At 49.2% G+C, this 141,839-nt stretch overlaps 3 protein-coding genes across 3 annotated transcripts; 2 read left to right on the forward strand and 1 right to left on the reverse strand.

Annotated features, from left to right (window-relative positions):
• Positions 1 to 10,688: 10,688 nt before the first annotated feature.
• Positions 10,689 to 37,590, forward strand: LOC309410745 (uncharacterized protein; the record flags this gene model as incomplete). Its single annotated transcript, XM_082007191.1, is given in 27 exon segments — positions 10,689 to 10,787; positions 10,982 to 11,038; positions 11,765 to 11,847; positions 12,243 to 12,408; positions 13,140 to 13,246; positions 14,555 to 14,782; positions 15,375 to 15,471; positions 15,960 to 16,058; positions 16,364 to 16,525; positions 16,853 to 17,031; positions 17,470 to 17,652; positions 18,598 to 18,742; positions 19,025 to 19,171; positions 19,381 to 19,611; positions 21,505 to 21,698; positions 23,981 to 24,108; positions 24,314 to 24,483; positions 25,329 to 25,484; positions 25,940 to 26,241; positions 27,501 to 27,660; positions 28,436 to 28,753; positions 29,185 to 29,310; positions 29,567 to 29,687; positions 31,431 to 31,585; positions 33,363 to 35,897; positions 36,671 to 36,826; positions 37,249 to 37,590. Coding segments are annotated over 27 exon segments (6,726 nt in total). The 3' UTR covers positions 37,471 to 37,590.
• A 21,857-nt stretch (positions 37,591 to 59,447) lies between these two features.
• LOC309410746 (uncharacterized protein) lies at positions 59,448 to 113,672 on the forward strand (the record flags this gene model as incomplete). The annotated part of the gene is given in 27 exon segments (XM_082007192.1): positions 59,448 to 59,546; positions 59,741 to 59,809; positions 60,541 to 60,646; positions 61,035 to 61,180; positions 89,234 to 89,340; positions 90,628 to 90,855; positions 91,448 to 91,544; positions 92,033 to 92,131; positions 92,438 to 92,599; positions 92,927 to 93,105; positions 93,544 to 93,726; positions 94,672 to 94,816; positions 95,099 to 95,245; positions 95,452 to 95,682; positions 97,576 to 97,769; positions 100,064 to 100,191; positions 100,397 to 100,566; positions 101,424 to 101,567; positions 101,999 to 102,324; positions 103,584 to 103,743; positions 104,519 to 104,836; positions 105,268 to 105,393; positions 105,650 to 105,770; positions 107,514 to 107,668; positions 109,446 to 111,980; positions 112,754 to 112,909; positions 113,332 to 113,672. Coding segments are annotated over 27 exon segments (6,753 nt in total). The 3' UTR covers positions 113,554 to 113,672.
• On the reverse strand, positions 71,893 to 77,803 carry LOC309410910 (microtubule-associated protein 1 light chain 3 alpha-like; the record flags this gene model as incomplete). The annotated part of the gene is made up of 3 exons (XM_082007404.1): positions 71,893 to 72,055; positions 72,574 to 72,680; positions 77,705 to 77,803. The coding sequence occupies 3 exons, from the start codon at positions 77,801 to 77,803 to the stop codon at positions 71,893 to 71,895; spliced, it is 369 nt and encodes a 122-aa protein (XP_081863530.1).
• Positions 113,673 to 141,839: the final 28,167 nt, after the last annotated feature.

A 141,839-nucleotide genomic window follows, 5' to 3' on the forward strand; every position in this document is an offset into this window, starting at 1 on the left:
GCACAAGTCCCCGAGTTGAGCCGCTTGAAACATGGCACGTTGGAAGGCGAGAATGCTGGCGTTCGACATGCAGAGCCGGCTCTGCGCTTTTCTTTCCGCTTCACGGCTAAAGTGAACCCAGGGAACGAAGGGCAGGAGAGTGGGAGAGCGTTCCCGGGCTTCGGGTCGAAGTGAGCGCTCGCGGTCATGAGCTGAGGATGCCTCGCTGTGAGAGTGCAACAGTGGGAGACTGAGGAGAGCTGCTGCCATTAGCTAGTAACGCCCCTCCCCTCCCTTCCTGTCCGTAGTCACGACACCGTTACGCCGGGAAGGAGCCCCGAGCTCCTGAGATGATAGCCAGCAAAGGGAGGGGAAAGCGATGGGTGCTGACGGGAGCGAAGGGAACAGGAGAATTTGACTAAACATGTCCTTTCTCCTTCAGGGCTCCCTTGCAGGCAGGTGGGAAGCCGCCGAAGAGCACAGCCTGGAGAAAGCACTGCTTCAGTGGGAAGAGGAGCAGCAAAGGTACCAGGAAGGAGTGGTACTTGGTACCCTGGATGCTCGTGGAAGTGAGGGGAAACCCGTCAGTGCTACCTGGTCACCCCAGGGGAAGCGGCTGGGCAAGCGGCTTTGAAAGGAGAAAGGTCCACAGTCTGTTTTCCGTGGGGCAGTCCTAGGAGTGTGTGCCGAACAGCTCTGTTTTGGGCGGGGGGCTATTCCGGGCGACCTCCAAAGGACCCTTTCCAGCCTAAGCAAATGAGTTTGCCCTCACAGAGAGCTCTCAGTTAATGCTAGAAAGCACTTCTACTGCCTCTCGGTTTGACAACAAAGTCTGTGTGGAGGGAGCTGGGAAATGACGGGGATGCTGCTTGTGGATAGCAGTTGTTCAGAGGCCTCATTGCTGTTTCACCCTTTCCAAGGTTTTCCTGGCCAAAGTGAACACTGTCCTGCGGGAGCACCTCGATAAAGCGAATGAGGTTAATTCAGCCCTCAGAGAAGATGTTGGAGAACTGACGGCGCATTGGATGAGGGCCCGGCAGGAGCTGGAATTGAGGGAGAGTGAATGGCGCGCTGAACGTGAGGTAAGGAGCGGCTACGGGAGCGTCACGGGCGATGCCAGGGTGGAATGCGAGTGCATTTTATTTGTGGCCTAGAGGACTTGCTGTGGGAAGGTTGTGGCTCTGTTGAGGCTGTGTTGGTGTTGACGAGCAGAAGCCAGGGGTGTGAGATGGAGGAGTGTCAGCAAATTGTGGTGATGGAATGTGCCCACCTGCTGTGAGCGTACTGCTCGGTCTTGGAGGCAAATGCTTGCTGTTGCTGGGCACTGCAGGGCAGTCACAGAGGACCGCTCGTCTTTTTAATAGTCCTGGAGTGTCCGTCTAGAGCAGTGGAGACCAGAGAGGACTGTGTGCTTTGAGGTTCAGAGGAGCCAGCAGAAGAACAAGGCAGGCCTCCCTTACCTCCCGTAACAGCCTGTTGGCAGGAAATCTGACGCGGGTCTCGGAGGGGCTTGTTTTTGTCTTCCTCCACCACGACCGCTGGACACCTCGGCAAGGCGAGAGGAGGAATCGTGATCAGTTTGCTTTGCTGCCGTCCACTCCTGCAGGAGGAGCGTGGACGTTCCCTTCTTGGCAGTCAGGTGGCAGGTCTGCTGAGGATGCTTCTGTGGTGGCTCCTGAGCCCTTGATGCCCCTGTTGCAGTGGTTGCTAAAGGAGACCTGGGGATGGTGGCTGTAGTCTCTCCTGTGTAGAGAGACTTGTGCAGTGGCAGCGAAGGCTGACTTGGCATTTCTTTTTGTCTTTGCACGTTCAGCTTTATGACAGCTACTTAAGGGGTGAAGATGACCGTCTCCTCGGCCTGTGGCGCCAGGCGGTAACCTTCCGCCGTCATTTCCTGGCAACGAAGACTGCCACTGACCGGTGAGTAGAAGCTAAGGCTAGAACTCTTGCAGAAGAGCTGTAGCTTCCCTTCACACCTGCTTTTTGAGCCTCAATGTTAACGTTAGTTGCGGCTACAGCTCGGATTTCTCCTAAAGCATTAAGCGTGCTTTAGGCTATCTTCAGAACCGTTTTTGTTCGATGCTGGTTTTCAGCTAAAGCTGAGGGGCTCGGGCTAGAAGCAATGCAGGGGCCTTAAACAGGTGACTTGACTATGGTGATGTTTGGTGATTCACAGAGACACGGGCGAGTGTGGACACATTGGAAGAGACTCACCAGCGCTATGCATGCCGCAGGTAGAGCAGTCCCTTTTACAGAATGATGAAAATCTGCCTTAAATCTCACTGAGTTGCTTTTCCCGCTGCTCCCGTTGGAGAGGTCGTTCATGGATGTATTTTTTTCCTTCTCATTCCCAGCTTACATTTATTCTGGTCAGTTTGCATCCGCTTCTTCAGTGCAAGTCCCCGACTTGAGGCTGCTTTGCCCGTGACAGGGAAGAGGTCGGAAAAGGAAAAGGGGGTAAACCCGAGCCAAGCCCGAGCACCTTTGGTGCGGCAGTCCCTTGCGTCTCCTGCCGGTGGGCGAGGATGCCGGCTTGGCTTCACCGAAGCACGGAACAGTCGAGGTGGGAAGGGGCCTGTGGAGATGGCCTCTCAAAGCCCGGTCAGCAAGAGCGGGTGGTCCTCGGGCCTGTCCAAACGGGCCTCCAGGCGGGCCCGCCCCACCGCCCGGTGGACAGCAGCCGGGCGGCGTCTCGGCAACCCAGTGAGGTGACAATGTGGCGACGTGGCAACGCGATGATGGAACGATGCGCGATTGCGCTCTATAGCCGCTGGCTGGGGGACCGGCTGGGGCGGCCGCAGCTGGGTGCCTCTGGAGCGAGAGGTGCCAGCGCAGGGTCGCAGCTCCAGGAGAGCTCTTGGAAGAGGCCATGGAGCGCCGTGTCGCTGCTGGCGTCCGAAAGGCAGACGCAATGCCGAGCGCACCAGGGAAGGGGAGAGAGGTGAGCAGCGGGCCGCTGGAGGGGGCTGGGCCGGGGAGCCTGCGCCATGGGGGGGCTGCTCCGGGCCCTGGGGACATGCCCTGTCTTGCAAGGGCCGTGCAGGAGGCCTGTTGAGCTAGCGCCTGATTGTCTCTGTCTTCCTAGTGCGGGCACAGAAGACGGGACCCGGGAGAAGGAGCTGCTGGGCTGATGGACCCTAGGCTGCTGGACCTCCCCCTCGGGTTCAAGGTCCCCGTACCGCCCGGCTGCAAGCCTGTCTTCTGCAGGGCAAAGCTGGGGGAAAAGGTAAAGGCAGTAGAAAGGGGTAGAAAAGCTCTGCTCTTTGGCGGGGTCCCCGTCACGCAGAGAAGCCCTCGTGGCCACCTGCCGTACAGCGGCAGCTGCAGCCCTTGCGTCGGACAGGGCTGGGGAGCCGAGGGAAGCGCCTGGCTCCGTGGTGCCGAGAGGAAGGAGGACTTGCCCGTAGTTCCAGGCTGGCCAGAGGTGGATGGAGAAGAGTGTTGGAGTCACCTTTCCCTTTCCACAAGGGCGGCTTGTGGCACCTCCCATTTTGCAATCGGACTGAATTGCCCGAGGAAAAGACCCGGCTGTAGGCACCGCTTCAGCTTAGCTCCTTCCAGCTGCAGCGCCGGGCACAGCCCTCTCACGCCCGCAGTACGCAGCTCCTTGTATTGCTACAGCAACAGTAGACAGCCCCCAGACGGAGGATGGGGGCACAGGGCCGCTTCTCCGTTGGAGAGTCTCGGAAGTAGAGAGACCTTTCCTCTGGGTGGGAAGTAAGCCCGGGATTAGCCTGTACCTCGGAGGTTTGGAAATGCCGCCCTGTGCGAGGGAGGAGCTCGGGGGTGCGTTCATCTCTGCTGCGCTCTGCTGCCCCGTTCCTAGTCCGGAACATCCCTCTTACAGCTTCACCGGCCCTCGTGCTACTTTGACCTGGGAGATCCCTACTGTCGCCTAACGCGCACAGAGTACAACAGCCTGCATGACCCGCACCTGCGGGTGTACCACAAGCGCAAAGTCAACATCCGGAGGCTGAAGAGAGGGGGTTACGTCACCGCCGACGGCAAAGTAGGTTTGGACGTCGTCGGACTGGTAAAAAGGCTTCCCTCCGAGCGGGGTTCCCCGAGCGCAGAGGGCGGGTGTGCAGGGGAGCAGCTGCCCTCCGAACCGCTGGGTTCGGGCCGAGGGAAGGCAGTCTGCGTAGCTGGCTTGACAGCACTCGGGGCATTTCTGCCCTCGTCTCTCCGCAGGTGGTTTGCACTCTGAAGGAGTTCAATGAGTACAGGGAGTACCTGGCCAGGCTCAAGTTGGAGGCAGAGAGAAGGTCGAGGCGAGAAGAGGTAGGCAAAGCTCAGTGTTGGCGGGCAGCGGCCGGCGGCGCGCTGCCGAGGGCTGGGGCTTTACTTGCCGCATCTCGGGGAGGCGGTCGGCGCAGAAGAAGCGAGGGCTGTGCTGCTGGGCCGGGCGTTGTGGCGGGGCCAGGACCAGCCGGCTCGGAGCCGAGCTAGCGCAGGGTGCTGGGGCGGGCACGGGCAGGACGGTCACGTGAAGCACGGGGAGGCCGGAGGGAAGCCCTTCTCGTCTGCCCACGACGCGTGGCTGAAGCAGAGCGCTGGCCCGGACCCGCGTGAAGCCTCAGCGCGCAGGGGCGTGAGCGCTTGTCCAGGCAACAGCGAGCCACAACCTGCTGTCTCCTTTCAGGAAAGGCTTCGGGAAGAGCTGCCCAAATTAAAGGACGTCCCCAAGCCGCTGGTAGCGAGCAACACATCTTGCCTGGCAGAGTGGCTGCTGCGCCCTCGGAAGCCATCTTGCTCACCTCCGCCCAAGAGCAGAAAGGACTCCCTGAAATCGGGGCGATGCAGAAGAGTGAAAGCAGCCTGCGACGAGGGCCAAACCTGCTCCCAAGCTGAGCTGGGACAGGAAGGTGCCAAGCTGCCCCGGGGGGTCAGTAGCGATGCAGCCAGCGGGTTCCGAGCTGCCTCTGCACAACAACCTGCAGCAGGAGCCCAGAAGCTTGGAGAGGTGGCTGAGACTGTGGTGGAGGAGGTGTTTGAGAGGGTGAAGGCTCCTTGGGATCAGTGTGCCTGGGTTTTAAGGAGGGCTGCCCTGGCGATCAGAGGAACAATGAGCGGCGGCGCCGGAAGAGCAGAGCCGTCGGAGACTTCTCCTCCAGGTTGCTGTCAGGAGGTTGCCCTGCTGGCCAAAGAGCTTGCAGCGAGCGTGTTGGAGAGCTTGGGCAACCGTTTGGCGTCCAGCACACCCAAAGCGTCCGAGCCAGGGCCGGCAGCCAGGCGGAAGGAGCAGCCTGTTGCCAAAGGAGCCAGCCGAGTGGGCAAATGGGAGGAAGAGAAATCGGGGCAGGCGGAAATGGCAGCTTCCGACGGAGCATTTTCAGAGGCTTCCCTTGCCAGGCTCACCAGAGAAGTTGTTGACGGTGTTTGCTGCACCATGGAATCCTTTGTGGCTTCCCCGTTTAAACAACACTCTTGCTGCAGCGATTCCAAAATCCTGGAGCTTCCCAGGGGAAATGTCTCCAATAGGCAGCCGCAGCCACCCCAGACACCTTTCTCAAGGCAGGGTGGGGAAGAAGGACGAGGATTGCCCAGAGCGTCTGAACAGCGGAGCCTGGCAGCAAGCAAGGGAGCAAAGCTGCCTGTGTCGCAACCACTGGCAAACACAACCGCTGCCGATGACTTGCGACTGAGCCGCACGGCTGCCAGGGAGGGCATCCAAACTGCACGGACCCCCAAAGTTCATTTTGGAAGCCGTGTAGCAGAACCGCCAAGACCACGAGATGGAAAGGAGAGCTGTCCCGCTGAGAACGCCCTCCCCGCCACGGGCGCACGCGTTTCCAGACAGCCCGTCCCCCCAGCAGGTCCGAAGCCGCCTGCCCAGACAGGAGCACGGCGCAGATCGGTGCGCGTCACGCACTTGTCCGAGGCGAGCCCCAGCAGCCCGTATGAGAAGCGAGGGCGTTAGTTGGGAGGCTTGTGGACGACGTCCTGAGGAGGCGTGTGGCAAGAGAGGTGCAGAGCCCCTGGGCAGCTCCACCAGGCACCAAGGACAGACCTTACACCCTTGTGCTCGCAATAAAGTGTTCACTCGCAAGTGCTTGCTTGTGCCTACCTTCGTTCAAGCCAGGCCATACTGGGCCTGGGCGTTTTCCCTGCTATAACCTGTCTCATCCTCTTCCCCCCGACAGCCTCTCTCACGCTAAGGCCCAATTTGACAGGGAATCTTAACCAGGGAGGCGAGAAGTAGCCAGCATTTTTGCCTCGTTTAGCAAGCTTTGCTGCCGGGCTGGTGGAGGGACGGGTCCCGTTCTCGGAAGCCTGCTTTTCACATTGTGTGAAGGGTAATGTTGGTCTTTGCCTCGAGAGCCTTTTTCCAGGGCCCTTTCTCCTCCGACCGAGCTCCCCAAGCGGCTCTGCACGAATACTTCTCGCCGCTCCGGGGACGGCTCTGCCTCACGGCGTTTGGGTCTCGTCTGTCCGGAGCCCGGGGATGGGTATATTGCGGAGGCCCAGAATCATGCACGTGAGCAGGTTCAGGCAGGCGGTGCCAGGGCTCACCCCAAGGGAGCGGGGGGAGCAGCCCCCTCTCTACCGGGAACTCGCTACGCTGCGGTGCCGCAGGCTGGGCCCTTGACCCTGCAAGGTGCAGCATCTGCTGGGGAAGGGAGGCCTTCGGCCCCCCGCGGAGACAAGTCAAACCCTTGGCAGGAAGCAGAGCCTGGCCTGCCCCGCTTGCCCCCAAAGCCCGTTGTCCGTGACGCGCTCAGCACTGGCGGCTGGAGCTGGACCCTGGGTGGCAGCCCATGTGCCCGGTGCCGGCTACTGGCGCGGGGGCGAGTGCCTGCATCTTCCCCAGAGTGTGCGGGGGGAGGTGGGGTGGCTGGTGGGAGATTTGTCGTCTGCCAGCAAACGTCAGGCTGGACCAGCTGGCACAGAGGAGGCCCTGGGTGCGGGCTGGTGCCATCTGGGACAGTATTTGCATCCGCAAATGGCACCTGGAACGGTGTCTGCAGCCACACTGGCATCTGCATCTCTATTTGTGTCTGCAATTGTACATGCATCTGCAAGAGCACCTGTGGTTGTATGTGCATCTGCAGTGGTGTCATCTGCATCTGCAAGGGCGTCTGCAAAGCTGTCTTCAGTGGTGTCTCCCCCCAGCAAATGTTCTTCTTCTACTGCCTCTGCATCTGCAACGCCATCTCCAATGGTCTGTGCATCTGCAGCAGTATCTCCATCTGGAATGGCCTCTGCACCTGCGATGGTATCTGCACCTGTATGGGCATCTGCAATGGTCTGGGCATCTGCAGCGGCGTCTCCCTCTGCCATGCTGTCGGCATCTGCCATGCTGTCGGCATCTGCAGAGGTATCTCCATCCGCATTTCCATCCTGAATTTCATCTGCGTCTGCAACGGCCTCTGCAAAGATACCTTCCTCTGCAACGGTATCTGCATCAGCAACGCTGTCTCTATCTGCAAGGGCCTCTGCATGTCCCGTTTTGTCTCCATCTGCAGCGGCACATGCAGGGTATCTCAGCACAGGAAAGACACGGGCCTGTTGGAGCGGGGCCAGAGGAGGCCACAAACGTGCTCAGAGGGGTGGCACAGCTCTGCTGTGAGGACAGGCTGAGCAAGCTGGGGTGCTTCGGGCTGGAGCAGAGAAGGCTCCGGGGAGACCTTCTTGCAGCCTGCCAGGGCTTAAAGGGGGCTTCTGAGAAAGCTGGGGACAGACCTTTTAGCAGGGCCTGCAGCGGTAGGACAAGGGGTAACGGTTTTAAACGGAAAGAGGGGAAGATCTCGCCTCGATCGAAGGAAGACATTTTTGACAGTGAGGCTGGTGAAGCACTGGCCCAGCTTGCCCGGAGAGGTGGTAGGTGTTCCCATCTCTGGAAACATCCCAGGTCAGGTTGGACGGGGCTCTGAGCAACCTGATCTAGTTGAAGGTGTCCCTGCTCATGGCAGGGGGGTTGGACTAGATGGCCTCCAAAGGTCCCTTCCAGCCCAAACCATTCTATGAGTCTAGGAGTCTATGATCTGGAGGGGCACCTGCATCTCCAGTGGCACCTCCACCTGCAATCGCATCAGGAACTGCATGTGTTTCGGCAGGGGTGTCTGCGTCTGCCCGGGCATCTACACTGGCACCTTCATCTGCAACGGCCTCTCTAATGGTTCCAGTATCCGCGTCTGCAGTGGTATCTCTGTGGGTACCTGCGTGCCTCGTTGTGCCTGTGTCTGCATCAGTACGGGCACCTGTATGTGCATCTTCAGTCGCATTCGGACCACACCTGTTTACCGGCGCCTCCATCAGTAACGGTATCGCAAGCGGGGGCTGGAGTTGTAGGTGTAACGGAAAGTGTGCTTGTATCTGCAACTGCACGTGTAATCGTGTCTTTATCTGTAATGGTATCTGCAGTCGTATGCGTACTGGTTTGTGCGACTTTTCTTGCATGAATAATTTTGCGGGGTGTGGTGTCTGTGACGCTAATTGTGTCTGTGTTTATATATATTTTACGCCTGTGTCTGCAACTGAACGGGTGTATGGGCCTTTAGTTATAACGGTGCCGGTGTGTGCTGGGTTTGGCTGGCATAGAGTTAATTCTCTTCATGGGAGCTGTATGGTGCTCTACTTTGGATTTGTAATGACAACAGTATCGATCACACAGCTCTGCTTTAGTTACTTAGTTATGAGTAATGTAGTTAGCTATTTGCAAGAGCTCTTTGTGGTTCAAGAAGCCCTAACCATGGCATAAGAGCTCTTACAGGCGGGTGGAACTCAGTGCTGCACTCCATCAGAGGGGTGTAGTGCTTTTTCTTATATGTACTGGTAGTTGTGAGCTACAGAGGCGGGAGAGATACTGGTTCTAACCGCTGTGGGTGCTTTTCCTGCAGCTGGAATACACTTCGCACCCCGGGCCGCGGGCAAATGCTTGAATGCCCTTTCTCCACATTTCCAATATTGCCCAGGTAGTTGTGTCGATAGGGCAGTGTAACCTGCACATAAATCTTAATCATCTAAGATCTATTTCCTGTCACAGGCTTGGTCAGTGCTGCATCTGGTGTTTTAGGTAAGCCGGTGAGGCTTGGACCCAGATGAGGTGACTCAAACCAATCAGGATCCCATAGGACACCAACATTCTCTAACTGCCTTTACTTTGATTACGGCTGCCTACAGAGCACCAAGTTAATTAATCTGCCAGGAACCCACCACTTGCTCCTTCTGGCAGCCGCAATCATGGCTTCTTTGGCCAAGAAGGTCATACATATATCTGTGGGAATATATATTCGCACATCTTCATGGGAAACATCATCAGAATCCTTCACAGACAATTGAGACGACTGATGATCAAGCACAGCACCGATGTGAAGACTAAACCAGTCCTTGTCCCTCTCTGAAATGTTACAGTGCCAGAAACTTGTGGACGGTGTTAGAGAAACTGTAAAGCAAACCTCACACCAATGCTGGTGCAATTCTTGCCTACAACTTGGTCCGTACCCTTAGGAACATTGTGGGGCACAGTGTGCTCTCAACTGGAAGAGCTGGACTCCTTAATCAGCAGCTACGACCAAGCTGTTGCGTACCAGAACCACGGGACTATCGCTGTCAAAGACGACACTGGCCGGGTTGTCAGCATCGCAACAGAAATTGAACTGCTGGACATCACTGGTGTGATCTTCTGTCCGACTCTGCTGACTTTGGGCGATGGTGGAGACCAGACTGCCAAGCTGGAAGGTACAAAACATCAGCCGGTCCCAAACGCCTTGGGAGCGGATCCAACAGCAGCCGGACTGCTGAGGCTGTGGCGCTTCCCAGAGAGATGCGGGGGACGCCCGCAGCGTGGCGGAGCAGGGAGGAGGAGCACCCTGGCCAGGGAACTAGCCCTTTTTCTTGATTAGCTCGCAAGCGCAGAAATTAAGCGTTACTTAAGTAAGTGTAAGCTCTGCAGCCTCAGGGCTTGAGTGGCGGATAAGGGAATCCACGTAACAGCCTGGTCTGGGCAAAGGGAACTGAGCCCCGCTTGCCGTGTGTGTTTGTTGTCTTTCTTCACGAGCTGCTGACAGCGAGCTTCAGTCACAGAGCAGGCTGTCCTGGCAGTGGGTTTGCAGTTCTGTCTGCCACAGCGTGTTTTCTCTTTTCTGCTTGCAGCCCGTCCCGTTCGTGCTGCAACCGGGGAGACGAAGCGCCAGCGACGCCACCCGCGGAGCTCTGGGTTTCGCACCAGACGGGGCCTCCTGCTCCAGCGCAGCCAAGGGCTGAAGCTTGAGCTTTCAGCCGAAAGCTGCCGCTGCTCCGCGGGCTGCCCTGGCCGAGGGAGCTTCCCCGTGCCGCCGCGGTGCCAGCCCCCCCGCCCCAGGGTGCCCACACGCCCCATCGCCGCCCCGGTGCCAGGGGCTGCCCGCAGCGCTCTGCGCGGCCGTTAACGGTCTCCGCGCAGAACGCGCCGGAGCAAACCGCTGCCTGGGCGGCCTCTCCCCCGCGGCAGCCCCGCAGCCCGGCGCGGCATCGTCAGCGAGGAGCGAGAAGGGAAGCGCTGCCACAGAGCGGCCCCGAGCGAGCCCGGCGCTCCCGGCCCCCGGCCCGGCTCCCGGTCGCGCCCGGCGGGCAGGGTGAGCCGCTCCGCCCGGCCCGGCAGGCGCCGGCCCGCGGCCCGGAGCCGCCTGAGCTCGGTCCGCCGGGGCCGGCCGCGGAGCGGCCCCCGCCGCGGGGCCCGTCAGGCGGCGGAGCCCCGCGGGCGGCGGGCCCGGCGGGCGAGCGGGGCCATGGCGGCGCGGAGCCAGGCCTCCCTGCGGCGCCGGCTGCAGAGCTCGCAGGAGGCGCGGCAGCGCCAAGCGGTGCTGGTGCGGCTGCTACAGGCGAAGGTGAGGAACGCGGGCGCCTGCCCGGCCCGTGTCGGGAGCTGCCCCGGGCCGCCACGGCTCCCTGTTGCCCGTGTGGGCAGCGCCGGGCAGGGCCCGGTGCTGGGGCTGTCGGGACCGGGAGAAAAGCCGGGGCGGGAGGAGCCGAGCCCCTCACAGGCTGCAGCCGCTCATGGCCACTGCGTGTGCCCATCCAGGTCCTGCAGTACCGGGCTCGGTGTCGAGAGCTGGAGCGGCGAGCGGGAGCAGCAGGGGTGAGTGTGCAGGTTGCGGACGAGAGGTCGCCTGCGTAGCATTCGTTGACGCAGACAGCACAAAGCTCCCCGAAGCCGGGGCAGAGGAAAACGAGGTTCTGCCACCTGAGGCTGGAAGGAAGCGCTGAACGGTTGCCCGTCGGTGGTTTGTCCGGTTGCCGCTCATAGAGCAGCCGGTAGGCGCAGAAATGCCCCTCCAGAAAAGCCTGTCAGGAAGGCTTTTAGCTGCGTGCAAGAGGGCTTTGCTGCTGGAGCAGCGTTTGTCCTAGGGCTCGGGAGAGGGCTGTGCTGCCTGGTACGCTACATGGCTGTCTCTGAAAAAGAGCCGCTAGGAACATGGCATGTTGGAAGGCGGGAATGCTGGCGTTCCACATGCAGAGCCGGCTCTGCGCTTTTCTTTCTGCTTCACGGCTAAAGTGAACCCAGGGAATGAAGGGCAGGAGAGTGGGAGAGCGTTCCTGGGGTTCGGGTCAAAGTGAGCGCTCGCGGTCATGAGCTGAGGATACCTCGCTGTGAGAGTGCAACAGTGGGAGACTGAGGAGAGCTGCTGCCGTTAGCTAGTAACGCCCTTCCCCTCCCTTCCTGTCCGTAGTCACAACACCGTTACGCCGGGAAGGAGCCCCGAGCTCCTGAGATGATAGCCAACAAAGGGAGGGGAAAGCGATGGGTGCTGACGGGAGCGAAGGGAACAGGAGAATTTGACTAAACATGTCCTTTCTCCTTCAGGGCTCCCTTGCAGGCAGGTGGGAAGCCGCCAAAGAGCACCCCCTGAAGAAAGCACTGCTTCAGTGGGAAGAGGAGCAGCAAAGGTACCAGGAAGGAGTGGTACTTGGTACCCTGGATGCTCGTGGAAGTGAGGGGAAACCTGTCAGTGCTACCTGGTCACCCCAGGGGAAGCGGCTGGGCAAGCTGCTTTGAAAGGAGAAAGGTCCACAGTCTGTTTTCCGTGGGGCAGTCCTAGGGGTGTGTGCTGAACAGCTCTGTTTTGGGTGGGGGGCTATTCCGGGCGACCTCCAAAGGACCCTTTCCAGCCTAAGCAAATGAGTTTGCCCTCACAGAGAGCTCTCAGTTAATGCTAGAAAGCACTTCTACTGCCTCTCGGTTTGACAACAAAGTCTGTGTGGAGGGAGCTGGGAAATGACGGGGATGCTGCTTGTGGATAGCAGTTGTTCAGAGGCCTCATTGCTGTTTCTCCCTTTCAAAGGTGTAAGAAGCTGGCCAAAGTGAACACTGTCCTGCGGGAGCACCTCGATAAAGCGAATGAGGTTAATTCAGCCCTCGGAGAAAATGTTGGAAAACTGACGGCGGATTGGATGAGGGCCCGGCAGGAGCTGGAATTGAGGGAGAGTGAATGGCGTGCTGAACGTGAGGTAAGGAGCGGCTACGGGAGCGTCACGGGCGATGCCAGGGTGGAATGCGAGTGCATTTTATTTGTGGCCTAGAGGCCTTGCTGTGGGAAGGTTGTGGCTTTGTTGAGGCTGTGTTGGTGTTGACGAGCAGAAGCCAGGGGTGTGAGATGGAGGAGTGTCAGCAAATTGTGGTGATGGAAGATGCCCACCTGCTGTGAGCATACTGCTCGGTCTTGGAGGCAAATGCTTGCTGTTGCTGGGCACTGCAGGGCAGTCACAGAGGACCGCTCGTCTTTTTAATAGTCCTGGAGTGTCCGTCTAGAGCAGTGGAGACCAGAGAGGACTGTGTGCTTTGAGGTTCAGAGGAGCCAGCAGAAGAACAAGGCAGGCCTCCCTTACCTCCCGTAACAGCCTGTTGGCAGGAAATCTGACGCGGGTCTCGGAGGGGCTTGTTTTTGTCTTCCTCCACCACGACCGCTGGACACCTCGGCAAGGCGAGAGGAGGAATCGTGATCAGTTTGCTTTGCTGCCGTCCACTCCTGCAGGAGGAGCGTGGACGTTCCCTTCTTGGCAGTCAGGTGGCAGGTCTGCTGAGGATGCTTCTGTGGTGGCTCCTGAGCCCTTGATGCCCCTGTTGCAGTGGTTGCTAAAGGAGACCTGGGGATGGTGGCTGTAGTCTCTCCTGTGTAGAGAGACTTGTGCAGTGGCAGCGAAGGCTGACTTGGCATTTCTTTTTGTCTTTGCACGTTCAGCTTTATGACAGCTACTTAAGGGGTGAACATAACCGTCTCCTCGGCCTGTGGTGCCAGGTGGTAACCTTCCGCCGCCATTTCCTGGCAATGAAGACTGCCACTGACCGGTGAGTAGAAGCTAAGGCTAGAGCTCTTGCAGAAGAGCTGTAGCTTCCCTTCACACCTGCTTTTTGAGCCTCGATGTTAACTTTAGTTGTGGCTGAAGCTCAGATTTCTCCTTTGGCAGTCTGAAGCAATGCCATTAAGCATGCTTTAGGCTATTTTCAGAACCGTTTTGTTCAATGCTGGTTTTCAGGTAACGCTGAGGGGCTTGGGCTATAGGCAATGCAGGGGCCCTAAACAGGTGACTTGACTATGGTGATGTTTGGGCATATTCACAGAGACACAGGTGTGTGTGGACACATTGGAAGAGACTCACCAGCGCTATGCATGCCGCACGTAGAGCAGTCCCTTCTGATGAAAGAATGATGAAAATCTGCCTTAAATCTCACTGAGTTTCTTTTCCCGCTGCTCCCAATGGAGAGATCATTCATGGATATATTTTTTTTTTTCTTCTGAATTCCAGCTTACATTTATTCTGGTCGCTTTGTATGTGCTTAGTCCTGTACCAGCATTGCTGAGAGAAAGAATATCTTCTCTACCCTGTTTCTGCATTTATCCAATTAATTTTGCTTAGTCCAATACCTCTTTTTGTGATTGTTTTCTTGTATTTGGGCTCTCTGAAGTTCCTTTCTTACAGTTGCCTTCTACACAAACAAATGTAGCATAGCCGTAATAGTACCTTCTTCTGGTGTCAGCATGCAGTTTATTTCCAACTCTGGGTTATTGTCAGCCATTTACCTTCTTTGGCGATAAGCCATCCTTAGTGTGTGGAGTGTGCCTGACTTACTATTCAATTCTTGTGATATTTGTGCTTTTTTTGTTACAACATTTTAAGCTTATTCTTACAGCACCTTGCTGGAATGTTTATTCTGTAGATATTGTTGTGAGCCTCTTAGCAGTCCAAGGGTTGATAATAATAGCCCGCTTAAGGCTGATCCCCTAGGTAGGTATAGAAGCTGGGGACCTTGGTAAAATGCCTTACATCTGTTGATGATAACTAGAGGATATTAATAAGAGAGAGCAGGAGCAACAGTTAATAAGAGTAATGAGAGGCTCATGAAGACTTCTGGCTGTGCCCTCCATTTCTTCCTCTCTCTGAGGAGAAAACAGGCTCATTTCTCAACCGTCCCTAGACTTGTTGCTCACCTGTCAACATGTGTCCTGGTCCCAAAGTGTCAGATGAATGATTCGTCCGCAACGAAGATGTCATCTTTCCTGCCAGCTTTTACTGTTGCGCAATTACGTGCTTCAGAGGTGAGTCGGCTGCTAAAGATGGTGGCGTGAACATGAGCTCTTTCTTTATTCTTCTTCAGAGATTTGTCTGAGCTGAAGGCAGAGCAAATGAGGGTTTCTGGATCTATACTTGTAAACTGCTCCCATCTAAAATCCGTCGTACAGCTCCGGCAGCCCATCACGCTGGGTAGAGCTGTCCTCAAGGATCGGGCAGAGCAGCAAGCGGGACAGGAGATAAACCAGGAGACTCAGGAAGTGATGAGCTTACAAGTCAAGGGGGACCTGGAGAAGAAGGAGCTTCAAGACAGGTGAAGGTGTTTTAAATGTGGCTGTTGCCAGCGTGATCTTTTGTGGCTGCTGCTTGGATTGCTAGCTGGGCTGTGCTCACGTTTAAAACACAGCCATTCTGCACAGCCTTGTTTCTGTCCCTCGTCAAAGTACTGCCTTCCGCAGAAAGGACAGAAAAAACGGTCTGAGTGACAGCAGCTCTTCTGAGTAAGCCCGGACTGGAAAAGAGATTGCGTCTTTCAGTGCTTTTGCCGTTAAGTGGTTCTTGGTGAGCGGTTGAGACCAGTATAAAGAGAGCTCTGTCTCTCGTACAGCCCTTTTGCTAGCCAGGGCTGTGCTAAAGGGAGTTGGGAGGCATTTGCCCAGGGCCATCATAAGCAGTGTAGCACCTGTGTACTGACAAGTCCTTGCAAGGCTGAGTGCAGAAGGCCTCTTTGGGGCAAGAAGTGCTGTTTTGCAACATTGAGCATATGAACCTGTAGAGATGAATGCTGCCCTTGCTGTATTTTCTGGGTTGAACTTTCTCTGCTATGCTTCTGGGAGCTGCTGAGCTCTTTAACAGGCGATGGTGTGCAATGCTTCTGGAATGGCACGTGGACCTTCTGTTCTCAGGGTGATGGAACTCTCGGCCTTGCTTGTACAGTCTCAGAAACAGAATGAGGAGAAGGAGACGACCATGAGGACACTTCACGACACCGTGGAGATTCTAGTATGTTTTCCCTTTATCTGGGAGGTGGCGCAGCGTTTGCTCTCCAGGCTCAGCACAAAGAGGTGTAGCTTCCTCAAGAGAAAGAGTGGCAAAGGTGCTAACTGTCTGGGAACGTCAGGCACATGGCCCAATATTCCTCGTGCGTTGGGCCCATGTGGAGTCAGTCCAGGTGCAGGCAGTGGCAGGGGGGCTGGAGACAGTTCAGGTGTCTTCCTCAGGGGGGTTGCAGCGGTGCTATTGTGCCTGTGGCTTTCAGTCTCTAGGGATGAGAGTTCCTTGGAATGGACAGCTTGACAGCAGTCTGTAGAAACTAGCTGTTGGTCTTTCTCCTCTTAGTTTTTGCAAAGAAGAAATTGAATAGATGTGGGAGGGAATATACTGGAGTCACTAGGGCTGAGGCTTATCGGCATGGCAGTGCTACTGAGGATGGGAATGCTACAGAGGGGAGCAGCTCTCCCCTGCCCACCCTTGCCTTATTCTGTTCCCAGGAAGGAAGTCGATTAGAGAAAGAATATGAAGCTTCATTGACTAGAAGTGTCAAAGAAGAGAATCTTTCCCTCCAGAAGCTGATAAAAGATATAATGGAGGTGAGTACAGAGTTCAGAGACTCATAGAACCATGGAATAGTCTGGGTTGGAAGGGGCCTTTAAAGATCACCTAGTCCAACCCCCCGGCAGTGAGCAGGGGCATCTTTAACTGGATCAGGTTGCTCAGGAGTTGGGACCACAATCGCGGAGCACTTGTGGCCACAGGGACAAAACTGCTTTGTTGACTGAAGAAATGAGAGAATTGAGTTTTGAATGACTCTAGGGTGAAGTGGGGGGAAAAGGAGAAATAGATAAAGGAAGCCCAATAGAATGAGAAAGAGTAACGGCTTGATGCGGGCTTTCAGGTGGTGTTAGATGACAGTGACAGTACGGTCAGCATTACCTGCCCTGAGAGTTCCCAGCATGCAGAGCCTAGCAACATCCTCTCTTGTCTGAGCCCCCTTGATGCAGAGCGTGCCTTTGTATTGGTTCAGGAAGCACTGGCAAGGAGGCGAGGAGCAACACAGGTGAGAATTTCTGCTTGTCTTCCCTGCTGGCTCAGCTGCTAATGCCATGCTTAGCTTGACAGCTTTCCATTTACTTTGCCAGTTGAGCCAGTTCCTTTCTAGCCTGCCCACTCTTGCTATTGAGTATTGCTACCTTGAGTATTACCTTGGCAGTCTCGCCAGCTCTGTGTTCTACTTCTTTTCTCTCCTTGATCTCCACCCCCTCGTGACAGCTTTTGCCTTCAGGCGAGCTGTCTCTCTGCTTGCTGCTTCCACTCCAGCTACCTGGAGCCATCTTCCCTGCTCCTTATGGCTTTTTTGTGCTCTTTCCCTGCCCATTCCTTGCAGGCCGTAAGAGAAGAGCTTTCTGCCAGGCAGGACTCTCTCAATTTCCTGCAGCAGCAGCACAGACAGCAGGAAGAGAAGTGCAGGAAGCTGCAGCAAAGGCTTGAGCAACTGGAGGAGGAATGCAAGGCGTCCAGCAGCCACCGGCAGCACCTCCAGGCTCTGGTAGAAGCCCTCCAAAGGTGAGTGTTTCCTCCTCCTCCTGCGCTCTAGAGGCAATCTGCTTCCAGTGCTGGGAGTCCGGAGGATTTATGGGCAAAGAACTCGCCTGCCCTGCCACGCTTGGCACTTTGTCATCCTCCTGTCACTGCTTTTCATGCTCTACTGTGCATCGTAAGGCTGTCTTGGAGATTCCGAGCGTTGTTGGACTACAAGAGGCCTCCCTCTCGACATGCTGCTTCTCTGAATTGTGTTCTTTGGGTGCCCTTCCTAGCCACTGCTGCTCACTGAATGAAGGCAAAAGCCTGCCTTCCTTTCTCCTTCCCTCCTCGGTTACCTGGCAAGGGGAAGAGCAAGGTCTTCCTTACCGTGCTCCCCACAACTCCATCCTGGCGTGATGAAAATGGGACCTGTGACTCTTCAGGCCTCTGTGTTCTTCTAAGTGAGCCTTGTCTCTGCAGTGACTGTGCAAACCTTGAGCAAACCAGGGAAGAGCTACAGCAACAGCTTGAAGTAACGGAGCAAGAAGCCTCGCGTCTGCGTCAAAGTAACTCTGAACTGCAGTTGAAGGGAGATTCAGCCCAGAGGGAAAAGGTGGAGCAGCAACAGGCGATGGAGAGAGCACGTTGTGACCAGGAGCTCCTGTGAGCGTTAAAGCTTTCTCTGGGCAGGGGTGGGCATTGCTGGACTTGAGGAGGCCCACCGTAAAAGAATGAATTTTGCATGCTCCTCGTTTGTAGCACAGAAGGGTGATGGGACTGCGTGGGCAGGTCTGGCTACCTACTGACACACAGCATAGCTGCCTCCTTGTACTTTCTTTATGACCCTTTAAAAAAAGTCATTCCAAACCTGGCCAGAGTAGTTGCTGACAGGCATAAGCTGAAACAAGAGAGGCTCAGACTGGATTCAAGGAGAACAAAAAATTTGAACCATGAAGGCGATCATGCAGCAGAACAGGTAGCTCAGGGAGGCCATCCAGATGCCATCCCTTGAAATTTGGGAGACCCGAGTGGAGAGAGCCTCGAGCAACCTGGGCTGATCCCATAGCTGACCCCAGGTGCTTTGAGTTGAAGATTGGGCTAGAGGCCTCCTGGGGTCCCTGCCAGCCTGAACCATCCTGTGATCCTATGATTATTGGACTGGAAATTCATACACATCTCCTCCCCAAACAGATTGCAGGCTCTTCCTTCATCTCACTGCTGAAGGCAAGAGCAATTGTGGGAATATGAATCTGGACTTAGAAAGTCTGTCTTGCCCAAAGACGAACTTTGGAAAGTCTCGTATCCAATGTGTGGAAAAGGAGAGAGAGAACTAACAGGCAGGAAGCGGTTGAGAGTACCTGAACCTTTTGGAAACGTTCTGTGATTTCTGGAAGCTTGTTTTACTTTCTCAGTGACAAGTGTTTCACCTACATCAATGACAAAGAGTGAGGCAGCTCTAGTCAGGGAATTCCAGTATTTGTTAGGTGCAAATAGGAAGCTGTTGGAAGTCATTCAAACTGCCATATCTGGGACACAGGATGTGCTCTTGGTTTTGGAAATGAGCATATTTTTACATTAACCACTTGTTTGCCTTTCCCCTTCTCCTAGACTGAAGGACTTAGCTGCACTTGAAGGCAAACATTCATTATTACAGAGTGAGCTGGCAGTCGCGAGAGAGGCACTGGAGGAATCGCACCTTCAGAGGGATCTGCTGAAGCAAGAGAAACACGAGCTTACGGTGGCACTGGAGAAGGTATGGTCACCATCTTGCTAGGCAGCGCTTGTGGGAGAGGGAGTTGTGATAACAAGACCACCGCAGATGCTGCTTCTGGCAGTAGAGAACAGGGACAACGTTGTTCTCCATCTTGGAAAATGGTGATCAGAGCACCCAGGCTCTTTGGGGTAGTTAGTCCCCACGTGCTTATTGGGAGCGCTGAACTGGGAGTATGTCAGAAACGCACGGCGGTGTGGACTTGCTGCTTGAAGTCGGGGATTTTCCTGCTTTTATTGTCATGTTGTTCTTTTGTCTCTTCAGGCTGAGCAGTTGGTAGCAGAGTTGACCGGGGCTCACAGTGAGCTGAGTGCTGAAAATGCTGATCTGCATGTTGCAACAGCAACCATGAGCAGCATCAATGAAGCTCTCGCACTGGATAAAGTGCAGCTGAACAAACTTGTGCTGCAGGTGAGCAGCGCTGCCAAAGAGCTTGTGAGGTGTTTGTCTCCAGCTGCTGCTGCTGCTTCTGAGACTTCTTGCCTTCCGACCGTACGGCTGACTGAATATGGACATGTTGTTCCTCTTCCTGTGCATGCCAAAGCTTCTTCATAGTAAACTCTGTATTTTATTTATACATAAAACTGTATTTTGTTTCCTCTCTGCTTCTGTGATTGTAGCTGGAGCAAGAGAATGAAGTTCTGTCAGGTAGAGTGGCCGACATGGCGAGAGCAAAGATGTCTGACCAGGAGAAGCTGAGCCTGTGTAAAAGAGCAAATGACGAGCTCTGCGCAGAGAAAGCCCACCTGGAGCAGCTGCTGCAGGAAGCAGAGGAGCAACAGGAGAGGCTGCAGGCAGAGCTGAGGTGGCTGGCAGAGGAGAAGGAAGAAACCCAAGAGAAACTCAGTCAGGTGAGACCAAAAACCTGGTGCTTCTGGGTGGGCATTGGGCTGCTTGGCTCAGTGAAGCTGCATCCGTTGGATTCTGCAGTGGTTTTGTCCAGGAGACACATGGCAGTGCTGGAGGTCATGCTTTTACTGTCATGTTTACTTCTTCTTGGAAACGTCTTGATGGCTTGCAGAGCTTTTGATAAGCTGCAAAGAGACGATTGCATTGTCCATGAATCTGAGTGGGGCTACTACTCTCACATGTGGCCAAAGCAGCAAACTGTGTAGCTCTGAGTCCTTTTTCTGAGGTGAAAAGCAGGGCTGCATGTTCCTATTTATGTTTTTCATTGAGAAGTCTGCAACTTTCAAAACTCCATTTGTCTGAGCCTAGAGAGCGGGACAAAGCTGCAAGTCAGTGCCTGCTGTCATGTATTGCTAAGAGTGGCAGTGACATCCTGAAATTGTTGAAATGGTATTGTAAGACATACATGCAACTTTGTGGCTGGAAAGCTGCCTAGGGGAAAAGGACCTGGGGGTGCTGGTCGACAGCCAGCTGCGTATCGTCTGGCAGCGTGCCCAGGTGGCCAAGAAGGCCAACAGCATCCTGGCTTGTGTCAGAAACAGGTCCTGCCCAGCAGGACTAGGGCAGGCAGTGATCGTGCCCCTGTGCTTGGCAGTGGTGAGGCCCCACCTCAACTACTGTGTTCAGTTTTATGCCCCTTGCTCCAAGAAAGACACTGAGGTGCTGGAGCGTGTCCAGAGAAGGGCAACGAAGCTGGTGAGGGGTCTGGAGCACAAGTCTGATGAGGAGCAGCTGAGGGAACTGGGGATGTTTAGCCTGGAGAAGAGAAGGCTGAGGGGAGACCTTATCACTCTCTACAAGTACCTGAACGGGGGTTGTAGCGAGGTGGGTGTCAGTCTTGGCCATTATTAGGTGTGCGGTGGGACTCGATGATCTTAAAGGTCTTTCCCAACCGAAATGATTCTGTGATTCTATGGATTGTTAGAGTCTCTTTAGGCGTTGAGGAAGAAGAGGAGAAAGAGGTGATCACACAAGACTCTTCAGTCAGGACTAACTGATTTTGGTAGCCTGGAAGAAGAGCTTGGGAGAATCATGTCCCTGGAGGAGACTAGGGAGTTTGTCATCACGGAAATGTCAGTGTCACAATGTATGATCTTGGGTATTATGGGATAGCTTTGAGAGAATTGTTTGTTTCTGACGGTCTGTTCTCTGTTAGATAGCCTTAGTTTTGGAGTATGTGGTATGTTTGGCAAATACCCAGCAGCGGTGTTAGACTGAAGAAAAAAGCCCAAAAATTGTGGTTAATCTTCAAGCTGGAATACCAGCAAGGTATATTAGACAACTTGTTTGTGTAAGACAAGTAAACAGTGTTCTTGACATGAGCTACTGTGCCAACAGAGTCTACCATCTCTTTGGCCACATCAGCCAGACTTTAGACACCAAAGTAGGTGACACTTTGAGTATTTTCTTTTTCTAGAAGGTGAAACCATGTGTATTTTCACTTTCTCCCATGAGCAAAGATGCTTTTGCTCAAACCTTCCTGAAAATTTCCAGCACTACAATAGATCCTGGTAGAATGTCAGTTTGCAAGGTGGCAGTTCTGGAAAATGCAGAATTTGTGCATGAAAACACGTAGTGTGGGATACGTACGTTTGTCGTGAAGGAGCTGTGTGGTCCCCGGCACGCCAGCAGGGCCTTACGCATCTCTTCCAAGTTAACGGTGCCAGTGCCTTTTGGCAGCCCAGGGTATGAGCGCGGTATACAGCAGATGCTGTTAAGCTTTCAGCCCACGGTACAGGAGCTCTTTCTGCGGTAGCTGGTTCACCAGTGGCACTGGCTGGCTCTGCACAGAACTCCAGAGAAAGGGCTCTAACTGTATTTTGTCCCGCTTTCAGGTTTACCATCAGCAAGAGTTGGCAAGCAGTGGTCTGGAGCAGTTGCGCCAGGAGTCCTGTCGCCAAGGGCACGCGCTGGCCGAGGCATCCAAAGAGAAGGAATTGCTGGTGCATGAGAAGGCCGCCCTAGAGGTGCGACTGGCAGCCATGGAGCGGGACAACCAAGGCCTTTCAGAGCAGTTGGCGGAAACCAGGTAAAGGCAGGGAGGAGAGCCTAGGCAGGACGTTATTTAATGTCTGTAATTATAAAGGTAATCATTACACGAGGTTTTATTGCATCTTGCGTGCTTTTCAGATGTTTTCACCTTCCATGCACAGAAAATGGAAGACTCTCGAGCCAAAAGAAAAAAGAGTCTACCATGATTTGAGTGTTATTTTCTGACAGCTAAAGCTCCCCTGAGCCTTGGGCTCATGTTTCTGCCCCCTTGCACTTCACACAGGTGTGAAGTCCAAAGCAAGCCAACTTGGCTCTGCGTTGAGTAGCAATTAAACCATGCAGACATTTACTGAAACCTGAAGTTTCTCTCTAGTTTTGGTTTCTTGTTCTGTGCCTTTGAACATAGATCTTCCCTTAATAAGTAGCTTGGCATGGGATCTTCAGAATTCAAGGCTGTTGCGTACGGACATTGTGAGGAGGACACTGCCATTTAGGGTGAAGCTAGAGGCTGAAAATCTTGAGGGCCTTCTGTTTCTAAGCTAACTCCTGTCAAGTATGGTGCAGGACCTAGAGCTGGTTACAGCAGCAGCAGAGAAACCTCTTTTGAATTCTCACCAGTCTTTGGGGATTGTTGCCCATCACTGATGCCTGGGTCCTGGGCTCCTTACCACCTGCTGTTCAGAGACAGACGTTGTGGAAAAGTTATACAGGGAAGGAACAAGCTTCTGTGCTTCTGCTGTATCGGGTTTCTGAGATCACATGTGACAAGTTCTGCTTTTCCCTTCCACAAAGAAAAAGAGAAAAAGACTTGAGATGTTTGTCCTCCTCTTAGGTGTTTTTTAGAAGACTCCTGAACTTGCAGATCTGTACATTTGGTATTTGAGATTGATTGTCGTACTTCTTGACTTCTACACTTTACCACTCCAGAGTATGTTGTTAGCAAAGCTGATAAACGCCATTTTGACTCAGTGTGTTTCTTGAGAGCTGCTGCTTCTTTGGAGCTCCAGCTTCTCTTATTTGATCCAACTGAATTATGTTTGGTCAATTATTGGGCTGTTATTAAATTATTAAATGTTCAGCTCCTTTTTTTTTTTTTTTTCCGCCAAAGAGATAAATGCTATTTTTAAAAAGAGATCAGTTAGTTATGAAGAACCTTTGGCAATAGATAATGAAAAATCAGCAACTGTTCTTGCCAGATGCTGTTCTCAAGAGCCTTTTGTTGTCACATCTTTCTGTTTTAGAGCCTGAGTTCTATTTATCCATGAAATGGGGCACATTTACTCTGGACTGCCCGAGATCGGCGTAATCAGAAATCTGTGCTTGTTCTCCTTCTTGGAGATCGATCCTCCGTTGTCCATCAAAGCAGTGAAATCCTCCCATTGAGGGTTTTACTGTTGTACCACTCGGGTGCCCCGTTGCCCTGAAGGACGTTACCCTGATGGCATCCCTGTACTAGTGAGGCGGTGCTGTGTATTGGAGGACGCTGGCACGCAGGGCGCTGTGTGAGGTCAGGGAGGTAACTGCAGCTCCTGGTTCCAGAATCCTGTGTATCTATGCACCAGCTGGTTGAAGCCTCTGGAGTAACAGTTTGCCTCTGCAGTACTACAGCTTCCTGTCTAAGGAGTGACAAGTCATTTGGGCTACTGCCTACTTAGTTAGCAACGTGGAAATAAAGGTAGCAAGTTTTTCTCTTGACCTTCCCAGCGTTTAAACGGAAGGATACCTGTCTCTCCTTTCAGATCGTTCTTGTTCAGATAAAATCTAGTTCTGATTTCTTACAAATGCTGCTACCAGCATGAGATTTTACTATATCACCTGATGTATTTCTTTGGCCCCTTTTAAATATAGGGAGTCTGGAAAACTACCTACCTATACCTATGCTATGAACAGCACTAAAAAGTCACGAGTCAGACAGGGTAATACTCTTCTGTTTTCTGTGCTGCTGCAGAGCAACCTGGAAGTGCTGATGAGATTAAGGGCTGCGAGCAGAGGCTGGGCTTTTGCTTGCCGGCACAGACGTTGTGGGCACAGCTACCCGCGTGTCCTAGATCAGACAACAGCAATTTAAGATTTGTCTACTGAGATCAAACTTGGCTGGGCTTTTTGCGTTACGCTAGGTCGTAAGGAAAGCCCGGGCATTCCCTCGGAGGGGCCTGCATTGCTCTTGCAACGGTAGAAATGTGATGTCTGTATAGAAGTTTCCATGCAAGCCATTTACCATCCTCAGGTGTAGGGACCTTGAACGACTTCCTACTGGAATAAGTCTGTGTGGATGTCAGGAGCAAGAAGCTCCTTTCTCTCCGTATTCACAACTTGCAGGTCTGTGAAGGAGACCCTGGTATCCAGCCTGTTTGAGGCTCAGCAGCACTTATTTCAGCTGGAGATCAGCAGGAGTCAGCTTGAAATCCAACTTCACGCAGTCAAGCAAGCCAAGGAGGTGATACAAGGTGAGAGCCTCATGTGCCTTGTTTCTGGTGGTGCCCTGCCCTAGGGAAGGTGGTATAAAAATGGCTCTGTGTCCGCAGTGCTTCTGAGGAGTGAAGGAGCTGGAGGCAGATCCCTCCTAGACCGAAATTCAAATGGCGTAAGGTCAGTAAAGTCAGAAGCGCTGCTTGTGTAGACTCTGAATCTTGCTGTTTGCCGTGTTTGCAGGGGAAGTGCAGTGCCTTCGATATGAGCTGGAAGCAGAGCGATCTCTCATGAAGCAGGAACGGGAAAACATGGCGCAGCAGCTCTTGCGGACAGAACAGCAGTGTGACAGTACCCTCCAGCTTCGGGAGGCTGATCATGAAGCGGAAATAAACAAGCTCCTGCAAGACCTGGTAGGAAACAATATGCTTCTGAATTCTTGACGCAAGCCTTGTGGGCTGGCTTCAGGAGAAGAACAGCCTGAGCATGTGAAAGGGCAGCAATCATCTGTCACAGGCCACACGTTGCTAGGCCAGGCAGCAGAGCCAATGGCTCGCACTTGAAGGCCCGTGAAGACCCACGGGGCTATGGTGGGAGAGTATATGCAGCCACAGGTTCTGTGTGGGCGTAAGACGAGTTCAACAGAAGATTGGGTGGTCTCCACCCAAAGCGTGGCAGCTTACGGAACAGGCCCCTGGTTCCTGGTACTTCAGTTCGTGGCCTGTGTTGTGACTAGGGCATCAGGGTACTGGTCTCTTTCTCACCCTGCAGTCCACCTGCACCTTGTCATTGATGAAAAGGCAGGTGAGCTTTGAAAATAGAGACTCTGAGAATAGAGAGAAATCATGAGAAGAGAGGTGCTAGGAAACAGGCAGCCATCAAAGAGGGGAAGGAGACATCCCCTTTTCTTTGTGGTTGGACTCAATGGTCTTAAAGGTGTTTTCCAACCTAAATGATTCTATGGTTCTTCTCTGTGCTGAGCCTCCCTTTAAGTTCCTTGATGGGACATGATTTATGGATGGCAGAGAGCCACTGCTGTGCACTGTTGAGGTGGGGGTTTGTGGGAGGGATGAAGCTTTGCTTTTTTTTTGCGGAGCTTGTCTGGGAGTTCATCTTGAAGCCTTTTCCTCCACTCCTCAGGCAAGCAGAAGCAGAGCGGGGCAGAAAAGCAGAAAGAAGTGGCTGAGTGAATGTGATTCTGAGACAGGAAGAGGAGAGAGGTGACCCTGATGGCACGTCCCAGTAACTTGCTCTCCATTTGTGTTTACAGAACATCACAGAAAAGCTGCAAGCAGAGCTGGACAAAACTCGGAGAGAGATCAAGGCAGTGGAGAAGAGGCACAATGAGGAAATCCAAACCACCAAAGAGGAAATTAATACTGTTCTGCAGGAGAGGGATGCTCTACGAAACCAGGTGACTGGAACAGCAATAGATGACTCCAGTCATCAAACAGGTGGTCTCTCCCCTTCTTGCCTTTCCATTGCAGAGCAGCAGGCTGATGGGGTAGTCCCTCCGACTGCCACCTTACTGTGGTCTCCATCTCAGCTGGTCTGAAGGAGACTTACTGGTCAGCTGAATTGCAGCTGCTGCCCTGGACAGATGGGTTAGTCCCTCTGCCTGTTTGCCAGCGATCATCAGAATGGATTTCTGCTGGCCAGTTACTGCTAGCCATGTTTCGTGAGGTGGTTTTTCAGATGAACGTGGTGACCCACGTGGATTTTTCAACAAGTCGGCTGTATCCACTGTGAATCTAGTACTGTCGTGACAGGGTGAAATTTAAAGTTGTTCTGTCCCTTTCCTCACAGTGTGTGATATGTCTGGCAGTGACAAGCTGTAGTCTTTGACTGCTTTGTTCTGTTTTGCTTGAGGTGGAAGAGTTGACGTCTCAGTTAGCAGCCTCCAAAGAGTCCCAGCAAGTGATTGGCCGCAAAGCTCAGCAAGATCTGAGTGAGGCACAGGAACTGTCAAGGCAGAAGGTGCTGGAGGTTGTGCACCTCCAGAAGATCCTGGAGGAGAAGAGGAGTCAATGGGAGGAGGCAGAACATCAGAATGAGGAGCTGCAAGCGTGTCTGCAGTCCTTGCAGGAGGAAAGGAGTCGATGGGAAGAAGCGGAGCACTGCAACAGAGAATTTCAGGCTTTGCTGAAGGTCCTTGAGAGTGAAAAAGCCAGGTAAACAAAAGCCAGTGAGAGTCTCCCTTCTGTTTGATGGCTTGATGCCATTTCCAGATCTTTGCATATACAAGCGGCTCTGGCAGCATTTCCTAAAAAGCAGACTTCTGAACTACCCATGCAGAGATGTTTCATTCTCTTGATGCTGTGTTTCATTTTCTTCTAATCCTTCAGTTACTGTTTTTCTGAAGACGGTGGCTTTTGGAGTAGTCCTTTCCTTCAAAGGCGGTGTTCTTTTGTTAGGTCGGCACATTAATACTGATAAACGAGACTTTCAGGGGGTTCAAACCTGAAATGCACCGAAGGAGGCAGGTGGAGCTGCAGTACAGTGAGCTGGATTGATCCATCAGCTCCTCCTCGGGTCCAGTAAACTTGAAGCATTTGGGATCTGTATCGGTCTTCCAGCCCGATACCTCTGGTTGGGAGAAGCCATCTTAAAACCATGGTTTTGAACTAAGCCAGATTCCCCTCTGAGACACCCAAGAAAGAAGAATGTTTCTGATTGCCATCTGTTTCCTCGCTCCTCAGAAAATCCCCACAGGTGTCTGGAGAGGCTCGAGCAGGGTCCCTGCCAGCCTCAGCAGCTGCAGATAGGACTGACTGTCCAAGGAGTGCACGAAAGAAGAGAAAGGGTAGGCAGGCTACTTCCCCTGGTAAAGTCCTGCCAGTCTTCAGCACATGTCTTCCCTGAAGAAGAGAAATAAAAGGCAGTGCAGTCTTGCTTCCCCTGCGAGGGATCCTGCGTCTTCTAGACGGATCTGAGCATTTCCTCCAAGCCTCCATTACCACGGCTGGTGTCAGCCGTCATTTCTCTAGCTGAAAGTGATATGGGTGCTGGCAAAACTCCCCAAAGATCACCTTGCTGTCAGTTGCTGCTCTTCCTATCAGGACATACAAGCTAGGGGGAGAAAATGTCTCTGCATTATTGACAAAACGTCTCCCTTGGCATCTCATTAGTCAGAAGAAAAACTTTCCTCTTCCCTGATGTCTTCATTTCAGGACTTGGTTGTGTTTCTATTCACATTCCCATCTCCAGAAAGATCGGGTATGTAGGCAGTAATTCCCCTTTCTTCTGTGGAAGCAAGCGTAGTGGGCACATGCTTGGGTGTGGCTGCCAACCTGCCTTAGGACTGAAGCAGCAGCCCGGATGTTTAGACAAACCTCAGCAGACAAAGCACTTTTCCCCTTGGTGGTGGAAGTCCTAAGAGTTTATTAAACGTTATGCCACGTAGTAATGAGTTGCATGCTTTGTCTGGCAGGCTGACCTTGTCTCTGGAAGAGAAGGAACTGAGCCTCAGAACCCTGGAAGAAAACAACCTTGCCCAGCAAAACGAGGTGTCTCAGCTTCTTTCTGCTGTTCACCAGGCCCAGAAGCTGCATTCAGACCACAGAAGGGAAATACAAGAGCTCAACAACCAGGTGAGCTAGGCACTAGCATCTTCTTCTCCGGGGACATAGAATCCCACCTTCAGGTTGTAGGCCCCAGCTTGTTTCCCCTCCCAACAACATACACACCTGCTGTACTCTGCCCAGGGACTTTGCACATGGAGGTCAAGGCTGGATCTGCGATGTTCTGCCTGTGCTTTCCCCTATTCTCTCATGGTTCACGGCATTAAATCTCTGAGGAGAAACGGAAGGCTCCTTTGGAGCTTCTCAGTACCTCTGTTACAAACGTCGTCCCCAGATGGCGTTTCTGCCTTCGACGGGCACTGAGCAGTCTGGTGAAACAGAAGTGGTTATGGCAGTCTGTGGAAGTCACTTCCATCTCAGCCGGTTCCTCGGGCATTTTGGAGATGCCCCATGAAGGATGCTGATTGTCTCCCTTTCACTTCTACTCCTGAGCATCCCTGGCAGCCCCTCTCTCCATGTGGGGATGCTTGATCTGCCACCTCACCTGCCAGCCACCCGCTCTCACACTCACCCCGCCCACAGAGCTTCGTTTCTGAGGTTGGAAAGCACGAAAGCCTGACAGTTTGATCGTTCCTTTGGGGATGGGGAAACCGCCTTCGGGCCCCTCAGCCTCCGGATACCTGTTTCTAGCTTATTTTGCTCAGTTTGAATCCTTGGCTTTGTGCCTTCTGTTTCCAGTGGTTGATTTGCTTGAGGTGATTTCTCCTTCATTGCTTCCTCTAGTTCCCGCTCCGCTGCCTCAGGAGCAGCGGTGTCCCTGAGGCTCTGTGCGTCTGTGTTCTAGATACAGTCACTGCAGGCGGTAGTGCTGGAGAAGGAGGCTGACCTGGCAGCTCAAGAGAAGCAGCTGCTGCAGGATCTGGAGGAGTCCCGAGCCGGCGAACGTTGCCTGAGGGAGACTCTGCGCACGCTGGAGGCTGAGACGTCTGAACTGCGCTTGAGGCTTCGTAGCACAGAGAACAGAGCAGAGGCATTGGCCGCGGAGCGTCAGCAGGCTGACAGCGCCCGCTGTGAAGCGCGATCCCAGCTGGAGCAACTGCACTTGGTTCTCCACCACACGATCTGTGACAGCAGAGACTTGGTCGCTTGGAGCTCAGGCAAGTGTGGCAGACTGGCTGAGCAAGTCCATAGAGCACGTACAGGAGAGCAGATGGAGGGAGGGGTGGTTCGCTGTAATCCCGATGTGGTAGCCTCATCCTTTCCGCTTCGGCTGCCTCAAGCCTCGGGAAGTCTTGAAAGCCTGTCATCGCTGCAGAGAGGCAAGTCCATGTTTGTACATGGAGAAATGACCAGCATGAAAACGAAAGAGGGCCCAAGTCATGCCAAGTCAGAGGGCACGTGCCTTCTTCCTTGGGGCAGCGCTGGCTTTAGTGGTCGTCCAAATAACGCTAGCCTGTGACACACGTCTTGCTGTAATGTGAGCTCTCGGACGACGTCAAAGGCACCGCCACCTTCTCCTGTGTAGAAAGGTGGCCTTGTTGGTTGGAGGCCCTTCAGTTAAAGCTTGAAACAGAATGGCTTCTTTCTTCAGAACAGGGACATGTGTGGGGCCAAACTGTTTCTCAGGCCAGGGACCCCCCTGCAGAGCTGACAGTGGACAGAGTGGCAGCAGCCCTACAAGACCTGCGTCAGCACCTGAAGCAGACTCAGCAAGATCTGGTAACGTATGTCTGGTGCAGCCAGAGATCCCGTCCCTCGGCGGGACAGAACCAACGAGCAGAGTGCCCAAGCCAGAATGGGGGTAAATTCTTGTAGGGCAGGTTGGCTTGCTGCCGTGGGGAGTAAGGAGAATGATGATAACAGCTACCATTACTGTCCAACACCCCCTCCTGCCTTGGCTACTTCTGCCTTAGCGTTTGCACCTCTTTGTCTCCTGCCAGCAGTGAGGTGATGCTTCTCTTCTCTCCTCTTCCAGAATGATGCGAGGAAGAAGATAGAGGACTTGGAGCTGGAGCTGAGCAAGAGGCAAGCTGAGAGGGACCATTTCAGCGCCCACAATCAAGAGCTGCAGAAACAGTTGGCTCAAAGCCAGGAAGGTACAGCTTCTCCTTTCCAACCCACTGACCCCGTCCTGTCTCACCAGCGGGGTTCTCTGATACCAGGCGGAGGGAAAGTGCAGTGCCCAGAGATGGGAAAAGGAGTAAAACAACAAGCAAGAGACTTCTCGGTAGAACTACTAGTGGAAGCTTTTGAGAGAGAAGGATCCAGTGGCTGGCAGTGCATCTCACTGTGCTACCGGTGACACATGTGCAGAGGTGGTGCCTTCGGGTCACGGGTCACTGCTAGGTAGGGGTAGCTTGATGCCTCACAGCATCCGTCTCCATATGCTCTGTAACAGCACCAACCTGCAAAAAGGCTTGTCTTTAGTGACTTCCTTTTCCTCTTACGTGGCAGATTCACCGAGCGTTAGTTCAGTGTTAAGTTCCTGCGTTATTGCATCCTTTCTTCCGCTGCTTTTCCTCGTTCCCCGGTGCCTTGTGCTTCTGCATCCTTCTTACCTGTTTTCTTGCTGATACTGATTTGGTGTCTGAGCTTAGAGCCATAGCAAACACAGGTTCTGACTTCCCTAGCCACTTCTTACTTACGCCTTTGCTAACGTGTTCACGTTGGGTTTATCTACAAACTGTTTTTCACATGTAGCTAGTCACCTCTTCCTCTAATCTGCAGGCCATCCCAGAGCCTCCAGGGCTATTGGCCTCTCTACATCATAGCTGGACAGGCATCCCTGCTCCTTCCTCTGTCATTGTTTTCCCACTCTCCCCATCAGAAAAGCTTTTTCATCTCATCGCCTTGTTTTCCGTGTCTCAGACTGCAGGAACAGGGAAGGGTGGGCATTGCTCATTGCCTCTGCCACAGGCTGTCGCCTGCTCATGTCCTGCCTTTACGTGCTCAGCATTTCTTCATGTTCCCGCTCTGAGATGGCACTGCTGGTCATTTTTCAGACTCTTTACAGGAGAGATCGTCTCAGGCCTTAGATCATCCCTTTTTCTGGAACAGCCGTAGTTTTACCACATGTGTTACATATGATAAGAGCTTCTGTACTTTAAATTCTGCCATTGGATGGATCCTGCTTGGCCCACGCCTCAGTTCTTTTCCTCTTTAGTTCCTGTCTATCAGTTTGGTCTATTGGCTTAGTTTTAGCTCCTGTCTATCTGTAGTCCTCCTTGCTTCAGGTCTCGGTCCTGGTGTGATGCTCAGTTGTTCTGGCCTTGCTGTTGTCCTAGTATCACTGGGATACTTCCTTTCTTCTTTTTTCTGCCCATGCACAACGTACTGCCCAGCGTCCTTTTGGACAAGTAGCAAAGTGCATCTTCAAGCACAACACTGACATCTGTTCTTTTCTCTAACGTCTCTTAAGTCTTCCTGGTCAATTAGCTGTGTTATAGTCAGTCTTTGCTTTTGCTGCTGCTTCCTTTTCCTTTCGCGCACTAGATCTGGCTCTCACCTGCTGTCTGTGTCCTTGCTTTGTGGACGTTGGTTCAACCTGCTTCTGACACTGTGGGTGATGTGCTGCCATGCCCTTAGCCCCGGCCTTTCAACAAGCAGAAGAGCAAACACATTTTCATATTCTTCTGAACCTTGCCACATTCCATTCTTCTTTTTTTTCTCTGCCTGGAAGTTTCCTGTACTCATGTCTACTTTGAAAGCCCGTGTGGGCTTAGTCCTGGAAAACACAGACAGGCAGAGAAAAAATGATGTTTTCTCGATGGGGTGCAAATCAGGGTTTGGTTTTGCTTCGCTTTTCACCTTCTCCTTCTCCTTCCCCTTTGCTGCTGCAGAGACACAGATGGCAGAACGCAAGAAGAACTCTCTACAAGCTGCCTTGCAGGAAGAGGCCACTGCTCTAAAGGAGGAGGCTGTGACTCTGCATCAAGAGGTGGCATCTTTGGCAAGGAAACTGGAGAGCACCGAGAAGCAAAGGAAGGATGTCCTGGTGAGGCTGGCAGATGCCGTGAAGCGCCATTCCTTACACTTTTTTTTTGCCTTCTGTTACTAATTCTGAGGAGCAACTTTTTCTGTTGGAGAGCTGATTTTGGGTGGTGGTGTACAGGTTCAGTCCAGATGTGAGAAGATGCAGAGTAGTTTCCCTCATTTTCCCCTTCCTTCCACTCCTCCTTCCTTGTTTCCCAGGCTTTTGCTTTCCTGCCAGGCCGTGTAGCTGCATTAGCAGGGTCATCGCCTTGGGTAAGAGAAGACAGTCCAGAAAGGAGAGATTGCTAGGATGACCAATGTCACAGACTATGTGGAGAGACCACAGACCACTACAAGAGCAGAAGAATACTGCTTAGACCAGTGGTGTTTTTTCTGGTTTAACATTTCCAGTTGCGTTCTTGTGAATAAGTAGGAAAAGATGCCATAGTCATAGAAAACTCAGTTATGATTTGGGGTGTTTATTTTCCTCAGTTCTGAAGATTTCTACGCTTGAAGCTTAAGTCAAGGTAATTTCCAAACTTGTTGCTTACCTTGCTTACTTACTTACCTTGCATGGTTTGGCAATTATTGGTGTCCAAATCCATATGTAGATTTCTCAATGTCTGGATCAGGAAAACAGGGGGAGAAGACAAAGCTGGATAATAACAGAAAGTTGTTCAACATTGCCCGTCTGAGCACAGACAGCGGGGAGAAAACAGAGGCATTTGGGAAATGAAAGTGCTGATCCAGCTAAATATGCATGTCTGCAAGGGGAAAACTAGTCCTGATTTCAGCCACAGAAACGCAGAGTGATAGACTGTGATCTGACCATTACTCTTTCAAGAGAGGACAGTGGGGTTCTAGAGGATGGTACCATGAAAATTCTGCACAGTAGAAGTCCAAAACCAAAAAAAAAGGTGAATGAGGTATTCTCTCTTCCCATCCTAATAGAGAGAACTTCATCATGCCACTGCCTAAATGATGCTTAGTCTGGACTTCAAATCCTGGCTGCAGTTCTGGCAGCTCCTGCCCAGAAGAACACACTAGAGCCAGAAGAGCTTCCGAGAGGGGCAAAAAGAAAGATGGGGCTGGCTGAAGAAGCTGGGCAAGACGCAACCTAAAGAGTGGTGCAGGAAAGGGCTCCACCGTCCTGAGAGGCAGGGAGAGAGGGGGCAGCGGTCGTTCACTCTCTTCTCCGGGAGATGAACAAGAGCCACCTGATGAAGGTAGTGAGAGCCTCTGCTGCAGGCAGAGGACAGGAGGTGGTGTACTTACAGCAGAGCAGACCTGTTGAACGCCTTGGCAAAGGGTGCTGCAAATACAGCAGGTCTGCATGGCCTCAGGAGGAGGCTGCGAAAGTTCTCACAAGCTGGAACAGTGCTGGGCTTGGGGAGGTATCATGTCAGTCTACCCCACCCTGAGGCTTTCTTCCCAGTGTATGCGCTTATAGGCAGGAGAGTAGCTCAGACATTTGAGCCAGTGCAGCTGTTCTTACATGACCAATATTTTCCCACTTCTCCATTTCACAATGACTCCAAAAATCAGCTGTGGACAGAGTTTGGTAAACACAGTGCACTTCCCAAATCTTCGTTGAGAGACAGCAGAACATTTACATCGAGCAGGGAAACCAACTGAATAGCTGCTAATTTCTAGTAAAAGCTCAAACTTCAGTGCTTGACTGCCACTGGAGCTGGAGTTCAACTCTTGTAGGAAAAACAAACGTCTAGATATATTTTAGACCTATATATATTTTTCTGTATATATATATGAAAATAGATATTTTCCTCCCTGTTTTGCAGCATGAACGGGAGAGGCTTCAAGCAGTTGGAGAAAAACTGGTATGGAAGATAAAACTTCCTCAGGAATCAGTCACAGGCTCTGAAACCCAAGCAAATACAGCAAGAGATGATATGAATCACTCCCGGGAACATGAACTCCAAACTACATTGTCTATCTTAAAAATTGAAAATGAGGACCTGAGAATGCGGTGGGAGAAAATCCAGATGCTACAGAAAGACGCAGCAGAGGTGAAAGCTTTGCAGGATACTCTCACTCACATGACTGCCCTCCTGTCAGAGAGGGAGGGAGAATTGAAGTTATACCAGGAACAGATGAGAATGCTGGAAAAGCAGAAAGAAATGCATAAAACTGCTCTTGATCAGGTTATTAAGGACATAGCAGAGGAAAAAGAGAAGACAGAATCCCAGCAAGAACACATACAGGAGCTGGAGAAGCAGCATGAAAAACAAAGGACTGCTGTCAGCAAGATGAGCCAAGAGCTGGAGGAGAGAGACCGGAAGATCAGATCCCAGCAAGAAAAGATACAGGAGCTGGAGAAGCAGCTGGAATTGCAGAGGGCTGCTGTCAGCAAGATGAGCAAAGAGCTGGAGGGGAGAGACCAGGAGATCAGATCCCAGGAGGGGAAAATAATGATTCTAGAGCAACGCGGTACATCACAAGTGAGAAATCTGCTTGCGGATCTTGATCATATGAAAGGAAACTTGAAGGAGAAAAACTTAGAGCTTATGTCTCTGACTCAGCAGATGCAGGAACTGGAAAAGGAGAGAGAACAGGTAAAATCTCTGCACGCAAGCCTTGAACACCTGAAGGCACTTCTGAAGGACAGAGAGAGTGAGTGTGATTCTCAAAGGGATCAGTTAAGTCTCTTGCAGCGGTACAAGGAACAGCAAGAGGGACACCTGCAAGAGCTTCGTGGTAAAGTAGAGAAGATGACAGTTTCTTTATCTGAAAAAGAGCGAGAGCTTGAGTCACAACAAAAGCAAATCCAGGAAGCTGAAGAAGTCATGGGAATGCAGTTAAGGACTGTCCGTGACCAACTGGAGCAGACCTCAGCAACCTTAAAAGAAAAGGACAGACTCCTAGACATGCACAAGCAGCAAACAAGGAGCTATGAGGAAAAAACAGAAGAACAGATTAATATCTTACACAGAGACTTAGAATACACTAAGGCAATACTGAAAGACAAGGATTTAATGATTGAGTCTCAGAGGGAAGTGATTGAGGCCTTCCAAAAACAAGAACAAGACTCTGAACAGCAGAAGGAAATTCTGCAGCATCTTCAAGTGGCACTACAAGAGCAAGGACAAGAAATCTTATGCCTTAGAAAGCAATGTGAGGCACGCAAGGAAAAGGAGGAAAAGCATGCAGCTGAGCAAAACACATCTCAAACACATCTTCAAGCACCAAAACTGACTCTGAAAGACAGCGAAAAAAAGATAGAGGTTCTGGAGGAGACTATCTCCAGGCTTCAACAGCAAAAGGAGGAGGCAGTGCTGCAGACTAAAGCCATCCTGCACAAACTAGAACGTGCTGAATCGTTTCTAGAAGCTAGAGATCAAGAGATAGTGTCTTTGCAAGAGCATGTCCGGGCCCTTCAGGAGCAGAAGGAGTTGGAAGGCAAGCAGGCCAAGAGTCTAGAGCAGGATCTAGACAAAATGAGCCAAATAGTGAAGAAGAACCATTTGGAGTTCCTCAGGCAGACAGAGCAAATGAACATGTTGCAGCTTCATGAAGAAAGCGTGAAAGAAGCACTAGCATCCTGCCAGAAGCAAGTGAATCTGCTTGAGGAAGTGGTGAGGAAGAGAGATGAAGACAATGCAACTCTTCTGCAAAAACTGGAGCTCCAAGAAGAAGACCTGGAGGCCTTGCAGAATCTCCAGCTTAGGCGAACCAAGAAGAACGAAGAGCTTAGACAGCACGGAGAGCAAGAGAAGCTCCTGGAAGAAGGCTTGCCTGAGAGGGAAGGAGAGACCAAGGCTCAAGGTGAGCTACAAGAGTTAGAAGAGGAAATAAGAGGTCTTCGGGAAGATCTCCAGCACGTTCAGCAGACTCTGACAAAGAAGGATGAAGAGATCAAGCGCCAGAGAGACAGAGTCAGGTATTTAGAGAAGACTCTGACAGGGAGAGAACGAGAGCTTAGGAGGCAGAGTGAACTCCTGAAAAAACTGGCATCAGCTTTGCGATGGAACGGTGAAGGGGAGACCCTACAGAAACAAATCCAGAAACTCCAGAAATGGGAGGAAGAGGAAGGCGAGAAGAGGAAAGTTCTCCAGGAGAGAGACCATCTCCTGAAAAGGCAGAAGGAGCTAAGCCGACAACTGGAAGATGAGAGGAGAGCAAAGGGGGAAGAATTGGAGCGTGTGGTTGCTATTTTGAAGCAGACTGAAAGCGGAGAAATCGAATGGAAAGAGAAGGCACAAGCACTGACTCTTGCCCTCACCAAGAGTGAAATGGCCAATGGGACTCTGAGGCAAGAAGTAGCCATCCTGCAGAGTATGGTTTCGGAGAGGGACAAGGACCGGTTTCATCTTCAGGTAGGCACTGTGATTGATCATCAGTCACCTAAAATGTCTAGAAGGGATTCTAAAGATGTTTCCCATAAAAACATGGGAATATATGTTTCCCATAAAGATATGACCTGCTTGGCCAAAGAAACCAGGATTGCAGCCAGCAGGCTTGCCTGTCTGTGTAGCTGCGGCCAGAGACCGTTCACATGCTCGAATGTGTTCTGTTGAGTCCAGAAGTACTCAAAGAACTACAGAGCTTGCTGTGAAAACTCAGTCAAGTCCAAAGGTTGGGGGTGGGTAATTCCCATCTCCTGTCTAGGCAAGTTTAGCCGGCGTGTCATGGTTAGGATTGGGCATGGAAAGGAAAGGGCACAGCGGACCAAACTAATGCGCTAAACTTGGTAGAATTTTATAGCGATGTCTGAACAGCAGCTACACTGCCGGTGCTTAGAGGATGCTTTCAGAGGTGCAGATTTCTGAGGTGCAGCTTTTCCACTGTATTAAATAGAATGGAATTTGTAGCGTTGCCTGATCAGGGTAAAAGCTTCACTGCACACTCAGGATGTCCGTGTGCCACAGTCCAAAAAGCACGAAGGCAAATTTGTGCGCATTTCTCCAAGTTGATGTGGAGGAGGGCCCCTAGGAAGAACGTGTGTTGTTTTGGCCTGTGGACCAGGAGGAGAAGAAGGGACTTGGCACTGTCCATTCCCGAGTCCGCTCACTCTCCCTGGCGTGTTGATCCTGGCCCTCCTAACCTTTATGTGGCACCAGCTCCCATAATCTCCTCTCTGGACACCCAGCAGGCTGTTGCAGAAGGGGAGCAGCTACCGTGGCTCTCAGAGAAGGGACTCCTGTTGCAGCGGCTGGAATGTCTGCAGCGAGCAGTTGCGAGGCTGGCACATGAGAAGACGGAGCTGCAGCAGTTCAATGCTGAGCTCAGGAGGACTCTTGAGCAGGTAAAACAGGCTTTCGCCGCCTCTGCAAAGCCTCGCGGTCCTCTGGAGCACAACACATTTGCACAGGCAGCGCTTTGGAGTCCTCTGCTTGTTTCCTTCCCTCTCCCACTTCCCCCTGTGGACACACACTTTTGTACTTTCCCTCTCTTCTGGCACCCCATTGCCCTCACAAATGCACATTCACTCCGGTACCACCCTTCTCGCCCACACACCCGTTTGACTCTCGTGTGTGTCAGGAACTGTTTCCTCTTGCTCTTTCTCTTTGCACAGTCTACATCGAGCACCTTCTGCCCGTAACGTTCTCTGGTGCAATGAACAGTCTCTGAGCAGACATCTTCTTGCCATGGCGTGATGTCCAGAGGTCCTTTTGCTCCTTGTTCGGTGGCAGGTTTCTGTGACCCTTTCTCCTCTGCAACGTGCAGGTGGAACGTGAACGGAGGAGACTGAAGAGAGTTTATGGTGGTCGGTTGCTGCCAGATGCCCGTGGATTTTCTCTCTCGGAGTCTGACCAGCACAAGATGCCTGCTTCTAGGGAGGTGAGGACAGAATCTGACTTGGTGGGAGGAGGCTGTGGCCACAAGGAGGAACAATGGCAACTCCCAGTGGCAGCAGCCCCCCAGTACAGACCTAATAACGGAAGTTGAATATATTCAACCGTGCCCCGACCAAACTGGAGACTAAAAAGAAACGCTTGCATTTTCTTCACAGGAGGAGTCTCCTGCTCGCTGCAGTCGATTATCTGAGCTACAGAACCAGGTGAGGAGTAGGAGAGCTCTCGCCAAAAACCACTGTGGCTGTCCTGATGGGCACAGCTTTGCATTGTGCTTCAGGCCGAGTTTTGTCTGGCTGTCAGGAAGGGACCACCCCAGGCACTGTCAGTTAGACACATCTGTTGGCCCTGGCCAAACAACATCATTCACCTAGGTCTAGTCTCTGACTCGCCTCAAGGTCAGGCAGGGTCGGAGGAAAGTCAGAAAACTGGAACTTGCCTGAAAATAGAGAATATTCCATGGATGTTCCCCTTGAGTCTTACTCATCTTGTTGACTGCTTCCATTTTCCCTTGACTCCGTTAACAGTGGAGCTTGCATCGTGTCAGATCTGCAGGGACCTGAGGGAGTGCCAGCACTTGTAGCCTTCAGGCGATTGTTGGTCTCATACTGCTGTGCCGTGCTAATCGTGTCTTGTGGTTTAGCCCCAGCCAGCAATTAAGCAGCACGCAGTTGATCGCTCACCCCCCGCCCAGGTGGGATGGGAGAGAGACTCGGGGAAAAAAACCTCATGGGTTGAGACAAACACAGTTTAACAGGACAGCAAAAGAAAAGGAAACAACAAGGATAACAATAATAACATTAGTGATAAAGGAATATACAAGAACTGGTGATGCGCGGTGCAGCAATTGCTCACTACCCGGTGATCCATAGCCCATCCCTGAGCAGCAATTCCCACCCCCCCACCCCGACAACTCCAGTTTATACGCTGGGCATGACGTTATCTGGTGGGGAATATCCCTTTGGCCAGGTTGGGTCAGCTGTCCTGGCTGTGCCCCCTCCCAGCTCCTTGTGCACCTCCCTGCTGGCAGAGCCCGGGGAGCTGAAAAGTTCTTGACTGAGTAGAAACACTACAACTACTTAGCAACAACCAAAAACGTCAGTGCGTTATCAACATTATTCTCATACCAAATCCAAAGCACAGCACTATACCAGCTGTCAGGAAGAAAAATGAAAGAAAAATCCCAGCCAAAACCAGGACATCGTGATCTCAGTATTGGACCGAGTCAGAGACCTAAGCTCTTTTTATCGGTGTAAGAATGTACATTCCAGCTACTGAACCCTACTGCATCCTCTGACAGTGGTGCTGGCAGCAGCAGCAGCAGTCGCCAGACTGTGCTTCCATGTACTTTTATGGGTCTGGTGCACCCCGGTCTCCCTGAGGCGGTGAATCTTCACAGGCGCTCAGGGCAAAATGCATATTTATGTCAGTCAAGTATGCATCTCCTTACTCATGAACCAGCCAAAAGGGAAAGCACAGGAGAAGTCGTATCTTTTCTAGATACAACAGGGGTTAAACTTTATCAGTTCTCAAGTCTTCCAGGTAGGTATGCTAGAAATGTGAATAGGGCTGGCTGGCTGGCTAAAAATTGAATTAATGCAGCAGAGCCTGACCTTGCTCTTCAGTTATCTAAAGACAGATAAACACCCTCCCTCCGTTTCCAAATCATGTTTCCTTCTGAGCCTGGTCTTAAGAGAAAGCAAAAGGAATGCAAAACTGTATTTAATGAGTGTGCAGAACAACTTTCATCGAGGTTGGGTACGTGTGTATAAATACAGAACCAACATCAAAAGAACATGAAACCAAAGGTTACATACGAGCATTGAAAAACATCCACACCAATAGTAAGTGAAGTGAAATAATCCCCCTGGGATTTAACATTCATGCAAGCAGAAACAAAACAAACTAAAAAGGACAAAATAACTTTTTTCTTACAAGCGGGCAAGCTTTTTATTTAAGAAAACAATTTTAGTTTTTCAGCATTTCCAGTGTTTCTTGTTCCTTCAGACACGTGAATATTGCATAAAGACAGGGAGGAGAACTTGTGTTAAAACAAGCGAAATGCCCAACACTTACTTTGCAGAGAAAAAAGATGATCATCATCAGGAGACGGTCAGAGGTCCTCAGGGCATAAAGATTACCATGGTATAAGGATATTAAGAAATAATTCTGGGGTCACATAAGGTTTGGGTAACGCACTTTTTTCTGAGAAAGTCGGAGATGTTAGGGGCTTGATTTTTTATGAAAAACGCTCAGGACATTTAGAATGCCAAACAGAAGTGAAATGTGGTTTGAATCTGTTTCAGCAGCTGTTACCCAATGATGAGATGACAGTGCACTTACATCTCTTAAGAGCATGAGATTCATAGGCTACCTGTTTCAAAACACTGATTCGTGTTAGTCTATAGACATGTCTGCGTTAAAACAGACATATATACCATACTGTGTCAATAAATAACTCGGAATATCCCAATGTGGTTGTAACTAATAAAACCTGACATACAGTAACTCTGAAGAAAGACCTTCATGAGGTTTACCCACTCACACAGTATTTAAAAGTGAAAAAAACTGGAGAGCAATTGCTGGTAATCTGATTTTGGTGGCTCCTCATTAGCTTTCTCCTCATTGGCAAAGTAATTGAATTTAGCTAATGTTAGCAAACTTGTATGTAACTTCAGTCTTTTTTTTCCTAGTCTAAACAGGACCTCTGTCGTAATGGAAGGATTTCTGCCAAGCCAAAGACAGAGAATCAAGGCTCATAGATCTGAGAAATGGGATCAACTCCGCTGGGCGAGGGCACTCCCTGCCTTTTACCTATATTCCTCTCAGATTCTGCTGGCGCCGTCAAACCTCTCCTTATGATGAGTATTAGAATCTATAAAGCATTATTTCAGGCAAATGATTTCTGGGGACAAAATGCGAGTAAGTGAGAACAAAAACACTGGCAAGGAGAGAGAACTGAAGGGTACACTGAAGGGTAGGGCTGCAATTCAGAAGGACCTTGACGGGCTGGAGAAATGGGCTGGACTAAGAGGAGCCAGGAATCCTTCCTCTCAACCACCTGTCTTAAGCCTACAAAAGCCCCCTCCTCGCCCAGTGGAGGGATAGACTGTCAGAGTTACAGCACCCAGCACTCTCTAACATGTTATCTTTCCTTCCTGGTTTTTGCTGGGAACAAAAACACTATTAACGACTTGCCCTTGGTTGTGCAAATGAGAGGTTTTGTTGCAATTATCTTAATGGTCATTTTAATCCTAATTCTTTACATTCTTTTTCCTGGCACTGCTGACTTCCTGTTTGGTCAGCAGACTGCTTTTATGTTTTTGTAATAAAGGCATTCTTTAACTCTTGTTTCCAGAGCTGATGTGAATATACAAACCACTTACTTACTAAAAGGACAATCAATTAGAGGATTGACCCTGAAGAAGTGGTCAGTGAAACCTTACTAGAAGTCCTCTTCCCAGGTAGAGGGCAGACGCACAGTCCTTTCCATTAGCCAACAGTGCTCCTTCTCCCATCAAGCAATTCAGTGATCTGTTTTACACATCAGACTCTAAAAAGTTCTTGAGAAATCTCAAGAACAGTTGAGACAAAGGTCACACTCTGTCTTTGTCTTGAGCACAGCTGCTTCCTGTTTGGCTATTCTGAGGTTTGAACAACCTGTCCTTTCAGGGCAGAATCAGCAGCTTCAACTCCTGATAATGAGATATTTTCTGTCTTGCTGAAAGTTTAAATTCTACATGAGTCTCCACAGAATGAATTCAGTAAAGAAGAAAAGGGAGAGTGGAAGGAAAGTTTACTCATTGCAAACAAAATCCAAACCTATAGTTTGCAATTGTTAAAAGCCAAAAAAAGAGTGGTGGTGAAAAAAGATGCTGGGAACTGAGTTTTAAAGATAGGTGGGTGGTGGAGAATGCTTTTTTTTTTTTAGTAAGGGTTGATTTCAAAGTCACTGACAGAAATAGACTGTCAGACCTGCTGCTGACATTTACAGCTGATGTCAGACATTGACTGTAAATTTAGGCAAAAGGTATATTGGGGGGTGAGGAACCAGAACAAAAGGAGAAGGAGAGAAGGGAAAGGGAACACCGTCCCCAGAGAGCAGCCAAGAAGAGCAGCAACTAGATTTTCAAGTGTGTCCTCTCACAGGCATCCCCTCTGCTATGGCAGGGGGTTCCCAACACTTCTCCTATATAATAACTGCACGCTTCTCCTCAGGATCTTCTCAAATGTCCTATTAGCCACTACTCTTACAGTCATAATCAGGGTATGCCTTTCTCAGGGGGAGGTGTGGCTTGCTGATTAGCTAGAAGAGGAGCCCTGGGGAGAACGCAGGTCACCAAGGCATTAGGACATGCTCCCTGCTCTAACTCCTGGACTTTACTTCCACAAAAGGCTGATAAACACAGGTGTCCAGGTTTGCAGGCACCCTACCCTTCTCTTTCCACTGAACACTTCATCTACAGTCTGCAGAAGCAACCAAACATCCAGGACATAAGGAACCTCCTCCCTGCAAGCTAGAGGAGGACCCAGGTGTTTAGGACTTCTTCAAACCCCCACTTTCCTCTTACCGATGGGAGGACAAAGGCATGCAGGGTCAAAGCACCCTCCTCCTACTCTAACTTCAAGGTTCCCACCCAGCTGGCAGGAGGATCCAGAGCCCAGGGCACAGGCTCCCACAGAGGAATCCTGTGATGGACCCTGTGAAGGACCCCAGCTTCCATGCTCCATGAGGAGCCACAGCCTTGATGCCTGTCCTGCTTATAGAGTCCTGGTGCCACTGGGGCAGAAGTCCCCACTGGATGGCAGCACTCTTCCTCTTCCTGGCTGGAGCCACCCCTCATTCCTATGGTCCCCAGAAGCTCACAGACACACTTCCCACTGATGTCATGGCTGGCCTCAGCTCCTTCTTGCACCCTATGCTCACCACAGAAGATAACTGCAGATAAGAGACAGAAGCCATGTATTCAGTCTTCCCAGTCTTGAAGGCACATGAGCCTCCACCTTCTACAACTGGTCAAGGGTCAGGGCACCTGACAGTGACGTGCGGAAAACAGACTCCACAATCTATAAGATTGTAAAGTAGGTATGTTTATTCAGCGCTGGGCAGCACGGGGGGTAGTCCCACCAAAAACCGTGCGTGCCCAACGCGGCACTTACTTCAAATATATACAGCAAAGTGTTGCATATACATAAAGTTTAGCAATATACCTATACATATGCATGATCTATCCCCGCTTCGTATTAAAATGAGTTCTCCTCCCATCTGCGCTTGCGTGTTGCCTCCTGGTGGTGGTCGTCGGGGGTCGTGGGGATGAAGGCCGGTGGTTCCTCTTCATCACCGCTAGTAACCTTTTGACTTTGCGCAGGCTCCGTTGTTTTTTGGTTTCTGTCCAAACTGCAGAGTCAGTTTTAGCTAGTTTCTTGAGGTAAGTTCTTAATTCTTATCAGGGACCGTCCTTGTGAGGAGCCACAAATCTTCTTGCTCCTTTCAGTTTATCAGGACCTGTCTTTGGGAGGAACTACAGTTCTCCTGCTTTAACAATAGCTAACAAGATTTCAAGCTTCATCTACTAATTAACTGCTAAGACTCCCTTAACCCCTTCTCTCAGTCCCCCCTTTTTAGAAAAGTTAGTAAATTCTTTTACTAGATTTATTTCTGATACTATTTCTAATACAATGTTTCTTTATCTAACATTTTCAAAGTACTTGTTAGATTCCAATTTGCGTCGTAATTGGTTTTTCTTCCATTCACTGTAAGAGTCTCCTGTGTTCTGAAAACACCAGAGACCACATCGAACTGTAATACAGAGAGTTATAACCAAAGAGATAATCGCAATTATCAGAACAAATAATTGTCTTAACCAAGTCAAGTTTGGGAGCCAAGAAGTCAACTTATTCCAAAGATCAGAGAAACCCAGTGAAGTGTCATCTAGTGTTACTAGGTGTAATATTTTTGACTGTTTCCAAATTTGGTTGATGTCTGCGGCAATTCTTTTACTCTGATCAATATAAGAACAACAACTACTATTAATCACTGCACATGTTCCTCCCTGATTAGCAAATAAAATACCTAAAGCCATCCTATTCTGTGCCGCAAACAGTCGCAAACTCTATTTCTTTTTGCTGAGACAACAGGGCATCTCCTGTTGCATTTAAAGACAACTCCATTGTTGCTGATATGTTTAGGATAGCTTTTTCAAGTTCGCTTACTCCTAACCAAGGGAGGAACCATCGAGCGAAACTGTGAAAACTAGTAGGTCTATCTATCAATGGGTTATTCCGTTTTACTCGTACCCAGGGGCTCCTCAGGACTCCTGAAGGTACCTCAGTTTGATTAACGATCCTATATTGTGTTGTGAGATACCCAAGAGTACAGGTCCCTTGCCAAGCTCTGGGTAATATCTTTTGTGCACGTCCATCTCCACATAACCACCAAGTCCCTTGAGGGGTTGGACATATAGGTACTGGGCTTGCCGCGTTACTCCTTCTTTGGGCAGTTATATTAAGATAGATTCCATTCAAAGTCACCTGTAGGTCGTCATTAACCAGGTTACTTAAGGTTCCGATTGATTCCTGTTCTGTAAATCAATGATAGTACCGTTTATGGTGCTCAAATTAAAGCTTCCAAATTGAGGGGCGCTAATACATGCTTCGGAGCTCTTGTTCTTACATCCCTCAAAAAATATTCCTCCCTCCAGGACCTGAAGTTCAAATTTAGGTCCTCTTTCTCTAATTGTCACCTTAGTTTGACACTCTAGTTTGGATGTGTTTCCTGACTTCCACATGTCCACCTCAGTGACTTCATTAATTATAGACCAATTAGAAGACATGACTCCAAAAGTGGGTATCTCCATCTGACCTCTGGGAAGAGCTATGCACACCCAACAGCTAGACAAGTTCATGTTATCTACTATTGATTTAGTCATTTGTACATACATATTTTGGTCCCATGTACACACAGCTTTTGCCCATAGTCCCATTATACAAACGATCAGGGTTCGTCTTTTCGTTGGAGGCGTAATTTCAAAGGTCCAGCTAATGTTGACTTCCATGGTAGCCGAGGAGCTTTCTTGACTCTGGTATGATGAATCCAAGCGTTTTGTTCTTTAATTTTAATTGCTGTGAAAGAGGTAAGGAGGACTTGGAAAGGTCCTTTCCACTGTGGCTCCAGAGTCTTTTCTGCAAGAGATTTTACATATACGTAGTCTCCTGGTTGTATATTATGTACAGGTCCATCCAAACCTCTCCCCCTAGTCCCAATTACGTGTTTTCTAATATTATTGAGTTGTTTTCCTAGGGCAACCATGTAAGAGGTCATGATTTCGTTTCCAGCTTGTATGGATATTCCTCTCTGTATTCCATATGGTTGTCCATACAAGATTTCAAATGGGCTCAGTCCCTCCTTCGCCCTTGGCCTAGTTCGTATACGCAAGAGGGCTAAAGGAAGAGACTGAGGCCAGGCTAGATTTGCTTCCTGTCCTAGTTTCACAATCTGTTGCTTGATGAGGTGGTTCATTTTTTCTACTTGGCCACTTGACTGGGGGCGGTATGGGGTATGAAGTTGCCAATCTATGCCTAAATGGTGGCTAACTTGTTGTACTATTTTTGAAACAAAATGTGGTCCCCTATCAGAGGACATTATCATTGGGACCCCAAAACGTGGTATTATCTCTTGTATTAATGCTTTAACTACTTCTCGAGCCTTAGCGGTTCTAGTTGGAAATGCTTCTGGCCAACCTGAAAAGGTATCAGTTAATACCAATAAATATCGATACCCCCCTTTTCTTGGAAGTTCTGTAAAATCAATCTGCCATTGTAGCCCAGGCCCATTGCCTTTCCCAATTTGGCCCATTTCTAGCCTGGGAATATTCTTGGGATTAATCTGGAGGCAAAGATCACATTGCTGAGTAACCTGTCTCACCGTAGTATATAAATTTCTGGCCACAATTTCTCTAATTAAATGTTTATATAGAGCCTCTATTCCGCAATGCCTCTTCCTGTGTTCCTCTCTTACCAAATGCCATATTAGGCAAGAGGGAATAACTAGTTTTCCTTGTGGGGTATAAGCCCACCCCTCTTCATTGTATAATCCTTCCAGATCTGTAATAAGTTTTTGATCTTCCTTGGTATATTTTGGCTTACCTTCTAAAGAGATTCACCTGTCGGGGACTAAAGCTCCTTCTGTTTTTACCTCTGCTTTGGCTACCTGTTTTGCCTCTCTATCTGCCAGTTCATTTCCTCTTTCCAATTCTGAGCTTACTTTCTGGTGTGCCTTAATATGCATAATCGCCACTTTCTCAGGAAGTTGGATTGCTTCCAACAGTCTCAAAATTTCTTCTGCATGCTTAATATTTTTCCCTTGAGAGCTCAATAACCCTCTTTCTTTCCAAATTGCTCCATGCGCATGTACAACTCCAAAAGCATATCTTGAATCTGTATAGATATTCACAACTTTGCCTCGGGCCAACTCCAAGGCACGGGTCAGAGCAATTATTTCTGCCTTTTGTGCAGAAGTATTTATGGGTAAAGGTCTTGACTCTATTATTTCTTGACTAGTGGTAATGGCATATCCCGCGTGTCTTTTACCACTTAGGACATAGCTGCTTCCATCTGTGAACCAGTTTTCTCTGCTTTCCGTAGGGCTGTCTTTCAGATCTGGGCGGCTTGCATACGTTGCTTCAATAGTCTCCAAGCAGTCATGATGCACTGGTTCCCCCGTGTTTCCACTGAGGAAAGAGGCTGGGTTGACAATGTTAGTAACTACGATCTCCACATCATCCTGTTCTACCAGTATAGCTTGATATCTCAGGAATCTTTGTGGGGAAAGCCAATGCCCACCCTTCGCTTCCAACACTGCGGATACGCTGTGAGACACTAAGACGGTCATTTTCTGGCCCAGAGTAAATTTTCGGGCTTCTTGTATATTCAATATTACAGCTGCAACTGCTCGCAGGCATCCAGGCCAACCTTTCGCAGTTGCTTCTAACTGTTTGGAAAAGAATGCAACCGCTCGTCGATAGGGGCCCAGATCTTGTGCTAATACTCCCAGAGCGATTCCTTGTTTCTCGTAGGAAAAAAGGAAAAACGGTTTACTCACGTCTGGGAGCCCTAGGGCCGGAGCCGACATCAGAGCTTTCTTTAGTAGCTCAAAGGCTCGTGCGGTCTCCTTGTTCCATTCAAGGTGTTTCTGTTCAGTGGTTGTTAATGCATACAATGGTTTAACAAGAAGTCCATAGTTTTATATCCACAGTCTTCACCACCCAGTCATTCCCAGGAAAGTTCGTAATTCTTTTACTGTCTGAGGTCTCGGGGTTTGGCATATTGCTTCTTTGCGGGCTTGTCCCAAAGTTCTCTGTCCCGCACTAATTTCGTAGCCCAAATAGATCACTTTCTGCTGTATTACTTGGGCCTTCTTCTTAGATACCCGATACCCTTGAAGCCCCAAAAAATTTAGTAGACTCACCGTCCAGGTCATACAATCGTCCTCTGTTTTGGTGGCGATCAGGATATCATCTACATATTGTAACAGTTTCCCTTTTTCAGACGGGATTTCCCAAGATTCCAGGTCTTTTGCGAGCTGGTTGCCAAAGATGGTAGGACTGTTTTTAAATCCTTGTGGCAACACCGTCCAAGTGAGCTGAGTTTTGCGACCAGTTTTGGGGTTTTCCCATTCGAATGCAAATAATTTTTGGCTGGCTTTATGGAGAGGGAGGCAAAAGAAGGCATCCTTTAGATCTAAAACAGTAAACCAAGTTAGCTCGGGTGTCAATACAGTCAACAGGGTATATGGATTCGCCACTACGGGGTAAAGGTCCTCAGTTATTTTATTTACAGCCCGTAGATCCTGGACCACGCGGTATGACCCGTCAGGCTTACGGACAGGTAATATAGGTGTGTTAAAATCAGACTCACATTCTTTTAATAATCCTAATTGTAAAAATTTTTCAATGACTGGTCGGATCCCTTCCCTATCTTCCTTCCTCAAGGGGTACTGTTTAACCCTTACGGGTTGCCGACCTCCTTTGAGTTTAACTTCAACGGGTGGGGCATTCTTTGCCCTTCCAGGTACATCAGTGGCCCATACCCCAGGATATACTTGATTTAGGATCTTTTCACTAATCTCTCCTTCTCCAGGAAGACTGGCTAGAAATAGGCTCAGTACTTGAATATAATCGTGGTCTTTTATCTCCAGAATAATCTCTCCCTTTCTAAATGTAATTTTTGCACCCAATTGTTCTAACAAATCTCTTCCCAAAAGGGCCTTTGGGGAGTTAGGCATATATAGGAATTTATGGATCCCCCATTGTTTTCCAAATTTATACTTCAAAGGTTTGCAAAAATATGCCTTTTCGCTTTGACCAGTCGCCCCTTTTACCATGATGTAATCATTCCCCAGGGGCATCAAGGCTTGATTCAAAACCGAGTAGGTTGCCCCTGTATCAACTAAGAACTCCACTTCCTGTTGTTCTTTCCCTAGCCTCATTATAACCAGCGGATCCGCTAGGGTAGATTCCCCGGGTCCCCGTCAATCTTCTTTTACATGGGCTACCATCTTCCCAATCTGGTAGCCCCGTCTCTTTTCCTTGTTTGGACATTCTCTTTTCCAATGACCAAATTTCCTGCATAGTGCACATTGGTCTTTGCCTAACTGAGGTGGTTCTCGTTTGTACCTTTTTCCTTCCTCTTCTCTGAGAGCCGCTATTACTTTCCGCTGTCCTTGTCTATATCCTTCTTCTCTATTGCTGAACACTCTCCATGCCTCATCTAACAATATTTCCAGATTCCTTCCTTCTGTAGTGCGTAGCTTCTGAAGCTTACGCCTGATGTCCCCTGTAGATTGACCCAGGAACAGAGAAACTAATTGTTGTATCCCTATTTCTGACCCAGGATCTAGCGGTGTGTTACGGCGCATTACATCTCTCAACCGATCCAGGAATTCAGACGAGGACTCGGAGGGGCCCTGTTTGACTGCATACAAAGCTGACCAATTTATTGTTTTGGGGATAGCTCTTTCTATTCCTCTCGAAATCCATTCCTGATACCCCTGCAATCTTTCCATATGTGAGGATTTGTTAGGATCCCATTTCGGATCTTGGAGAGGAAAATAATCTTTGACGTCCCCTCCTATACTCTTATAATGATCTTCGGCTAAATTCCCTGCCGTCTTTAAAATCAGCTGGTTTTCTGTCTCAGTCATATATTCTAATAATAACTGTATATCTTTCCAGTCAGGGTTGTGCTGTTTCACAATAAATTGAAAATGCCTCATTACTCTCACTGGATCAGCTCTGTAATCCTTCGCAGCCCCTTCCCATCCTTGTAAGTCAGCAATAGAAAAAGGCACTCTGATTAGCATTGTCCCACCTTCGGGTCCTACCGCCTCTCGGAGAGGTGCCTGTAAGGCCACTGGAGCAGACTTCCCCCTAGTGCGGGAAGATACGGGGCTATCTGGGGGGGTGGAAGTTTCGTCTGAGTCCACATCCCGTTCCTGAGATCGAGGGGGAGGCTTAAATAGGTCAGTTAAATCTGGTTCCGGTGCCTGGTGGGTTTTGTTTACTTTAATGCATCTTTGTCCAATGCTGCACGCCGAGCAACATCGCTTTAATTTACCTCTAAGTTCTTTATTATTTTCCCGCTCAAGTGCGAGTACCAGGGGGTCCTGTGGTGGCACCATTCCACAGTCCCTTTGCCACTCCGGATGGTTTCGGAGGGTGAAAAACATGTCTGCATATGAAACTTCATCCCATTTCCCTTCTCTCCTTAAAAACAACATCAATTGTAAAAGGGTATTATAGTCTATAGATCCATTAAGTGGCCACTTAGCATCATTCTCTAACTTATACAACGGCCACCACTGATTACAATATTTAATAAGGGTTTTTTTACTTTCTGTTCCCCCAATCCCAACAATGTTTTTCCAATGAGCAAGCACACAGCCTAGGGGGCTTTTCTTTAAAACTCCCTTTTGAGTGTTACCCATTTTTGCAAAGCTCTTCTATTACTTTAGTTTCTGATATACTTTTCAATAAGTTTCCACACAAGCTGTTCCTTAGACTTCTTTATGGTTTCTTTCCAGTTCTTTTCCCACACTTCCCAAATTTCCGGGATTAGATTTTCCTTTCCACACACAAAACAGGGAATTACTCCTATTTGTCCACCAACACTGGGATTTACAAAAAATGTCTGAAGGTTGTTCCCAATCTGAGGCCACTTTCCACCCTGCAGGAGTCACATACGCTCCTCAGAAAAAATTGTTCATTTCCCCTTTTTATCCAATGTCTTCCTTCATTTAGATATCCCCAAGGTTCGAGCCCGAACCACTGAAGGAGTAATTCCCTTTGCCCCGCTTCTTCATTAACATATAAAGGTATTCACAATCTTTCTATATATTACACACATAAAGACAAAGCCTTTTAACATAAAATTCCCGGGTACTTAATTTATACATTCATCACTCCAGGTAACACCCATCCAGCAGCTGCAAATATATAAAATAATAACCCTACCGCAACTGCGAGGAGGTCCGCTTACCCTTCTCCTGCTTCTTATATACTAGTCATTAGCAGGTCCATCCTGGCTCCCGACACTGGGATGCAGCGGTGACCTCGGATTTGCTCGATCTACCCTCAAGATCGCTAGCGGCCTCCCCTTCGGTCAGCAAATCCCCCTATTCCCATACAGGGTACCCTCCTCCTACGGGGACTGTGCTGCACGCCAGACGTCTCCGCGCGATTTACCAGCTGCCCCGGCCACGCGTACGACTTACAGGCTCCCCTCATAAAACATACCGTTTTCTTCCGCAGCTTCAGGAGGTTGTTGTCTGCTCCCGCGGTGAGCGGCTGGCAGCGGACTCCCCTCCGAGGAAAGTGCTCGAGGCGCGCCCAGGGGCGTCCGCTCTGTAACCAAGGTGGTAGAGAATTAAAATAAAATAGGGTTAGAAAATAGGTTTGTGAATTTGTAGAAAGTTGTAACTGTAAGAACATTATGCACCAGCAATGCTGCTCGAGAACCCACCTAACCCTTCTCATCTTGATTTAATTATCAAGGAGTTAAGTGTAACGTTGTGATCATGGTATTATGTTTTGTTCTAATAACAAGTAGTCAGAAAGAAGGAACACCTTGGTCAGTTCTACGGTCCGGTGGGTAGGTAATTATTCATTCTATAGTCTTGTCTTAAAACAAAGGACTGCGGGGTGAATGATTGCATACTGGACCGATAGCCTGTGAAGATCTATTTAGTGTTGCCAAGCTTAAGTGAACTTTGTAGGAAAGGTAACTCCGGCAGGGGGAGATCGCGACCACCGACTCAGAGACCACCCACTCAAGAAACCCTCCGACTCAAAAGATTAAGGAAGTAAAATCCCAAGAAATTATAGTGAGCATGCGTGGTCATTTACATGGTAGGCGAGGAATACTTAACCAATCATTGTATGGACACTTGATGAATATGTATTAATCTTGCCTATAAATGTTTGATTTTTGAACTGATCGAGCGAACACGATTTAGGAGGAGCTATCCCCCGTGTTCCCGGCGCCGTGAATAAAGAATGCCTGCCTTTTAACACTACATTGGTGTTACGAGGTTTATTCCCGATTTCGGTGACAGTTTTGGCGACCCAGATGGGACCCTGCTTGTGAATCTCGACGGATCCGTGGGATCACAGGACCTCCAGCCGGCACCGAGGGATTCTCGGGGAGAACCTCTGATCCCCGGACCGAAGAATTCTGAGCAAGTCCCCTGGAAAGGTAATAAGGCATTCTTTAAAGGATTGAAGTAATGTGGGTTCGAGTCCCACTAGCTCGCTCGTAAGGCGCGGCGAAAGCTACGCAGAGTAGGGCTGAAAGGTACCTCTGGAAAGGGTGAGGGTACGAGACCCTCACAAGGAATGCCTGCCTATAAGACGCGGCGAAAGCCTCGCAAGGTTGGGCTAGGGGCCCAGGTAAGGAGGTTGGGGGATTTCTAGCAGGGGGCTAGAAGATCCAGAGGGACCCTCGAGGAGAGTAGGGGTCCCTCCGACTAGTGCCTGTGATAGTGCACAATCACACCCACTAGTCTTGGGAAGATGGGAACATTTCCGAGTAAAAGATCTATCCCACAAAAAACACCTTTGGGATGTATTTTGAGGCATTGGAAAGATCTGGGAGGTGATCCTCTGACTCGGAAGCAATTAATTGAATATTGCAATCATTGGTGGCCAATGTATGTCCAAGGTTGGACAGTGGGGAGAAATGGTCAGAAAATGGGACATTGCAATATAACACCATCTTGCAATTAATGTTGTTTTGTAAAAAGGAGGGTAAATGGGAAGAAATGGCTTATATTGATTTGTTCTTTACACTACAAAATCATCCAGAATGGCAGAGACAGTATGGAATATATCTGTATGATCCCATGGTAAAGATTATGAAAAAGGGAAAATGTGATGAGAACTCGAAACAGTGGTGGTGAAATTAATTTTCAATTACTGATTTAAGATCATGGAAAGAGACTGCAGGTACCTATCAGGAGGATCCCGAAAGCGTGGCTAAGGTAAAATGCTTGAAATTGCTTAGGCTGTATATAACAATAGAGTAAAAGAAAAATAGGTGAGGCAAACCCGAAGGGGTGGAAAGCTACTAGCAGTTTTGGCAGGGAATAACAGGATAGGCAGAGGGAGAGGACAAGGAATGAATATCAGAGAGAGAAGGAAAATAAGCCCCGATTGGCAGAAGATCAATGTGCTGTTTGCAAGAAGTGTGGGCACTGGAAAAGAGAATGTCCTAAGGCAGGAGAATTAGATCCGGCTCTGCAGGCAATTAAATTAATGACTCTGGATGAAGAACTATGAAGGGGACTGGGGGAATCAACCCTAGCTGAACCTCTGGTTACATTGAAGCTAGGGAATGAAGAAATAGAGTTTCTGGAGCTACTTACTCAGTATTGTATACATGTAAAGGGAAATTTAGTCACAAATCAGTAGATGTTGTTGGTGCGACAGGGCGGAAGGAAAATTGGCCATTTTTAGAGCCATTAAAGTTTAAATTGGGAAAACAATGGGTAACTCACCAGTTTCTGTATATGCCTGAATGTCCACTGTCTTTGTTGGGACGAGATCTATTGAGTAAATTAGATGCACAAAGAACTTTCAAAGATGGAGAAATCAAGTTGTTAATGCCAGAATCAAAAGCCATAGAGGCAAGAGTGTTTATGTTACAGGATTCCTACAGGGAAGAACAGATTCCAGAAGAAGTGGAAAATGCAGTTATTCCTTTGGTCTGGGCAAGTGGAATTCTGGGACCATCTAAATTGGCAGAGCTGGTAAAGGTGATTTTAAAACCTGGAGCCAAACCGGTAAGACAAAAACAATATCCTATTAAGTGGGAAGCTCGAAAAGGATTAGAGGGGTTGATTACAAAATTTTTAGAATATGGACTATTGGTAGAGTGTGAATCAGAATATAACACTCCCATATACCAGTAAGGAAATCCGGAGGTAAGGAATACCGATTGATTCAGGATTTAAGAGGTATAAATCAGATAGTCCAAGATATACACCCAGTAGTGGCTAATCCATATATTTTACTGACTTCCTTAAAAGAGGAACATAAATGGTTTACTGTACTAGATTTAAAGGGTGCCTTCTTCTGCATACCTCTAGATATAGGCAGCCAAAACATATTTGCTTTTTATTGGGAAAGTCTGGCCACAGGACGAAAGACCCAATTGACATGGACTGTACTTCCACAAGGATTCAAAAATAGCCCTACGATATTTGGGAATCAATTGGCAAAGGAATTAGAGATATGGAAGAGACAGGACCAAAAGGGAAGTGTTCTGCTATCAGTTTACTAAATTTCCTAGGCCAAGGAGGATATAGAGTCTCCAGAAATAAGGCCCAAATAGGAAAAGAAACAGTAATTTATTTGGGATTTGAAATATCCCAAGGACAGAGACAATTGGGAAATGAAAGAAAAGAAGTTATCCGTCAAATTCCTGAACCAAGTAGCCTGAAAGAATTGAGAACTTTTCTGGGAATGATTGGGTGATGCTGACTTTGAATTTTGGATTATGGATTGTATGTAAAGCCACCGTATGAGGCTTTAAAGGAATCCAAGGATCAGTATCTGACTTGGACACCACAATGTTAGAAATCATTCAAAGAACTGAAAAAGGCATTAATGATGGCACCTGCTCTGGGACTACCTGATGTGACCAAACCTTTTGAGTTGTTTGCACATGAAAGGCAACATCTGGCTCTTGGAGTGCTGACGCAACAGCTGGGACCCTGGAGACGACCAGTGAGGTACTTCTCTAAACAACTTGACAACGTGAGTAAAGGATGGCCAGGATGTTTACGTGCTGTGGCAGCAACAGTATTGCTGATCCAAGAAGCTCGAAAATTGACCATGGGTCAAAAGACGGTGGTGTACGTACCGCATATGGTAATAACTGTTCTAGAGCAAAAGGGGGGGGTCACTGGCTATCCCCCAGCAGAATGCTGAAGTATCAGGTTGTCCTATTGGAACAAGATGATGTGGAATTGAAAACCACACCGATTGTTAATCCAGCAATCCAATATTTTTGTCAACAGAGAATCCAACAGGAAATTTGGAACATGATTGTTTGTTAACTATTGAACAAGTTTATTCCAGCAGACCAGATCTGAGAGATGAACCCCTAGAAAACCCTGATCTGGAGCTATATACAGATGGAAGCAGTTTCGTACGAGAAGGAAAACGAATGGCTGGATATGCTGTCATCACCACCTCTGAGGTACTGGAATCAAGGACACTATCTGTAAGTACCTCAGCACAGAAAGCAGAATTGGTGGCATTGAGGCGGGCTCTGCAAATAGCTGAAGGAAGAAGGGTGAATATTTGGACTGATTCTAAATATGCATTTGGTGTGATCCATGCTCATGGAGCCCTCTGGCAAGAAAGGGGACTGCTGTCAGCCCAAGGAACATCAATAAAGTATAAAGAAGAAATTCTCCAACTCCTGGAAGATGTGCAGAGGCCGAAAGAAGTGGCGGTAATGCATTGTAAAGCTCATCAATTTGGTCAGACGGCTGTAAATATAGGTAATCGATTGGCAGACAAAGCTGCAAAAGAGGCCGCAGAACGAGGTATCCTTGCACTAGTACCAGTAAAACAAAAAAACAGGTGATAGTAACCCTGCAAATTATGACATAACTCACAGAGGAAAAACATGAACAAACACACTGGGGAGTAGATGCTATGGTTTCAAGTTTAAAAACATCTGTAGTATGTGTAGGAATGACAGGAATAGTTAAATCAATAATAGCTAAATGTCCAATCTGCCTTAAAAATAACGCCATGAACCAAAAGAGGCCACCTCTAGGAATGATAAAACAAGGAAATTCTTCAGGAGATTATTGGCAAATTGATTTCTCTGAGTTACCCAGTCAGAATGGGTACAGGTATTTATTAGTACTAATGGATACATTTTCTGGATGGCCGGAGGCCTTCCCTTACCGCACCAACAAAGCTAGAGAGGGAGTTAAAGTGTTGTTGAAGGAAATAATACCAAGATTTGGAATGCCATTGGGAATGTCTTCTGATAGGGGACCACACTTTGTGGCAGATGTAGTTCAATAGTTCAGTAAAGTTTTGGGTATAAAATGGGACTTATATACCCCTTGGATGCCACAATCGAGTGGAAAAATTGAGAGATTGAATCAAATGTTGAAAAGACAAATAAGTAAAATTTGTCAGGAAACATCTTTGAAGTGGCCACAGGCTTTACCACTAGCTCTCTTGAAAATCAGGATCCAACCAAGATCAAGAGACGGTATAAGTCCATATGAAGTCCTGTATGGTAAACTGTACCAGACTCCTTTAATCCCAGGGGATATGAAGGTAGCTGGGGAAACTGATTTGCAAGTGTATCTAATTTCTTTAGGAAAAGTCCTTGGAGCACTTTGGAGATATATTGTGCTGACTAGGTCACTTGCCTGTACATCAGTATCAGCCAGGTGATCTTTAAACTTGGAACTCTGAACCACTGCAGGAAAAGTGGAGGGGACCATTCTAGGTACTGTTAACAACTTATACTGCAATCAAGGTTGGAGGAGTGGAACCGGGGATACACGACACCCGAGTGAAGAAAGCCCCGTCATGGAAGGTCATCAATAGGGATTCAGAGACTGCAAAGTTGATTTTAAAACATGTTTAAGAAATTATCATTGGAAAATATGGAAAAATGGGTTTTGATTTGGAAACTGATGATGTTGGGAGCGTTATTTGAGATGATAATAGATCAATTGGAAGGGAGAGTGAAGCAGAGCAGCTAATATACATTCCAAGGAGAACTCCAGAAGAAAATTTAATGGTAGGATTGATAAAAGAATTTGCAAATTTACAAAATGTAACCCAAATAACCGCATGTCTTCCAATTCCAAGAGCAGTAGGTGAATCAATTCCATGGGGAATCTTAACAACAAATTTGAGTGCAGTAAGCACAAGGGATAAACAATTATGCAAAGAAATAAGTAGAGGCCTCCCTGTACATGATCCCGAGGAAGCTGGACGTGTAGTCCATAATTGTGAAAATCAGACTAAGCTAGAGGCAGAGGCTGCATGGGATTCAGTGTGGTCTATGACTATTCTATCTCAATTTCAACATATGGCTAATACTTCATGGTGTTTTGCCTGGGACGGAACAATCTTTACAGTTTTCCCATCAGTTAATGACAGGGGAACCACATCCAGGGAAAAGGAAGACATAGTACCCTGGTGGAATTGTAAAAAGATATGTAATTGCAGTGCAGTTGATAGAGCAGTCCAAGAAGTTCCTCCCTTAGCAGCTGCATTGAAATATGAGTGTTAGTGCAGAGGACTCAAGAACGATTTAAATTTGACTAGTGTATATAAAATTAGAAAGGGATCAATATTTAGTTGTAGAAGATCTACAGTTCAGAACCCAGGACATTTAGTTTGGGCAATGAGTGATGGAACTTGGACCACCCATTTACCAATGGACGGGAAAGTAAAACAAATTACTTTAGGAATGCCAAGATTATGTCCAATCTGAAAGAAATCTTCCTTTAGGGGAGATTCTGAAAATTTTAACTTTATGGACAAAAAGATCACAAATTGATGATGATGATTGGAATGAACCCTCGACAGGAGTGAAACTTGGATGAGCCTTAGAATCCTTATTGACTCCCTTGGCAACTTACAGGAATAGGGATTGGTTATATAAGTTGACAGGTCAAGTGAAAAGATTAGCCAAAATAATGAGGAAAGGATTTAAACAACTAAATTTACAGTTACAAGCCACTTTGAAGATGACCCTACAAAATAGGATAGCTCTAGATATGCTCTTACTAAAAGAACATGGAGTTTGTGGATACCTGAGGGATAGGATAGATCATTGTTGCATAGATATCCCAAATGTTACCCAGGATGTTGAATATGATTTGGACTTATTGAGAAAAATAGAAAAGGATACTCAGGAAATGCAACAAGACATGCAAGAAAATTGGTTTGATAAAATTTTCAGTGGATAGGGATAAAACTTGAGTTCTTGGGTGAAGTCCTTTAATTGATACTGTGTTATTATTATTAATAATATCTTTGAGAATATTATTCATTTATCATTGTTTGAAAAAGAAATTTACAAAAAGAGCTACCATTGATAGCAGAATTACACTTGCATTGACTACAAAACACCAAAATTTAAATGGACTAACTAATAATGCTCCTACCATCATACAATAAAGTGATTGAATGTTAATAAGGAAATTAATTTGTAATGGAAGTATTGAAAAGAAATTATTTCAAAACTTCCAAAGGGGGGAAATGTAACCAAGGTGGTAGAGAATTAAAATAAAATAGGGTTAGAAAATAGGTTTGTGAATTTGTAGAAAGTTGTAACTGTAAGAACATTATGCACCAGCAATGCTGCTCGAGAACCCACCTAACCCTTCTCATCTTGATTTAATTATCAAGGAGTTAAGTGTAACGTTGTGATCATGGTATTATGTTTTGTTCTAATAACAAGTAGTCAGAAAGAAGGAACACCTTGGTCAGTTCTACGGTCCGGTGGGTAGGTAATTATTCATTCTATAGTCTTGTCTTAAAACAAAGGACTGCGGGGTGAATGATTGCATACTGGACCGATAGCCTGTGAATATCTATTTAGTGTTGCCAAGCTTAAGTGAACTTTGTAGGAAAGGTAATTCCGGCAGGGGGAGATCGCGACCACCGACTCAGAGACCACCCACTCAAGAAACCCTCCGACTCAAAAGATTAAGGAAGTAAAATCCCAAGAAATTATAGTGAGCATGCGTGGTCATTTACATGGTAGGCGAGGAATACTTAACCAATCATTGTATGGACACTTGATGAATATGTATTAATCTTGCCTATAAATGTTTGATTTTTGAACTGATCGAGCGAACACGATTTAGGAGGAGCTATCCCCCGTGTTCCCGGCGCCGTGAATAAAGAATGCCTGCCTTTTAACACTACATTGGTGTTACGAGGTTTATTCCCGATTTCGGTGACAGCTCCACAGCCGGTCCCGCGGTTAAGCAGAGAGTCTCCTGCCTGGCTCGCCAAAACTGACGTGCGGAAAACAGACTCCACAATCTGTAAGATTGTAAAGTAGGTACGTTTATTCAGCGCTGGGCAGCACGGGGGGGTAGTCCCACCAAAAACCGTGCGCGCCCAACGCGGCACTTACTTCAAATATATACAGCAAAGTGTTGCATATACATAAAGTTTAGCAATATACCTATACATATGCATGATCTATCCCCGCTTCGTATTAAAATGAGTTCTCCTCCCATCTGCGCTTGCGTGTTGCCTCCTGGTGGTGGTCGTCGGGGGTCGTGGGGATGAAGGCCGGTGGTTCCTCTTCATCACCGCTAGTAACCTTTTGACTTTGCGCAGGCTCCGTTGTTTTTTGGCTTCTATCCAAACTGCAGAGCTAGTTTCTTGAGGTAAGTTCTTAATTCTTATCAGGGACCGTCCTTGTGAGGAGCCACAAATCTTCTTGCTCCTTTCAGTTTATCAGGACCTGTCTTTGGGAGGAACTACAGTTCTCCTGCTTTAACTACTTCACACAATAGCTAACAAGATTTCAAGCTTCATCTACTAATTAACTGCTAAGATTCCCTTAACCCCTCCTCTCATTGGGAGCGGATCCAACAGCAGCCGGACTGCTGAGGCTGTGGCGCTTCCCAGAGAGATGCGGGGGACGCCCGCAGCGTGCCAGAGCAGGGAGGAGGAGCACCCTGGCCAGGGAACTAGCCCTTTTTCTTGATTAGCTCGCAAGCGCAGGAATTAAGCGTTACTTAAGTAAGTGTAAGCTCTGCAGCCTCAGGGCTTGAGTGGCGGATAAGGGAATCCACGTAACAGCCTGGTCTGGGCAAAGGGCACTGAGCCCCGCTTGCCGTGTGTGTTTGTTGTCTTTCTTCACGAGCTGCTGACAGCGAGCTTCAGTCACAGAGCAGGCTGTCCTGGCAGTGGGTTTGCAGTTCTGTCTGCCACAGCGTGTTTTCTCTTTTCTGCTTGCAGCCCGTCCCGTTCGTGCTGCAACCGGGGAGACGAAGCGCCAGCGACGCCACCCGCGGAGCTCTGGGTTTCGCACCAGACGGGGCCTCCTGCTCCAGCGCAGCCAAGGGCTGAAGCTTGAGCTTTCAGCCGAAAGCTGCCGCTGCTCCGCGGGCTGCCCTGGCCGAGGGAGCTTCCCCGTGCCGCCGCGGTGCCAGCCCCCCCGCCCCAGGGTGCCCACACGCCCCATCGCCGCCCCGGTGCCAGGGGCTGCCCGCAGCGCTCTCCGCGGCCGGTAACGGTCTCCGCGCAGAACGCGCCGGAGCAAACCGCTGCCTGGGCGGCCTCTCCCCCGCGGCAGCCCCGCAGCCCGGCGCGGCACCGTCAGCGAGGAGCGAGAAGGGAAGCGCTGCCACAGAGCGGCCCCGAGCGAGCCCGGCGCTCCCGGCCCGCGGCCCGGGGCCGCCTGAGCTCGGTCCGCCGGGGCCGGCCGCGGAGCGGCCCCCGCCGCGGGGCCCGTCAGGCGGCGGAGCCCCGCGGGCGGCGGGCCCGGCGGGCGAGCGGGGCCATGGCGGCGCGGAGCCAGGCCTCCCTGCGGCGCCGGCTGCAGAGCTCGCAGGAGGCGCGGCAGCGCCAAGCGGTGCCGGTGCGGCTGCTACAGGCGAAGGTGAGGAACGCGGGCGCCTGCCCGGCCCGTGTCGGGAGCTGCCCCGGGCCGCCACGGCTCCCTGTTGCCCGTGTGGGCAGCGCCGGGCAGGGCCCGGTGCTGGGGCTGTCGGGACCGGGAGAAAAGCCGGGGCGGGAGGAGCCGAGCCCCTCAGAGGCTGCAGCCGCTCATGGCCACTGCGTGTGCCCATCCAGGTCCTGCAGTACCGGGCTCGGTGTCGAGAGCTGGAGCGGCGAGCGGGAGCAGCAGGGGTGAGTGTGCAGGTTGCGGACGAGAGGTCGCCTGCGTAGCATTCGTTGACGCAGACAGCACAAAGCTCCCCGAAGCCGGGGCAGAGGAAAACGAGGTTCTGCCACCTGAGGCTGGAAGGAAGCGCTGTACGGTTGCCCGTCGGTGGTTTGTCTGGTTGCCGCGCGTAGAGCAGCCGGTAGGCCCAGAAATGCCCATCCAGAAAAGCCTGTCAGGAAGGCTAAAAGCCGCAGAAGGCTAAAAGCTGCGTGCAAGAGGGCTTTGCTGCTGGAGCAGCGTTTGTCCTAGGTCTCGGGAGAGGGCTGTGCTGCCTGGTACGCTACATGGCTGTCTCTGAAAAAGAGCCGCTTGAAACATGGCACGTTGGAAGGCGAGAATGCTGGCGTTCGACATGCAGAGCCGGCTCTGCGCTTTTCTTTCCGCTTCACGGCTAAAGTGAACCCAGGGAACGAAGGGCAGGAGAGTGGGAGAGCGTTCCCGGGCTTCGGGTCGAAGTGAGCGCTCGCGGTCATGAGCTGAGGATGCCTCGCTGTGAGAGTGCAACAGTGGGAGACTGAGGAGAGCTGCTGCCATTAGCTAGTAACGCCCCTCCCCTCCCTTCCTGTCCGTAGTCACGACACTGTTACGCCGGGAAGGAGCCCCGAGCTCCTGAGATGATAGCCAGCAAAGGGAGGGGAAAGCGATGGGTGCTGACGGGAGCGAAGGGAACAGGAGAATTTGACTAAACATGTCCTTTCTCCTTCAGGGCTCCCTTGCAGGCAGGTGGGAAGCCGCCGAAGAGCACAGCCTGGAGAAAGCACTGCTTCAGTGGGAAGAGGAGCAGCAAAGGTACCAGGAAGGAGTGGTACTTGGTACCCTGGATGCTCGTGGAAGTGAGGGGAAACCTGTCAGTGATACCTGGTCACCCCAGGGGAAGCGGCTGGGCAAGCGGCTTTGAAAGGAGAAAGGTCCACAGTCTGTTTTCCGTGGGGCAGTCCTAGGAGTGTGTGCCGAACAGCTCTGTTTTGGGCGGGGGGCTATTCCGGGCGACCTCCAAAGGACCCTTTCCAGCCTAAGCAAATGAGTTTGCCCTCACAGAGAGCTCTCAGTTAATGCTAGAAAGCACTTCTACTGCCTCTCGGTTTGACAACACAGTCTGTGTGGAGGGAGCTGGGAAATGACGGGGATGCTGCTTGTGGATAGCAGTTGTTCAGAGGCCTCATTGCTGTTTCTCCCTTTCCAAGGTTTTCCTGGTCAAAGTGAACACTGTCCTGCGGGAGCACCTCGATAAAGCGAATGAGGTTAATTCAGCCCTCGGAGAAGATGTTGGAGAACTGACGGCGGATTGGATGAGGGCCCGGCAGGAGCTGGAATTGAGGGAGAGTGAATGGCGCGCTGAACGTGAGGTAAGGAGCGGCTACGGGAGCGTCACGGGCGATGCCAGGGTGGAATGCGAGTGCGTTTTATTTGTGGCCTAGAGGACTTGCTGTGGGAAGGTTGTGGCTTTGTTGAGGCTGTGTTGGTGTTGACGAGCAGAAGCCAGGGGTGTGAGATGGAGGAGTGTCAGCAAATTGTGGTGATGGAAGATGCCCACCTGCTGTGAGCGTACTGCTCGGTCTTGGAGGCAAATGCTTGCTGTTGCTGGGCACTGCAGGGCAGTCACAGAGGACCGCTCGTCTTTTTAATAGTCCTGAGGTGTCTGTCTAGAGCAGTGGAGACCAGAGAGGACTGTGTGCTTTGAGGTTCAGAGGAGCCAGCAGAAGAACAAGGCAGGCCTCCCTTACCTCCCGTAACAGCCTGTTGGCAGGAAATCTGACGCGGGTCTCAGAGGGGCTTGTTTTTGTCTTCCTCCACCACGACCGCTGGACACCTCGGCAAGGCGAGAGGAGGAATCGTGATCAGTTTGCTTTGCTGCCGTCCACTCCTGCAGGAGGAGCGTGGACGTTCCCTTCTTGGCAGTCAGGTGGCAGGTCTGCTGAGGATGCTTCTGTGGTGGCTCCTGAGCCCTTGATGCCCCTGTTGCAGTGGTTGCTAAAGGAGACCTGGGGATGGTGGCTGTAGTCTCTCCTGTGTAGAGAGACTTGTGCAGTGGCAGCGAAGGCTGACTTGGCATTTCTTTTTGTCTTTGCACGTTCAGCTTTATGACAGCTACTTAAGGGGTGAAGATGACCGTCTCCTCGGCCTGTGGCGCCAGGCGGTAACCTTCCGCCGTCATTTCCTGGCAACGAAGACTGCCACTGACTGGTGAGTAGAAGCTAAGGCTAGAGCTCTTGCAGAAGAGCTGTAGCTTCCCTTCACACCTGCTTTTGGAGCCGCGATGTTAACGTTAGTTGCGGCTACAGCTCGGATTTCTCCTAAAGCATTAAGCGTGCTTTAGGCTATTTTCAGAACCGTTTTTGTTCGATGCTGGTTTTCAGCTAAAGCTGAGGGGCTCGGGCTAGAAGCAATGCAGGGGCCCTAAACAGGTGACTTGACTATGGTGATGTTTGGTGATTCACAGAGACACGGGCGAGTGTGGACACATTGGAAGAGACTCACCAGCGCTATGCATGCCGCACGTAGAGCAGTCCCTTTTACAGAATGATGAAAATCTGCCTTAAATCTCACTGAGTTGCTTTTCCCGCTGCTCCCGTTGGAGAGGTCGTTCATGGATGTATTTTTTTTCCTTCTCATTCCCAGCTTACATTTATTCTGGTCAGTTTGCATCCGCTTCTTCAGCGCAAGTCCCCGACTTGAGGCTGCTTTGCCCGTGACAGGGAAGAGGTCGGAAAAGGAAAAGGGGGTAAACCCGAGCCAAGCCCGAGCACCTTTGGTGCGGCAGTCCCTTGCGTCTCCTGCCGGTGGGCGAGGATGCCGGCTTGGCTTCACCGAAGCACGGAACAGTCGAGGTGGGAAGGGGCCTGTGGAGATGGCCTCTCAAAGCCCGGTCAGCAAGAGCGGGTGGCCCTCGGGCCTGTCCAAACAGGCCTCCAGGCGGGCCCGCCCCACCGCCCGGTGGACAGCAGCCGGGCGGCGTCTCGGCAACCCAGTGAGGTGACAATGTGGCGACGTGGCAACGCGATGATGGAACGATGCGCGATTGCGCTCTATAGCCGCTGGCTGGGGGACCGGCTGGGGCGGCCGCAGCTGGGTGCCTCTGGAGCGAGAGGTGCCAGCGCAGGGTCGCAGCTCCAGGAGAGCTCTTGGAAGAGGCCATGGAGCGCCGTGTCGCTGCTGGCGTCCGAAAGGCAGACGCAATGCCGAGCGCACCAGGGAAGGGGAGAGAGGTGAGCAGCGGGCCGCTGGAGGGGGCTGGGCCGGGGAGCCTGCGCCATGGGGGGGCTGCTCCGGGCCCTGGGGACGTGCCCTGTCTTGCAAGGGCCGTGCAGGAGGCCTGTTGAGCTAGCGCCTGATTGTCTCTGTCTTCCTAGTGCGGGCACAGAAGACGGGACCCGGGAGAAGGAGCTGCTGGGCTGATGGACCCTAGGCTGCTGGACCTCCCCCTCGGGTTCAAGGTCCCGATGCCGCCCGGCTGCAAGCCTGTCTTCTGCAGGGCAAAGCTGGGGGAAAAGGTAAAGGCAGTAGAAAGGGGTAGAAAAGCTCTGCTCTTTGGCGGGGTCCCCGTCACGCAGAGAAGCCCTCGTGGCCACCTGCCGTACAGCGGCAGCTGCAGCCCTTGCGTCGGACAGGGCTGGGGAGCCGAGGGAAGCGCCTGGCTCCGTGGTGCCGAGAGGAAGGAGGACTTGCCCGTAGTTCCAGGCTGGCCAGAGGTGGATGGAGAAGAGTGTTGGAGTCAGCTCTTCCCACTACCTTTCCCTTTCCACAAGGGCGGCTTGTGGCACCTCCCATTTTGCAATCGGACTGAATTGCCCGAGGAAAAGACCCGGCTGTAGGCACCGCTTCAGCTTAGCTCCTTCCAGCTGCAGCGCCGGGCACAGCCCTCTCACGCCCGCAGTATGCAGCTCCTTGTATTGCTACAGCAACAGTAGACAGCCCCCAGACGGAGGATGGGGGCACAGGGCCGCTTCTCCGTTGGAGAGTCTCGGAAGTAGAGAGACCTTTCCTCTGGGTGGGAAGTAAGCCCGGGATTAGCCTGTACCTCGGAGGTTTGGAAATGCCGCCCTGCGCGAGGGAGGAGCTCGGGGGTGCGTTCGTCTCTGCTGCGCTCTGCTGCCCCGTTCCTAGTCCGGAACATCCCTCTTACAGCTTCACCGGCCCTCGTGCTACTTTGACCTGGGAGATCCCTACTGTCGCCTAACGCGCACAGAGTACAACAGCCTGCATGACCCGCACCTGCGGGTGTACCACAAGCGCAAAGTCAACATCCGGAGGCTGAAGAGAGGGGGTTACGTCACCGCCGACGGCAAAGTAGGTTTGGACGTCGTCGGACTGGTAAAAAGGCTTCCCTCCGAGCGGGGTTCCCCGAGCGCAGAGGGCGGGTGTGCAGGGGAGCAGCTGCCCTCCGAACCGCTGGGTTCGGGCCGTTTCGGGGAAGGCAGTCTGCGTAGCTGGCTTGACAGCACTCGGGGCATTTCTGCCCTCGTCTCTCCGCAGGTGGTTTGCACTCTGAAGGAGTTCAATGAGTACAGGGAGTACCTGGCCAGGCTCAAGCTGGAGGCAGAGAGAAGGTCGAGGCGAGAAGAGGTAGGCAAAGCTCAGTGTTGGCGGGCAGCGGCCGGCGGCGCGCTGCCGAGGGCTGGGGCTTTACTTGCCGCATCTCGGGGAGGCGGTCGGCGCAGAAGAGGCGAGGGCTGTGCTGCTGGGCCGGGCGTTGTGGCGGGGCCAGGACCAGCCGGCTCGGAGCCGAGCTAGCGCAGGGTGCTGGGGCGGGCACGGGCAGGACGGTCACGTGAAGCACGGGGAGGCCGGAGGGAAGCCCTTCTCGTCTGCCCGCGACGCGTGGCTGAAGCAGAGCGCTGGCCCGGGCCCGCGTGAAGCCTCAGCGCGCAGGGGCGTGAGCGCTTGTCCAGGCAACAGCGAGCCACAACCTGCTGTCTCCTTTCAGGAAAGGCTTCGGGAAGAGCTGCCCAAATTAAAGGACGTCCCCAAGCCGCTGGTAGCGAGCAACACATCTTGCCTGGCAGAGTGGCTGCTGCGCCCTCGGAAGCCATCTTGCTCACCTCCGCCCAAGAGCAGAAAGGACTCCCTGAAATCGGGGCGATGCAGAAGAGTGAAAGCAGCCTGCGACGAGGGCCAAACCTGCTCCCAAGCTGAGCTGGGACAGGAAGGTGCCAAGCTGCCCCGGGGGGTCAGTAGCGATGCAGCCAGCGGGTTCCGAGCTGCCTCTGCACAACAACCTGCAGCAGGAGCCCAGAAGCTTGGAGAGGTGGCTGAGACTGTGGTGGAGGAGGTGTTTGAGAGGGTGAAGGCTCCTTGGGATCAGTGTGCCTGGGTTTTAAGGAGGGCTGCCCTGGCGATCAGAGGAACAATGAGCGGCAGCGCCGGAAGAGCAGAGCCGTCGACTTCTCCTCCAGGTTGCTGTCAGGAGGTTGCCCTGCTGGCCAAAGAGCTTGCAGCGAGCGTGTTGGAGAGCTTGGGCAACCGTTTGGCGTCCAGCACACCCAAAGCGTCCGAGCCAGGGCCGGCAGCCAGGCGGAAGGAGCAGCCTGTTGCCGAAGGAGCCAGCCGAGTGGGCAAATGGGAGGAAGAGAAATCGGGGCAGGCGGAAATGGCAGCTTCCGACGGAGCATTTTCAGAGGCTTCCCTTGCCAGGCTCACCAGAGAAGTTGTTGACGGTGTTTGCTGCACCATGGAATCCTTTGTGGCTTCCCCGTTTAAACAACACTCTTGCTGCAGCGATTCCAAAATCCTGGAGCTTCCCAGGGGAAATGTCTCCAATAGGCAGCCGCAGCCACCCCAGACACCTTTCTCAAGGCAGGGTGGGGAAGAAGGACGAGGATTGCCCAGAGCGTCTGAACAGCGGAGCCTGGCAGCAAGCAAGGGAGCAAAGCTGCCTGTGTCGCAACCACTGGCAAACACAACCGCTGCCGATGACTTGCGACTGAGCCGCACGGCTGCCAGGGAGGGCATCCAAACTGCACGGACCCCCAAAGTTCATTTTGGAAGCCGTGTAGCAGAACCGCCAAGACCACGAGATGGAAAGGAGAGCTGTCCCGCTGAGAACGCCCTCCCCGCCACGGGCGCACGCGTTTCCAGACAGCCCGTCCCCCCAGCAGGTCCGAAGCCGCCTGCCCAGACAGGAGCACGGCGCAGATCGGTGCGCGTCACGCACTTGTCCGAGGCGAGCCCCAGCAGCCCGTATGAGAAGCGAGGGCGTTAGTTGGGAGGCTTGTGGACGACGTCCTGAGGAGGCGTGTGGCAAGAGAGGTGCAGAGCCCCTGGGCAGCTCCACCAGGCACCAAGGACAGACCTTACACCCTTGTGCTCGCAATAAAGTGTTCACTCGCAAGTGCTTGCTTGTGCCTACCTTCGTTCAAGCCAGGCCGTACTGGGCCTGGGCGTTTTCCCTGCTATAACCTGTCTCATCCTCTTCCCCCCGACAGCCTCTCTCACGCTAAGGCCCAATTTGACAGGGAATCTTAACCAGGGAGGCGAGAAGTAGCCAGCATTTTTGCCTCGTTTAGCAAGCTTTGCTGCCGGGCTGGTGGAGGGACGGGTCCCGTTCTCGGAAGCCTGCTTTTCACATTGTGTGAAGGGTAATGTTGGTCTTTGCCTCGAGAGCCTTTTTCCAGGGCCCTTTCTCCTCCGACCGAGCTCCCCAAGCGGCTCTGCACGAATACTTCTCGCCGCTCCGGGGACGGCTCTGCCACACGGCGTTTGGGTCTCGTCTGTCCGGAGCCCGGGGACGGGTATATTGCGGAGGCCCAGAATCGTGCACGTGAGCAGGTTCAGGCAGGCGGTGCCAGGGCTCACCCCAAGGGAGCGGGGGGAGCAGCCCCCTCTCTACCGGGAACTCGCTACGCTGCGGTGCCGCAGGCTGGGCCCTTGACCCTGCGAGGTGCAGCATCCCCTGGGGAAGGGAGGCCTTCGGCCCCCCGCGGAGACAAGTCAAACCCTTGGCAGGAAGCAGAGCCTGGCCTGCCCCGCTTGCCCCCAAAGCCCGTTGTCCGTGACGCGCTCAGCACTGGCGGCTGGAGCTGGACCCTGGGTGGCAGCCCATGTGCCCGGTGCCGGCTACTGGCGCGGGGGCGAGTGCCTGCATCTTCCCCAGAGTGTGCGGGGGGAGGTGGGGTGGCTGCTGGGAGATTTGTTGTCTGCCAGCAAACGTCAGGCTGGACCATACTGGGCCATACATACAGGCATACATTGCCCTTGACTGGTTCTCATCCTCAAGCTTCCCACTATCAGACAGCCGCAGGCATCCCAGATGCCTTTCTCAGCATTACAGGAGCAATGTACTCTGGGAGTGACGATGGTGGCAACAGACCAGGCTGGATGGCCGGAGGGCAGCGTCTGGTTCCCTTTACTCAGCACTTGCCCCCCACTTTTGCAGTCGTGCATGCAATTGTAGCTCCCTCATGACAAGAAATACGGTGCTAAACTGATGCGAGTCCTGTGGACCCCCAAGGTGGTGAGGGGGCTGGCATGCACAGCTTGTAATACAGCTTGGCTTGGCTTGCTTAGGCTGGAGACAAGAAGGCTTTGGTGGCCCTGATAGCAGCCTAGCATGGAGCCTCCGAGGTGGTTATCAGGAAGATGGGACCACACTAACACCAGTTGCAGTCCGTGTTGTTAGCAATCACCAGGTGATCTCTTACAGTGTCATGGGCCTGGCTGCTGCTGTGTCAAATGTAACGTTCAGAAGCTTGCAGCACTCAGGTTTATCTTAAGGCAGTGCCACAATCTCGGTGTAGTGCAAAGATTCACCCAAGTCTGTTGCACAGCAGCACAGCATCAATAAGGTTAACAGACTGGCACTGGGACACATTTATACGTGGTAAGGTAGATGGCATAAAAGTGGACTGAAAGTGCCCCCTAAAACTTTAATGCTCATCTTCAGATCTTCACCCCGTTCTGTATCATGAGGAAAATGATCGGCATTGCATTTGTATCTTTGCTTGCTGGGTGCCCTGCCCTACGTATCCTTGTCCCAGGCTCATCTGGGTCATATTGCCCCCAGAGAAACATCTGCTTCCTCCTGCCCTGGGGGTTCCATCATTTGGCATCAGCCAGCACCTGCGTACAGCTGTGCCGCAAAATCTGCTTGGCTCAGTGGCTCAGCTCTGGGTCAGGTTAGCTGGTTGGGTCAGTTCTGGTCAGTCCGTTAAGCCAGTCTGGCAAGTTCAACTTCTCTAGTCAAGCAACGCCTAGCGGCACCAGGCTACGAAAAGCCCAGGCAGGCCCTCGTGCACCAGCAGTTGCTTGCATCAAAACACCCAGCACTTCCCGAGCTTCTCTAGCTGAAGGGTAGCAGAAAGGGAGGACAAGGCAAAGGTCCACTTTCATCTCCCACATGGGAAGGGAGGGGCAAGAGAGCAGCATTTCCATCCGGAGACCTTTGAGAACCCGTAGGTATTACAAGCCAGGCCAGCGCGGACTCCAGCTGAATCTATAGGATAAACAGAACTGTGTACGAATGAGCAGGGCTGGCATGTGCCCCTGGGGCTCTGGGGATGAGCTCCAACTGTTACTCACCATCATTTGCAAGTCACAGGGAACTAAGGGCAGAGTGGAGGAAAGGAGAACAGCAAAGAACCACCTGAAAATCAGTGAGAGGAGAGATTCTGGAAGTGGTTGAACCTTAAAGCCAATATCACATAGGAGGCAAAAGGGAGAGAAAATAAAGTGATTTAGCAGCAACTCTGGGCTATTCTGAAGGGAAGCTGCTCTAGCAGTAACCTGATGTCATTTCCTCTGCTTTTAATATACTCAAGTGCAGCCCTGCGGAGAAAGACTTGGGGGTACTGGTGGATGAAAAGCTGGACATGAGCCGGCAACGGGTGCTCGCAGGCCAGGCGGCCAACTCTGTCCTGGGCTGCACCCAAAGCCGTGTGTCCAGCAGGGCGAGGGAGGGGATTCTGCCCCTCTACTCCACAGGGGTGAGACCCCCCTGCAGTGCTGCATCCAGCTCTGGAGCCCTCGGCACAGGAGAGACATGGACCTGTTGGAGCGGGGCCGGAGGAGGCCACAAACATGCTCCGAGGGCTGGAACAGCTCTGCTGGGAGGACAGGCTGGGAGAGCTGAGGAGGTTCAGCCTGGAGCAGAGAAGGCTCCGGGGAGACCTTATTGCAGCTGCCAGGTCTTAAAGGGGGCTTAGAAGAAAGATGGGGACAGACTTTTTACCAGGGCCTGTAGCGATAGCATTTTGACTAGATCTAAGGAAGACATTTTCGACAATGAGGCTGGTGAAGCACTGGCCCAGGTTGCCCAGAGAGGTGGTAGATGCCCCATCCCTGGAAACACCCCAGGTCAGGTTGGACAGGGCTCTGAGCAACCTCATGAATAGAACAGAACAGAATTGAATCGAATAATCTGGGTTGGAAAAGACCTTTAAGACCATCGAGTCCCACTATTAACCTAACACTGCCAAGTCCAACACTAAACCATGTCTCTGAGTAAGTGCCACATCTACACATCTTCTAAGTACCTCGAGGGATGGTCACTCAACCACTTCCCTGGGCGGCCTGTTCCAAAGCTTGATAACCCTCTCAGTGAAGAAATATTTCCGAATATGCCATCTAACCCTCCCCTGGCACAACTTGAGGCCTTTTCCTTTATCCTATCACTTGTTACTTGGGAAAAGAGACTGACACCCACGTCGCTACAACCTCCTTTATGGTAGTTGTAGAGATAAGGTCTCCCCTCAGCCTCCTCTTCTCCAGGCTAAACATCCCCAGTTCCCTCAGCTGTTCCTCAGAAGACTTGCGCCCTAACATGTTGAAGATATCCCCACTCATGGCAGGGGGGTTGGACTACATGACCCTTAAAGGTCCCTTCCAACCCAAAGTATTCTGATTCTATGCAATACGTTGACACAGGCAGTGCCGTTTTGCCTCTCCCATAGCTCTGCCTTTTGAAAGCATCCTTTTGCTGACTGAAGCACATGTAGCAGAGACCCATCGTGGTGAGGTGAATCAGCCCATCTCCAGGTGACTGCATTCATGGTGGAGAGAGTGAGACACCTCAGCTCCACTACTATACCCCACCAAGGGCTCCAGCCCACTGTGTTTAAGCACATCTGCCACTCCTTTCCCAACTCCCAAAGGGAGACGCCTCAGCTGGGCTGACGCTGCTGTGGGGCCGCATCACCTGCAGGAGCCCATCCCACAGGGAGGTGGATGCGAGAGGACCTTTGCTCAGCGACTAGAGTTTAAATACCATGAGGCTGGTGCTTAACACAGGGCAAGCCCCATTGCTGCTCCCACTGCCAGGACCAGTGGGGCAACTGTTCTCACCCACACTCTGCTGGCTGCTGTTGCTTCCAGCTGGCTTCCTACCATCTTTCTTCAGCGCTTGCCCACCTGCGTGCACTCCGCTGGGTCTTGTCCCTTACACTAGCTCCTTCCCTGGACAGGAGATTTCCTGCAGGCGTGGGACATAAACAAGACAGTCAGCTGTAACTCAGGGAAACAGTATCTAAACCCCTCTCTGCTGGGCAAAGGAATTAGAGCGAGCCGAGGGGCAGGGAAACACACTGAAATGCTAAACGGCCACCAGCCCCTGCCTTTGGTTGGAAAAGAGTTTTGACCGAGTGCTCAGGGAGATTATCTGCACTGCTCAAAGCTTCCTTTAAAAGCAGAGACTTTGCAAATGCCCCCCACCTCTATTTTCTTTTTTTTTTTCCCCCCAGATGAGGAAACTTGGTCACAGGGTAAGAGACTTACCTAACACTATGTAACAGGTAGGGCAGGGCTTCCCATGCTTCCCACCTGGCTAACCAGTGCTCTGTCCTCTAAACCGAGCTTCCACCTTTTGCCTCAGCCCCTCAACCCCAGCCAGCCGGTTTTGCCGTAGCTTGGACTAACCAGCTCCAAAGCCTGGGCAGGCAAACAATGCGCCAGCGAACACGGGGAACACACATCGCTCTTACTTGACACCAGGGACATTAACACAGACAAATGAGATGGGAACAGAACATTCCTACAAGACACAACTTGAATTCATGTTTATTTTATATATATATATATATATTTTTATATATATTTACCTTTGTCTAGATTAAACTGGGTGAGATTTTATCATATACATTTTTTCGGTATAATACATGAGAAACAGGAACGGGAACATAGCAAATATAAATCAGTACATTCCTTGAGCAAATTCTTTGCCACACTGAGACTGAAAAATGGCATGCAATGGGGAGACAGAGAGAAGGGAAATCAATTTTATTTAAAAAAAAAAAGGAATAAAGACAATCTAGGTACAACTGTCAACAGAGGAGCAGCACTATATACGGCCAACGCGTATAAATTAAAAGTAAATTCCACTCTGACATCTACTATGCTTTAAAGTGCAACGAAGCCCAATTTATTTACCTACAGAATACAGGAAAGATCACCCCCTCTCCCCATTCCAATCTATCCCTTAAAACAAACAAACAAACCAAAACCCAAAACAAACCCAAAGAAAAAACCCAATAAAATAAATCTAAAGGATATACATTATCCACAGTCCTACAGAGACGTCTACATCTACTCAGTAGCACCAAGAATCTGATATGGGTGTAATTAAAATCAATTAAAACTCGGGAGCAATGGTAACATCTGTTTGCTGCTTCTGCAGACCTCCTGCCCTTTACTAGTGTCTTGGAGGAGAGGCGGCTCTCCCTGTGCTGAAAGCAAAGGCGACAGTGTCCTGTCCTCTCTCCGTCACCGGCCGAACCGTTCTGGCAGCAGGCTACAAGGACGCGCACACACACATACACAGCACGGTGAGAGCAGCCGAAGGTTACACGCAGGGGATGGGAAGCCGAGGCCCCATGGGTGCGCGTGGGTGTCTGTACGTATGTGCGCACATGGGTGTGCGTGCGTGGAGGGAGCGGGACCCATCGACACAGAGGTGAAGGGCTGTGCAAGTCCAACACACGCCACGAGCCTCTGGTGACAGGGTGATGGGAAGGGGAGGGAGGGAGGGAGGGAAAGGGAGTCAGCACAGTCCCCTCTGGTTGTGTTGTCTTCCAAGGCCGGGGGCCTGTGCGCCACAGTTCATCTGTCTCGACACGCCACCTCCCGGCAGGCCTCAGTAGCCAAAGGTTTCCTGGGAAGCATAGACCATGTAGAGGAAGCCATCCTCGTCCTTCTCCTGCTCGTAGATCTCTGAGATGGGGGTGGACACACTCACCATGCTGTGCTGGTTCACCAGCAGGAAGAAAGCCTGGGTGGGATTCAGCTGCAAGTGACGCCTGTGGGGGCAAGGGCAGGAGGGCCTGAGTCAACCCACCTGGGGCAGGCACCGCGACGGCACGTCCACCTCCCCCCAGCAATGCTGTTCACATGGGGCCAGGCCCTCCCACAGGCTCAGGACATGGTGCCTGTGAGCCCAGCGGAGCTGCTCGGGGCTCCAAGGCCTCCGGAGTCGGGACTCTGCAAAGCCCCTTTCTCCAAGCGCTGCCGGCACGGGCAAAGCAGAGGGGCCTCTTCCATCTGAGCTGGAGGATAAAAGAAGGGGATTGGAGTCCCCCTCATCAGCTCATGGGGCATCCCTATGAGGGAGACGTCACGGTTCCTCACCAGTTGCTAGGAACCTGCCTCCCCTCAGCCCCCCAAGCACTGTACCACAACACAAGGATGCTGTGGTTGTCATGTCCCCATCACCACCCTCATCAGCTGCCTCTGCCTCACCCTCACCCCACCACCCTGTGTGCAGGGCCTGTGGGTGAGGACAGGCTCACAGCACGCCAGCCGGGGCCACCCCACTCACCGGATTATTTTGACCAATTCACTCATGTTGACATGGTCTGGGACGAGGAACTTGGTCTTGTCCAGCACTGGCAGCTGTTTCTCCCCTTTATAGCGTTCGATGATGACCTGGGAGAAAGTCATCAGGGTCAGCCACAGTTTACAGTGCCCCAAGCACTGGCCTCAAGGTCAAACTAGAACAAGTGGAAAAGTTGAGCTAAGGCCCCACTTTGCTTCACCCTCCCAGGAAAACAACAACAACAACAAGGGACATGAGCAATGACCATCAGGTTGGCTACAGACAGCTCTTGAGCAACGAGTCATCTGTCTGCCTGAGCCACATGGTGGAGAGCATCCAAGGTAAGTGAACTACAGCACCACTTGCTCTGGCTGGCTGACAAACAGCAGGCGTCAGTGGATTGATATAGCTACCTCTCCTGACATGCAGGAGATCCGGAAGAGGAGTGAAGTGTATTTTAACATCATTTTCAGACTGACCAAAACCACAGGTTTTGCTGGCTTGAGCTAAGGATTGAACTCATGGTGCACAGCAAGAGACATTTTTCTTCCCTTTTGTGCCACTGCTCGGGGCTGCTGCTGTTCAGCGTCACCCTGCTTGCTCGGGAAGAGCTGCGGATATTCCCCAACAAGGAGCTGTTAGAAATCACCCTGAAACCACCCAAAGCATTCCTTCAGAAAAGGGTAGTTTGGATTTCACCAGTCCCACTCCTCATGTTAACGCTAGACACACTGACGCCAAAAAGGATCAGAAACCCATGGACGTTTCTCCTGTGTGCTACCACAACTGTGCGGTGAGCTTCCAGACTTCGGCACAGTGCCACCACGGGGACAGCCCAACCAAGAGGCCTTACCACACTTACGTTCTGAAATGGCTAAACAATGTTTAGTTCGGTTTTCCTGCTATTACAATTAATGATTTTCTTCTGTTAAGGAGTGTCCGCTGACGGCTACAACTGCTATTCTACACCAGCTTGGAAACGCACTATTTGTATTCTAAGAAAGAAGGCAGTTAAAAGAAGTAATTACATTACTTATAAAGCTCAATACGTGCCCATTACAGTGATACACTGACTCTCACATCTCTCCAGTACGTAGTTGTTTTCTCCACAGAAAGACGCTTGTATACTAATCAGTTCATCATCCTCTCCGAGTTGAGACTGAACATTATTTTTCACTATAAGGCAAGGAGTTCCCACAAATAATTCTCCCAGGTCTTTTCCAAAAACACACGGAAGACTGCAAATGCCTTTGGATAGTGAAGGGATGGAGCAGCACGCAGAGAGCAGGATCCCCAGAGGATGGCTCTGTGGAGCCAAAAGCATGAAGGGAACCTCTGGGAACGTTGATTTGCCTTTCCCTTAATCATTTGTTGACACACCAGCCTCCATCAGCAGCAGCAACGTAACTGCTGCTGCCTCTACCCTAAAGCAAATCAGACACTGGTTGGGATGCTGCGGTATCACCAGTGAGCTGGGAATGTCTGATGAGTTCCCCAGACTTGCTTGTCTCAAGGCCCGCCCGGACGGGCCAAGCTTTCTTGCAGGCAGTTCCCGGATGAGGGAGGAGTGCGAGGCACCTTGGCGAGAGCTCTCTACCTAAATGTCCTCTGAAGAGCCCATCCTGGACAAAGCTCACACAAGGGGAACCCAGGAGCCCGAGGGCTGGACAAGCAGCATACGAAGGCCTCCGTGAATCCACAAATGTATTCTCACATTGTCCATTGTCTCCTCTTGATACTAAGCAAGAGTGCCAGAGAAAAAGACCAGAGAAAGCCAGGTATTACTCCTTCAGCGCCTTTGGCAAGACGGAGACCTGATGAAAGACTAATTTTCTGCAACAGACTAAATCGTACATCAGATGCCCCTCACCAACCTGCTAATGTCCCTTCCTCCCACCAGGAGGAGAGCAGAGGAAGGAGAAAGACAAGCAGAGCCATCCTACTGTATTTAATTTGAGTCTTACTTGGACAGACAAGAATTTTTGGGAGATGAACAGTCTCAAGGGGCTGGACACTCACAACAACCACACACAGGGCATGCTGCTCTGGCCACTGGGAAACAGGCAAGAGCGGGACCTCAAGTTTCTAACGGCAGTTTGCAGAACGGGGCAGCTACGCAGCAACTGTTTGTGCATATACAAAAGAGGCAGAGAGGGCCCTGCGCACCTGGGCTGTGCCTCATTTCTCACATCTAGCAGGAACAGAGGCGGACATCTCTAATTACCAGCCAGTTCCATCCCACAAAGAAAAGCCTCTTAATTAGCCCGAGAATGGGCTGAGAAGGATGTCCTGGCTGTTAAAGCAGCAACTGCCTTGTGCCCTGAGGAGACAGAGGGCCTGTCATGTAGAAGAGCTCCAACAGTTTCTGTCTCCGGACACGAGCTGCTCTTTGGGTAACCCAGCTATGGGAATAGGTGGCCAATGGACAAAATGTTCTTGTCTAGCTTTGGAGGGAAACGCATGATCACATGCTAATATTACATCCCTGTAGCCACAGGGCTTGTATACAAAGCCACCTCCCCTGCCGCATCCTCTTCTAAGCTGCTGCCTCAGGCCAGGGGCTTCCTCAGTGTGGGACGCCTGCTCTTGCAGTGGGAACCCACCATAGACCTCACCGCAGAAATAACATGAGCTGGGCACAGGTGGAAAGGCTTAGGGCAGAGCCTGGGGTCCCAGTCCCATTGCAGAGGGGGCTTGGGCAGCATTTCAAAACTCAGACCTTGTTCTGGGGCCAGTCTGAAGACGTGGAAAGGGATTTTGGTAGAGGATGAGGCCAACCTGGGAGCATGGAGCGGTGGCAGCTCCCGAGTTTTAACTGCTTTTAATTACACCCACAACAGATTCTTGGTGCTACTGAGTAGATGTAGGTGTCTCTGTAGGACTGTGGATAATGTATATCCTTTAGATTTATTTTATTGGGTTTTTTGTTGATCCATCTTGAGTCATGTCAGCCCTGGGCACTGGGCCTGCAGCTCCCTGGCACAGCCCTTGCAGGAGCCTAGAAAAGGCTGCCCCTTCCTCCAAGTCTGCACTTTGGGTTTCTGTGCACCACTGTGCCGGGGCAGGGGATTTATTTGGGCTCCCTCACCTGCCGTTGCCTCTCCATGCTCCTCTGTGGGTGTGCAGATGAGCTTTTTATCACGCAACCTAAGAGACCTCTCTGCACGGCCCAAACACGCCGTAGTATTCAGGACAGACCCCTTCACACTGGGATGATGCCACCATTTGCTTTCAGTGGAGGTAACTTCACTGAAACTAGTAATTTGGGCCAGTCAAGCAGCGCTGAGGTCCCCAGGGTGATGGAGGCATGCAGACCTGCCTATTAAAAACAGCCGCCATCCCTACTGAGTAACTGGGGCAGACATCAGAAATGCCCAAGAAGCCCTGTCCTTGTTCCAGAGACCTCCTGTGCACTCTGTTGCCTTGCAATTGTGAGATTTCTCAGTCCCCACAGCAGCATGCTCCCAATAACCCACTGCCGACCACCTACTGCTGCCTCTGGACCACCACTCCAAGCAAACGGCTTAACGGCCCTGGGCAATCCCTGCAAACACAGGTTCAGCTTTACACTTGCACTAAGCACAGGAGTATTTCTTTCAAAAAAAGAAACAAAACAACCAAAAAACACACTCAGAAGGTTTGCAGGGACTCTGGTTAGATGCACTTTTCCTCTACTAATAGCAGGTATCTAGCAAATTGTCAGAACAGGAAAATAGCCAACTCTCCTCAAGGAGCTTTGCCCCTTTTCCCCGCCGCCCCCACAAAATGCAGCCCTAGATAAAACCACATGTCAAATTTGTCAAAAGGCTAAGAACAGCGTTTTCAAAAACGCCCATTAATTCAGGATTTTTTTTTCCCCTCCCCTCTCTTCCCGCCCCACACCTTCACTTTGATACCACAAGAAAAAGGATTAATTCGCTATTATGAGCAAATGCCAATAAAACCCGAATGAACGCTTGCTTTCATAAACTTTCCACCATAACTTTTCAACTGTTTTCACTTTCTTTCTTCTGGCCAACACCCCAGCCCTCCGATTCAATACTTGGACAAGGATTACTATGAGATCGACATATATCCTCTAAGATTTTTCCAGCCATGAGGACATTCCCTCTGACCCACAGGACACAAACACTGACAAACCATCTGTGCGCGCTGCTCTCACACTGGCAGCCTGATCACTCAGAGCAGCGGGGAGGGGAGATGCACGACTTTCCCTCAGCATAACACAGCAGCGGGAGAGAGGCTCACGTCAGGAGGAGCTCAAGAGGGGGAACAATCCCCATTTCTCTGTGACAACAAGAAGATACCAGAATCCCTTGGCAAGACAGGAAGGCCTTGCTACCAAACCAGGAGAAAAAAGGTGTAAGGCAGCATCTGGGCCGGGCACGTTAAAGTTCACCAAGTAAATGGACATACAGAGCTATTCAACACGGACATCACCAATGGCTCAAGACAAACCTGAGCTACAAAACTACTTGGAGACTGGACATTTGCTACCACTGCCTTGGCACCTAGCACTGGCCTCTGACAAACAGCGTGCTGGAACACGCGGACCTTCGGTCTGACCAAAACAAGCTGTCCTTGAGCAGCAAGGGCAGAGCACGCTAACCAAAACAGTTCTGACGGGGGCTGGGCTACCCTCGCGTATCCCCTTCCCCCCCGGCCAGGCTCGGACGCGGCAGCGGGCGAAGGAAAAGGGCCACGACACAACGCACACGCACCAACCAAAGCTCCTCCCGGGACGCTGATGCTCAGCAGCACACAGGAGGGGCACGACTGCCTTCGCCTGCCGGTTCCCAACCTGCCCAGGCACAGCAGAACGGCTGCCAGCGGCCGCACACCTGAGCCCAGCCCGGCCCGGCAGCAGCAACCAAGACCGGCCGCCTCGGAGCGCGGCAGGACGAGGGCCCACAGCCGATGCACGAAGGCTTCTGGCGGGCGGCGACGGGGCTGGAGCCGGGCGCCGAGGAGCCGCTGCCCGCCCAGCTTTCCAGCGCACAACCCGGCCCCGGCCCTCCCGCCCCACGGTACCCCGGCCCCAGCTGCGGCACCACCGGCCCCGCCGCCTCACAGAACCGCCCGGCCCGGCCCCGCTCGACGCCCCGCCCGGCGCCCCTCCCGCTCCCAGACCGACCCGGCCGGTGCTGGTGTCGGCGGCGGCGCGGAGCAGGGCGCAGAGCAGCGGCAGCAGGGAGCCCGCCGCGGCCAGGCCCCGGCGCCGCCTCGGCGCCATGGCAGCGCGGCGGGGCTCCCGCCAGCGCTCCGGCCCAGCGGCGCCTGCGCGCGGAGGCCGGAAGTGGAAGGCAGCCGCCGCCGCCGCCCCGCCTCTTCCTCCGGCGGGCCGGGCCGGGCCGGGTCGGGCCGGGCCGGGCCGTGTTCGGGGGTGCCGCTCGCTGCTGCGGCTGCCTCACGGCGTCGTTGGTAACGGTCTGATGGTCTTCAGCAGACGTGTGTGTAGAAGCCCCCGGTGCAGGAGGCCAGCCGTGTACACCCCATGACGAGCCCTGAGAAGAGGAAAAGTGGGGCTGGCAGTTTGTTGGCCGGGGGTCCTGCCTTGAAGCCGTCGCAGTCTGAAAGGAAGTGGGGTGCTTCTGAGATGTGCAGCCAGGTGGAAGCATGGATTTCTGTGCTATCTCAGAGAGACCCAAGGGCTGTGTCACACTCCGTGAAAAGCTGGACATGAGCCGGCGACGTGCCCGTAGCCCAGAAGGCCAACGAGGGCCTGGGCTGCACCCAAAGCCACATGGCCAGCAGGGCAAGGGAGGGGATTCTGCCCCTCTGCCCCGCTCTGGGGAGACCCCCCTGCAGTGCTGCGTCCAGCTCTGGAGCCCTCAGCACAGGAGACACAGAGACTTGTTGGAGCGAGGCCAGAGGAGGCCACAAACGTGCTCAGAGGGGTGGCACAGCTCTGCTGTGAGGACAGGCTGAGCGAGCTGGGGTGCTTCGGGCTGGAGCAGAGAAGGCTCCGGGGAGACCTTATTGCAGCCTGCCAGGGCTTAAAGGGGGCTTCTGAGAAAGCTGGGGACAGACCTTTTAGCAGAGCCTGTAGTGGTAGGACAAGGGGTAATGGTTTTAAACTGAAAGAGGGTAGATTTAGGCTAGATGTAAGGCAGAAATTTTTGACAATGAGGGCAGTGAAGCACTGGCCCAGGTTGCCCAGAGAGATGGTAGATGCCCCATCCCTGGAAACATCCCAGGTCAGGTTGGATGGGGCTCTGAGCAACCTGATACAGTCAAAGATGTCCCTGCCCAATGCGCCAGTCTATCTGGATTCCTCTGCAAGGCATCTTGTCCCTCAAGAGAGTCAACAGCACATCCCAGTTTCGTATCCTCAGCAAACTCGCTAATGGTGCATTCCACTCCTCCATCCAGATCATTGATAGAAATATTGAACAGAACTGGCCCCAGGATTGAGCCCTGAAGGACACAGCTGGTGACCGGCCGCCAGCCAGATGTAGCCCCATTCACCTCAACACTTCAGGCCCTGCCCTTCAGCCGGTTCTTCGCCCACCGCACCATAAACCTGCTCATCCCACAGATGGACAGCTTGTCCAGAAGGTTGCTGTGAGGGACAGTGTCAGAAGCCTTACTAAAATCCAGAAAAACATCCCCCCCCATCCTCAGGGATGTTAATTCAAAGCTTTTGGGGAATGATAGCATCTAATTGCACATTATTCGACTCAGCCAGTCCCCGTAGCTCAAGGATCCGTTGCCTGCATCTGTGCAATCGCTGCTGCAGCACTCCTAGTTGAACAGAGTGGAAACTGGTGCTTGGACATCCTCCAATGGTATAAGCAGGCAATGTCACCACAGCAAATACACCACTATGAGCTGATTCTAACAATGAAAAACATAGAACTTAAGCAGTGTAATACACTGGACCCTGCTATTCTGCTCCTTTACCTGGGGAAGGAACTCCTATCATGACTATATAGTAACAAGCCGTGAAGCTGAAAAGGCTCGAGGACATTTAACAGATGTGCCATTTCTAGATCCCAATCTGGAACTATTTGTAAGTAAGTGGGTCTTCATATTATCTGAATGGCAAGTGTGTTATGGGTTATTCAATAACTACAGAGAATGGAGTAGTGGAGACTTCACCACTCAGTCTGAAGCTGAGTGCACAAGCAGCAGAATTAATGGCATTAACAGAGGTCTATCAGCTGGCCAAAGAAAAGACTGTGAATATTTGTACTGATTCTCAGCATGCATTTGGAGTATGCCATGCTACTAGGCAGTTATGGAGGCTGTGTGGGTTTATACTAGTGGAAGTGAAACATCCAATGCTCTTCACATTACTGAACTGTTAAAAGCTGTACAATTCCAGAGAAACTTGCTGTCATTCATCAGCCAGCCCACACCCACAGAAGGACAAAAGAAGAGTTAAGAAATGGTCTAACAGATATTGCCGTTAAAGCCGCAGCACGACAGCCGTACCAACCACCGGGCTTGCAAACAGTCCCAACAGTCCAACCTGGTGTTGCCCACTCCTGCAAGGATGTGTTTGACTGTTCCTGGTGAAGAAATGGCCTCTAGGAAGAGGTATGAAGTTGGTGTACAGCAGAAAATTAGACTTTTCACTAAGTATCCTGTGAAACAGGAGGCCGGGTTACTTCTGGCGTGCCTTACTAACCACCAGCCTCTGGAGGAGGAACTGGAAAGAGGGACTTCAGGGATTGATGAAGGAAACATCTTGCCACAAGGAAGCGCTGGTATGAAATCATCAGAATCCACCATAAGTGGGGGAAAGGTAAAGGCGGCAGGCGGAGATCGCAGCCACTGACTCAACTGAGGGACTGTGCAAATTGCCCCCCCACCTGCCAAGAGCACGCGTGCTGATTGACATAGCAAGCGAGGCTAATTGAAAGATAACTGACCAGTAGCAAGTGTTACGGTAATCACTAGCCAGTGAGCATAGGTTTAGGTGGGTTTTTACTAATCAAGTAACAAGATAAATACGTAGTAGTTCCTTTGTGTGGGCTGCTAGCTTTGTGGAATACCGCCAGCACCCATATCTGCACAAAGACGCAATAACAGAACACCTCTGCGCTGTGTGTATATTGGCGCGTTGCACACCGGTTCTTAAGGAAGAAGTTGAAGTTGTTATTTGTATAAGCTCTGCATAAGACGCTTCGGAGAAGATACGCAGCAGTAGCATAGTTTTGTTTCCACACATTGTAACATAGGGAAGAGATCCCTCGTTTTGTATTTGGAGTTTTTGCGTATGAAACGTTGGCTTAGGAAATTTTTCTCAGTACCGAAATGGGTAAGTACTATCTTTCTAAAAAGCTCCTCTTTTTTCTCTCTTAGGATGCATCCTAAAGAATTGGAATAAATTTGGAGGGGACCAATGACTAAAGATAAATTAAAATGGTATTGTAACCAATGGTGGCCACAATATCAATTGGAAGATGGTGAAAGATGGCCTGAAAATGGGCTTTTGAAGTATAACACTATATTGCAGTTAATGTTGTTTTGTCATCAACTTGGGAAAATGGGATGAAGTTTTGTATGTTGATGCTTTTATGATTCTGTGCAGAAATCCTGATATTCAGAAAAAATGTAAACTAACAACTGACCTAGTGATGTATACAGCTTCTGATTAGAAAAAAAAAAAAGAGCGGTTGTAGCCTAGGCTGTGATAATAAAAAATTGCAGATGAAAAAGAACAGAGGGATGTACAACTGTTAGTCCCAGCAGCCCCACCTGTATTGAAAAATAGCGTGGGACAATTGCCAATTGATTCTAATTCACAATCGGGTGATGAGAATGTCAGCCCCATTTCCAGTCAGACTAGAGGGCACACGCAGCCAGTTATTGAGGCTCCCTGGAGACAAGCAGTGGGACTGAGCGATTGCCAGTTTTTGTACATGTTCTGTTCGCTACCTCTGACCTGTTTAATTGGAAACTGTTGGTTTGTACAGAGAAAATCCTGAAGGAATGCACTGGCTTTTAGAGACTGACTTACAATCCTAGCCAGGGAGGTGTACAACCGCTTTCTTTACAGCAGAGGAAAAAAGAATGATAATAAAAGCCAGGGAAGAGGGTGGGAAAAGAAATCAACAGGAGGACCCTGGGGTTTATTTGCCTCCTAGAAAAGATCCAGAGTGGGATCTTAATAGAGGCGGGGAGAGCCCAGCTGAGGCAATACCAACAGTTAATATTATATGGGGTCCTGCATGGAGTACCAAAACCGAAAAATGTGCCTCCTCCCAGCTTCTTGTGCACGCCCCCTTCTCGCTGGCAGGCCGGCGTGGGAGGCTGGACAGTCCTTGACTGCTTGGCGCTGGCTGGGGACGTGAGTACTTTATCAACATTGGTTTTGTCCCAAATACAAACCACAGCACTATACCAACTACAAGGAAGAAAAGTAACTCTATCTCAGCCAAAACCAGGACAGAGGTGAGACAGGGCCCCAGTGAAAATCCATCGGCCTTTTACGAGAGATTAGGTGAAGTAGTTAGAAAATGGATGGGCTTGAATCTGGACAATGCGGTAAATCAGAGGATGTTCAATATGTTCAAAATGTTCATTGGGCAGTCGACTCAGGATACAAGGAGAAAGTTGCAGAAAGTTGAGGGGGCTGGGGGAATGTCGATTTTGCAAGTGATAGAAATGGCATATAAAGCGTATAACGATTGGGAGGAGGAAAAAAAAAAGGAAAAACAGCAGAATGAGGTTGCAAGTATCTTTGCTGGCAGCAGCAATAAATGGAAACGATGTCAGAGGAAGAGGCAGAGGAAGTGTATGGGGAGGGTTCAGAGGTAGAGGTAAGGGTTGTGGAGGTAGTAGCGGAGGCCACTGTGAAACCCCTCTAAAAACAAATCAATGTGCCCATTGTCAACAGGAGGGTCACTGGGAGAAAGAATGTCCACGTCTTTTGAATGGAGAAAAGAGGGAAACGGGGGAAGCTGTTGGGGTAATGACAGAGATTGCATTAGATTGAAGGGGACCAGAGGAATCTATTAAAGTTTCCCCAGCCGATCCTCTGGTTCTAGTTAAGCTGGGGAATGAAATAATAGATTTTCTGTTTGATCGTGGGGCCACCCATTCTGTAGTGACTAGTTGTAAGGGACCATTAAGCAAGACTAAGATAAGCCTTGTTGGTGTGACAGGGAAAAGAACTTCCAGACCATGTTTACAGCCTATGGAGCTCTCAGTTGGGGATGACACTTAAATTCCTCTATATGCCAGAATGTCCTTTACCATTACTCAGATGAGATTTACTTTGTAAGTTAAATGCACAATTAACCTTCTCTAAGGATTCTGTTCAGTTACGTATTCCTCCAGAGAATGCATGGAGGGCCCAGATGTGTTTGTTAACTGAGAATAATGATGTGGAAGAAGGAGGCATTCCAGATGAAGGAGGCATTCTGGATGCGGTGATACCTTTAGTATGGGCTTCGAGAACGCCAGGACAAGCAAAGAATGTGACTCCGGTCAAGATTGAGCTAAAACCAGGAGCCCAGACGGTAAGAAAGGAACAATATCCTATTAAATGGGAAGTTTGGAGGGGACTGGAGCCTATAAACAATTCCTTCTTAGAACATAGACAATTTGGGGAATGTCAGTCAATGTTTAATACCCCAATTCTGACTGTAAAGAAACCTCACTCTCATGAATATAGGTTGATACAGGATCTACGGGAGGTTAATGCAAGAGTTACAGACGTGCCCCTATGGTTCCAAATCCATATACCCTCCTCGCCTCAATCCTGATAGTGATACCTATTTTACCGTATCGGACTTGAAAGATGCTTTCCTTTGTATACCTGTGAACTAACAGAGCCAGACCATTTTTGCTTTTAAATGGGAAAACCTGACCACAGGACAGAAAATGCAACTCTGCTGGGCGGTCCTCCCTCAAGGGTTCAAAATTAGCCCCACACTGTTTGGTAATGCATTGGCAAAAGAACTAGAGCAATGGCACAGTTTAGCCAGCTACCGAGTGTCCAAGAAAAAAACCCCATCGGAAAAGAAAGAGTCCAGCATATGGGATTTGAGGTTACAAAAGAAAAAAGAGAATTAAGTACCAAAAGGAAGGCGGCTATTTGTAGGATTGCAGTACCTGCATCAAAGAAACAATGAAGGGGATTTTTAGGAATGGCCGGATGGGGTTGGCTACGGATTCCTAATTTCAGACTAATTGCCAAGCCGTTGTATGCTGCTATAAAAGGACTTGGAGGGATCTTAGAATGGACAGCAAAATGCCATGAAAGCTTTGATGAAATTAAGAGAAAACTGATGGAAGCCCCTGCCTTGGGACTACCGAATTTAAGAAAACCCTCTCAATTATATGTACATGAGAGACAACAGATAGCATTGGGAGCACTAACACAAAACCTGGGAGTCTGGAAGAGACCAGTGGGGTACTTTTCCAAACAAGTGGATGAGGTCAGGAAAGGTTGGCCTACCTGCTTGAGGGCAGTAGTAGCAACTGTAACCCGAATTGTAGAATCTTGAAAACTGACACTGGGGCAACCCATTACTGTGCTTGTGCTTCATGCTGTATGATCCCTCCTTGAAAATAAAGGACACCACTGGATTTCCCCAAATTGGTTAGCTAAATATCAAGTTGTGTTATTAGAAGAAGGTGATGTCACACTTTCTTTGACTTCCACCTTGAATCCTGCCACCTTACTCCCAATCTCTGAGTCTGATGAACTGCAACATGATTGTCTGACCACTATTGAACAAGTGTATTCCAGCAGACCAGACCTACGGGATGAACCCCTGCCTGACGCGGAAGTGGAGCTCTTCACTGGTGGCAGCAGCTACACGAGGGAAGGAAAACGAAGAGCTGGATACACAGTGGTAACCAATACCCAGACATGAGAAACCAAAGCACTGCCTAGTCATACATCCGCTCAAAAGGCAGAATTAATAGCCTTGAGCTATTAATTTATTTCCTATTAATTTAGCTATTAATTATAAGTTCCTCGAGACTGGAACTAAGTTGCGGAAAGAACACGGATATATATATTGATTCCAAATACGCATTTGGAGTGGTACATGTACATGGGGCAATTTGGCTATTAAACTCACCGGGGACTCTCATAAAATATGGAATAGAAATTATGAGGCTATCACAAGCAGTCCTCCAACCAAAAGAGGTTGCAATAATGCATTGTAGAGCCCACCAAAAGGGAAATAATGAAATTATAAAAGGAAATAAGAAAGCAGATTGGCTAGCTAGAGAGCCAGCCCTAAAAGAGTCAAACCTAGAAGGAGCTTTAATTCAGGGTCTTGTTTAGAATTGCTGCCACCAAAATACATTGAGAAAGAAAACCAACTGGCATAACAATTAGACTGCACCAAAAATGATCAAGGATGGTAGGTAACACCACTAAAACAGTTCTTGGTCCCTGAGAAAATGGTGGAAAATCTGCTTAAAAGACTACACCAAGAAACACATACAGGAGCAGATGCGCTGATAATAACTGCTAAGAGAAATTTTTTTTGACTGAAAATGCAGATTGTAGCAGCCATTGTAGTGAAGAAATGTACTATCTGCCGTACCAATAACCCAAAATTGGGGAAAAGATTATAGGAGGAAGTGTGAAACAAGGAATAACTCCTGGGTAATACTGGCAAACAGACTTTTCAGAATTACCTAGATGTAACCGATATAAGTATCTATTGGTATTAGTAGATACCTTCTCTGGTTGGCCAGAGGCTTTTCCTTGCTGTACCAACAAAGCTAGAGAACCGATTAGGATTTTGTTAAAAGAAATTATACCTAGATTTGGTATTCCAGAAGGTATCTCTTCTGAAATTGGGCTTTATTCTACTGCAGAAGTAGTGCAAGTTTTTACAAATTAAGTGGGAGTTGCACACCCCTTGGTGGCCAGAGTCTAGTGGGAAAGTAGAAAGAATGAATCAGACTTTCAAAAGACAAGTTGCAAAACTTTGTCAGGAAGCCCACCTTAAGCGGACAGAGGCCTTACCCTTAGCTCTGTTGCAAATTTGAATAAGCCCTAGGGTTAAGGAAAGAGTAAGTCCCTTTGAGATTGTATATGGGAAGGCGAATCTTCTGACCATCAGGGGAGACCAAATGCATATAAAAGGACAGACCAACGTTAAGAATATTTGATTTCTCTTTCACAGACTTTATCTTCACTGCACGGGTACCTAAATCAAAAGGTTTCTCTTCCATTGGATACACCAGTTCACCCATTCCAACCAGGAGACACCGTTTACCTACAGACCTGGAAAGATGAACCACTAAAGGAGAAGTGGAAAGGACCTTATACTGTACTATTAAAGACTTATACTGCAGTCAAAGTAGAGGGGATTGATTCCTGGATACACTACACACGAGTGAAAAGGGCACCAGAACCAGATCAAGAAACGTGAACCTCCACGCCATCTGGAGAACTCAAGCTTCGATTGACCAGGGACTTTTAAAATGCAATTTGCTTATGTAGATGTTGAATGTCTACAAGGCCAATTGTTTTAGTGTTGGGAAAGCAAAAGTCTTGGCAGTGGTTTCAATTTGTTTAATGCTCACTGTGTGTGAAGGAAATCTAGTTTTGCGACTCATCCAGTCATTTGGGAGAATCCATAATAGTAGTTACCTGAGGCAAATGGGAGGCTCTAGTGTGCAGGTGGGTAGGAGTTAACAATACCATAAAGGTTACAACATTAGAATGAAACCAGATCTGGTGGTCAAGAAGACGAAGAAGTGTTTGTACTTAAGCAGTAAACCGTGAAGACTTAGCTGTTCCCGCACTCTTGAAAAACGTAACTGTCATGAGGTCAGCAGAATCCACAGTAATTGGGATAAAGGTAAAGGTGGCAGAGGGAGATCGTGACCACCGAGTCAAGTGAGGGACTCTGTGAATTACCCCCCTACTCTTTCTAGGACCATGCGCACCAATTTGAGTATGTGTAACCAGTAACGGGCAATGTGGTAATTACCAGCCAGTGAATTTAACCTTGGTGGGTTCTCTGTTGTTTTTGCTGATAACAGGATAATGTAACAGGATAAATATGTGGTAATTCCTCTGTGTGGGGTGCTAGCTTTGTAGAATACCACCTAGCACCCGTATCTGCGCAAATATGCTATAAATAAAATAACTCTGTGTGTATATTGGCGTGTTGCGCACCGGCTATATGACTCCATGTTTGGGACAACGCTATCACAAAGTGTGATGAGCAGGAAAGATTCAAAGGGGAATGCGGGAGGTAGTAACAATTCAAGGGTGGGTTTCACTGCAGAAATTTCTGGGGGCGTTGTTATGCGCTTGGAATTTTACACATCTCCATTCTCATCAGGTCTGCAGTTCACATGAGCGATATAGGTTTGCGCAGACATTGAATGTGTAATGCAGCACGTGCGTTTGGGACGTTCAGATCTTCCAGGAGAGAGTGTGTGTGATTGCCAGGGAGTGTCACAGAGGATTGGCACCTAACAGCCGTATCCCTTTCAAATTCCAGGATGAAGTTTTAACAACGTTTTTCTTTTTCTCTTTCTTTTGTCATGTTGTGTTGATTTACTGCTCGCTGAGCTCCTGAAATTCTCTGCTGTAAAATTCAGTGGATGTCTTTGCAGGGATGTCACCATGCTCACAGCATCACAGGCTATCCCAGCTGATGTGTAGCCATCAGATCCTTCCCCTGATCTTTACTGATACCTAACACACTACAATTATGAAATAGTCTTTATTTTAGGAATGATTGAACTGCAGAGGTCTGACAAACCTTTGAAGGGGTTCTTAGTGTAACTAGAACCTTCTCCTTTTCCGATACCCTGGCATCGAGTGCACAGGGAGTTCTGCTGTGCCATGCCTGGCCTCCCTCTGTCTTCTTTTCTCTAAAGACACAAATCAGGAAGTAGATGTTAACAGCAATGGGTCAAAAATCCCAATCAGCACAAGTCCCCGAGTTGAGCCGCTTGAAACATGGCACGTTGGAAGGCGAGAATGCTGGCGTTCGACATGCAGAGCCGGCTCTGCGCTTTTCTTTCCGCTTCACGGCTAAAGTGAACCCAGGGAACGAAGGGCAGGAGAGTGGGAGAGCGTTCCCGGGCTTCGGGTCGAAGTGAGCGCTCGCGGTCATGAGCTGAGGATGCCTCGCTGTGAGAGTGCAACAGTGGGAGACTGAGGAGAGCTGCTGCCATTAGCTAGTAACGCCCCTCCCCTCCCTTCCTGTCCGTAGTCACGACACCGTTACGCCGGGAAGGAGCCCCGAGCTCCTGAGATGATAGCCAGCAAAGGGAGGGGAAAGCGATGGGTGCTGACGGGAGCGAAGGGAACAGGAGAATTTGACTAAACATGTCCTTTCTCCTTCAGGGCTCCCTTGCAGGCAGGTGGGAAGCCGCCGAAGAGCACAGCCTGGAGAAAGCACTGCTTCAGTGGGAAGAGGAGCAGCAAAGGTACCAGGAAGGAGTGGTACTTGGTACCCTGGATGCTCGTGGAAGTGAGGGGAAACCCGTCAGTGCTACCTGGTCACCCCAGGGGAAGCGGCTGGGCAAGCGGCTTTGAAAGGAGAAAGGTCCACAGTCTGTTTTCCGTGGGGCAGTCCTAGGAGTGTGTGCCGAACAGCTCTGTTTTGGGCGGGGGGCTATTCCGGGCGACCTCCAAAGGACCCTTTCCAGCCTAAGCAAATGAGTTTGCCCTCACAGAGAGCTCTCAGTTAATGCTAGAAAGCACTTCTACTGCCTCTCGGTTTGACAACAAAGTCTGTGTGGAGGGAGCTGGGAAATGACGGGGATGCTGCTTGTGGATAGCAGTTGTTCAGAGGCCTCATTGCTGTTTCTCCCTTTCCAAGGTTTTCCTGGCCAAAGTGAACACTGTCCTGCGGGAGCACCTCAATAAAGCGAATGAGGTTAATTCAGCCCTCAGAGAAGATGTTGGAGAACTGACGGCGCATTGGATGAGGGCCCAGCAGGAGCTGGAATTGAGGGAGAGTGAATGGCGCGCTGAACGTGAGGTAAGGAGCGGCTACGGGAGCGTCACGGGTGATGCCAGGGTGGAATGCGAGTGCATTTTATTTGTGGCCTAGAGGCCTTGCTGTGGGAAGGTTGTGGCTCTGTTGAGGCTGTGTTGGTGTTGACGAGCAGAAGCCAGGGGTGTGAGATGGAGGAGTGTCAGCAAATTGTGGTGATGGAATGTGCCCACCTGCTGTGAGCGTACTGCTCGGTCTTGGAGGCAAATGCTTGCTGTTGCTGGGCACTGCAGGGCAGTCACAGAGGACCGCTCGTCTTTTTAATAGTCCTGGAGTGTCCATCTAGAGCAGTGGAGACCAGAGAGGACTGTGTGCTTTGAGGTTCAGAGGAGCCAGCAGAAGAACAAGGCAGGCCTCCCTTACCTCCCGTAACAGCCTGTTGGCAGGAAATCTGACGCGGGTCTCGGAGGGGCTTGTTTTTGTCTTCCTCCACCACGACCGCTGGACACCTCGGCAAGGCGAGAGGAGGAATCGTGATCAGTTTGCTTTGCTGCCGTCCACTCCTGCAGGAGGAGCGTGGACGTTCCCTTCTTGGCAGTCAGGTGGCAGGTCTGCTGAGGATGCTTCTGTGGTGGCTCCTGAGCCCTTGATGCCCCTGTTGCAGTGGTTGCTAAAGGAGACCTGGGGATGGTGGCTGTAGTCTCTCCTGTGTAGAGAGACTTGTGCAGTGGCAGCGAAGGCTGACTTGGCATTTCTTTTTGTCTTTGCACGTTCAGCTTTATGACAGCTACTTAAGGGGTGAAGATGACCGTCTCCTCGGCCTGTGGCGCCAGGCGGTAACCTTCCGCCGTCATTTCCTGGCAATGAAGACTGCCACTGACCGGTGAGTAGAAGCTAAGGCTAGAGCTCTTGCAGAAGAGCTGTAGCTTCCCTTCACACCTGCTTTTGGAGCCGCGATGTTAACGTTAGTTGCGGCTACAGCTCGGATTTCTCCTAAAGCATTAAGCGTGCTTTAGGCTATTTTCAGAACCGTTTTTGTTCGATGCTGGTTTTCAGCTAAAGCTGAGGGGCTCGGGCTAGAAGCAATGCAGGGGCCCTAAACAGGTGACTTGACTATGGTGATGTTTGGTGATTCACAGAGACACGGGCGAGTGTGGACACATTGGAAGAGACTCACCAGCGCTATGCATGCCGCACGTAGAGCAGTCCCTTCTATAGAATGATGAAAATCTGCCTTAAATCTCACTGAGTTTCTTTTCCCACTGCTCCCGATGGAGAGATCATTCATGGATATATTTTTTTTTTTCTTCTCAATTCCAGCTTACATTTATTCTGGTCGCTTTGTATGTGCTTAGTCCTGTACCAGCATTGCTGAGAGAAAGAATATCTTCTCTACCCTGTTTCTGCATTTATCCAATTAATTTTGCTTAGTCCAATACCTCTTTTTGTGATTGTTTTCTTGTATTTGGGCTCTCTGAAGTTCCTTTCTCACAGTTGCCTTCTACACAAACAAATGTAGCGTAGCCGTAACAGTACCTTCTTCTGGTGTCAGCATGCAGTTTATTTCCAACTCTGGGTTATTGTCAGCCATTTACCTTCTTTGGCGATAAGCCATCCTTAGTGTGTGGAGTGTGCCTGACTTACTATTCAATTCTTGTGATATTTGTGCTTTTTTTGCTACAACATTTTAAGCTTATTCTTACAGCACCTTGCTGGAATGTTTATTCTGTAGATATTGTTGTGAGCCTCTTAGCAGTCCAAGGGTTGATAATAATAGCCCGCTTAAGGCTGATCCCCTAGGTAGGTATAGAAGCTGGGGACCTTGGTAAAATGCCTTACATCTGTTGATGATAACTAGAGGATATTAATAAGAGAGAGCAGGAGCAACAGTTAATAAGAGTAGTGAGAGGCTCATGAAGACTTCTGGCTGTGCCCTCCATTTCTTCCTCTCTCTGAGGAGAAAACAGGCTCATTTCTCAACCGTCCCTAGACTTGTTGCTCACCTGTCAACATGTGTCCTGGTCCCAAAGTGTCAGATGAATGATTCGTCCGCAACGAAGATGTCATCTTTCCTGCCAGCTTTTACTGTTGCACAATTACGTGCTTCAGAGGTGAGTCGGCTGCTAAAGATGGTGGCGTGAACATGAGCTCTTTCTTTATTCTTCTTCAGAGATCTGTCTGAGCTGAAGGCAGAGCAAATGAGGGTTTCTGGATCTATACTTGTAAACTGCTCCCATCTAAAATCCGTCGTACAGCTCCGGCAGCCCATCACGCTGGGTAGAGCTGTCCTCAAGGATCGGGCAGAGCAGCAAGCGGGACAGGAGATAAACCAGGAGACTCAGGAAGTGATGAGCTTACAAGTCAAGGGGGACCTGGAGAAGAAGGAGCTTCAAGACAGGTGAAGGTGTTTTAAATGTGGCTGTTGCCAGCGTGATCTTTTGTGGCTGCTGCTTGGATTCCTAGCTGGGCTGTGCTCACGTTTAAAACACAGCCATTGTGCACAGCCTTGTTTCTGTCCCTCGTCAAAGTACTGCCTTCCGCAGAAAGGACAGAAAAAACGGTCTGAGTGACAGCAGCTCTTCTGAGTAAGCCCGGACTGGAAAAGAGATTGCGTCTTTCAGTGCTTTTGCCGTTAAGTGGTTCTTGGTGAGCGGTTGAGACCAGTATAAAGAGAGCTCTGTCTCTCGTACAGCCCTTTTGCTAGCCAGGGCTGTGCTAAAGGGAGTTGGGAGGCATTTGCCCAGGGCCATCATAAGCAGTGTAGCACCTGTGTACTGACAAGTCCTTGCAAGGCTGAGTGCAGAAGGCCTCTTTGGGGCAAGAAGTGCTGTTTTGCAACATTGAGCATATGAACCTGTAGAGATGAATGCTGCCCTTGCTGTATTTTCTGGGTTGAACTTTCTCTGCTATGCTTCTGGGAGCTGCTGAGCTCTTTAACAGGCGATGGTGTGCAATGCTTCTGGAATGGCACGTGGACCTTCTGTTCTCAGGGTGGTGGAGCTCTCGGCCTTGCTTGTACAGTCTCAGAAACAGAATGAGGAGAAGGAGACGACCATGAGGACACTTCACGACACCGTGGAGATTCTAGTATGTTTTCCCTTTATCTGGGAGGTGGCGCAGCGTTTGCTCTCCAGGCTCAGCACAAAGAGGTGTAGCTTCCTCAAGAGAAAGAGTGGCAAAGGTGCTAACTGTCTGGGAACGTCAGGCACATGGCCCAATATTCCTCGTGCGTTGGGCCCATGTGGAGTCAGTCCAGGTGCAGGCAGTGGCAGGGGGGCTGGAGACAGTTCAGGTGTCTTCCTCAGGGGGGTTGCAGCGGTGCTATTGTGCCTGTGGCTTTCAGTCTCTAGGGATGAGAGTTCCTTGGAATGGATAGCTTGACAGCAGTCTGTAGAAACTAGCTGTTGGTCTTTCTCCTCTTAGTTTTTGCAAAGAAGAAATTGAATAGATGTGGGAGGGAATATACTGGAGTCACTAGGGCTGAGGCTTATCGGCATGGCAGTGCTACTGAGGATGGGAATGCTACAGAGGGGAGCAGCTCTCCCCTGCCCACCCTTGCCTTATTCTGTTCCCAGGAAGGAAGTCGATTAGAGAAAGAATATGAAGCTTCATTGACTAGAAGTGTCAAAGAAGAGAATCTTTCCCTCCAGAAGCTGATAAAAGATATAATGGAGGTGAGTACAGAGTTCAGAGACTCATAGAACCATGGAATAGTCTGGGTTGGAAGGGGCCTTTAAAGATCACCTAGTCCAACCCCCCGGCAGTGAGCAGGGGCATCTTTAACTGGATCAGGTTGCTCAGGAGTTGGGACCACAATCGCGGAGCACTTGTGGCCACAGGGACAAAACTGCTTTGTTGACTGAAGAAATGAGAGAATTGAGTTTTGAATGACTCTAGGGTGAAGTGGGGGGAAAAGGAGAAATAGATAAAGGAAGCCCAATAGAATGAGCAAAGAGTAACGGCTTGATGCGGGCTTTCAGGTGGTGTTAGATGACAGTGACAGTACGGTCAGCATTACCTGCCCTGAGAGTTCCCAGCATGCAGAGCCTAGCAACATCCTCTCTTGTCTGAGCCCCCTTGATGCAGAGCGTGCCTTTGTATTGGTTCAGGAAGCACTGGCAAGGAGGCGAGGAGCAACACAGGTGAGAATTTCTGCTTGTCTTCCCTGCTGGCTCAGCTGCTAATGCCATGCTTAGCTTGACAGCTTTCCATTTACTTTGCCAGTTGAGCCAGTTCCTTTCTAGCCTGCCCACTCTTGCTATTGAGTATTGCTACCTTGAGTATTACCTTGGCAGTCTCGCCAGCTCTGTGTTCTACTTCTTTTCTCTCCTTGATCTCCACCCCCTCGTGACAGCTTTTGCCTTCAGGCGAGCTGTCTCTCTGCTTGCTGCTTCCACTCCAGCTACCTGGAGCCATCTTCCCTGCTCGTTATGGCTTTTTTGTGCTCTTTCCCTGCCCATTCCTTGCAGGCCGTAAGAGAAGAGCTTTCTGCCAGGCAGGACTCTCTCAATTTCCTGCAGCAGCAGCACAGACAGCAGGAAGAGAAGTGCAGGAAGCTGCAGCAAAGGCTTGAGCAACTGGAGGAGGAATGCAAGGCGTCCAGCAGCCACCGGCAGCACCTCCAGGCTCTGGCAGAAGCCCTCCAAAGGTGAGTGTTTCCTCCTCCTCCTGCGCTCTAGAGGCAATCTGCTTCCAGTGCTGGGAGTCCGGAGGATTTATGGGCAAAGAACTCGCCTGCCCTGCCACGCTTGGCACTTTGTCATCCTCCTGTCACTGCTTTTCATGCTCTACTGTGCATCGTAAGGCTGTCTTGGAGATTCCGAGCGTTGTTGGACTACAAGAGGCCTCCCTCTCGACATGCTGCTTCTCTGAATTGTGTTCTTTGGGTGCCCTTCCTAGCCACTGCTGCTCACTGAATGAAGGCAAAAGCCTGCCTTCCTTTCTCCTTCCCTCCTCGGTTACCTGGCAAGGGGGAGAGCAAGTTCTTCCTTACCGTGCTCCCCACAACTCCATCCTGGCGTGATGAAAATGGGACCTGTGACTCTTCAGGCCTCTGTGTTCTTCTAAGTGAGCCTTGTCTCTGCAGTGACTGTGCAAACCTTGAGCAAACCAGGGAAGAGCTACAGCAACAGCTTGAAGTAACGGAGCAAGAAGCCTCGCGTCTGCGTCAAAGTAACTCTGAACTGCAGTTGAAGGGAGATTCAGCCCAGAGGGAAAAGGTGGAGCAGCAACAGGCGATGGAGAGAGCACGTTGTGACCAGGAGCTCCTGTGAGCGTTAAAGCTTTCTCTGGGCAGGGGTGGGCATTGCTGGACTTGAGGAGGCCCACCGTAAAAGAATGAATTTTGCATGCTCCTCGTTTGTAGCACAGAAGGGTGATGGGACTGCGTGGGCAGGTCTGGCTACCTACTGACACACAGCATAGCTGCCTCCTTGTACTTTCTTTATGACCCTTTAAAAAAAGTCATTCCAAACCTGGCCAGAGTAGTTGCTGACAGGCATAAGCTGAAACAAGAGAGGCTCAGACTGGATTCAAGGAGAACAAAAAATTTGAACCATGAAGGCGATCATGCAGCAGAACAGGTAGCTCAGGGAGGCCATCCAGATGCCATCCCTTGAAATTTGGGAGACCCGAGTGGAGAGAGCCTCGAGCAACCTGGGCTGATCCCATAGCTGACCCCAGGTGCTTTGAGTTGAAGATTGGGCTAGAGGCCTCCTGGGGTCCCTGCCAGCCTGAACCATCCTGTGATCCTATGATTATTGGACTGGAAATTCATACACATCTCCTCCCCAAACAGATTGCAGGCTCTTCCTTCATCTCACTGCTGAAGGCAAGAGCAATTATGGGAATATGAATCTGGACTTAGAAAGTCTGTCTTGCCCAAAGACGAACTTTGGAAAGTCTCGTATCCAATGTGTGGAAAAGGAGAGAGAGAACTAACAGGCAGGAAGCGGTTGAGAGTACCTGAACCTTTTGGAAACGTTCTGTGATTTCTGGAAGCTTGTTTTACTTTCTCAGTGACAAGTGTTTCACCTACATCAATGACAAAGAGTGAGGCAGCTCTAGTCAGGGAATTCCAGTATTTGTTAGGTGCAAATAGGAAGCTGTTGGAAGTCATTCAAACTGCCATATCTGGGACACAGGATGTGCTCTTGGTTTTGGAAATGAGCATATTTTTACATTAACCACTTGTTTGCCTTTCCCCTTCTCCTAGACTGAAGGACTTAGCCGCACTTGAAGGCAAACATTCATTATTACAGAGTGAGCTGGCAGTCGCGAGAGAGGCACTGGAGGAATCGCACCTTCAGAGGGATCTGCTGAAGCAAGAGAAACACGAGCTTACGGTGGCACTGGAGAAGGTATGGTCACCATCTTGCTAGGCAGCACTTGTGGGAGAGGGAGTTGTGATAACAAGACCACCGCAGATGCTGCTTCTGGCAGTAGAGAACAGGGACAACGTTGTTCTCCATCTTGGAAAACGGTGATCAGAGCACCCAGGCTCTTTGGGGTAGTTAGTCCCCACGTGCTTATTGGGAGCGCTGAACTGGGAGTATGTCAGAAACACACGGGGGTGTGGGCTTGCTGCTTGAAGTCGGGGATTTTCCTGCTTTTATTGTCATGTTGTTCTTTTGTCTCTTCAGGCTGAGCAGTTGGTAGCAGAGTTGACCGGGGCTCACAGTGAGCCGAGTGCTGAAAATGCTGATCTGCATGTTGCAACAGCAACCATGAGCAGCATCAATGAAGCTCTCGCACTGGATAAAGTGCAGCTGAACAAACTTGTGCTGCAGGTGAGCAGCGCTGCCAAAGAGCTTGTGAGGTGTTTGTCTCCAGCTGCTGCTGCTTCTGAGACTTCTTGCCTTCCGACCGTACGGCTGACTGAATATGGACATGTTGTTCCTCTTCCTGTGCATGCCAAAGCTTCTTCATAGTAAACTCTGTATTTTATTTATACATAAAACTGTATTTTGTTTCCTCTCTGCTTCTGTGATTGTACCTGGAACAAGAGAATGAAGTTCTGTCAGGTAGAGTGGCCGACATGGCGAGAGCAAAGATGTCTGACCAGGAGAAGCTGAGCCTGTGTAAAAGAGCAAATGACGAGCTCTGCGCAGAGAAAGCCCACCTGGAGCAGCTGCTGCAGGAAGCAGAGGAGCAACAGGAGAGGCTGCAGGCAGAGCTGAGGTGGCTGGCAGAGGAGAAGGAAGAAACCCAAGAGAAACTCAGTCAGGTGAGACCAAAAACCTGGTGCTTCTGGGTGGGCATTGGGCTGCTTGGCTCAGTGAAGCTGCATCCGTTGGATTCTGCAGTGGTTTTGTCCAGGAGACACATGGCAGTGCTGGAGGTCATGCTTTTACTGTCATGTTTACTTCTTCTTGGAAACGTCTTGATGGCTTGCAGAGCTTTTGATAAGCTGCAAAGAGACGATTGCATTGTCCATGAATCTGAGTGGGGCTACTACTCTCACATGTGGCCAAAGCAGCAAACTGTGTAGCTCTGAGTCCTTTTTCTGAGGTGAAAAGCAGGGCTGCATGTTCCTATTTATGTTTTTCATTGAGAAGTCTGCAACTTTCAAAACTCCATTTGTCTGAGCCTAGAGAGCGGGACAAAGCTGCAAGTCAGTGCCTGCTGTCATGTATTGCTAAGAGCGGCAGTGACATCCTGAAATTGTTGAAATGGTATTGTAAGACATACATGCAACTTTGTGGCTGGAAAGCTGCCTAGGGGAAAAGGACCTGGGGGTGCTGGTCGACAGCCAGCTGCGTATCGTCTGGCAGCGTGCCCAGGTGGCCAAGAAGGCCAACAGCATCCTGGCTTGTGTCAGAAACAGGTCCTGCCCAGCAGGACTAGGGCAGGCAGTGATCGTGCCCCTGTGCTTGGCAGTGGTGAGGCCCCACCTCAACTACTGTGTTCAGTTTTATGCCCCTTGCTCCAAGAAAGACACTGAGGTGCTGGAGCGTGTCCAGAGAAGGGCAACGAAGCTGGTGAGGGGTCTGGAGCACAAGTCTGATGAGGAGCAGCTGAGGGAACTGGGGATGTTTAGCCTGGAGAAGAGGAGGCTGAGGGGAGACCTTATCACTCTCTACAAGTACCTGAACGGGGGTTGTAGCGAGGTGGGTGTCAGTCTTGGCCATTATTAGGTGTGCGGTGGGACTCGATGATCTTAACGGTCTTTCCCAACCGAAATGATTCTGTGATTCTATGGATTGTTAGAGTCTCTTTAGGCGTTGAGGAAGAAGAGGAGAAAGAGGTGATCACACAAGACTCTTCAGTCAGGACTAACTGATTTTGGTAGCCTGGAAGAAGAGCTTGGGAGAATCATGTCCCTGGAGGAGACTAGGGAGTTTGTCATCACGGAAATGTCAGTGTCACAATGTATGATCTTGGGTATTATGGGATAGCTTTGAGAGAATTGTTTGTTTCTGACGGTCTGTTCTCTGTTAGATAGCCTTAGTTTTGGAGTATGTGGTATGTTTGGCAAATACCCAGCAGCGGTGTTAGACTGAAGAAAAAAGCCCAAAAATTGTGGTTAATCTTCAAGCTGGAATACCAGCAAGGTATATTAGACAACTTGTTTGTGTAAGACAAGTAAACAGTGTTCTTGACATGAGCTACTGTGCCAACAGAGTCTACCATCTCTTTGGCCACATCAGCCAGACTTTAGACACCAAAGTAGGTGACACTTTGAGTATTTTCTTTTTCTAGAAGGTGAAACCATGTGTATTTTCACTTTCTCCCATGAGCAAAGATGCTTTTGCTCAAACCTTCCTGAAAATTTCCAGCACTACAATAGATCCTGGTAGAATGTCAGTTTGCAAGGTGGCAGTTCTGGAAAATGCAGAATTTGTGCATGAAAACACGTAGTGTGGGATACGTACGTTTGTCGTGAAGGAGCTGTGTGGTCCCCGGCACGCCAGCAGGGCCTTACGCATCTCTTCCAAGTTAACGGTGCCAGTGCCTTTTGGCAGCCCAGGGTATGAGCGCGGTATACAGCAGATGCTGTTAAGCTTTCAGCCCACGGTACAGGAGCTCTTTCTGCGGTAGCTGGTTCACCAGTGGCACTGGCTGGCTCTGCACAGAACTCCAGAGAAAGGGCTCTAACTGTATTTTGTCCCGCTTTCAGGTTTACCATCAGCAAGAGTTGGCAAGCAGTGGTCTGGAGCAGTTGCGCCAGGAGTCCTGTCGCCAAGGGCACGCGCTGGCCGAGGCATCCAAAGAGAAGGAATTGCTGGTGCATGAGAAGGCCGCCCTAGAGGTGCGACTGGCAGCCATGGAGCGGGACAACCAAGGCCTTTCAGAGCAGTTGGCGGAAACCAGGTAAAGGCAGGGAGGAGAGCCTAGGCAGGACGTTATTTAATGTCTGTAATTATAAAGGTAATCATTACACGAGGTTTTATTGCATCTTGCGTGCTTTTCAGATGTTTTCACCTTCCATGCACAGAAAATGGAAGACTCTCGAGCCAAAAGAAAAAAGAGTCTACCATGATTTGAGTGTTATTTTCTGACAGCTAAAGCTCCCCTGAGCCTTGGGCTCATGTTTCTGCCCCCTTGCACTTCACACAGGTGTGAAGTCCAAAGCAAGCCAACTTGGCTCTGCGTTGAGTAGCAATTAAACCATGCAGACATTTACTGAAACCTGAAGTTTCTCTCTAGTTTTGGTTTCTTGTTCTGTGCCTTTGAACATAGATCTTCCCTTAATAAGTAGCTTGGCATGGGATCTTCAGAATTCAAGGCTGTTGCGTACGGACATTGTGAGGAGGACACTGCCATTTAGGGTGAAGCTAGAGGCTGAAAATCTTGAGGGCCTTCTGTTTCTAAGCTAACTCCTGTCAAGTATGGTGCAGGACCTAGAGCTGGTTACAGCAGCAGCAGAGAAACCTCTTTTGAATTCTCACCAGTCTTTGGGGATTGTTGCCCATCACTGATGCCTGGGTCCTGGGCTCCTTACCACCTGCTGTTCAGAGACAGACGTTGTGGAGAAGTTATACAGGGAAGGAACAAGCTTCTGTGCTTCTGCTGTATCGGGTTTCTGAGATCACATGTGACAAGTTCTGCTTTTCCCTTCCACAAAGAAAAAGAGAAAAAGACTTGAGATGTTTGTCCTCCTCTTAGGTGTTTTTTAGAAGACTCCTGAACTTGCAGATCTGTACATTTGGTATTTGAGATTGATTGTCGTACTTCTTGACTTCTACACTTTACCACTCCAGAGTATGTTGTTAGCAAAGCTGATAAACGCCATTTTGACTCAGTGTGTTTCTTGAGAGCTGCTGCTTCTTTGGAGCTCCAGCTTCTCTTATTTGATCCAACTGAATTATGTTTGGTCAATTATTGGGCTGTTATTAAATTATTAAATGTTCAGCTCCTTTTTTTTTTTTTTTTCCGCCAAAGAGATAAATGCTATTTTTAAAAAGAGATCAGTTAGTTATGAAGAACCTTTGGCAATAGATAATGAAAAATCAGCAACTGTTCTTGCCAGATGCTGTTCTCAAGAGCCTTTTGTTGTCACAGTTTTGGAGTCCCATCTTTTCTGTTTTAGAGCCTGAGTTCTATTTATCCATGAAATGGGGCACATTTACTCTGGACTGCCCGAGATCGGCGTAATCAGAAATCTGTGCTTGTTCTCCTTCTTGGAGATTGATCCTCCGTTGTCCATCAAAGCAGTGAAATCCTCCCGTTGAGGGTTTTACTGTTGTACCACTCGGGTGCCCCGTTGCCCTGAAGGACGTTACCCTGATGGCATCCCTGTACTAGTGAGGCGGTGCTGTGTATTGGAGGACGCTGGCACGCAGGGCGCTGTGTGAGGTCAGGGAGGTAACTGCAGCTCCTGGTTCCAGAATCCTGTGTATCTATGCACCAGCTGGTTGAAGTCTCTGGAGTAACAGTTTGCCTCTGCAGTACTACAGCTTCCTGTCTAAGGAGTGACAAGTCATTTGGGCTACTGCCTACTTAGTTAGCAACGTGGAAATAAAGGTAGCAAGTTTTTCTCTTGACCTTCCCAGCGTTTAAACGGAAGGATACCTGTCTCTCCTTTCAGATCGTTCTTGTTCAGATAAAATCTAGTTCTGATTTCTTACAAATGCTGCTACCAGCATGAGATTTTACTATATCACCTGATGTATTTCTTTGGCCCCTTTTAAATATAGGGAGTCTGGAAAACTACCTACCTATACCTATGCTATGAACAGCACTAAAAAGTCACGAGTCAGGGTAATACTCTTCTGTTTTCTGTGCTGCTGCAGAGCAACCTGGAAGTGCTGATGAGATTAAGGGCTGCGAGCAGAGGCTGGGCTTTTGCTTGCCGGCACAGACGTTGTGGGCACAGCTACCCGCGTGTCCTAGATCGGACAACAGCAATTTAAGATTTGTCTACTGAGATCAAACTCGGCTGGGCTTTTTTGCGTTACGCTAGGTCGTAAGGAAAGCCCGGGCATTCCCTCGGAGGGGCCTGCATTGCTCTTGCAACGGTAGAAATGTGATGTCTGTATACAAGTTTCCATGCAAGCCATTTTCCATCCTCAGGTGTAGGGACCTTGAACGACTTCCTACTGGCATAAGTCTGCGTGGATGTCAGGAGCAAGAAGCTCCTTTCTCTCCGTATTCACAACTTGCAGGTCTGTGAAGGAGACCCTGGTATCCAGCCTGTTTGAGGCTCAGCAGCACTTATTTCAGCTGGAGATCAGCAGGAGTCAGCTTGAAATCCAACTTCACGCAGTCAAGCAAGCCAAGGAGGTGATACAAGGTGAGAGCCTCATGTGCCTTGTTTCTGGTGGTGCCCTGCCCTAGGGAAGGTGGTATAAAAATGGCTCTGTGTCCGCAGTGCTTCTGAGGAGTGAAGGAGCTGGAGGCAGATCCCTCCTAGACCGAAATTCAAATGGCGTAAGGTCAGTAAAGTCAGAAGCGCTGCTTGTGTAGACTCTGAATCTTGCTGTTTGCCGTGTTTGCAGGGGAAGTGCAGTGCCTTCGATATGAGCTGGAAGCAGAGCGATCTCTCATGAAGCAGGAACGGGAAAACATGGCGCAGCAGCTCTTGCGGACAGAACAGCAGTGTGACAGTACCCTCCAGCTTCGGGAGGCTGATCATGAAGCGGAAATAAACAAGCTCCTGCAAGACCTGGTAGGAAACAATATGCTTCTGAATTCTTGACGCAAGCCTTGTGGGCTGGCTTCAGGAGAAGAACAGCCTGAGCATGTGAAAGGGCAGCAATCATCTGTCACAGGCCACACGTTGCTAGGCCAGGCAGCAGAGCCAATGGCTCGCACTTGAAGGCCCGTGAAGACCCACGGGGCTATGGTGGGAGAGTATATGCAGCCACAGGTTCTGTGTGGGCGTAAGACGAGTTCAACAGAAGATTGGGTGGTCTCCACCCAAAGCGTGGCAGCTTACGGAACAGGCCCCTGGTTCCTGGTACTTCAGTTCGTGGCCTGTGTTGTGACTAGGGCATCAGGGTACTGGTCTCTTTCTCACCCTGCAGTCCACCTGCACCTTGTCATTGATGAAAAGGCAGGTGAGCTTTGAAAATAGAGACTCTGAGAATAGAGAGAAATCATGAGAAGAGAGGTGCTAGGAAACAGGCAGCCATCAAAGAGGGGAAGGAGACATCCCCTTTTCTTTGTGGTTGGACTCAATGGTCTTAAAGGTGTTTTCCAACCTAAATGATTCTATGGTTCTTCTCTGTGCTGAGCCTCCCTTTAAGTTCCTTGATGGGACATGATTTATGGATGGCAGAGAGCCACTGCTGTGCACTGTTGAGGTGGGGGTTTGTGGGAGGGATGAAGCTTTGCTTTTTTTTTGCGGAGCTTGTCTGGGAGTTCATCTTGAAGCCTTTTCCTCCACTCCTCAGGCAAGCAGAAGCAGAGCGGGGCAGAAAAGCAGAAAGAAGTGGCTGAGTGAATGTGATTCTGAGACAGGAAGAGGAGAGAGGTGACCCTGATGGCACGTCCCAGTAACTTGCTCTCCGTTTGTGTTTACAGAACATCACAGAAAAGCTGCAAGCAGAGCTGGACAAAACTCGGAGAGAGATCAAGGCAGTGGAGAAGAGGCACAATGAGGAAATCCAAACCACCAAAGAGGAAATTAATACTGTTCTGCAGGAGAGGGATGCTCTACGAAACCAGGTGACTGGAACAGCAATAGATGACTCCAGTCATCAAACAGGTGGTCTCTCCCCTTCTTGCCTTTCCATTGCAGAGCAGCAGGCTGATGGGGTAGTCCCTCCGACTGCCACCTTACTGTGGTCTCCATCTCAGCTGGTCTGAAGGAGACTTACTGGTCAGCTGAATTGCAGCTGCTGCCCTGGACAGATGGGTTAGTCCCTCTGCCTGTTTGCCAGCGATCATCAGAATGGATTTCTGCTGGCCAGTTACTGCTAGCCATGTTTCGTGAGGTGGTTTTTCAGATGAACGTGGTGACCCACGTGGATTTTTCAACAAGTCGGCTGTATCCACTGTGAATCTAGTACTGTCGTGACAGGGTGAAATTTAAAGTTGTTCTGTCCCTTTCCTCACAGTGTGTGATATGTCTGGCAGTGACAAGCTGTAGTCTTTGACTGCTTTGTTCTGTTTTGCTTGAGGTGGAAGAGTTGACGTCTCAGTTAGCAGCCTCCAAAGAGTCCCAGCAAGTGATTGGCCGCAAAGCTCAGCAAGATCTGAGTGAGGCACAGGAACTGTCAAGGCAGAAGGTGCTGGAGGTTGTGCACCTCCAGAAGATCCTGGAGGAGAAGAGGAGTCAATGGGAGGAGGCAGAACATCAGAATGAGGAGCTGCAAGCGTGTCTGCAGTCCTTGCAGGAGGAAAGGAGTCGATGGGAAGAAGCGGAGCACTGCAACAGAGAATTTCAGGCTTTGCTGAAGGTCCTTGAGAGTGAAAAAGCCAGGTAAACAAAAGCCAGTGAGAGTCTCCCTTCTGTTTGATGGCTTGATGCCATTTCCAGATCTTTGCATATACAAGCGGCTCTGGCAGCATTTCCTAAAAAGCAGACTTCTGAACTACCCATGCAGAGATGTTTCATTCTCTTGATGCTGTGTTTCATTTTCTTCTAATCCTTCAGTTACTGTTTTTCTGAAGACGGTGGCTTTTGGAGTAGTCCTTTCCTTCAAAGGCGGTGTTCTTTTGTTAGGTCGGCACATTAATACTGATAAACGAGACTTTCAGGGGGTTCAAACCTGAAATGCACCGAAGGAGGCAGGTGGAGCTGCAGTACAGTGAGCTGGATTGATCCATCAGCTCCTCCTCGGGTCCAGTAAACTTGAAGCATTTGGGATCTGTATCGGTCTTCCATCCCGATACCTCTGGTTGGGAGAAGCCATCTTAAAACCATGGTTTTGAACTAAGCCAGATTCCCCTCTGAGACACCCAAGAAAGAAGAATGTTTCTGATTGCCATCTGTTTCCTCGCTCCTCAGAAAATCCCCACAGGTGTCTGGAGAGGCTCGAGCAGGGTCCCTGCCAGCCTCAGCAGCTGCAGATAGGACTGACTGTCCAAGGAGTGCACGAAAGAAGAGAAAGGGTAGGCAGGCTACTTCCCCTGGTAAAGTCCTGCCAGTCTTCAGCACATGTCTTCCCTGAAGAAGAGAAATAAAAGGCAGTGCAGTCTTGCTTCCCCTGCGAGGGATCCTGCGACTTCTATACGGATCTGAGCATTTCCTCCAAGCCTCCATTACCACGGCTGGTGTCAGCCGTCATTTCTCTAGCTGAAAGTGATATGGGTGCTGGCAAAACTCCCCAAGGATCACCTTGCTGTCAGTTGCTGCTCTTCCTATCAGGGCATACAAGCTAGGGGGAGAAAATGTCTCTGCATTATTGACAAAACGTCTCCCTTGGCATCTCATTAGTCAGAAGAAAAACTTTCCTCTTCCCTGATGTCTTCATTTCAGGACTTGGTTGTGTTTCTATTCACATTCCCATCTCCAGAAAGATCGGGTATGTAGGCAGTAATTCCCCTTTCTTCTGTGGAAGCAAGCGTAGTGGGCACATGCTTGGGTGTGGCTGCCAACCTGCCTTAGGACTGAAGCAGCAGCCCGGATGTTTAGACAAACCTCAGCAGACAAAGCACTTTTCCCCTTGGTGGTGGAAGTCCTAAGAGTTTATTAAACGTTATGCCACGTAGCAATGAGTTGCATGCTTTGTCTGGCAGGCTGACCTTGTCTCTGGAAGAGAAGGAACTGAGCCTCAGAACCCTGGAAGAAAACAACCTTGCCCAGCAAAACGAGGTGTCTCAGCTTCTTTCTGCTGTTCACCAGGCCCAGAAGCTGCATTCAGACCACAGAAGGGAAATACAAGAGCTCAACAACCAGGTGAGCTAGGCACTAGCATCTTCTTCTCCAGGGACATAGAATCCCACCTTCAGCTTGTAGGCCCCAGCTTGTTTCCCCTCCCAACAACGTACACACCTGCTGTACTCTGCCCAGGGACTTTGCACATGGAGGTCAAGGCTGGATCTGCGATGTTCTGCCTGTGCTTTCCCCTATTCTCTCATGGTTCACGGCATTAAATCTCTGAGGAGAAACGGAAGGCTCCTTTGGAGCTTCTCAGTACCTCTGTTACAAACGTCGTCCCCAGATGGCGTTTCTGCCTTCGACGGGCACTGAGCAGTCTGGTGAAACAGAAGTGGTTATGGCAGTCTGTGGAAGTCACTTCCATCTCAGCCGGTTCCTCGGGCATTTTGGAGATGCCCCATGAAGGATGCTGATTGTCTCCCTTTCACTTCTACTCCTGAGCATCCCTGGCAGCCCCTCTCTCCATGTGGGGATGCTTGATCTGCCACCTCACCTGCCAGCCACCCGCTCTCACACTCACCCCGCCCACAGAGCTTCGTTTCTGAGGTTGGAAAGCACGAAAGCCTGACAGTTTGATCGTTCCTTTGGGGATGGGGAAACCGCCTTCGGGCCCCTCAGCCTCCGGATACCTGTTTCTAGCTTATTTTGCTCAGTTTGAATCCTTGGCTTTGTGCCTTCTGTTTCCAGTGGTTGATTTGCTTGAGGTGATTTCTCCTTCATTGCTTCCTCTAGTTCCCGCTCCGCTGCCTCAGGAGCAGCGGTGTCCCTGAGGCTCTGTGCGTCTGTGTTCTAGATACAGTCACTGCAGGCGGTAGTGCTGGAGAAGGAGGCTGACCTGGCAGCTCAAGAGAAGCAGCTGCTGCAGGATCTGGAGGAGTCCCGAGCCGGCGAACGTTGCCTGAGGGAGACTCTGCGCACGCTGGAGGCTGAGACGTCTGAACTGCGCTTGAGGCTTCGTAGCACAGAGAACAGAGCAGAGGCATTGGCCGCGGAGCGTCAGCAGGCTGACAGCGCCCGCTGTGAAGCGCGATCCCAGCTGGAGCAACTGCACTTGGTTCTCCACCACACGATCTGTGACAGCAGAGACTTGGTCGCTTGGAGCTCAGGCAAGTGTGGCAGACTGGCTGAGCAAGTCCATAGAGCACGTACAGGAGAGCAGATGGAGGGAGGGGTGGTTCGCTGTAATCCCGATGTGGTAGCCTCATCCTTTCCGCTTCGGCTGCCTCAAGCCTCGGGAAGTCTTGAAAGCCTGTCATCGCTGCAGAGAGGCAAGTCCATGTTTGTACATGGAGAAATGACCAGCATGAAAACGAAAGAGGGCACAAGTCATGCCAAGTCAGAGGGCATGTGCCTTCTTCCTTGGGGCAGCGCTGGCTTTAGCGGTCATCCAAATAACGCTAGCCTGTGACACACGTCTTGCTGTAATGTGAGCTCTCGGACGACGTCAAAGGCACCGCCACCTTCTCCTGTGTAGAAAGGTGGCCTTGTTGGTTGGAGGCCCTTCAGTTAAAGCTTGAAACAGAATGGCTTCTTTCTTCAGAACAGGGACATGTGTGGGGCCAAACTGTTTCTCAGGCCAGGGACCCCCCTGCAGAGCTGACAGTGGACAGAGTGGCAGCAGCCCTACAAGACCTGCGTCAGCACCTGAAGCAGACTCAGCAAGATCTGGTAACGTATGTCTGGTGCAGCCAGAGATCCCGTCCCTCGGCGGGACAGAACCGACGAGCAGAGTGCCCAAGCCAGAATGGGGGTAAATTCTTGTAGGGCAGGTTGGCTTGCTGCCGTGGGGAGTAAGGAGAATGATGATAACAGCTACCATTACTGTCCAACACCCCCTCCTGCCTTGGCTACTTCTGCCTTAGCGTTTGCACCTCTTTGTCTCCTGCCAGCAGTGAGGTGATGCTTCTCTTCTCTCCTCTTCCAGAATGATGCGAGGAAGAAGATAGAGGACTTGGAGCTGGAGCTGAGCAAGAGGCAAGCTGAGAGGGACCATTTCAGCGCCCACAATCAAGAGCTGCAGAAACAGTTGTCTCAAAGCCAGGAAGGTACAGCTTCTCCTTTCCAACCCACTGACCCCGTCCTGTCTCACCAGCGGGGTTCTCTGATACCAGGCGGAGGGAAAGTGCAGTGCCCAGAGATGGGAAAGGGAGTAAAACAACAAGCAAGAGACTTCTCGGTAGAACTACTAGTGGAAGCTTTTGAGAGAGAAGGATCCAGTGGCTGGCAGTGCATCTCGCTGTGCTACCGGTGACACATGTGCAGAGGTGGTGCCTTCGGGTCACGGGTCACTGCTAGGTAGGGGTAGCTTGATGCCTCACAGCATCCGTCTCCATATGCTCTGTAACAGCACCAACCTGCAAAAAGGCTTGTCTTTAGTGACTTCCTTTTCCTCTTACGTGGCAGATTCACCGAGCGTTAGTTCAGTGTTAAGTTCCTGTGTTATTGCATCCTTTCTTCTGCTGCTTTTCCTCGTTCCCCGGTGCCTCGTGCTTCTGCATCCTTCTTACCTGTTTTCTTGCTGATACTGATTTGGTGTCTGAGCTTAGAGCCATAGCAAACACAGGTTCTGACTTCCCTAGCCACTTCTTACTTACGCCTTTGCTAACGTGTTCACGTTGGGTTTATCTATAAACTGTTTTTCACATGTAGCTAGTCACCTCTTCCTCTAATCTGCAGGCCATCCCAGAGCCTCCAGGGCTATTGGCCTCTCTACATCATAGCTGGACAGGCATCCCTGCTCCTTCCTCTGTCATTGTTTTCCCACTCTCCCCATCAGAAAAGCTTTTTCATCTCATCGCCTTGTTTTCCGTGTCTCAGTCTGCAGGAACAGGGAAGGGTGGGCATTGCTCATTGCCTCTGCCACAGGCTGTCGCCTGCTCATGTCCTGCCTTTACGTGCTCAGCATTTCTTCATGTTCCCGCTCTGAGATGGCACTGCTGGTCATTTTTCAGACTCTTTACAGGAGAGATTGTCTCAGACCTTAGATCATCCCTTTTTCTGGAACAGCCGTAGTTTTACCACATGTGTTACATATGATAAGAGCTTCTGTACTTTAAATTCTGCCATTGGATGGATCCTGCTTGGCCCACGCCTCAGTTCTTTTCCTCTTTAGTTCCTGTCTATCAGTTTGGTCTATTGGCTTAGTTTTAGTTCCTGTCTATCTGTAGTCCTCCTTGCTTCAGGTCTCGGTCCTGGTGTGATGCTCAATTGTTCTGGCCTTGCTGTTGTCCTAGTATCACTGGGATACTTCCTTTCTTCTTTTTTCTGCCCATGCACAACGTACTGCCCAGCGTCCTTTTGGACAAGTAGCAAAGTGCATCTTCAAGCACAACACTGACATCTGTTCTTTTCTCTAACGTCTCTTAAGTCTTCCTGGTCAATTAGCTGTGTTATAGTCAGTCTTTGCTTTTGCTGCTGCTTCCTTTTCCTTTCGCGCACTAGATCTGGCTCTCACCTGCTGTCTGTGTCCTTGCTTCGTGGACGTTGGTTCAACCTGTTTCTGACACTGTGGGTGATGTGCTGCCATGCCCTTAGCCCCGGCCTTTCAACAAGCAGAAGAGCAAACACATTTTCATATTCTTCTGAACCTTGCCACATTCCATTCTTCTTTTTTTTCTCTGCCTGGAAGTTTCCTGTACTCATGTCTACTTTGAAAGCCCGTGTGGGCTTAGTCCTGGAAAACACAGACAGGCAGAGAAAAAATGATGTTTTCTCGATAGGGTGCAAATCAGGGTTTGGTTTTGCTTCGCTTTTCACCTTCTCCTTCTCCTTCCCCTTTGCTGCTGCAGAGACACAGATGGCAGAACGCAAGAAGAACTCTCTACAAGCTGCCTTGCAGGAAGAGGCCACTGCTCTAAAGGAGGAGGCTGTGACCCTGCATCAAGAGGTGGCATCTTTGGCAAGGAAACTGGAGAGTACCGAGAAGCAAAGGAAGGATGTCCTGGTGAGGCTGGCAGATGCCGTGAAGCGCCATTCCTTACACTTTTTTTTTGCCTTCTGTTACTAATTCTGAGGAGCAACTTTTTCCGTTGGAGAGCTGATTTTGGGTGGTGGTGTACAGGTTCAGTCCAGATGTGAGAAGATGCAGAGTAGTTTCCCTCATTTTCCCCTTCCTTCCACTCCTCCTTCCTTGTTTCCCAGGCTTTTGCTTTCCTGCCAGGCCGTGTAGCTGCATTAGCAGGGTCATCGCCTTGGGTAAGAGAAGACAGTCCAGAAAGGAGAGATTGCTAGGATGACCAATGTCACAGACTATGTGGAGAGACCACAGACCACTACAAGAGCAGAAGAATACTGCTTAGACCAGTGGTGTTTTTTCTGGTTTAACATTTCCAGTTGCGTTCTTGTGAATAAGTAGGAAAAGATGCCATAGTCATAGAAAACTCAGTTATGATTTGGGGTGTTTATTTTCCTCAGTTCTGAAGATTTCTACGCTTGAAGCTTAAGTCAAAGTAATTTCCAAACTTGTTGCTTACCTTGCTTACTTACTTACCTTGCATGGTTTGGCAATTATTGGTGTCCAAATCCATATGTAGATTTCTCAGTGTCTGGATCAGGAAAACAGGGGGAGAAGACAAAGCTGGATAATAACAGAAAGTTGTTCAACATTGCCCGTCTGAGCACAGACAGCGGGGAGAAAACAGAGGCATTTGGGAAATGAAAGTGCTGATCCAGCTAAATATGCATGTCTGCAAGGGGAAAACTAGTCCTGATTTCAGCCACAGAAACGCAGAGTGATAGACTGTGATCTGACCATTACTCTTTCAAGAGAGGACAGTGGGGTTCTAGAGGATGGTACCATGAAAATTCTGCACAGTAGAAGTCCAAAACCAAAAAAAAAGGTGAATGAGGTATTCTCTCTTCCCATCCTAATAGAGAGAACTTCATCATGCCACTGCCTAAATGATGCTTAGTCTGGACTTCAAATCCTGGCTGCAGTTCTGGCAGCTCCTGCCCAGAAGAACACACTAGAGCCAGAAGAGCTTCCGAGAGGGGCAAAAAGAAAGATGGGGCTGGCTGAAGAAGCTGGGCAAGACGCAACCTAAAGAGTGGTGCAGGAAAGGGCTCCACCGTCCTGAGAGGCAGGGAGAGAGGGGGCAGCGGTCGTTCACTCTCTTCTCCGGGAGATGAACAAGAGCCACCTGATGAAGGTAGTGAGAGCCTCTGCTGCAGGCAGAGGACAGGAGGTGGTGTACTTACAGCAGAGCAGACCTGTTGAACGCCTTGGCAAAGGGTGCTGCAAATACAGCAGGTCTGCATGGCCTCAGGAGGAGGCTGCGAAAGTTCTCACAAGCTGGAACAGTGCTGGGCTTGGGGAGGTATCATGTCAGTCTACCCCACCCTGAGGCTTTCTTCCCAGTGTATGCGCTTATAGGCAGGAGAGTAGCTCAGACATTTGAGCCAGTGCAGCTGTTCTTACATGACCAATATTTTCCCACTTCTCCATTTCACAATGACTCCAAAAATCAGCTGTGGACAGAGTTTGGTAAACACAGTGCACTTCCCAAATCTTCGTTGAGAGACAGCAGAACATTTACATCGAGCAGGGAAACCAACTGAATAGCTGCTAATTTCTAGTAAAAGCTCAAACTTCAGTGCTTGACTGCCACTGGAGCTGGAGTTCAACTCTTGTAGGAAAAACAAACGTCTAGATATATTTTAGACCTATATATATTTTTCTGTATATATATATGAAAATAGATATTTTCCTCCCTGTTTTGCAGCATGAACGGGAGAGGCTTCAAGCAGTTGGAGAAAAACTGGTATGGAAGATAAAACTTCTTCAGGAATCAGTCACAGGCTCTGAAACCCAAGCAAATACAGCAAGAGATGATATGAATCACTCCCGGGAACATGAACTCCAAACTACATTGTCTATGTTAAAAATTGAAAATGAGGACCTGAGAATGCGGTGGGAGAAAATCCAGATGCTACAGAAAGACGCAGCAGAGGTGAAAGCTTTGCAGGATACTCTCACTCACATGACTGCCCTCCTGTCAGAGAGGGAGGGAGAATTGAAGTTATACCAGGAACAGATGAGAATGCTGGAAAAGCAGAAAGCAATGCATAAAACTGCTCTTGATCAGGTTATTAAGGACATAGCAGAGGAAAAAGAGAAGACAGAATCCCAGCAAGAACACATACAGGAGCTGGAGAAGCAGCATGAAAAACAAAGGACTGCTGTCAGCAAGATGAGCCAAGAGCTGGAGGAGAGAGACCGGAAGATCAGATCCCAGCAAGAAAAGATACAGGAGCTGGAGAAGCAGCTGGAATTGCAGAGGGCTGCTGTCAGCAAGATGAGCAAAGAGCTGGAGGGGAGAGACCAGGAGATCAGATCCCAGGAGGGGAAAATAATGATTCTAGAGCAACGCGGTACATCACAAGTGAGAAATCTGCTTGCGGATCTTGATCATATGAAAGGAAACTTGAAGGAGAAAAACTTAGAGCTTATGTCTCTGACTCAGCAGATGCAGGAACTGGAAAAGGAGAGAGAACAGGTAAAATCTCTGCACGCAAGCCTTGAACACCTGAAGGCACTTCTGAAGGACAGAGAGAGTGAGTGTGATTCTCAAAGGGATCAGTTAAGTCTCTTGCAGCGGTACAAGGAACAGCAAGAGGGACACCTGCAAGAGCTTCGTGGTAAAGTAGAGAAGATGACACTTTCTTTATCTGAAAAAGAGCGAGAGCTTGAGTCACAACAAAAGCAAATCCAGGAAGCTGAAGAAGTCATGGGAATGCAGTTAAGGACTGTCCGTGACCAACTGGAGCAGACCTCAGCAACCTTAAAAGAAAAGGACAGACTCCTAGACATGCACAAGCAGCAAACAAGGAGCTATGAGGAAAAAACAGAAGAACAGATTAATATCTTACACAGAGACTTAGAATACACTAAGGCAATACTGCAAGACAAGGATTTAATGATTGAGTCTCAGAGGGAAGTGATTGAGGCCTTCCAAAAACAAGAACAAGACTCTGAACAGCAGAAGGAAATTCTGCAGCATCTTCAAGTGGCACTACAGGAGCAAGGACAAGAAATCTTATGCCTTAGAAAGCAATGTGAGGCACGCAAGGAAAAGGAGGAAAAGCATGCAGCTGAGCAAAACACATCTCAAACACATCTTCAAGCACCAAAACTGACTCTGAAAGACAGCGAAAAAAAGATAGAGGTTCTGGAGGAGACTATCTCTAGGCTTCAACAGCAAAAGGAGGAGGCAGTGCTGCAGACTAAAGCCATCCTGCACAAACTAGAACGTGCTGAATCGTTTCTAGAAGCTAGAGATCAAGAGATAGTGTCTTTGCAAGAGCATGTCCGGGCCCTTCAGGAGCAGAAGGAGTTGGAAGGCAAGCAGGCCAAGAGTCTAGAGCAGGATCTAGACAAAATGAGCCAAATAGTGAAGAAGAACCATTTGGAGTTCCTCAGGCAGACAGAGCAAATGAACATGTTGCAGCTTCATGAAGAAAGCGTGAAAGAAGCACTAGCATCCTGCCAGAAGCAAGTGAATCTGCTTGAGGAAGTGGTGAGGAAGAGAGATGAAGACAATGCAACTCTTCTGCAAAAACTGGAGCTCCAAGAAGAAGACCTGGAGGCCTTGCAGAATCTCCAGCTTAGGCGAACCAAGAAGAACGAAGAGCTTAGACAGCACGGAGAGCAAGAGAAGCTCCTGGAAGAAGGCTTGCCTGAGAGGGAAGGAGAGACCAAGGCTCAAGGTGAACTACAAGAGTTAGAAGAGGAAATAAGAGGTCTTCGGGAAGACCTCCAGCACGTTCAGCAGACTCTGACAAAGAAGGATGAAGAGATCAAGTGCCAGAGAGACAGAGTCAGGTATTTAGAGAAGACTCTGACAGGGAGAGAACGAGAGCTTAGGAGGCAGAGTGAACTCGTGAAAAAACTGGCATCAGCTTTGCGATGGAACGGTGAAGGGGAGACCCTACAGAAACAAATCCAGAAACTCCAGAAATGGGAGGAAGAGGAAGCCGAGAAGAGGAAAGTTCTCCAGGAGAGAGACCATCTCCTGAAAAGGCAGAAGGAGCTAAGCCGACAACTGGAAGATGAGAGGAGAGCAAAGGGGGAAGAATTGGAGCGTGTGGTTGCTATTTTGAAGCAGACTGAAAGCGGAGAAATTGAATGGAAAGAGAAGGCACAAGCACTGACTCTTGCCCTCACCAAGAGTGAAATGGCCAATGGGACTCTGAGGCAAGAAGTAGCCATCCTGCAGAGTATGGTTTCGGAGAGGGACAAGGACCGGTTTCATCTTCAGGTAGGCACTGTGATTGATCATCAGTCACCTAAAATGTCTAGAAGGGATTCTAAAGATGTTTCCCATAAAAACATGGGAATATATGTTTCCCATAAAGATATGACCTGCTTGGCCAAAGAAACCAGGATTGCAGCCAGCAGGCTTGCCTGTCTGTGTAGCTGCGGCCAGAGACCGTTCACATGCTCGAATGTGTTCTGTTGAGTCCAGAAGTACTCAAAGAACTACAGAGCTTGCTGTGAAAACTCAGTCAAGTCCAAAGGTTGGGGGTGGGTAATTCCCATCTCCTGTCTAGGCAAGTTTAGCCGGCGTGTCATGGTTAGGATTGGGCATGGAAAGGAAAGGGCACAGCGGACCAAACTAATGCGCTAAACTTGGTAGAATTTTATAGCGATGTCTGAACAGCAGCTACACTGCCGGTGCTTAGAGGATGCTTTCAGAGGTGCAGATTTCTGAGGTGCAGCTTTTCCACTGTATTAAATAGAATGGAATTCGTAGCGTTGCCTGATCAGGGTAAAAGCTTCACTGCACACTCAGGATGTCCGTGTGCCACAGTCCAAAAAGCACGAAGGCAAATTTGTGCGCATTTCTCCAAGTTGATGTGGAGGAGGGCCCCTAGGAAGAACGTGTGTTGTTTTGGCCTGTGGACCAGGAGGAGAAGAAGGGACTTGGCACTGTCCATTCCCGAGTCCGCTCACTCTCCCTGGCGTGTTGATCCTGGCCCTCCTAACCTTTATGTGGCACCAGCTCCCATAATCTCCTCTCTGGACACCCAGCAGGCTGTTGCAGAAGGGGAGCAGCTACCGTGGCTCTCGGAGAAGGGACTCCTGTTGCAGCGGCTGGAATGTCTGCAGCGAGCAGTTGCGAGGCTGGCACATGAGAAGACGGAGCTGCAGCAGTTCAATGCTGAGCTCAGGAGGACTCTTGAGCAGGTAAAATAGGCTTTCGCCGCCTCTGCAAAGCCTCGCGGTCCTCTGGAGCACAACACATTTCCACAGGCAGCGCTTTGGAGTCCTCTACTTGTTTCCTTCCCTCTCCCACTTCCCCCTGTGGACACACACTTTTGTACTTTCCCTCTCTTCTGGCACCCCATTGCCCTCACAAATGCACATTCACTCCGGTACCACCCTTCTCGCCCACACACCCATTTGACTCTCGTGTGTGTCAGGAACTGTTTCCTCTTGCTCTTTCTCTTTGCACAGTCTACATCGAGCGCCTTCTGCCCGTAACGTTCTCTGGTGCAATGAACAGTCTCTGAGCAGACATCTCCTTGCCATGGCGTGATGTCCAGAGGTCCTTTTGCTCCTTGTTCGGTGGCAGGTTTCTGTGACCCTTTCTCCTCTGCAACGTGCAGGTGGAACGTGAACGGAGGAGACTGAAGAGAGTTTATGGTGGTCGGTCGCTGCCAGATGCCCGTGGATTTTCTCTCTCGGAGTCTGACCAGCACAAGATGCCTGCTTCTAGGGAGGTGAGGACAGAATCTGACTTGGTGGGAGGAGGCTGTGGCCACAAGGAGGAACAATGGCAACTCCCAGTGGCAGCAGCCCCCCAGTACAGACCTAATAACGGAAGTTGAATATATTCAACCGTGCCCCGACCAAACTGGAGACTAAAAAGAAACGCTTGCATTTTCTTCACAGGAGGAGTCTCCTGCTCGCTGCAGTCGATTATCTGAGCTACAGAACCAGGTGAGGAGTAGGAGAGCTCTCGCCAAAAACCACTGTGGCTGTCCTGATGGGCACAGCTTTGCATTGTGCTTCAGGCCGAGTTTTGTCTGGCTGTCAGGAAGGGACCACCCCAGGCACTGTCAGTTAGACACATCTGTTGGCCCTGGCCAAACAACATCATTCACCTAGGTCTAGTCTCTGACTCGCCTCAAGGTCAGGCAGGGTTGGAGGAAAGTCAGAAAACTGGAACTTGCCTGAAAATAGAGAATATTCCATGGATGTTCCCCTTGAGTCTTACTCATCTTGTTGACTGCTTCCATTTTCCCTTGACTCCGTTAACAGTGGAGCTTGCATCGTATCAGATCTGCAGGGACCTGAGGGAGTGCCAGCACTTGTAGCCTTCAGGCGATTGTTGGTCTCATACTGCTGTGCCGTGCTAATCGTGTCTTGTGGTTTAGCCCCAGCCAGCAATTAAGCAGCACGCAGTTGATCGCTCACCCCCCGCCCAGGTGGGATGGGAGAGAGACTCGGGGAAAAAAACCTCATGGGTTGAGACAAACACAGTTTAACAGGACAGCAAAAGAAAAGGAAACAACAAGGATAACAATAATAACATTAGTGATAAAGGAATATACAAGAACTGGTGATGCGCGGTGCAGCAATTGCTCACTACCCGGTGATCCATAGCCCATCCCTGAGCAGCAATTCCCACCCCCCCACCCCGACAACTCCAGTTTATACGCTGGGCGTGACGTTATCTGGTGGGGAATATCCCTTTGGCCAGGTTGGGTCAGCTGTCCTGGCTGTGCCCCCTCCCAGCTCCTTGTGCACCTCCCTGCTGGCAGAGCCCGGGGAGCTGAAAAGTTCTTGACTGAGTAGAAACACTACAACTACTTAGCAACAACCAAAAACGTCAGTGCGTTATCAACATTATTCTCATACCAAATCCAAAGCACAGCACTATACCAGCTGTCAGGAAGAAAAACGAAAGAAAAATCCCAGCCAAAACCAGGACATCGTGATCCCAGTATCGGACCAAGTCAGAGACCTAAGCTCTTTTTATCGGTGTAAGAATGTACATTCCAGCTACTGAACCCTACTGCATCCTCTGACAGTGGTGCTGGCAGCAGCAGCAGCAGTCGCCAGACTGCGCTTCCATGTACTTTTATGGGTCTGGTGCACCCTGGTCTCCCTGAGGCGGTGAATCTTCACAGGCGCTCAGGGCAAAATGCATATTTATGTCAGTCAAGTATGCATCTCCTTACTCATGAACCAGCCAAAAGGGAAAGCACAGGAGAAGTCGTATCTTTTCTAGATACAACAGGGGTTAAACTTTATCAGTTCTCAAGTCTTCCAGGTAGGTATGCTAGAAATGTGAATAGGGCTGGCTGGCTGGCTGGCTAAAAATTGAATTAATGCAGCAGAGCCTGACCTTGCTCTTCAGTTATCTAAAGACAGATAAACACCCTCCCTCCATTTCCAAATCATGTTTCCTTCTGAGCCTGGTCTTAAGAGAAAGCAAAAGGAATGCAAAACTGTATTTAATGAGTGTGCAGAACAACTTTCATCGAGGTTGGGTACGTGTGTATAAATACAGAACCAACATCAAAAGAACATGAAACCAAAGGTTACATACGAGCGTTGAAAAACATCCACACCAATAGTAAGTGAAGTGAAATAATCCCCCTGGGATTTAACATTCATGCAAGCAGAAACAAAACAAACTAAAAAGGACAAAATAACTTTTTTCTTACAAGCGGGCAAGCTTTTTATTTAAGAAAACAATTTTAGTTTTTCAGCATTTCCAGTGTTTCTTGTTCCTTCAGACACGTGAATATTGCATAAAGACAGGGAGGAGAACTTGTGTTAAAACAAGCGAAATGCCCAACACTTACTTTGCAGAGAAAAAAGATGATCATCATCAGGAGACGGTCAGAGGTCCTCAGGGCATAAAGATTACCATGGTATAAGGATATTAAGAAATAATTCTGGGGTCACATAAGGTTTGGGTAACGCACTTTTTTCTGAGAAAGTCGGAGATGTTAGGGGCTTGATTTTTTATGAAAAACGCTCAGGACATTTAGAATGCCAAACAGAAGTGAAATGTGGTTTGAATCTGTTTCAGCAGCTGTTACCCAATGATGAGATGACAGTGCACTTACATCTCTTAAGAGCATGAGATTCATAGGCTACCTGTTTCAAAACACTGATTCGTGTTAGTCTATAGACATGTCTGCGTTAAAACAGACATATATACCATACTGTGTCAATAAATAACTCGGAATATCCCAATGTGGTTGTAACTAATAAAACCTGACATACAGTAACTCTGAAGAAAGACCTTCATGAGGTTTACCCACTCACACAGTATTTAAAAGTGAAAAAAACTGGAGAGCAATTGCTGGTAATCTGATTTTGGTGGCTCCTCATTAGCTTTCTCCTCATTGGCAAAGTAATTGAATTTAGCTAATGTTAGCAAACTTGTATGTAACTTCAGTCTTTTTTTTCCTAGTCTAAACAGGACCTCTGTCGTAATGGAAGGATTTCTGCCAAGCCAAAGACAGAGAATCAAGGCTCATAGATCTGAGAAATGGGATCAACTCCGCTGGGCGAGGGCACTCCCTGCCTTTTACCTATATTCCTCTCAGATTCTGCTGGCGCCGTCAAACCTCTCCTTATGATGAGTATTAGAATCTATAAAGCATTATTTCAGGCAAATGATTTCTGGGGACAAAATGCGAGTAAGTGAGAACAAAAACACTGGCAAGGAGAGAGAACTGAAGGGTACACTGAAGGGTAGGGCTGCAATTCAGAAGGACCTTGACGGGCTGGAGAAATGGGCTGGACTAAGAGGAGCCAGGAATCCTTCCTCTCAACCACCTGTCTTAAGCCTACAAAAGCCCCCTCCTCGCCCAGTGGAGGGATAGACTGTCAGAGTTACAGCACCCAGCACTCTCTAACATGTTATCTTTCCTTCCTGGTTTTTGCTGGGAACAAAAACACTATTAACGACTTGCCCTTGGTTGTGCAAATGAGAGGTTTTGTTGCAATTATCTTAATGATCATTTTAATCCTAATTCTTTACATTCTTTTTCCTGGCACTGCTGACTTCCTGTTTGGTCAGCAGACTGCTTTTATGTTTTTGTAATAAAGGCATTCTTTAACTCTTGTTTCCAGAGCTGATGTGAATATACAAACCACTTACTTACTAAAAGGACAATCAATTAGAGGATTGACCCTGAAGAAGTGGTCAGTGAAACCTTACTAGAAGTCCTCTTCCCAGGTAGAGGGCAGACGCACAGTCCTTTCCATTAGCCAACAGTGCTCCTTCTCCCATCAAGCAATTCAGTGATCTGTTTTACACATCAGACTCTAAAAAGTTCTTGAGAAATCTCAAGAACAGTTGAGACAAAGGTCACACTCTGTCTTTGTCTTGAGCACAGCTGCTTCCTGTTTGGCTATTCTGAGGTTTGAACGACCTGTCCTTTCAGGGCAGAATCAGCAGCTTCAACTCCTGATAATGAGATATTTTCTGTCTTGTTGAAAGTTTAAACTCTACATGAGTCTCCACAGAATGAATTCAGTAAAGAAGAAAAGGGAGAGTGGAAGGAAAGTTTACTCATTGCAAACAAAATCCAAACCTATAGTTTGCAATTGTTAAAAGCCAAAAAAAGAGTGGTGGTGAAAAAAGATGCTGGGAACTGAGTTTTAAAGATAGGTGGGTGGTGGAGAATGCTTTTTTTTTTTAGTAAGGGTTGATTTCAAAGTCACTGACAGAAATAGACTGTCAGACCTGCTGCTGACATTTACAGCTGATGTCAGACATTGACTGTAAATTTAGGCAAAAGGTATATTGGGGGGTGAGGAACCAGAACAAAAGGAGAAGGAGAGAAGGGAAAGGGAACACCGTCCCCAGAGAGCAGCCAAGAAGAGCAGCAACTAGATTTTCAAGTGTGTCCTCTCACAGGCATCCCCTCTGCTATGGCAGGGGGTTCCCAACACTTCTCCTATATAATAACTGCACGCTTCTCCTCAGGATCTTCTCAAATGTCCTATTAGCCACTACTCTTACAGTCATAATCAGGGTATGCCTTTCTCAGGGGGAGGTGTGGCTTGCTGATTAGCTAGAAGAGGAGCCCTGGGGAGAACGCAGGTCACCAAGGCATTAGGACATGCTCCCTGCTCTAACTCCTGGACTTCACTTCCACTAAAGGCTGATAAACACAGGTGTCCAGGTTTGCAGGCACCCTACCCTTCTCTTTCCACTGAACACTTCATCTACAGTCTGCAGAAGCAACCAAACATCCAGGACATAAGGAACCTCCTCCCTGCAAGCTAGAGGAGGACCCAGGTGTTTAGGACTTCTTCAAACCCCCACTTTCCTCTTACCGATGGGAGGACAAAGGCATGCAGGGTCAAAGCACCCTCCTCCTACTCTAACTTCAAGGTTCCCACCCAGCTGGCAGGAGGATCCAGAGCCCAGGGCACAGGCTCCCACAGAGGAATCCTGTGATGGACCCTGTGAAGGACCCCAGCTTCCGTGCTCCATGAGGAGCCACAGCCTTGATGCCTGTCCTGCTTATAGAGTCCTGGTGCCACTGGGGCAGAAGTCCCCACTGGATGGCAGCACTCTTCCTCTTCCTGGCTGGAGCCACCCCTCATTCCTATGGTCCCCAGAAGCTCACAGACACACTTCCCACTGATGTCATGGCTGGCCTCAGCTCCTTCTTGCACCCTATGCTCACCACAGAAGATAACTGCAGATAAGAGACAGAAGCCATGTATTCAGTCTTCCCAGTCTTGAAGGCACATGAGCCTCCACCTTCTACAACTGGTCAAGGGCCAGGGCACCTGACAGTGACGTGCGGAAAACAGACTCCACAATCTATAAGATTGTAAAGTAGGTATGTTTATTCAGCGCTGGGCAGCACGGGGGGTAGTCCCACCAAAAACCGTGCGCCCAACGCGGCACTTACTTCAAATATATACAGCAAAGTGTTGCATATACATAAAGTTTAGCAATATACCTATACATATGCATGATCTATCCCCGCTTCGTATTAAAATGAGTTCTTCTCCCATCTGCGCTTGCATGTTGCCTCCTGGTGGTGGTCGTCGGGGGTCGTGGGGATGAAGGCCGGTGGTTCCTCTTCATCACCGCTAGTAACCTTTTGACTTTGCGCAGGCTCCGTTGTTTTTTGGCTTCTATCCAAACTGCAGAGTCAGTTTTAGCTAGTTTCTTGAGGTAAGTTCTTAATTCTTATCAGGGACCGTCCTTGTGAGGAGCCACAAATCTTCTTGCTCCTTTCAGTTTATCAGGACCTGTCTTTGGGAGGAACTACAGTTCTCCTGCTTTAACAATAGCTAACAAGATTTCAAGCTTCATCTACTAATTAACTGCTAAGACTCCCTTAACCCCTTCTCTCAGTCCCCCCTTTTTAGAAAAGTTAGTAAATTCTTTTACTAGATTTATTTCTGATACTATTTCTAATACAATGTTTCTTTATCTAACATTTTCAAAGTACTTGTTAGATTCCAATTTGCGTCGTAATTGGTTTTTCTTCCATTCACTGTAAGAGTCTCCTGTGTTCTGAAAACACCAGAGACCACATCGAACTGTAATACAGAGAGTTATAACCAAAGAGATAATCGCAATTATCAGAACAAATAATTGTCTTAACCAAGTCAAGTTTGGGAGCCAAGAAGTCAACTTATTCCAAAGATCAGAGAAACCCAGTGAAGTGTCATCTAGTGTTACTAGGTGTAATATTTTTGACTGTTTCCAAATTTGGTTGATGTCTGCGGCAATTCTTTTACTCTGATCAATATAAGAACAACAACTACTATTAATCACTGCACATGTTCCTCCCTGATTAGCAAATAAAATACCTAAAGCCATCCTATTCTGTGCCGCAAACAGTCGCAAACTCTCTATTTCTTTTTGCTGAGACAACAGGGCATCTCCTGTTGCATTTAAAGACAACTCCATTGTTGCTGATATGTTTAGGATAGCTTTTTCAAGTTCGCTTACTCCTAACCAAGGGAGGAACCGTCGAGCGAAACTGTGAAAACTAGTAGGTCTATCTATCAATGGGTTATTCCGTTTTACTCGTACCCAGGGGCTCCTCAGGACTCCTGAAGGTACCTCAGTTTGATTAACGATCCTGTATTGTGTTGTGAGATACCCAAGAGTACAGGTCCCTTGCCAAGCTCTGGGTAATATCTTTTGTGCACGTCCATCTCCACATAACCACCAAGTCCCTTGAGGGGTTGGACATATAGGTACTGGGCTTGCCACGTTACTCCTTCTTTGGGCAGTTATATTAAGATAGATTCCATTCAAAGTCACCTGTAGGTCGTCATTAACCAGGTTACTTAAGGTTCCGATTGATTCCTGTTCTGTAAATCAATGATAGTACAGTTTATGGTGCTCAAATTAAAGCTTCCAAATTGAGGGGCCCTAATACATGCTTCGGAGCTCTTGTTCTTACATCCCTCAAAAAATATTCCTCCCTCCAGGACCTGAAGTTCAAATTTAGGTCCTCTTTCTCTAATTGTCACCTTAGTTTGACACTCTAGTTTGGATGTGTTTCCTGACTTCCACATGTCCACCTCAGTGACTTCATTAATTATAGACCAATTAGAAGACATGACTCCAAAAGTGGGTATCTCCATCTGACCTCTGGGAAGAGCTATGCACACCCAACAGCTAGACAAGTTCATGTTATCTACTATTGATTTAGTCATTTGTACATACATATTTTGGTCCCATGTACACACAGCTTTTGCCCATAGTCCCATTATACAAACGATCAGGGTTCGTCTTTTCGTTGGAGGCGTAATTTCAAAGGTCCAGCTAATGTTGACTTCCATGGTAGCCGAGGAGCTTTCTTGACTCTGGTATGATGAATCCAAGCGTTTTGTTCTTTAATTTTAATTGCTGTAAAAGAGGTAAGGAGGACTTGGAAAGGTCCTTTCCATTGTGGCTCCAGAGTCTTTTCTGCAAGAGATTTTACATATACGTAGTCTCCTGGTTGTATATTATGTACAGGTCCATCCAAACCTCTCCCCCTAGTCCCAATTATGTGTTTTCTAATATTATTGAGTTGTTTTCCTAGGGCAACCATGTAAGAGGTCATGACTTCGTTTCCAGCTTGTGTGGATATTCCTCTCTGTATTCCATATGGTTGTCCATACAAGATTTCAAATGGGCTCAGTCCCTCCTTCGCCCTTGGCCTAGTTCGTATACGCAAGAGGGCTAAAGGAAGAGACTGAGGCCAGGCTAGATTTGCTTCCTGTCCTAGTTTCACAATCTGTTGCTTGATGAGGTGGTTCATTTTTTCTACTTGGCCACTTGACTGGGGACGGTATGGGGTATGAAGTTGCCAATCTATGCCTAAATGGTGGCTAACTTGTTGTACTATTTTTGAAACAAAATGTGGTCCCCTATCAGAGGACATTATCATTGGGACCCCAAAACGTGGTATTATCTCTTGTATTAATGCTTTAACTACTTCTCGAGCCTTAGCGGTTCTAGTTGGAAATGCTTCTGGCCAACCTGAAAAGGTATCAGTTAATACCAATAAATATCGATACCCCCCTTTTCTTGGAAGTTCTGTAAAATCAATCTGCCATTGTTGCCCAGGCCCATTGCCTTTCCCAATTTGGCCCATTTCTAGCCTGGGAATATTCTTGGGATTAATCTGGAGGCAAAGATCACATTGCTGAGTAACCTGTCTCACCGTAGTATATAAATTTCTGGCCACAATTTCTCTAATTAAATGTTTATATAGAGCCTCTATTCCCCAATGCCTCTTCCTGTGTTCCTCTCTTACCAAATGCCATATTAGGCAAGAGGGAATAACTAGTTTTCCTTGTGGGGTATAAGCCCACCCCTCTTCATTGTATAATCCTTCCAGATCTGTAATAAGTTTTTGATCTTCCTTGGTATATTTTGGCTTACCTTCTAAAGAGATTCGCCTGTCGGGGACTAAAGCTCCTTCTGTTTTTACCTCTGCTTTGGCTACCTGTTTTGCCTCTCTATCTGCCAGTTCATTTCCTCTTTCCAATTCTGAGCTTACTTTCTGGTGTGCCTTAATATGCATAATCGCCACTTTCTCAGGAAGTTGGATTGCTTCCAACAGTCTCAAAATTTCTTCTGCATGCTTAATATTTTTCCCTTGAGAGCTCAATAACCCTCTTTCTTTCCAAATTGCTCCATGCGCATGTACAACTCCAAAAGCATATCTTGAATCTGTATAGATATTCACAACTTTGCCTCGGGCCAACTCCAAGGCACGGGCCAGAGCAATTATTTCTGCCTTTTGTGCAGAAGTATTTATGGGTAAAGGTCTTGACTCTATTATTTCTTGACTAGTGGTAATGGCATATCCCGCGTGTCTTTTACCACTTAGGACATAGCTGCTTCCATCTGTGAACCAGTTTTCTCCGCTTTCCGTAGGGCTGTCTTTCAGATCTGGGCGGCTTGCATACGTTGCTTCAATAGTCTCCAAGCAGTCATGATGCACTGGTTCCCCCGTGTTTCCACTGAGGAAAGAGGCTGGGTTGACAATGTTAGTAACTACGATCTCCACATCATCCTGTTCTACCAGTATAGCTTGATATCTCAGGAATCTTTGTGGGGAAAGCCAATGCCCACCCTTTGCTTCCAACACTGCGGATACGCTGTGAGACACTAAGACGGTCATTTTCTGGCCCAGAGTAAATTTTCGGGCTTCTTGTATATTCAATATTACAGCTGCAACTGCTCGCAGGCATCCAGGCCAACCTTTCGCAGTTGCTTCTAACTGTTTGGAAAAGAATGCAACCGCTCGTCGATAGGGGCCCAGATCTTGTGCTAATACTCCCAGAGCGATTCCTTGTTTCTCGTAGGAAAAAAGGAAAAACGGTTTACTCGCGTCTGGGAGCCCTAGGGACGGAGCCGACATCAGAGCTTTCTTTAGTAGCTCAAAGGCTCGTGCGGTCTCCTTGTTCCATTCAAGGTGTTTCTGTTCAGTGGTTGTTAATGCATACAATGGTTTAACAAGAAGTCCATAGTTTTATATCCACAGTCTTCACCACCCAGTCATTCCCAGGAAAGTTCGTAATTCTTTTACTGTCTGAGGTCTCGGGGTTTGGCATATTGCTTCTTTGCGGGCTTGTCCCAAAGTTCTCTGTCCCGCACTAATTTCGTAGCCCAAATAGATCACTTTCTGCTGTATTACTTGGGCCTTCTTCTTAGATACCCGATACCCTTGAAGCCCCAAAAAATTTAGTAGACTCACCATCCAGGTCATACAATCATCCTCTGTTTTGGTGGCGATCAGGATATCATCTACATATTGTAACAGTTTCCCTTTTTCAGACGGGATTTCCCAAGATTCCAGGTCTTTTGCGAGCTGGTTGCCAAAGATGGTAGGACTGTTTTTAAATCCTTGTGGCAACACCGTCCAAGTGAGCTGAGTTTTGCGACCAGTTTTGGGGTTTTCCCATTCGAATGCAAATAATTTTTGGCTGGCTTTATGGAGAGGGAGGCAAAAGAAGGCATCCTTTAGATCTAAAACAGTAAACCAAGTTAGCTCGGGTGTCAATACAGTCAACAGGGTATATGGATTCGCCACTACGGGGTAAAGGTCCTCAGTTATTTTATTTACAGCCCGTAGATCCTGGACCACGCGGTATGACCCGTCAGGCTTACGGACAGGTAATATAGGTGTGTTAAAATCAGACTCACATTCTTTTAATAATCCTAATTGTAAAAATTTTGCAATGACTGGTCGGATCCCTTCCCTATCTTCCTTCCTCAAGGGGTATTGTTTAACCCTTACGGGTTGCCGACCTCCTTTGAGTTTAACTTCAACGGGTGGGGCATTCTTTGCCCTTCCAGGTACATCAGTGGCCCATACCCCAGGATATACTTGATTTAGGATCTTTTCACTAATCTCTCCTTCTCCAGGAAGACTGGCTAGAAATAGGCTCAGTACTTGAATATAATCGTGGTCTTTTATCTCCAGAATAATCTCTCCCTTTCTAAATGTAATTTTTGCACCCAATTGTTCTAACAAATCTCTTCCCAAAAGGGCCTTTGGGGAGTTAGGCATATATAGGAATTTATGGATCCCCCATTGTTTTCCAAATTTATAATTCAAAGGTTTGCAAAAATATGCCTTTTCGCTTTGGCCAGTCGCCCCTTTTACCATGATGTAATCGTTCCCCAGGGGCGTCAAGGCTTGATTCAAAACCGAGTAGGTTGCCCCTGTATCAACTAAGAACTCCACTTCCTGTTGTTCTTTCCCTAGCCTCATTATAACCAGCGGATCCGCTAGGGTAGATTCCCCGGGTCCCCGTCAATCTTCTTTTACATGGGCTACCATCTTCCCAATCTGGTAGCCCCGTCTCTTTTCCTTGTTTGGACATTCTCTTTTCCAATGACCAAATTTCCTGCATAGTGCACATTGGTCTTTGCCTAACTGAGGTGGTTCTCATTTGTACCTTTTTCCTTCCTCTTCTCTGAGAGCCGCTATTACTTTCCGCTGTCCTTGTCTATATCCTTCTTCTCTATTGCTGAACACTCTCCATGCCTCATCTAACAATATTTCCAGATTCCTTCCTTCTGTAGTGCGTAGCTTCTGAAGCTTACGCCTGATGTCCCCTGTAGATTGACCCAGGAACAGAGAAACTAATTGTTGTATCCCTATTTCTGACCCAGGATCTAGCGGTGTGTTACGGCGCATTACATCTCTCAACCGATCCAGGAATTCAGATGGGGACTCGGAGGGGCCCTGTTTGACTGCATACAAAGCTGACCAATTTATTGTTTTGGGGATAGCTCTTTCTATTCCTCTCGAAATCCATTCCTGATACCCCTGCAATCTTTCCATATGTGAGGATTTGTTAGGATCCCATTTCGGATCTTGGAGAGGAAAATAATCTTTGACGTCCCCTCCTATACTCTTATAATGATCTTCGGCTAAATTCCCTGCCGTCTGTAAAATCAGCTGGTTTTCTGTCTCAGTCATATATTCTAATAATAACTGTATATCTTTCCAGTCAGGGTTGTGCTGTTTCACAATAAATTGAAAATGCCTCATTACTCTCACTGGATCAGCTCTGTAATCCTTCGCAGCCCCTTCCCATCCTTGTAAGTCAGCAATAGAAAAAGGCACTCTGATTAGCATTGTCCCACCTTCGGGTCCTACCGCCTCTCGGAGAGGTGCCTGTAAGGCCACTGGAGCAGACTTCCCCCTAGTGCGGGAAGATACGGGGCTATCTGGGGGGGTGGAAGTTTTGTCTGCGTCCACATCCCGTTCCTGAGATCGAGGGGGAGGCTTAAATAGGTCAGTTAAATCTGGTTCCGGTGCCTGGTGGGTTTTGTTTACTTTAATGCATCTTTGTCCAATGCTGCACGCCGAGCAACATCGCTTTAATTTACCTCTAAGTTCTTTATTATTTTCCCGCTCAAGTGCGAGTACCAGGGGGTCCTGTGGTGGCACCATTCCACAGTCCCTTTGCCACTCCGGATGGTTTCGGAGGGTGAAAAACATGTCTGCATATGAAACTTCATCCCATTTCCCTTCTCTCCTTAAAAACAACATCAATTGTAAAAGGGTATTATAGTCTATAGATCCATTAAGTGGCCACTTAGCATCATTCTCTAACTTATACAACGGCCACCACTGATTACAATATTTAATAAGGGTTTTTTTACTTTCTGTTCCCCCAATCCCAACAATGTTTGTCCAATGAGCAAGCACACAGCCTAGGGGGCTTTTCTTTAAAACTCCCTTTTGAGTGTTACCCATTTTTGCAAAGCTCTTCTATTACTTTAGTTTCTGATATACTTTTCAATAAGTTTCCACACAAGCTGTTCCTTAGACTTCTTTATGGTTTCTTTCCAGTTCTTTTCCCACACTTCCCAAATTTCCGGGATTAGATTTTCCTTTCCACACACAAAACAGGGAATTACTCCTATTTGTCCACCAACACTGGGATTTACAAAAAACGTCTGAAGGTTGTTCCCAATCTGAGGCCACTTTCCACCCTGCAGGAGTCACATACGCTCCTCAGATAAAATTGTTCATTTCCCCTTTTTATCCAATGTCTTCCTTCATTTAGATATCCCCAAGGTTCGAGCCCGAACCACTGAAGGAGTAATTCCCTTTGCCCCGCTTCTTCATTAACATATAAATGTATTCACAATCTTTCTATATATTACACACATAAAGACAAAGCCTTTTAACATAAAATTCCCGGGTACTTAATTTATACATTCATCACTCCAGGTAACACCCATCCAGCAGCTGCAAATATATAAAATAATAACCCTACCGCAACTGCGAGGAGGTCCGCTTACCCTTCTCCTGCTTCTTATATACTAGTCATTAGCAGGTCCATCCTGGCTCCCGACACTGGGATGCAGCGGTGACCTCGGATTTGCTCGATCTACCCTCAAGATCGCTAGCGGCCTCCCCTTCGGTCAGCAAATCCCCCTATTCCCATACAGGGTACCCTCCTCCTACGGGGACTGTGCTGCACGCCAGACGTCTCCGCGCGATTTACCAGCTGCCCCGGCCACGCGTACGACTTACAGGCTCCCCTCATAAAACATACCGTTTTCTTCCGCAGCTTCAGGAGGTTGTTGTCTGCTCCCGCGGTGAGCGGCTGGCAGCGGACTCCCCTCCGAGGAAAGTGCTCGAGGCGCGCCCAGGGGCGTCCGCTCTGTAACCAAGGTGGTAGAGAATTAAAATAAAATAGGGTTAGAAAATAGGTTTGTGAATTTGTAGAAAGTTGTAACTATAAGAACATTATGCACCAGCAATGCTGCTCGAGAACCCACCTAACCCTTCTCATCTTGATTTAATTATCAAGGAGTTAAGTGTAACGTTGTGATCATGGTATTATGTTTTGTTCTAATAACAAGTAGTCAGAAAGAAGGAACACCTTGGTGAGTTCTACGGTCCGGTGGGTAGGTAATTATTCATTCTATAGTCTTGTCTTAAAACAAAGGACTGTGGGGTGAATGATTGCATACTGGACCGATAGCCTGTGAAGATCTATTTAGTGTTGCCAAGCTTAAGTGAACTTTGTAGGAAAGGTAATTCCGGCAGGGGGAGATCGCGACCACCGACTCAGAGACCACCCACTCAAGAAACCCTCCGACTCAAAAGATTAAGGAAGTAAAATCCCAAGAAATTATAGTGAGCATGCATGGTCATTTACATGGTAGGCGAGGAATACTTAACCAATCATTGTATGGACACTTGATGAATATGTATTAATCTTGCCTATAAATGTTTGATTTTTGAACTGATCGAGCGAACACGATTTAGGAGGAGCTATCCCCCGTGTTCCCGGCGCCGTGAATAAAGAATGCCTGCCTTTTAACACTACATTGGTGTTACGAGGTTTATTCCCAATTTCGGTGACAGTTTTGGCGACCCAGGTGGGACCCTGCTTGTGAATCTCGACGGATCCGTGGGATCACAGGACCTCCAGCCGGCACCGAGGGATTCTCGGGGAGAACCTCTGATCCCCGGACCAAAGAATTCTGAGCAAGTCCCCTGGAAAGGTAATAAGGCATTCTTTAAAGGATTGAAGTAACGTGGGTTCGAGTCCCACTAGCTCGCTCGTAAGGCGCGGCGAAAGCTACGCAGAGTAGGGCTGAAAGGTACCTCTGGAAAGGGTGAGGGTACGAGACCCTCACAAGGAATGCCTGCCTATAAGACGCGGCGAAAGCCTCGCAAGATTGGGCTAGGGGCCCAGGTAAGGAGGTTGGGGGATTTCTAGCAGGGGGCTAGAAGATCCAGAGGGACCCTCGAGGAGAGTAGGGGTCCCTCCGACTAGTGCCTGTGATAGTGCACAATCACACCCACTAGTCTTGGGAAGATGGGAACATTTCCGAGTAAAAGATCTATCCCACAAAAAACACCTTTGGGATGTATTTTGAGGCATTGGAAAGATCTGGGAGGTGATCCTCTGACTCGGAAGCAATTAATTGAATATTGCAATCATTGGTGGCCAATGCATGTCCAAGGTTGGACAGTGGGGAGAAATGGTCAGAAAATGGGACATTGCAATATAACACCATCTTGCAATTAATGTTGTTTTGTAAAAAGGAGGGTAAATGGGAAGAAATGGCTTATATTGATTTGTTCTTTACACTACAAAATCATCCAGAATGGCAGAGACAGTATGGAATACATCTGTATGATCCCATGGTAAAGATTATGAAAAAGGGAAAATGTGATGAGAACTCGAAACAGTGGTGGTGAAATTAATTTTCAATTACTGATTTAAGATCATGGAAAGAGACTGCAGGTACCTATCAGGAGGATCCCGAAAGGGTGGCTAAGGTAAAATGCTTGAAATTGCTTAGGCTGTATATAACAATAGAGTAAAAGAAAAATAGGTGAGGCAAACCCGAAGGGGTGGAAAGCTACTAGCAGTTTTGGCAGGGAATAACAGGATAGGCAGAGGGAGAGGACAAGGAATGAATATCAGAGAGAGAAGGAAAATAAGCCCCGATTGGCAGAAGATCAATGTGCTGTTTGCAAGAAGTGTGGGCACTGGAAAAGAGAATGTCCTAAGGCAGGAGAATTAGATCCGGCTCTGCAGGCAATTAAATTAATGACTCTGGATGAAGAACTATGAAGGGGACTGGGGGAATCAACCCTAGCTGAACCTCTGGTTACATTGAAGCTAGGGAATGAAGAAATAGAGTTTCTGGAGCTACTTACTCAGTATTGTATACATGTAAAGGGAAATTTAGTCACAAATCAGTAGATGTTGTTGGTGCGACAGGGCGGAAGGAAAATTGGCCATTTTTAGAGCCATTAAAGTTTAAATTGGGAAAACAATGGGTAACTCACCAGTTTCTGTATATGCCTGAATGTCCACTGTCTTTGTTGGGACGAGATCTATTGAGTAAATTAGATGCACAAAGAACTTTCAAAGATGGAGAAATCAAGTTGTTAATGCCAGAATCAAAAGCCATAGAGGCAAGAGTGTTTATGTTACAGGATTCCTACAGGGAAGAACAGATTCCAGAAGAAGTGGAAAATGCAGTTATTCCTTTGGTCTGGGCAAGTGGAATTCTGGGACCATCTAAATTGGCAGAGCTGGTAAAGGTGATTTTAAAACCTGGAGCCAAACCGGTAAGACAAAAACAATATCCTATTAAGTGGGAAGCTCGAAAAGGATTAGAGGGGTTGATTACAAAATTTTTAGAATATGGACTATTGGTAGAGTGTGAATCAGAATATAACACTCCCATATACCAGTAAGGAAATCCGGAGGTAAGGAATACCGATTGATTCAGGATTTAAGAGGTATAAATCAGATAGTCCAAGATATACACCCAGTAGTGGCTAATCCATATATTTTACTGACTTCCTTAAAAGAGGAACATAAATGGTTTACTGTACTAGATTTAAAGGATGTCTTCTTCTGCATACCTCTAGATATAGGCAGCCAAAACATATTTGCTTTTGAGTGGGAAAGTCTGGCCACAGGACGAAAGACCCAATTGACATGGACTGTACTTCCACAAGGATTCAAAAATAGCCCTACGATATTTGGGAATCAATTGGCAAAGGAATTAGAGATATGGAAGAGACAGGACCAAAAGGGAAGTGTTCTGCTATCAGTTTACTAAATTTCCTAGGCCAAGGAGGATATAGAGTCTCCAGAAATAAGGCCCAAATAGGAAAAGAAACAGTAATTTATTTGGGATTTGAAATATCCCAAGGACAGAGACAATTGGGAAATGAAAGAAAAGAAGTTATCCGTCAAATTCCTGAACCAAGTAGCCTGAAAGAATTGAGAACTTTTCTGGGAATGATTGGGTGGTGCTGACTTTGAATTTTGGATTATGGATTGTATGTAAAGCCACCGTATGAGGCTTTAAAGGAATCCAAGGATCAGTATCTGACTTGGACACCACAATGTTAGAAATCATTCAAAGAACTGAAAAAGGCATTAATGATGGCACCTGCTCTGGGACTACCTGATGTGACCAAACCTTTTGAGTTGTTTGCACATGAAAGGCAACATCTGGCTCTTGGAGTGCTGACGCAACAGCTGGGACCCTGGAGACGACCAGTGAGGTACTTCTCTAAACAACTTGACAACGTGAGTAAAGGATGGCCAGGATGTTTACGTGCTGTGGCAGCAACAGTATTGCTGATCCAAGAAGCTCGAAAATTGACCATGGGTCAAAAGACGGTGGTGTACGTACCGCATATGGTAATAACTGTTCTAGAGCAAAAGGGGGGGGTCACTGGCTATCCCCCAGCAGAATGCTGAAGTATCAGGTTGTCCTATTGGAACAAGATGATGTGGAATTGAAAACCACACCGATTGTTAATCCAGCAATCCAATATTTTTGTCAACAGAGAATCCAACAGGAAATTTGGAACATGATTGTTTGTTAACTATTGAACAAGTTTATTCCAGCAGACCAGACCTGAGAGATGAACCCCTAGAAAACCCTGATCTGGAGCTATATACAGATGGAAGCAGTTTCGTACGAGAAGGAAAACGAATGGCTGGATATGCTGTCATCACCACCTCTGAGGTATTGGAATCAAGGACACTATCTGTAAGTACCTCAGCACAGAAAGCAGAATTGGTGGCATTGAGGCGGGCTCTGCAAATAGCTGAAGGAAGAAGGGTGAATATTTGGACTGATTCTAAATATGCATTTGGTGTGATCCATGCTCATGGAGCCCTCTGGCAAGAAAGGGGACTGCTGTCAGCCCAAGGAACATCAATAAAGTATAAAGAAGAAATTCTCCAACTCCTGGAAGATGTGCAGAGGCCGAAAGAAGTGGCGGTAATGCATTGTAAAGCTCATCAATTTGGTCAGACGGCTGTAAATATAGGTAATCGATTGGCAGACAAAGCTGCAAAAGAGGCCGCAGAACGAGGTATCCTTGCACTAGTACCAGTAAAACAAAAAAACAGGTGATAGTAACCCTGCAAATTATGACATAACTCACAGAGGAAAAACATGAACAAACACACTGGGGAGTAGATGCTATGGTTTCAAGTTTAAAAACATCTGTAGTATGTGTAGGAATGACAGGAATAGTTAAATCAATAATAGCTAAATGTCCAATCTGCCTTAAAAATAACGCCATGAACCAAAAGAGGCCACCTCTAGGAATGATAAAACAAGGAAATTCTTCAGGAGATTATTGGCAAATTGATTTCTCTGAGTTACCCAGTCAGAACGGGTACAGGTATTTATTAGTACTAATGGATACATTTTCTGGATGGCCGGAGGCCTTCCCTTACCGCACCAACAAAGCTAGAGAGGGAGTTAAAGTGTTGTTGAAGGAAATAATACCAAGATTTGGAATGCCATTGGGAATGTCTTCTGATAGGGGACCACACTTTGTGGCAGATGTAGTTCAATAGTTCAGTAAAGTTTTGGGTATAAAATGGGACTTATATACCCCTTGGATGCCACAATCGAGTGGAAAAATTGAGAGATTGAATCAAATGTTGAAAAGACAAATAAGTAAAATTTGTCAGGAAACATCTTTGAAGTGGCCACAGGCTTTACCACTAGCTCTCTTGAAAATCAGGATCCAACCAAGGTCAAGAGACGGTATAAGTCCATATGAAGTCCTGTATGGTAAACTGTACCAGACTCCTTTAATCCCAGGGGATATGAAGGTAGCTGGGGAAACTGATTTGCAAGTGTATCTAATTTCTTTAGGAAAAGTCCTTGGAGCACTTTGGAGATATATTGTGCTGACTAGGTCACTTGCCTGTACATCAGTATCAGCCAGGTGATCTTTAAACTTGGAACTCTGAACCACTGCAGGAAAAGTGGAGGGGACCATTCTAGGTACTGTTAACAACTTATACTGCAATCAAGGTTGGAGGAGTGGAACCGGGGATACACGACACCCGAGTGAAGAAAGCCCCGTCATGGAAGGTCATCAATAGGGATTCAGAGACTGCAAAGTTGATTTTAAAACATGTTTAAGAAATTATCATTGGAAAATATGGAAAAATGGGTTTTGATTTGGAAACTGATGATGTTGGGAGCGTTATTTGAGATGATAATAGATCAATTGGAAGGGAGAGTGAAGCAGAGCAGCTAATATACATTCCAAGGAGAACTCCAGAAGAAAATTTAATGGTAGGATTGATAAAAGAATTTGCAAATTTACAAAATGTAACCCAAATAACCGCATGTCTTCCAATTCCAAGAGCAGTAGGTGAATCAATTCCATGGGGAATCTTAACAACAAATTTGAGTGCAGTAAGCACAAGGGATAAACAATTATGCAAAGAAATAAGTAGAGGCCTCCCTGTACATGATCCCGAGGAAGCTGGACGTGTAGTCCATAATTGTGAAAATCAGACTAAGCTAGAGGCAGAGGCTGCATGGGATTCAGTGTGGTCTATGACTATTCTATCTCAATTTCAACATATGGCTAATACTTCATGGTGTTTTGCCTGGGACGGAACAATCTTTACAGTTTTCCCATCAGTTAATGACAGGGGAACCACATCCAGGGAAAAGGAAGACATAGTACCCTGGTGGAATTGTAAAAAGATATGTAATTGCAGTGCAGTTGATAGAGCAGTCCAAGAAGTTCCTCCCTTAGCAGCTGCATTGAAATATGAGTGTTAGTGCAGAGGACTCAAGAACGATTTAAATTTGACTAGTGTATATAAAATTAGAAAGGGATCAATATTTAGTTGTAGAAGATCTACAGTTCAGAACCCAGGACATTTAGTTTGGGCAATGAGTGATGGAACTTGGACCACCCATTTACCAATGGACGGGAAAGTAAAACAAATTACTTTAGGAATGCCAAGATTATGTCCAATCTGAAAGAAATCTTCCTTTAGGGGAGATTCTGAAAATTTTAACTTTATGGACAAAAAGATCACAAATTGATGATGATGATTGGAATGAACCCTCGACAGGAGTGAAACTTGGATGAGCCTTAGAATCCTTATTGACTCCCTTGGCAACTTACAGGAATAGGGATTGGTTATATAAGTTGACAGGTCAAGTGAAAAGATTAGCCAAAATAATGAGGAAAGGATTTAAACAACTAAATTTACAGTTACAAGCCACTTTGAAGATGACCCTACAAAATAGGATAGCTCTAGATATGCTCTTACTAAAAGAACATGGAGTTTGTGGATACCTGAGGGATAGGATAGATCATTGTTGCATAGATATCCCAAATGTTACCCAGGATGTTGAATATGATTTGGACTTATTGAGAAAAATAGAAAAGGATACTCAGGAAATGCAACAAGACATGCAAGAAAATTGGTTTGATAAAATTTTCAGTGGATAGGGATAAAACTTGAGTTCTTGGGTGAAGTCCTTTAATTGATACTGTGTTATTATTATTAATAATATCTTTGAGAATATTATTCATTTATCATTGTTTGAAAAAGAAATTTACAAAAAGAGCTACCATTGATAGCAGAATTACACTTGCATTGACTACAAAACACCAAAATTTAAATGGACTAACTAATAATGCTCCTACCATCATACAATAAAGTGATTGAATGTTAATAAGGAAATTAATTTGTAATGGAAGTATTGAAAAGAAATTATTTCAAAACTTCCAAAGGGGGGAAATGTAACCAAGGTGGTAGAGAATTAAAATAAAATAGGGTTAGAAAATAGGTTTGTGAATTTGTAGAAAGTTGTAACTGTAAGAACATTATGCACCAGCAATGCTGCTCGAGAACCCACCTAACCCTTCTCATCTTGATTTAATTATCAAGGAGTTAAGTGTAACATTGTGATCATGGTATTATGTTTTGTTCTAATAACAAGTAGTCAGAAAGAAGGAACACCTTGGTGAGTTCTACGGTCCGGTGGGTAGGTAATTATTCATTCTATAGTCTTGTCTTAAAACAAAGGACTGTGGGGTGAATGATTGCATACTGGACCGATAGCCTGTGAAGATCTATTTAGTGTTGCCAAGCTTAAGTGAACTTTGTAGGAAAGGTAATTCCGGCAGGGGGAGATCGCGACCACCGACTCAGAGACCACCCACTCAAGAAACCCTCCGACTCAAAAGATTAAGGAAGTAAAATCCCAAGAAATTATAGTGAGCATGCGTGGTCATTTACATGGTAGGCGAGGAATACTTAACCAATCATTGTATGGACACTTGATGAATATGTATTAATCTTGCCTATAAATGTTTGATTTTTGAACTGATCGAGCGAACACGATTTAGGAGGAGCTATCCCCCGTGTTCCCGGCGCCGTGAATAAAGAATGCCTGCCTTTTAACACTACATTGGTGTTACGAGGTTTATTCCCGATTTCGGTGACAGCTCCACAGCCGGTCCCGCGGTTAAGCAGAGAGTCTCCTGCCTGGCTCGCCAAAACTGACGTGCGGAAAACAGACTCCACAATTTGTAAGATTGTAAAGTAGGTACGTTTATTCAGCGCTGGGCAGCACGGGGGGGTAGTCCCACCAAAAACCGTGCGCGCCCAACGAGGCACTTACTTCAAATATATACAGCAAAGTGTTGCATATACATAAAGTTTAGCAATATACCTATACATATGCATGATCTATCCCCGCTTCGTATTAAAATGAGTTCTCCTCCCATCTGCGCTTGCGTGTTGCCTCCTGGTGGTGGTCGTCGGGGGTCGTAGGGATGAAGGCCGGTGGTTCCTCTTCATCACCGCTAGTAACCTTTTGACTTTGCGCAGGCTCCGTTGTTTTTTGGCTTCTATCCAAACTGCAGAGCTAGTTTCTTGAGGTAAGTTCTTAATTCTTATCAGGGACCGTCCTTGTGAGGACCCACAAATCTTCTTTCCTCTTTTCAGTTTATCAGGACCTGTCTTTGGGAGGAACTACAGTTCTCCTGCTTTAACTACTTCACACAATAGCTAACAAGATTTCAAGCTTCATCTACTAATTAACTGCTAAGATTCCCTTAACCCCTCCTCTCATTGGGAGCGGATCCAACAGCAGCCGGACTGCTGAGGCTGTGGCGCTTCCCAGAGAGATGCGGGGGACGCCCGCAGCGTGCCAGAGCAGGGAGGAGGAGCACCCTGGCCAGGGAACTAGCCCTTTTTCTTGATTAGCTCGCAAGCGCAGGAATTAAGCGTTACTTAAGTAAGTGTAAGCTCTGCAGCCTCAGGGCTTGAGTGGCGGATAAGGGAATCCACGTAACAGCCTGGTCTGGGCAAAGGGCACTGAGCCCCGCTTGCCGTGTGTGTTTGTTGTCTTTCTTCACGAGCTGCTGACAGCGAGCTTCAGTCACAGAGCAGGCTGTCCTGGCAGTGGGTTTGCAGTTCTGTCTGCCACAGCGTGTTTTCTCTTTTCTGCTTGCAGCCCGTCCCGTTCGTGCTGCAACCGGGGAGACGAAGCGCCAGCGACTCCACCCGCGGAGCTCTGGGTTTCGCACCAGACGGGGCCTCCTGCTCCAGCGCAGCCAAGGGCTGAAGCTTGAGCTTTCAGCCGAAAGCTGCCGCTGCTCCGCGGGCTGCCCTGGCCGAGGGAGCTTCCCCGTGCCGCCGCGGTGCCAGCCCCCCCGCCCCAGGGTGCCCACACGCCCCATCGCCGCCCCGGTGCCAGGGGCTGCCCGCAGCGCTCTCCGCGGCCGGTAACGGTCTCCGCGCAGAACGCGCCGGAGCAAACCGCTGCCTGGGCGGCCTCTCCCCCGCGGCAGCCCGCAGCCCGGCGCGGCACCGTCAGCGAGGAGCGAGAAGGGAAGCGCTGCCACAGAGCGGCCCCGAGCGAGCCCGGCGCTCCCGGCCCGCGGCCCGGGGCCGCCTGAGCTCGGTCCGCCGGGGCCGGCCGCGGAGCGGCCCCCGCCGCGGGGCCCGTCAGGCGGCGGAGCCCCGCGGGCGGCGGGCCCGGCGGACGAGCGGGCCATGGCGGCGCGGAGCCAGGCCTCCCTGCGGCGCCGGCTGCAGAGCTCGCAGGAGGCGCGGCAGCGCCAAGCGGTGCCGGTGCGGCTGCTACAGGCGAAGGTGAGGAACGCGGGCGCCTGCCCGGCCCGTGTCGGGAGCTGCCCCGGGCCGCCACGGCTCCCTGTTGCCCGTGTGGGCAGCGCCGGGCAGGGCCCGGTGCTGGGGCTGTCGGGACCGGGAGAAAAGCCGGGGCGGGAGGAGCCGAGCCCCTCACAGGCTGCAGCCGCTCATGGCCACTGCGTGTGCCCATCCAGGTCCTGCAGTACCGGGCTCGGTGTCGAGAGCTGGAGCGGCGAGCAGGAGCAGCAGGGGTGAGTGTGCAGGTTGCGGACGAGAGGTCGCCTGCGTAGCATTCGTTGACGCAGACAGCACAAAGCTCCCCGAAGCCGGGGCAGAGGAAAACGAGGTTCTGCCACCTGAGGCTGGAAGGAAGCCCTGTACGGTTGCCCGTCGGTGGTTTGTCTGGTTGCCGCGCGTAGAGCAGCCGGTAGGCCCAGAAATGCCCATCCAGAAAAGCCTGTCAGGAAGGCTAAAAGCCGCAGAAGGCTAAAACCTGCGTGCAAGAGGGCTTTGCTGCTGGAGCAGCGTTTGTCCTAGGTCTCGGGAGAGGGCTGTGCTGCCTGGTACGCTACATGGCTGTCTCTGAAAAAGAGCCGCTTGAAACATGGCATGTTGGAAGGCGAGAATGCTGGCGTTCCACATGCAGAGCCGGCTCTGCGCTTTTCTTTCCGCTTCACGGCTAAAGTGAACCCAGGGAACGAAGGGCAGGAGAGTGGGAGAGCGTTCCCGGGCTTCGGGTCGAAGTGAGCGCTCGCGGTCATGAGCTGAGGATACCTCGCTGTGAGAGTGCAACAGGGGGAGACTGAGGAGAGCTGCTGCCATTAGCTAGTAACGCCCCTCCCCTCCCTTCCTGTCCGTAGTCACGACACCGTTACGCCGGGAAGGAGCCCCGAGCTCCTGAGATGATAGCCAGCAAAGGGAGGGGAAAGTGATGGGTGCTGACGGGAGCGAAGGGAACAGGAGAATTTGACTAAACATGTCCTTTCTCCTTCAGGGCTCCCTTGCAGGCAGGTGGGAAGCCGCCGAAGAGCACAGCCTGGAGAAAGCACTGCTTCAGTGGGAAGAGGAGCAGCAAAGGTACCAGGAAGGAGTGGTACTTGGTACCCTGGATGCTCGTGGAAGTGAGGGGAAACCCGTCAGTGCTACCTGGTCACCCCAGGGGAAGCGGCTGGGCAAGCGGCTTTGAAAAGAGAAAGGTCCACAGTCTGTTTTCCGTGGGGCAGTCCTAGGAGTGTGTGCCGAACAGCTCTGTTTTGGGCGGGGGCTATTCCGGGCGACCTCCAAAGGACCCTTTCCAGCCTAAGCAAATGAGTTTGCCCTCACAGAGAGCTCTCAGTTAATGCTAGAAAGCACTTCTACTGCCTCTCGGTTTGACAACAAAGTCTGTGTGGAGGGAGCTGGGAAATGACGGGGATGCTGCTTGTGGATAGCAGTTGTTCAGAGGCCTCATTGCTGTTTCTCCCTTTCCAAGGTTTTCCTGGCCAAAGTGAACACTGTCCTGCGGGAGCACCTCGATAAAGCGAATGAGGTTAATTCAGCCCTCAGAGAAGATGTTGGAGAACTGACGGCGGATTGGATGAGGGCCCGGCAGGAGCTGGAATTGAGGGAGAGTGAATGGCGCGCTGAACGTGAGGTAAGGAGCGGCTACGGGAGCGTCACGGGCGATGCCAGGGTGGAATGCGAGTGCGTTTTATTTGTGGCCTAGAGGCCTTGCTGTGGGAAGGTTGTGGCTTTGTTGAGGCTGTGTTGGTGTTGACGAGCAGAAGCCAGGGGTGTGAGATGGAGGAGTGTCAGCAAATTGTGGTGATGGAAAATGGATGGGCTTGAATCTGGACAATGCGGTAAATCAGAGGATGTTCAATATGTTCAAAATGTTCATTGGGCAGTCGACTCAGGATACAAGGAGAAAGTTGCAGAAAGTTGAGGGGGCTGGGGGAATGTCGATTTTGCAAGTGATAGAAATGGCATATAAAGCGTATAACGATTGGGAGGAGGAAAAAAAAAAGGAAAAACAGCAGAATGAGGTTGCAAGTATCTTTGCTGGCAGCAGCAATAAATGGAAACGATGTCAGAGGAAGAGGCAGAGGAAGTGTATGGGGAGGGTTCAGAGGTAGAGGTAAGGGTTGTGGAGGTAGTAGCGGAGGCCACTGTGAAACCCCTCTAAAAACAAATCAATGTGCCCATTGTCAACAGGAGGGTCACTGGGAGAAAGAATGTCCACGTCTTTTGAATGGAGAAAAGAGGGAAACGGGGGAAGCTGTTGGGGTAATGACAGAGATTGCATTAGATTGAAGGGGACCAGAGGAATCTATTAAAGTTTCCCCAGCCGATCCTCTGGTTCTAGTTAAGCTGGGGAATGAAATAATAGATTTTCTGTTTGATCGTGGGGCCACCCATTCTGTAGTGACTAGTTGTAAGGGACCATTAAGCAAGACTAAGATAAGCCTTGTTGGTGTGACAGGGAAAAGAACTTCCAGACCATGTTTACAGCCTATGGAGCTCTCAGTTGGGGATGACACTTAAATTCCTCTATATGCCAGAATGTCCTTTACCATTACTCAGATGAGATTTACTTTGTAAGTTAAATGCACAATTAACCTTCTCTAAGGATTCTGTTCAGTTACGTATTCCTCCAGAGAATGCATGGAGGGCCCAGATGTGTTTGTTAACTGAGAATAATGATGTGGAAGAAGGAGGCATTCCAGATGAAGGAGGCATTCTGGATGCGGTGATACCTTTAGTATGGGCTTCGAGAACGCCAGGACAAGCAAAGAATGTGACTCCGGTCAAGATTGAGCTAAAACCAGGAGCCCAGACGGTAAGAAAGGAGCAATATCCTATTAAATGGGAAGTTTGGAGGGGACTGGAGCCTATAAACAATTCCTTCTTAGAACATAGACAATTTGGGGAATGTCAGTCAATGTTTAACACCCCAATTCTGACTGTAAAGAAACCTCACTCTCATGAATATAGGTTGATACAGGATCTACGAGAGGTTAATGCAAGAGTTACAGACGTGCCCCTATGGTTCCAAATCCATATACCCTCCTCGCCTCAATCCTGATAGTGATACCTACTTTACCGTATCGGACTTGAAAGATGCTTTCTTTTGTATACCTGTGAACTAACAGAGCCAGACCATTTTTGCTTTTAAATGGGAAAACCTGACCACAGGACAGAAAATGCAACTCTGCTGGGCGGTCCTCCCTCAAGGGTTCAAAATTAGCCCCACACTGTTTGGTAATGCATTGGCAAAAGAACTAGAGCAATGGCACAGTTTAGCCAGCTACCGAGTGTCCAAGAAAAAAACCCCATCGGAAAAGAAAGAGTCCAGCATATGGGATTTGAGGTTACAAAAGAAAAAAGAGAATTAAGTACCAAAAGGAAGGCGGCTATTTGTAGGATTGCAGTACCTGCATCAAAGAAACAATGAAGGGGATTTTTAGGAATGGCCGGATGGGGTTGGCTACGGATTCCTAATTTCAGACTAATTGCCAAGCCGTTGTATGCTGCTATAAAAGGACTTGGAGGGATCTTAGAATGGACAGCAAAATGCCATGAAAGCTTTGATGAAATTAAGAGAAAACTGATGGAAGCCCCTGCCTTGGGACTACCGAATTTAAGAAAACCCTCTCAATTATATGTACATGAGAGACAACAGATAGCATTGGGAGCACTAACACAAAACCTGGGAGTCTGGAAGAGACCAGTGGGGTACTTTTCCAAACAAGTGGATGAGGTCAGGAAAGGTTGGCCTACCTGCTTGAGGACAGTAGTAGCAACTGTAACCCGAATTGTAGAATCTTGAAAACTGACACTGGGGCAACCCATTACTGTGCTTGTGCTTCATGCTGTATGATCCCTCCTTGAAAATAAAGGACACCACTGGATTTCCCCAAATTGATTAGCTAAATATCAAGTTGTGTTATTAGAAGAAGGTGATGTCACACTTTCTTTGACTTCCACCTTGAATCCTGCCACCTTACTCCCAATCTCTGAGTCTGATGAACTGCAACATGATTGTCTAACCACTATTGAACAAGTGTATTCCAGCAGACCAGACCTACGGGATGAACCCCTGCCTGACGCGGAAGTGGAGCTCTTCACTGGTGGCAGCAGCTACACGAGGGAAGGAAAACGAAGAGCTGGATACACAGTGGTAACCAATACCCAGACATGAGAAACCAAAGCACTGCCTAGTCATACATCCGCTCAAAAGGCAGAATTAATAGCCTTGAGCTATTAATTTATTTCCTATTAATTTAGCTATTGATTATAAGTTCCTCGAGACTGGAACTAAGTTGCGGAAAGAACACGGATATATATATAGATTCCAAATACGCATTTGGAGTGGTACATGTACATGGGGCAATTTGGCTATTAAACTCACCGGGGACTCTCATAAAATATGGAATAGAAATTATGAGGCTATCACAAGCAGTCCTCCAACCAAAAGAGGTTGCAATAATGCATTGTAGAGCCCACCAAAAGGGAAATAATGAAATTATAAAAGGAAATAAGAAAGCAGATTGGCTAGCTAGAGAGCCAGCCCTAAAAGAGTCAAACCTAGAAGGAGCTTTAATTCAGGGTCTTGTTTAGAATTGCTGCCACCAAAATACATTGAGAAAGAAAACCAACTGGCATAACAATTAGACTGCACCAAAAATGATCAAGGATGGTAGGTAACACCACTAAAACAGTTCTTGGTCCCTGAGAAAATGGTGGAAAATCTGCTTAAAAGACTACACCAAGAAACACATACAGGAGCAGATGCGCTGATAATAACTGCTAAGAGAAATTTTTTTTGACTGAAAACGCAGATTGTAGCAGCCGTTGTAGTGAAGAAATGTACTATCTGCCTTACCAATAACCCAAAATTGGGGAAAAGATTATAGGAGGAAGTGTGAAACAAGGAATAACTCCTGGGTAATACTGGCAAACAGACTTTTCAGAATTACCTAGATGTAACCGATATAAGTATCTATTGGTATTAGTAGATACCTTCTCTGGTTGGCCAGAGGCTTTTCCTTGCTGTACCAACAAAGCTAGAGAACCGATTAGGATTTTGTTAAAAGAAATTATACCTAGATTTGGTATTCCAGAAGGTATCTCTTCTGAAATTGGGCTTTATTCTACTGCAGAAGTAGTGCAAGTTTTTACAAATTAAGTGGGAGTTGCACACCCCTTGGTGGCCAGAGTCTAGTGGGAAAGTAGAAAGAATGAATCAGACTTTCAAAAGACAAGTTGCAAAACTTTGTCAGGAAGCCCACCTTAAGCGGACAGAGGCCTTACCCTTAGCTCTGTTGCAAATTTGAATAAGCCCTAGGGTTAAGGAAAGAGTAAGTCCCTTTGAGATTGTATATGGGAAGGCGAATCTTCTGACCATCAGGGGAGACCAAATGCATATAAAAGGACAGACCAACGTTAAGAATATTTGATTTCTCTTTCACAGACTTTATCTTCACTGCACGGGTACCTAAATCAAAAGGTTTCTCTTCCATTGGATACACCAGTTCACCCATTCCAACCAGGAGACACCGTTTACCTACAGACCTGGAAAGATGAACCACTAAAGGAGAAGTGGAAAGGACCTTATACTGTACTATTAAAGACTTATACTGCAGTCAAAGTAGAGGGGATTGATTCCTGGATACACTACACACGAGTGAAAAGGGCACCAGAACCAGATCAAGAAACGTGAACCTCCACGCCATCTGGAGAACTCAAGCTTCGATTGACCAGGGACTTTTAAAATGCAATTTGCTTATGTAGATGTTGAATGTCTACAAGGCCAATTGTTTTAGTGTTGGGAAAGCAAAAGTCTTGGCAGTGGTTTCAATTTGTTTAATGCTCACTGTGTGTGAAGGAAATCTAGTTTTGCGACTCATCCAGTCATTTGGGAGAATCCATAATAGTAGTTACCTGAGGCAAATGGGAGGCTCTAGTGTGCAGGTGGGTAGGAGTTAACAATACCATAAAGGTTACAACATTAGAATGAAACCAGATCCTGGTGGTCAAGAAGACGAAGAAGTGTTTGTACTTAAGCAGTAAACCGTGAAGACTTAGCTGTTCCCGCACTCTTGAAAAACGTAACTGTCATGAGGTCAGCAGAATCCACAGTAATTGGGATAAAGGTAAAGGTGGCAGAGGGAGATCGTGACCACCGAGTCAAGTGAGGGACTCTGTGAATTACCCCCCTACTCTTTCT

Source organism: Phaethon aethereus (genome assembly GCF_964289735.1).
Source record: "Phaethon aethereus genome assembly, chromosome: 16".
NCBI classification, from domain to species: Eukaryota; Metazoa; Chordata; class Aves; order Phaethontiformes; family Phaethontidae; genus Phaethon; species Phaethon aethereus.